Source organism: Melozone crissalis, unplaced genomic scaffold (assembly GCF_028551555.1).
Source record: "Melozone crissalis strain CALT ecotype California unplaced genomic scaffold, PUWL_Pcris_2 ptg000019l_1, whole genome shotgun sequence".
In the NCBI taxonomy this organism is placed as follows: Eukaryota; Metazoa; Chordata; class Aves; order Passeriformes; family Passerellidae; genus Melozone; species Melozone crissalis.
In genome coordinates, this window is record NW_026535797.1 from 15,809,192 (window position 1) to 15,930,225 (window position 121,034).

General features: G+C 37.9%; 2 protein-coding genes across 10 annotated transcripts; one reads left to right on the forward strand and one right to left on the reverse strand.

Annotated features, from left to right (window-relative positions):
- Positions 1 to 4,987: 4,987 nt before the first annotated feature.
- CPEB3 (cytoplasmic polyadenylation element binding protein 3) lies at positions 4,988 to 84,477 on the reverse strand. Of its 9 annotated transcripts, none has more exons than XM_054276609.1 (11): positions 84,383 to 84,477; positions 75,530 to 76,440; positions 56,290 to 56,380; positions 45,298 to 45,354; positions 36,788 to 36,811; positions 32,112 to 32,279; positions 30,256 to 30,345; positions 18,096 to 18,214; positions 16,680 to 16,794; positions 13,783 to 13,964; positions 4,988 to 10,871 (listed from the first exon to the last, which is right to left on the reverse strand). In XM_054276609.1, exons 1-11 carry the CDS (start codon positions 84,438 to 84,440, stop codon positions 10,644 to 10,646), a joined length of 2,043 nt encoding a protein of 680 aa, XP_054132584.1. In that variant the 5' UTR covers positions 84,441 to 84,477; the 3' UTR covers positions 4,988 to 10,643. The 9 variants fall into 9 exon arrangements, with proteins under 9 accessions (XP_054132584.1, XP_054132582.1, XP_054132588.1 ...); XM_054276607.1 differs by having other exon boundaries at positions 56,221 to 56,380; XM_054276613.1 differs by lacking the exon at positions 84,383 to 84,477 and adding an exon at positions 78,928 to 78,946 and having other exon boundaries at positions 56,221 to 56,380.
- Positions 84,478 to 84,650: 173 nt separating this feature from the next.
- Positions 84,651 to 109,761, forward strand: MARCHF5 (membrane associated ring-CH-type finger 5). Its single transcript, XM_054277349.1, has 6 exons — positions 84,651 to 84,906; positions 98,585 to 98,787; positions 102,614 to 102,744; positions 105,907 to 106,090; positions 106,512 to 106,678; positions 107,850 to 109,761. The coding sequence occupies exons 1-6, from the start codon at positions 84,863 to 84,865 to the stop codon at positions 107,964 to 107,966; spliced, it is 846 nt and encodes a 281-aa protein (XP_054133324.1). The 5' UTR covers positions 84,651 to 84,862; the 3' UTR covers positions 107,967 to 109,761.
- The last annotated feature ends 11,273 nt before the right edge of the window (positions 109,762 to 121,034 follow it).

The following is a 121,034-nucleotide window of genomic DNA, read 5'->3' on the forward strand; positions in this document are numbered from 1 at the left end:
CATATTGCAGCTGAGTGACTCCACTGACTCCATTTCCTGGGGCCAACGAGTTGTCCTCACAGTTTCTGCAAGAATCACAAAATGGATGACAACTCACTCCCCCCCCCCCCCCCCCCCCCCAATTTCTAATCTGATAGCACATTTGGAATTGGTTTGGAAATTGGGCAAAGATTCAGCTTGAGTATTTGATATGAAGTGTTCACTTCTGGCTAATGCTATTTCTGTTACATCCCTCCTTCAGAGCATGATTTAAGAGGACTGTCTGAGAGAAGGGCACTGCAACTTGCTGACTCTGTGTTACCTCCTGCAGCATTTTGAATGCAGCTTAATTTTCTTGTGAAAAGAACTGATGCAACCAATCCCCATGAACTCTTCACACTTGACAGAAACACAAGTGAAGAGGGTGATCCATAATAATTAGGAAATTGGGATCAAAAGTGGGCAGGCTTAGCCCAATCTGTTTTGCTCAGGGGCAATGCTGCATCTTATAATACACAACTTAATTACTAGAGTACATGCTTTCTGCAAGTGAAGGCAGTTTCCAGAGTGGAAAAGCTGCTATAAATATAGTTCTAAATTCTACTCAAAACTAGGTTAGGAGAGCATAAGCTTGAGTAGTATTTAAAAGAGTAAAAGGAGAATGTCATGTAGTGTTGTCCTGTTTCTGGCATCACTCCTCAGTGGAAAGGCCATTGTCACCTATCTGCCCTCATATGTCGTTCAGAAACAAGAAATCAAACACAAGATAGAAATGATGGTCCTTAAGATCCCTTTCCAAACAAAAGTGGTTGTCCTATTTAAGGGCAGTGGCAGACATCTTCAGCTCAGGGCTGCAGTTGCTCTGTCAAAGGCAGACTGAGCTATGCTTGTGTGAAGAGTCCTTTGTGTGTCACAGCTACTGTGTTAATGAAAATCTAAGCTGCAGAAGAAGTTCATCCCCACACTTTTCTGCTTTTCCTCTTGCTTTATACATGTACCCTACACTCTACAGGCTTTGTTCAGTGGAGCTAAGACTCACAGGATGGAGGTAAATTTAAGATTTAAGGGTTATCTAATATGTTGTGTAAGAATAGTCTGACAAATGCAGAAGGTATGACATATCTTAGCATTTGTTTTCCTTTGTCTAATACAACTCCCAGTTTCATTGAGGATTACATGTCAAGAGCCATTACACAGCAGGGAGTTAATTACAGAAGTTCTGGGTTATATAATAGTGATTTCCAGATTTCCAGCCTCAGTAAGTCATATCTCCTCATCACTAGGATTTTTTCTGGCCTTCTGGCTGCATAGTCTATACTAAACTTTTTTTTCAGGGCAGTGATTGAAACAGTTTTACTGAAGGAATTTTAGCACTGAAATTTCTTGGTGTCTGATGGATTTTTCCAGAACAAAACATTAGCAAAAGACTGTTACAGTTTGTCATGTTTATATCTGATCTTGCTCTGAGGGTGGTGCTTTCATTACACGGCCATAAAGTAATGGTACTTCTCTGCCTTTAAACTCTCTTGACAGAAAAGTGCTTAAACATTCTATTTCTGGATTTGCTTTTTTTGTCCTTTGTAGGATTGGAGTGAGGGGCATGGAGGGGTGCAAGGAGTGGGATTGCATTATCAATTATTTTATGTTTTGCCTCACAGAGTGCAGGTCTTCAGCATTTCAGCACTTTAGAGTAATTTTCCTTTGTGTGGCAGGTAATTTTTTCTCTGTGCTTGTTGGAATATGTATTTTCTGCTGTTGTCTGGCATCAATATTTAGCATGTTTGAATAGGACAACCTAAGCACCTAATGTGCTTTTATAAAAATCTGAACTGAGAAAAAGAAAAACAAGTCAAGGTCTCAAAGCTGAATCTCCAAATTAAGCTGGTGATGTTGAATTCGAGCATCACTGTGTCTAATTGTTTAGCTTGGGGTGGCCACAGCATAATCCTTGTCCTTGAGTTAGGCACCTGTAAGTAAATGTGATGCAGAGCTACTCAAGGTGCTTTAGCATGGCCTAATTTAGTTTCTTTTCAGGGTGGTTTATCACACAGAGTGTTTTATACTCACAACAGTAGTGCTTACTTGCATTATGCTGCCTCTGACTGGGGTAAGGCTTTTGCTTTCTGTTTTTCCACTTTATGTAAAACAAATCAAGTTTCTCTGGACTAAGAGGGTGGAGCATAGGAATGATTTACTAACTGAAAGGCTTGGGCACCCACTTGGGAGGGAGGAGTTGTTGGTTCTGGTTTCTGTCCTGTTTCTGAATTCAATGAAATCCTCAAATACTTTGCTTAATTCAGCCAAATGTGCCCATTTACAAATGGTAGCATGCAGGTCCTGTCAGAAGTAAGAAAGGTAGAGGCAGATTGCTCAGCAGGGCATTTCTGGCACATGTGTCTCTGCTGTCATTCTGTGGGCCCTGAGTAGAACAATATGCACAAGGCACAGCTGGAGGAATTAGATTCATTGTAAACAAGATTTTGCCCATCTCATAGAATTTCATGGTTGTTACTTGACTCTGACCATGTTCTGTATGCGACAATGAGATTAGAGGGTGTTTTGTAATTCTGAAAGGCAAAGATTTTGGAGGGCAGATGAGATGAGATCATATATCTTTGCCATAACTTTTGACAGTGTTTTGCAGAATTATTTTGCATATGAATTGCACCAGTTCTGTCTCTTTTTCAGGCTGACAGTTCAGTGGATACATGTTGAAACTGGCAAGGAAGTCAAAGTGTATCAGAGGGCACAATCTTGTTACATATAATTTTATGAGCAAGCACTTTGATTTTTTTTACCTTCATGGTGATGCTTGTGCTCTTCCAGAGACCATTCTTCTTCACTTGGTAGAGAGCAAAATACATATCACATAATAGTTAAGAGTAGTTGCCACAACCATGACTAAATAGGTTCAGTTCTTGCTCAATAGTGGAGAAAATTTTGAAAAAGAAAATAGTAAAAAATAAAGATATCCCCAAGTGTTTTGACCGCTCAGACTATTGGATAGAGAAGGAGAAATACACCTCTGTTCTATAGTATGGGAAACATGATAAATACATTTGCAAGTGCTTTCTGTATTTAGGCCTGCAGGTGAAAAAAAAATGCAGGGGAATACCCTGAGAATCTAAGTAGACCTTGGGTCATTGAACAATTGTGAAGTATTATGACACAAGCAGGTTTATATATTCCTGTTCACAACATGCTAGGGCAGCAGCTCAAAGGGGATTTTAGGAAGTTGGTAGCAAATAAACATCACTCAAGCTCCTAAATGGAGACCTGGTTTTACTGATTTAGCCCCAGGTGCCTCCCACAGTACTCAGGTAATGCAGGCACAGACACACTGGGAAGCTGCTGTGCTCTGGGTGGGACAACACAAATTCTGTCCCAGCTGTTGCCAAGGACCTGCCATATGACTTTATACTTGCTGATAGTTTATTTCTCCTTCAAAAACAGGAAAACGGGGAGATTTCTGGACCTTCATCATGTTTCCTTCTCTGACTGCTGTATGAGCAGTTTGTCACCCAAAATAAACTGCAAAAACTTGCTTGCCCCAGGGGAGAGAAAGGATTCATTTGAACAGGCATCATCTGTGTGTGCAGCTGGTGCATTCAAATTCATCCTGTGTTCAGAATTGAATTGTGTGCTAGAAGGGTTTTGCAAGTACCTTGTAAACTTGTTTTCATGAAAACAGGTTACAGAGGTTTCTTGTTTTAAAACCCATTTCTTGGTTCATCCCTGGGAGAGACTGCAGCAATTCTGCCCCTGTGCTCATGCTGTTTATCTTTTGCTAAACAGAGGAAAGCAGATTATGGTTTTTAAGAGCTAAGCTTCAGCTTTTCTGCAGGTCTGTGTGAGGGGGAACACGTTGCTTTGGTGCCTTGAGTGCAAAAATGTTCTCTTGGGAGCGTGTCTAAATAAGCTTTGTACACTTTCACAGTCACACAGGTGACTATTTTAGTTCAGTTTAAGTTAGCCAAAGTAACACATACCAAGCAGAAGCAAAAGAGGCCATGCAGCCTTTTGTAAAGTGCACTGGTTTAAATTAAGTTACTGCAGCCTTTTTCAAATGCAAGCAAAGGCTAACTGCTGTTATCAGCTGGAGAAGGGAGTTGGCAGTATCAGTGTACCTTGCCAGCAGCATGGCTGACTTTATCAAAAAGAGAAGGACTGAGGATTAGAAGGTTCAAAGAAGCTGCACTTCTTCCCACAACTGTCTTCTTTAATTTAGGAGGGGCTAAAATCAGATTGATTTTTGTCCAGATGGACTTGGAATATTGTACTGTGAGAAGCTACACTAAGCAATTAATTGGAAGGTGTTTTTAAGAACTCCCTTCTCAAATTTAGCTCTGAAGTAAGAAGCTCCCAGCTTCTCATATATTCATTCAGTCCAGGAAGGAGTATTACAGATCACTGCCTACAGATCACAATACTGCTCTTCTACAAAAAGCCCTTCTCCTGGCAGAGCAGCCAGACCATTCTCCTGGTAGTTACAGGTACTCACTACCAGTGTGAAAACAAGTCAGCCTGTAATCCCTAGTGCTCATAGTTCAGCAGGGCTCTTGAGCTGCATTTATGTAGACACTGAAAGAAAGCAGTGACAGACCATGCAGTATTCTTGGGGCTTTCATTTGCCCTGACATAGAAGAATTCCTATTTTTTCAAGGAAGTGTCCTGTGGCATTCCAAACAGCTGTATTGCTGAGCTTTAATTGTCATATATTCTTAAAAATTAAACTTCTACAAACTTCTGTTGCAGTGCTTTTTTTTTTTTTTAACTGATCAGTCTAATTTCTGCCTGCAACCACTGTTAAACTGCTAATAAAAGAGTGCAATATGTTAGCCAGCAACTTCTCTTCAGCTCAGAGAAAATAATTCAACAGTTCCTTTTCTCAAGTCACTTCATTCTACATCCCCAGAAATATTTCCATGATATATATATATTTATTTATATTCAGTTTAGCATAATAAATACCTCTTTAAGGTGGCTTTTTTATTTTAGAGAGAATACATAATTGGACCATATACTTGCATTATAAAATAACTAGAAAAGACAGTGTGTGTGCATGTAAGGTGTGTCTTTGCTTAACCTTATCTAGTAAACAGTTTTCCAGTATAAGATTTAGGGGTTTTGTATCTAGTTTACATTCCCACAATGCATATCCCAGGATTTCCTTAGCATGTGCAAAGGATGACAAATATCAGTACTTCATACAACTATATTTAATAAGTTATTACAGAAAAAAATAAAGTTCAAACTACAAAGTTTAAGCAGTTGTAAGCAATAGCAGCATTGAGCTCCATGTTTAGTCACAGTACTGCAGTTCCATACAAGCATTAGTCCAAGCCAAAAAGGAAGAAGCCTTGTTAGAATTACTAGCAAAAACAATCTAAGAGAACATGTAATAAAAGATACAGTACATTTAAAATTAGTTGAAAAACAAGTACAGAGATCTTAGCTGTGAATGCTCTAAAAGTTATGTCCATTAGTTTGACAGTAAAATTACAAATATCTAATACTTTATACCCCAACAGAACTACATCCAGGAAAGAAAAAAGAGCAAAAGTTATCTCTTGTTAGCACCCTGGTTTTCTGCTCACTGATGATCTTTTTGTCATGTAAATTTGAGTGTGTCAGACTTATGTGACCAATGTGATTTCTGACCAGCTACCCATTTGGGGTATAGAGTAGTCACTAACATGAATATAAAATACTCCGTGGTATGATAGAACACTATAGCAGCAGAGATTAAGAAGTTTGTCTGTTTAAAAAAAAGAAAGGAAGGAAAAGAAAAAGGGTTTAGCTGACATCATACAAACCAGCATAAAAGCAACTACATACAAGCCAGATTAAACAAAAGAGACATTTCTACAAATCTGTGACTAATCTTTCACTCATACCTTGCAAGTAGAGATGTCACAATACTGAAATATTAACATGGGAGCTTTTCCCAGTTAAGCGCCTTTTTTTTCTTTTTTTTTCTTTTTTTTTTTTTTTTACTACTCTAACAGATAGTGAAATCAGCAAAGTTATTTGCTAACTGCATATTTGCAATACAATTTGTTTTAGCCCATGCCTTGCTAGCAGGCTATAAAATACAAGCATGTCGGCAGAAATATAAGCATAAACTTTGTACCACTTAGCAGGAATTTTTTATTCCCTCTTCATTCCTTAATCTCCTTTGTTTGCAATTTGTGTACATTCCAACCAGTAGTACCTAATTTGAGTCTAAATTTTACTTCACTATTTGATCTAGTCTATACATTACTTACAGAACTGAACACACAGAGGATACACAATAGACCAACTCTGGGCACATTTCTTCCCACAAGTCACGGACGAGCCACTCTAACGCTCGAGCAGAAGTTAACTCTAAAAGGTCATCAGCAACTTGTGGAAGCGAGAGTTTTGTCTAGAGAAAGTCATTGTATGCCCTGTTTACGCAACACCAGTCTTAGTCTGGATTGTTTCAGGTGCCAGAACAGAGTCACTGGCTTCAGGAAGGGGTTTCTTCTGGCTGCATAGGGAAACAAAGGTGATGGAAATGGAGGTGACAAGCGTTTTGATACTGGCCCTTGGTATCGCCAATACAAAAGAAAAAAAGGACAAAGACACAAGAGAGGCAGAGAAGGACGGAGAAAGACAAAAGCTGAACGGACGTTCAGATGTGGTGGCAATATGAGTTACTCATTGCTACCAGGGGATGGACAGAGAGTGTTTTCCATTAACTTGGCAGCTGCCACCCACGTGGGGTGGCTGGGTTAGGAAATGCTGTGGGCACCGACAGTCTGCTCCACGCTGCCACTGAGAAACACACGCACAGAGGACTCGGGCAGGAAAGGGGCAATTTCGGTAAATAAATAACACGGTGGCAAAATACAATGAAGAATATATATTTTAGGAGGTTCACTCTAAGGCTATTGAAAAGAGAGTTTATTGAGTTAATGACAAGAAAAGTAATGAAGAGTTATGCTGAATGGGCAGGGTCAAGAACCCATTGTTCAATAGATTTAGTTCCTTATAACGGCAATAGTATTTCATCAACACTGGTGGTGTATAAATCTAGACAGCGAACTGGTACTGTGACATCCCTATTATCTCCCTAAATCATTTTGATAAAGGAAAAGGCTTTTCAAAATATCACGTTTTTTCTGCTTCATTCTGTCATTTTATTGCCCAATTCTTTGTTACAATTTTCCAATCACTTTACATAACCAACCATTTTCATCATTGCCACACTATTGTAAACCACATCAGCAAGTTAATACATAAAGCTTTGCATTTCAAAAAACTAGACACTTTAGTAACAATATTACAAAGATTTTAGCTTCAAAAATAACTGAAAATGAAAAAAATAAACTTTTAAAGAATCAGCATCATAAAATTAATTTATTCCAAGTAAAAATACAAAATAATATTAATGACATTGACCAGATATGAAAGTCTCTCCCAGAAACAACTATATTAATGGTTGAGAAAGCACTCCTTAAAGAAAATACGAAATAAAAATGAAAAATATGTAAATATGTTTAATTTTTTTCTTAGCAAAAAATCTTTCTAAAAATAACAATGAAAATTTGTCTCAGTACAAAGGCTACATTACTATTGAAAAAATACCAGCATGAAGAAAAGGTACATATTTGACAGTAGAAAAATGATTTTAGTGAATCACAATGTCTAAAGTCTGCAATGAAAATAAATCTGCAATAAAGATTTATGCCTTTTTTCTTTTCATTTTTCTTTTTTTTTATACAAACAGTACAAACAGTATTGCACATAACAACAAATAGTCGAGGTTAGGTTAGCCTTCAAAAAAATCGACTAGTTCAAGTCTCACATCAGAAAAGGCCACAATAGGACCTGTTGTACCCAGGGGCTTCTTAGTCAAGTTGCAGTTCAGAACTCCATATTTTAAAAAATAACTTTTTTTGAAGGACCCTCTTTTAATATAACATATTAACAACTCAGGGGCACATTCATTTACAAAACAAAAGGGAGCATGTCATAATTTAATAAACTAAAAAAAGTTCTCTTTAAAAAAATACAAACAGAAGAACTCTCACAATTCTGGTCAGTCGTGCATAATCACACTTGATTATAAATATACAAATTAAGGGAAAATATTTTTTCACCTTCTATTCACAACTTTCAGCACCAAATGGAGTTTGTGTTTACACCTGTTCTTTATGATGATTTTGCTTCAGATTTAATCCAACATTATGCTATATTGTACATTTTCCAGCTTCTCTCGCTCTCGCTCTCTTTCTCTCTGGGAGTATTTTTCTACATGAAAGAGGGGTATTTCTTCAAAAAGGTTTACTTCTTTCACATAATTAGGTAGACTTCTGTAGGTTAGCTATGATCTTTAATATTACAGTTATAAAGCTCTAACTTCTTCATTTTCAAAAAAACTCAAATAAGCATGAAAAAAATAAAGTTACCCATCTGTTAAATCATTTTTCTTGCAGAATTAAATTAATATATATTTTTCTGAATAAACTTACTTAGAAAATATCATTTTCTTTCCTATATTTCAAAATTGAGGTATTGCAAAAGATCATGTCAGTCAGAAAGCATGCCTTTTTCTTTAAAAAAAATCATCAGCCAACTGTTGAAAACTGTCTAGATACAAAAAGTAGTGCATAACAAAATGTCTTGTACAGATGAAAAAAAACAGAAAAGACACCTGGGCTGGGAAAAGCAATATCACAAAACCGCCCAGAAGTAACTTCAAAAGGGATAATTATAATAAGCATTTTAAACCAGTAAAAAACTATTTTTTCTTTTTTTTTTTCTCCAAAAACAGAAAAAATCCTTTCAAAGCCAATACTTGCAACTAAACATCGGGAAAACCAACTTACTAAATTAGACACAAAGAAGGACATCACAACAAACAAAACCCACAACATTTAAATCTACTATGCGGTGTCATATCCAGTCAGATTGTCCCCAGAACTGCAAAAACAAAGGAGGAAAAAGGAAAAAAAAATAGTGTACACATTCTCACAATCATTAGTATACCAAGTGTGTTTATATTTATATGCTATCTGCAGCCCCATAGTTCATGCTAAAAAAATGTCCACTGTGTTAGCAGGTCTTAATTGTATTCAAGCTTCACAGGATACATCCAGGGATTAGAGAGATAACGCCACATCCACAGAGCAGACATCTCATGTTACTTTAATATGCAGACATTTCTTTAGCACCACTTTGTTTCCTAACTTCCTTAAATGTGCCTAGGTTAGTATTTGACAGACTATCTAATCGGTAGTGTATGTACGCCAGCATGAGCTCTTTGGTTTTCTGGACAAGGTCTGCAGCTACGTAAATGATGCAAGCATTAGGAAAGAGATTGTAACTAAGAGCTCATTTCTGTTTATGTACCTGTTATGAACTGTCAAAAATGTGTTAATGTCAGATACAGAGGCTTTAACAGTTAAGTTTGATCACAGTACTAGACATAATCACTTTACTATATAAAATAAATTGCACGATATATAACAGAGCACCGCAAAGTACTTCATCTACCATCCACAAATTTTTTTTAAGAATATCCTACAGCTAGTTTTTATATTTGTTGTAATATAGGTCATTCTGTAATGGGCTGATCCTAATTTCAGAAGCATTACATTTACTGAGGCATGCCTTCCTCCAGTCAGTAATCAATTTTTTTTGTTACTGAGCATTTTGTAGCCTACGTAGATTCATAATTTGTGCATTGTGGGCAGGTTTTATATTAGACATATATAAAATTTATTGCATGCAGCAACCTGATTAAGTAAACATGCAGTCAAAAAATATTGACCTTCCTTGGAAGCTTTTCTGTATGCTATACTGATCTCCTTTCAGCAGCCATCACTATTTTAATCACATATTCATTTTTAATTGATACCCTAGCCTGAATAGAGTATTATGGTATTAGTAATACCATTTTAATAGCAGCAAAAGCTATTGCAGCATACATTTACATAACACTAAAAGACCTAACAGAACAAAACAAAAAAACCCAACAAAACAGAACAAACAAACAAACGAAAAAAAAAACCCTCAGCAAAATAAAAGAAAAAAGTCTGATCCAGCTTATGAGGTATCATCCTTACAAGTCAAAATCGAGAGCAACTAAAGGCTTATTTTCTTTAAGGGTTATTACTATTCTAAATGACCCAAACTAATGATTGCTGAATATCTGTTTAAGTTTTTGCTACATCTGCCACCTACTCGTGAATATTACCTTTGGTAAGTCATCTGCTAGGGGCAAGTCTAAATTTCTGAAAATAAGTGCATGCTCCAGTTTAAAAATAAAAATAATTATAATTACAATAAAAAAATCTTCATCACATACGCATCAGCCCATGAAGACTGATGAGAATGGCAGTCTACATAATGTCACTAGTGACAAGTCTTGTGTAGGAAATTAAGGTACCAAGCAGATGTTTGTGTGAATCAAAGTGCAAAATCAGTACAGTTACACTCTGCCGGTTTGTATTATACTGGACACTGAGTTCAGTAATGTGACTGTAAATAATAATAATAGTAATAAAAGACCCATATCTTCATTAAAGTCGAGGACGAATGCACAGATTTCCAGAACACTAAGCCCTGAGGCAGCGCTCTCTTTTCACTCAATTTTATTTACTCCAGTACTTCTTGCTGGCTGCGGCCGGGGTTCAGCTCCAGCGGAACGGGACGTGGCGGGGCCGGTCGCCTCCCTCCTTTACCAGTGGTTTGTGGAACTCCCGCCCAGCACGAGAGTGTATGCTGGCCCAGCAGTATTCACAGTAATACTGCAAGCAGGTAACGTTGGCACAAAAGAATGGAGCAAATTTCCCACCACAGCGAGTGCCCTGGCATTCGTCACACATCTGATCATCCAGCACATATGGCTTCACTTCCACCTGCACCGGGGACAAGAAAACAACTGTAAGAATGTTTCATAGTTTTGCTAAGCAACAACAAAAACCTCAATATTTTAATTCTTTCTGGCTCTACTGAAGGGTTTCAGCTGATGCAGGATTAATCCAAGAGGCTGGTAGTTAGATTTTCATACCATGTGCTTTACCTGTCAGAAAATCTCAAGGAAGAAGGGTGTGCTTTTGTAACTATTCAACATTCCTTGGAAAAGTTTGGTCTGGGAAAGTACTAAGATGGAAGTACAGTAAAAATCTCCGAGGATTTTCCACTAAGAAAGCTCCAGGAATCAGAATAGAGTAACAAGAGGGGCAGGCCATGAGAGCAGCATTTAGGAAGAAAACTTGTAACAAACAAAAGTATATTTCTAAACTTCAGAGGTCTAGTGAGTTTCAAAGGCTTTTTTTCCTCAGAATATTTTTTTGGTCTCTTTATTTTTTCATGATTTGCAAAATGCAGGACCAGACTAATAAGAGATTAAAATTAAACAAAATTAAATGCACTTGTATGAAATACTCTCAATTTTGTCAGCAAAATCACTATCTGAAGATTTTTTGCTCTTGAGGTGCAATAAAATTTCATTGTAGTTCCAACTAGGGCCTTGCCATCAATTACAAACAGTCTGGAGAGCTGCTGACTTTGGTCCTACACTCATTTGTAAACAACTTAGGGCTGGAATGCCTTTTGTTCTTAAAGCATTTGTGCCAAACACAGCAGGACTGATGCATGATTAGGCACTTGCAATAATGCTATTACAGACCTTGAATATGTTCCTATGAATTGTGCCTACACATTTAAATTGAGTGTTCATTCATTACAGGGAAATCATGAGTTCATGCATGTCTAATTCTTATGGCTCTCTGATGCTGTTTATAAAGTGGTTTAAGTACAGTCAACTGCATTAGAAAAGACAGAAAAAATTGAAGTATACATTTATTATAAATAATTTTGCTGTAACTGTGCAACTGCTAGTTCAGCACAATTTGTATATTGTGAGGAAAACCTGAGTCTAGTAACAATATTTAAATACACAGAGATTTAAAGAAACATAGAATGAGATGTTAAGCTGAAAGACAAGAAACATTCTCCAAAAAAGCTTTATGCTGAATTTACTTCAGCTTATCCTGATCACACTTCAATAAATGTTACTCCTTTGAAGTAAAGCTTCTATAGTGAGTTGTATTTCTTGCCTAAGAAACATCTTGGGCTGCCAATCTATTTTTTTTAATTACACCCTGCTACTAGTATTGCATGGAACAAGTCTGAGTAGCTGCCATTTTGCATATCAAATGCCATATCACTAAAATTAGAAGCATCATGTAAAATAAAACAGCGCTGTCTCAAATGAAATTGGAAGAAAGCAGGTCCAATGTCCAGCACAGCTCTAGATCCCCACCTACTCAAATTTCCCAAGCATGAATTGTGAAGGTCTCAAAGAGAGTCTCTTTCTGTCTCTCTCTCTCATCTTTTCTTGCATTGGTTACTAGAGAAATAATTTTAAAAAGTTGGCTGTGTAGTTCAGAGATTTGAATCTATTAGATTAAAATATAAGGACTCATTAAGAGACTTCATACTTCTTCAAACTCGTGCATAAATCTATTTTTAAAATAGAAAAAAGATAACTAAATAAACTGAAATTATCAGTCCACCAAATGAAAAAAAGAATAGAATGATGAAAAAAATTACTAGCAAGTGACCTTTTGTGGCTTTAGCCTAAAGCTTAGAAAGTACCCTCTAGTAAGCATGGCTAATATATAAATCTTAGAGGGTTCAATGTGTGATTAAGACTCTAAAAGTAATCTTCTCAATCTCTCTGTAAGATTTTTCAGAATCTAACAGACAAGAAATGTTTAGGAATAGCCTTGTCTGAGTTAATGTAATATGGTGTAAAGCACCATACACAAATTGCTTGAGGACTTATAACTCCATGACCTCCTCAAAACTGACAAAAAGTACAATTCAGATTTGTAAAGACAAAGTCAAAATAGTTTGAACTTCGCAGCTGTGCAGATTTATAAGCATACTGCACATAATAGACACACCTAATACCTGTTAAACTGACTTCTGAAGAAACCATTTACACTGGATTAAGGAAAAAACAAGCCATCCCTATCAGAAAAATACATAGCAGCGGTCCATGTAATGTGTCCTTTTGAATAATTTTAAATGCAGAGCCCTCAAAACATGGGTGTTGTTTCTATGTGTAATCAAGAGGTGAAGACAGAAGGTCTAAAGGAAAAAAAATTTTTTGGAAACTAAGTAATGCTTTCTTTTAATGTGTTCAATTCAAATTTCAGTGAATACTGTAACTTCACTCCATATTTGAAAAGCCCTTTAGGGATTTCATATGGACTGAAAAAAAGAATCTCATGTATCACCCTTCTGCCTATCAAGCATCTCTTGGCATTTGGTTTTAGTTAAATAATTCTGAAGACTTTAGAGATCAGCATTACCTATTTTAATTACAATAAACCTGTGCTATAAGGACCTCAACTCTAGACCTACACTACTGACAGAAAATGGCCTAATAATAGCAAAAGTGTCAGAAGCTACACAAGTAGTCACTAAACTAAAAGTCACTGATGCACAATGAGCAAACATCTAAAGGAGGAGGAAGAAGCTGGGAAATGCTATAGAATTTGACTTATGGAATTCAAAAGACAACAAGGACAAATAAGCTTACACTCAGCTATTTTCTGAGTTTAGCACTAACCAGCTATTTAAGATATTTAAAGTATTTTTTCACTCTGCTTCAGATGCTTAAATAAGCTTTTAAAAAATTGACAAATGTCATCTGAAGAACAGAACTTAATGTTCTCCAACACAATTCCAATAAAGATTTCTTAAATACCTGTACAATCTGGTAACCAGCACTGTGCTCCATGCAGTTTTACTTACCCGTTTATCAATGTCATTGTGTTGGAGCTGGACAAAGCGAGCACTGATAGCAGCAATGTAGCTCTGCTGATTGGAGAAAGCCACTCTGCCAGCACCTTTGGGGTACTTCAGCTCTGGGTCTGTATCAATGCCAGCATAGCAGACACCTCCATATAAACGGTCCATAATCATTGCCAATTCAACTGCAAGAAGTCAATTGTTAAATATCATAGATTTAACATAAATCGTGGTGTTGCATTTGGATTGTTGCATTTTAAAAAGCACCATTTGCCTTATCAGATGTGTCTTCCAAAGTCTAAAATTCCAGAGTGAAACACAGATTCAATCAACTTTACATGAATTATAGTAAAATATAAAGGCAAAGACCAGAATCTGTAAAAAGTTGATGTGGCTGAAGTGTGAAAAAAACACAGAGTTATGCTGTTAAAATGGGTATCAGATGAACAAGAATTTACAATATTGCATAGTAAAGCTCTAGTCTTGGTAGGCTTTTTAATGCTAGTTTACATGTAAAATCACTTAGGGATATTCCTGTTTTTAGAACCTGATATTTTGCCCTAAGTACTAAGGTTCAAAAGATATCAAAGATGTAAAAGATATCAAAGATGTGCTTCACATTTGAAACATAAATCTGTGAAACCCACAAAGTTCCTCCAGCTAAAGCAAGCCTACATTATAGATGCAATTTAAAATAGTATTTTGGTAGAACATTATCTTGGTTGTGGATCTTTTGAAATGGTTTGTTGCTTTTATGATATTAACAATAACTCTAAAGAAGTTATAAATATCATTCATAAAATCAGACAGGTTGAATGCATGGCTGGGACACATACAGAAGGAAAGTTAAGGGAAAGAACTGAAGGAAGTAGTAAAGAGGCTGAAGAAAGCAGGGAAGAGCCGTGTAAATTGTGCAAGGTTGTATGGCCACTGAGCCAAACTCTCTGTAAAACCTCCCAGGCCAACAAATTTGTCAGGTGGCCAATGCAAGAACTGAGACCTGTACAGACCCTGCCAAGTCAGCCATTTTCTAGTGCTAATGTGTGAAAACACTTTCTGTAGCAAGTTGCCATTTAACTACCCAAAATAAAATTTAAGCTCACAAATACTAAACATTTAAATTCCCGTCAATCTCCCAAAATTCTCATTAGCAAATTGACTGATGTGCATGTGTTTGTATAAATCTGTGTGCAGGGAAGACTGTATGCTAACTTGTCCATGTGCAACAAGCAAACCAATGTCTGACTCATCCTACCCAACCAGGTAATACTTCTGCTCCAAGGAGTAAGGAAAAACTACCAGCATAATGTAGTGATTAATAGATTGTTCTGCTTTCTAGTGATTTGGAATCATCCCTTGGGTAGTGATCTCCAAGTGACAGTACAGAATAAACATCATGAACAGAATTACAATAGTAGCTCCACTAAGTTACTCTTGCCAATAGAGAAAGAATATATAGGATTCCAGGGTAAAGAAAGCAGACAGTGTTCAAATATCTTAGGGAAAACTTCTGTATCTGACCTTTAAAGCTGCAAACAAGAAGAAATGGAAACTATTTATCTGCTTTGGAGAAGTTACCTATTTAAAGGCATCAGTTTTCAAATGTAATGCATTTCAAATGGATCTGTGACAGGCCAAATGGCATACAGTTTTATAAAGGCACTCATTAGGAATGAGCTAAGGTTTAATTGTTACTATTTACATAATTACCACCTTACAGTTGGGTCTTTTTTTAAGATGGTGAAGAAAGTGAAAGCTGCCAAGAAATGTGGTATGAGAGAAATCTTACTGTCAGCAACGTCTGGGGGATGCTGGTACAGCTTCCCAGAAGATTTAGGATTAGGCAAAATATAAAGTGAGGAGCTGAAGTTCCAGTGGGCTGGGAAGTGGCTGCTGGAGGAAACTGAGGGCTACAAGGAAAGTCTTTCTTCCAGACAGTGACTGAGAGGCCTTGTCTGTTACAGTTTCCCAGGATTAGGATTAGGATTAGGATTTGGGTTGAGAGGATGAGAAAGACAAACCATGCAGCTGCCTTGGAGTGAGGCTGGAAAGGGAGTACAAACAGAAGTGAGGGCTGCCAAAAGATCTGGCTAGGAGAAATGTATTAAATTGCTTCATGGCTTTGTCGTTGGCTCACCAAAAATGTCAGAATTTAGAAGAAAGAAATTAGGGTTGAGCTGCAATTAGGAGCAGTGCTCAAATGGGGCCTTCATAACAAAATGAGGACTGCCAGGAATCCTGGGCTGGGATAAATCTTTCCTCTGGCCAAAAGCTAAGGAGTCTTGTTTATGGCTCTGCAAATAAAAGTGAAGAAAAAGAGCTAAGGGTGGAGAAAAAAAAATTGAGTGAGGAAAGTTACATTAGGAGTAAGTCTGGAAAATGCTCTTCCATGTGAGGCCACCAAGAGACCTGGGCTGGGAGAAATTTTTTTGGGGACAATAGCTGAGGTCATGTCCATGGAAAAATTAAGGTAAGGGTTGAGTAAAAGGGAAACAGAAATCATAGGGCTGAGGTCGGAATTGGTTTGGAAAGGGTCTGGGAGAAGGGTCTGGTCTTTGTCTTCTAGTCAAAGGAAAAGGAAACCTGTCTGCACCTCAGCAAACAAATCAGAGTTCAGATTAACACAGTCTACATTACAAAAAAATCAGCCAAGTTCCAGGATATTATGCCAAGCTGGGGAAAGCTCTGTCTACTGGCAATCCTAATTAGTAACCTATTTAAAAGATAAAGAAGTTCACTGTTTGTATTTTGTAAACAAGAAGATACTCCTTGTCTTAGAAAGCAAGTTGTGATCTTTGGAAAACACAGAGTCCATTTTCTGATCTTTTACAGATGCTATTTATCTTTCCTCATCTTTTCTACTTAATCTGCTTCATGTCCTACATTTTCCTTCTACTCACCAGCTCGGAGAGGCCGTGGAACTCCTCCAACAAAGATTGTTTTTCTTGGATCCAAAGGCTGAGACCCATCCATCACAAAGTCACTGTCACTTAGGTTCCAAGGTCGAATTTGCACCTGTATTAAGGATCATTTTTAGCAGAGGAACTTGGCCACTTAATTAAAATTAAGAAAAGCATACCAAATATTCCTATAATTAAAAACAAAATTTGAACTTTTCAAAAGCAGTAAGCTGGTTTTATAAGACCAAGACAATTAGAGAACATACCTTATCTAAGTATCTGAAAGAAGGGGGACAACTCACTTATGACCTCTAGAGGCCAGGCTTGAGTTAAATGTCCTCATGACAAACTCCTACACTCATTAATTCCCTGCCCCTAATTGCCATCATAGGAAGAAACCTGTGAAAGGGCTTTCAGAACATTTTACCATGTATGTGCCATTACAGTTGCAGTTTGGGCTTCTGGCTTTCCTGAAATCACAGACAGTGATCCACAAATTTAAAAGCATTGATAGGAGCTGGTAAAATTAATTTCTGTGCTTAGATACAAAAGGAATTTGTATAATATGTGAATTCCTATTTCTACTGAGCAGCAAGCAATAGAGCTGATAAGAAATCTTTAGATTAAACAGAAAAAACTGCTCAGAAGTTATTTAGATAAAGCTGTTCATCAATCCATTTTTTTGATCCATGGAATCACACAAGACTGCTCACTGTGCTGCAATCCTGGGTTGTTCATTCATCTCTGCAAGAGTTTTAATAGTACTTTTAAAAGGTAGCACATTTTTTATCTTATCTTATTTGCCTGCAGTTTTCACCTCATTTCTATATCTCCATGGGCACAAAAAAAGACCAGCATTAAGGAATGTTAGAGATGTGAATAATAAAAACAGGCTGCTGTATGTCTTCTATTCTGCTACAGCTGTCTGCAGAAGTTGAAATTACCCCATAGTTTCTATAAGGTAAATGAAGCCTAAATTATAAGTTGATTAGCTATTGAATGCATAAATAATAATAATAATAATAATAATAATAATAATAAACTAATGAAATTCAGGGGATATTTGGTGCTATCTGGATCATAATATGGCAGCGTTAAGCTTCTTCATTTCATCACATAAGGCTTTCTTTTCTCTCAAATCAAATAGATGAAACATTACCATTCCATTGTTTTACAGCTGTAAAAGGATGCACACTCCTGAAGCATACCAGGAGTACCAAATATAAGAGTTAATTGAACGTGGCATTTATCAGAAAAAAGCAAATGTTAAAGCCACGTTATGCTGATACAGGAAGTCAATTCAATGCAACAGCAAGGTCAGAAACAGGAAATGACAAATAATTAACTTATTAACTGAGAAGAGTAACAGCAAATGGGCTAGCAACCAGCAGAAGTGTCATGGCATAAGCTACTTACTGGTTTATCCTTGATTGTGGGACTTGACACACATAGGTAAAGTTTTCCATCTTCTTCCAGACAGGCATCTATCAGAGCTTGTACAGAGCTTTCTTCCTGGAACAGCAGAAAGGCGTAACCTTGAAAAAGATAAGGGCACAAGAGAGAAAAGTAACAGATTAATTTATAGAACATTTTTAAACAAACAAGCCAGAGAAGTGGGTAAAATATACGAATTACAAATGCTGTTGAGGTTATCCACAGATATTTGGATTCTTGGCAGAGGAGAAGCAATCCAGCTCCTCCTCTGCTGTTGGTGCAACACATCACCGCAATGCTGCCAATAAATATTGGAATTCTCTGGGGAAAAGGCAACAATGTATTTTGGTGCAAGAAAAGTCACTACAACTTTCCAAAGGGTACAGCAGGGGAAGGATAAGGAGAAAATTAATTTCCCTAATTTAAGAAAACAACCTAGGAGATCCTTGACCCTGAGCTGCAAGATTCATTACTTTATGGAAAGCAGTGTAAGAACTAAGCTCCTTTGTACATGTCCTATTCTGACATCTAAACAGTGACACAATTTCCATATGAAAGGGTAATTTAGTCCAGTTGGTCTAATTTCAGTTAACCTTGCTGAGAATAAACTGAAAAATTTGGCATATACACTGTGTCCCACAAACTTGAAACAAGGTTGCCACTTGAAATGCAAGATACACTTGGAACTAAATGAAGTTGTTACAGTCTGGCAAAAGCATTTTTGCCAGCCAGTCAGGAAAAAAAAAAATCTCTATTTCAATTAATACCAACATTGGCATATCTTCTCTAATGATGGGAACCTTTCTGTATTACTGAAAGCAGTTTGTAATAAGGCTTCAGTGACCTCTTTCTTCAAAACAACGTGCTAGATGGAAAGTGTATTAAGGTGCCTGTTCTGCCTTTCTAATAAAAGATGATCTTGATATTCATACTTGATGTTAAAAACTGGCATTTTGGTACAAATTACAGGCAGTCACACTGCAGTTTTAGCTAATAGTGCATTATGTTTGTATTCTGCCCATCTTTCCTCATGTTATTAACTGAAAATAGGGACTCATTCACCATTATTATAGCAGAATGTGCATTGTATGTATTAGGCATGTGAGAGAAAAACTTACTGGCCCTGTGGACACCATTCAACTTAGCAAGCCACAGCTGGTAGAGTTTGTGAGAAAAGACCTAAAGCAAAAATTTCTCAAGAGTTAAAGATTATCCAGATTCATGCCTGCCATGGCTTACCAGAAAAAGTCTGACTGCATTTCACAGCATTCATGAGAAGGGCACGTTTACAAAAAGAAAAGGTTTTATTTTAGTCTTCTAACTCTAGTAACACCTTCCTTTTACAGCTCCATGGCTGGGCACAGTTTGGTGGAGTAAAAGGAAACCACTGACTGTTTTATAACCCATGGGAGAAGGTAGGAAGAAAGTTTGTTATATTAGAATTTTTATACTCTGTTCTATTCAAGTGATTCATTACAAACACTGCAAGAGTAAAGGTTATCTGGACAGTCCCTAGTTACTCAGTGGTACAGGAATATTTCAGAAAGGTACTAATGGAGTAAAAGTACAGGTCTCTTACTTAATGAAGTCCAGAGCAGACTGAGTTTAATCAAGAGTTTTTCTTCAGAATTTCAATTAATTGTGAATTAGTTCAATTTTATGATAATACCTGAAGGGTATCATTTTTGCTCAACTTGTGAATACTCAATGTAATTAATAATTTAAGTTCTTGCATTTGAGAACAACAGTAGATAAATTGTTGTTCAAATGCATCAACCATAAGCTGAATCTGCTGGTACAAAGCCAGCATTTGGCATGCAAATGTTATATAGCCAACAGGGAAGGATTAACCTATTTCTGGTTCTTAGAGTCTGGGCTCTTTTCAAACAAAGTGAAATACTGTAATGAAGAGTGAAGAGTTATATATAAGGTCAAAGAGTACTTGAATCTCCTTGTCACATGTCTGCATATCATCTACTGATTTCATATGTAATTGATCTGAAATCCATACTTCCCAACATTCAGCCCACTTGCAAAATCAGATACAGGAATCATAATCTAAGGGTGACAGGTTTCCAGCTTTATAACACTGAGGCTGGGTGGCAGAATTAGGAGAATGAAGAGAAGAACTTCCTCTTTACAGTGTGCATAGCAAGTCAGAAACATCTTTGGGTAGTCACATCCACTGATTTCATCTCCAAAGGGAAGGACCATTTATGCTTGAAACAAGCTGAACTACCTTTGAAGCACAACTTTCTGCCATTTAGACAGTGTGTCTTTTCTGATGTTTTTATAAGCTTCAAGATTACAATAAAATCTAGCATCGACCTCAGATTTCTTATAGAAGTATTTCAATATGTAAATCTACCTCATATTATGTAAAAAAAGGATGGCAAAGAAAATTAATGTTCTAGTCTCATTTCTTTAGGGTTATTTTTAGAGGGTTGAGATGGCTGCCTCAAAGAAGTAAATTTAAATAGACTTAACATTTTCATGAAATATATATTTCACTTTCTTTTTCTCTTTTTTTTTTTTACTAGATTTTAAAAAATAGTTTTGAACTGAATTATGGTGGTATTTACTAGAACTTTTAGAATAAAGTTGTTTTAAAATCCCACAGGAAAGGAACATTTAGAAACAGTGTGAACCAAATTTCTAAATCAGTTAATGTGATGACAAGGGTCATTGCTCAAAGTCACCTTAGTAATCTTATTAGAAGATGCTTTGAACATGAATAAAACACATTTGAAAATCCAAAGACTAAACTACTATTAAAAATTAAACTCATTTTTGAAAAATAAAAATCCGAGGTGTTAAAAAAACTGCAGACTTTCCTTTAAACATTGCAGTGACATGACTGCATTTTCAAAAAAACTTCAAAGGCTTTAAATACTTAAGAAACCTCAAAATAGAAAAGGCTGTAATCTCACTTAGCTACTGCAGAAGAGTGAAATTATGTATTAGTCAGGGCTGCAAAGATTAATTTCTTTTAGTCAGTCTAATTTTATATGGCAGTGTTTGACCCTGTCAGCTGATTCTTTTCTCTAAAAAACAAAGGTGTACAAGAAATAGGAACAGTCTAGAATCTTACAGAGACTCTTCTATTTCTGCACATTTACATTTTTACATGTTTTTCATGAATACCAGACAAAGCCTGGCTGGTGTGATAGGTAAGAAATTCCTCCTATGCCACATTACAGACAGGTACTGGGGAAGGGTTTGTTTGATTTTAATTAAAGGATTGTACTCCATATCCTCAGTTACACTGGAAAATAATTGGAGCCTGAATCTTAATAGCAATAAAATGAAGTGTAGATATCAAATGGAAGCCAGGAGACATAACAAGAGAAGTCAGCAATGGAGTGGGTCATAGAGAAGAGCTGAATGAAAACTGAGGTTCTGTGTCAGTAGCTTCTGTAAAATAAATTGCCTGTCTTCATAACTCCAGTCTTAGCACTAAATAGCCCACATCACAAGATCACCAAAGAATTGAAACTAACACTTAACCCTTACTAATAATGATCTTACCACATCACAAATATTTATTTCTATTTTGTCATAAATATTACAGTGTTTTTCTCCAATTTAAGTGGAAGGAGAAACCCAATCCCCACAGAACCTCTGCTTTCTGGACATGCATTATTTGTGGGACATGGGAGAGGTGCCCCAGTGTTTCCTCAGAAGAAAGGACAGCATTTCTATGGTGCTGTAGTAAATACCTACAGCTAAAGATTTATAAAGTCTCTTCAGTTCCAAAAAAGCAGAAAGATTTTCTAGGCAGCATTACTTTACTTTCACCATTTATGGATAAAAAAGCCCCAAAAGAACAGTATACATATGCCATCTCAGTTTGTCCTGTAGTAAAAATACTCCCACCCACCTGTATTAAAAAAGAAAAGACTGAAATAAATTACTTGGGGGTTTTTTGGTGGTTTTTTAACCAAAAGAATATTCCACAGGCATACTAAAGTCTGTCTTTATCTGGCATTTTACTTCTGAACTAGTGTAAAACATTGCAACAACAAATTTATAGTGTTGTCTCCTCTTTCAAAGGTCACAGCCATTTTCAACATCAGACTTCAGACTGCAACATGATCTATAGGAGCTATAAATCAGAATTAAAGGATATAAAAGAAAGGCTCTAATATACAATTTGGTTACTGTAGTTGTAAGAGTAGTCACATGGATTTCATATGAGGAAGACTAAATATTTGATGAGGTGGAAGCTATCTTTGTGAAGTTTACTGAGTCAGCAGCATGAAAAAAAGCATTCAAATTAGTAAATATAAAAAACCCAAATAAATTCAGAACTCAATTTTTTAAATTTTGATTTTCAAGGGCAATATGCAATGGTGACCACTCTGGGCAGAGCAGCTCATGGTCATCATCTGGAGGGGGTCAGGTCTGCTGCTGCTGCTGCTTTTACTCTGAACAGATGGCTCAAGAGACATCTGCTTCCAAGTTTGAACAAAACCTGTTACTCTTCTTTGCAAGAAAACCATCTTCCAGTGCTACTCCAACCAACATTAATGTGGAAAAACTCTACAGAAATAGAAATGATCTGCTTGACTTCAGCTTCTATTTCAAGCACAGTATCAGCATTGGGTAAAAAAATTCAGAGGAAGAAAGCACTGGTCCAAAAATTCAGGCTAGCTGGATTTCAGTTATTTTAAATTAAATTTGATATTGGGTTTTACAATAAAAATAGATTTTGCTTTTAATTATATGTTTTTCTTAACAAAGAAAACAAGCAGCACTTGCTGCTTATCCCAAAATATTTGAGACTGTTGTCAAGAGCTTCAAAGTAAAGTACTTCAATCAAAAGAAAAGACACCCCATGTCATTTGCACAGATGAAGTTAGTAACATATTTTCTGATTTTTGTGTGTGTCTAACTCTGTGAGCTGTAGAACATTTCTAAAGGCAGAACGCAGAGCTTCAGCACTAAGCTTTGACTTCCCTTCTTTTAATCAAGTTGTTTGCTGCTGTGGTGCTGCTAATAACCATTTGAATGTTCACTCACATGTGGATTGTTTTCAGGTTCTGGTTTGTTCAAATTTATTGTCTTTGTTGACTGAAAGAAAAAGATGCAGCTTGAAAAACCCTCCTTAATAACAGAAGGATTTTTTTTTTCAAAACTGGATTATGTTGAACAACAAATTCCTCTCAGAACCAAAGAAAATTCAAAACTGTTTCTGGTGAATAAGAGTATGCATCTCCCTGGGAGATCAGATTAGTATATAAAAAACAAAAATAAAAATACTGGACTTACCAAATCCTCTAAAAAATTATGTGTTTACCTTTATTCATGAAACAGCCCAGCCTCCACTGCATACAGCTGACTACTTTACACTCCTGGTACAATCAGCAGTCAGATACACTGCAGGTCCCAAAGGCAGGTAGGATTTGCAGGGTATGGAGCAGACACAATGTGCCAAGCACAGCACTGAGCCAGCTGAGGGAAACAGCAGCTCTGAGCCCAGAGAGGCAGGTGCAGTGCCTTGGGCAGAGGCACCCACAGCCCCTGAAACACTCACACTGCCAGTCCTAACCTCTGGTTTGAGAGGACACAAGTATAATTAGGGGTGTTATCTTTGATAAATTTATGATGTGTGTATTCCAATGATCTTGCACCAATTTTAGATTACTGCATCATTATTTTAAGGATAGAATCACTGAAGTGATCCTAGGAACCAAATACATAATTTTATACATGTAATGTCTGTAGGACTTAATTAAAGACTTCAAGTTTTTAATGCATTAAATAATTACAACTGATTGGGGGTGGGAGTAGGGAACAACTTACTGTTTAGGTGACCATCATCTAAACAATGAATATGCTGCAGTGGTAGTACAGAGTCTGTCTCTGCACCACCACCTGCAACAACCCTTTCAACATATTTCAATGATTTGAAAGGATGATTTTGTGCTTCCTAAATTATTAGCAAAACAAGATAGCAAAAGTTACTACAAAGCACAAAATAATATTAAGTCCTCAGCTTAAACACTATTCAAAGGACAGCTTTTATCCTGAAGCCCATAATACTTACAGATCAAGTCATGTATCTCCATTTATAAAACAAAAGAAAATGTGACATTTAATAAAAATAGTATTGGGGAGGGGTGACATGTACAACCCACAGTAAAATCTACTTGGGTTTTAGGAGAGGTTAATGAGAATAAGACAAATAGTTAACTCCTTCCATTTGACAAAAGTGGTCTGGCTACCTCTACAGATAAACATGGAAAGCTTTTAATATACTTAGATATGTTCAAATTATTGAAAAAGGGTTAAATGCTTGCTAAAAATTGTGGCTTCTTCTATAGCAACCCAGCAATTCTGAAAGAAAGTAGGATCTGTTGAAAGCTGGGAGAGAATAATCCTGCAATGCTACTTCAGAATCAGATTTGTTCTGCCTAGGCATGGATGGCTCAAAAATACTTTTGTATTTTGCTTCACCAGATTCTTGTTTACCCCTAGAAAAAGAAGTTGCAAATGGCATCGTTTTAGAGAACAGAAATTCTCTTAGATGAAGCAAGCTCCTTGAATGCTCTTAGATACGTGGCACAGCAGTCTCAAAGACAGACATTAAAAAATCATCATTATCAGTACACCACCTCAAACATTTAGGACAAGACAGGAAACAGTGTTAAGAGCTTAAAAAAGGGAGGCTCAAACAAAAGTCATGAAAAACCTTAAAGAAAATTCTCTGTAGAGCATGCTAAAGTCACACAGCTACACAAGAGCACAGGAGTGCCTACTGCATTTTGCCACCACATATTTTGTGACTTGCATTGATTTGGGATGATGCTGCCCTGCTGTGGGAAGACACAGGGACTACAAATTACAGACATGGCCTCAGATGTCAGGGGATACAACAACTGACACTGCACACAGTCCCTGTGTTGGAACATAAAAAACATCTAAAAACCCTCCCAGAATCACTCTGTCGTACAATGTAATTCTGGATAGGGAATGCCAGTTTCCATTCTAACAAATATTGTCATTTCTGACTTCAATTTTTTACATACAAAAATTAGCTTGGCATTTCATGCTGGACTGTGCTGGTATCATATTTGATCAGTTATGCCAAAGCAGGCTGTTTTCTAGAACAGAGTGCTGTATTTGCACAGACCAGATACTTTCTTGTGAATATAACTAATGAAAGTGGAATTATGATTCCATACTTTACCTTTGCAACTGTTCACTCTTGTTCCTCTGGCAGAAACTACAACTGTCACTGCAGTGGCATTGGAATTAACCATGGAAATGGTCTTCATCCATGAAATCAAGATCAGTCAAAAGACTACAACAACAGTGTTCCCATCTAAACAGTACTTGGGAGAGAATCAGAGAGGCTCACACTGTCTGTCCACCAATTGTTTTTAAATTAAAGCATGAGAATCATTTCATGTTTCTTTTTGCAACTTTGCTTACAGTGGTTTGTTTTCATGAGATCTCCCTCACCCTAGTGTCTCATATGGAGCAGTAGGGACAAATGTGCTTAATTTTATCAGATAAAGCATAACAAACTGAAGAACAGGGAAAACACAAAAGGATCAGACTGCTGCATCACACGTCTGAATCAACTGTAAAGCCAAAGCATTCCTCCCATTCCAAACCCATCCTATCTTCACGCTCTGCCATGCTTCATCTTCTAACTCTAATTCTCATCTCTATCCAAATATCAATCTTCCTAAATGAAAAAAAGGATTTTTTTGCATATTTTTTGGCATTTTAAAACACATGGTGCAGTTCTAAGTGATTACTAGAAAAATCATAGTTATCACAAGGAAAAACCAGTAAAGAGTTTTTAAAAAGTTGTTTTAAAGCTAGCAATCTGTTAAAGAAAAAACAACTGAAAAAAATGTTTTTGAAACAGTTGGCACCATCTGTTTAATAAAAAAAAGGAAAGAAAAAAATTACTGTAGTTAGCATAAGCATTGCTTAACTCAGCACACCAGCAAATAAGTGAAAACCCCATCAATTTATATTTAAATAAAACATGAATTATCTGGATTTTGCCAGAGATAAATAGACTGTGACATGGTAATGTGCAACTGCTTTTGACAGCATCCTTTAATTCATATTTCTTTATTTCTCAATGTCTCATAGGTACTCAAAAGATACTTAACCAAAAACCACATTTAATTCCCAAATTCTGGGGTGAAAGCCAAGTAAACACATTATGAACTGGGCATCTGCTTACCCAAGACCAACACATGGCATTTATAATTTTGCCAGTTCAGTCAGTAACATATCCAAACAGATGCCAAAGGAAGTAATCCAAAGGCTTCTCAGGCAATGGGAATGAATTAGCCTTATTCAGAGGCAAAGCATTAAAAACCACCTCATGCATGACACAAACATACAGACATGGTGCTAAGCTTACAATGCACAGGAGGGGTAAAAAGAAATGTTAAGGCAACAATGCAGATGCTCGAACTAGAAATAGGAGCCTCTTCCACACATTGTCAGCTGTTGGCAGCTTCTCTTGCCCAAGTGCACAATATTCACTTTCAAGAATTTCAAGACAAGAGCATCCCTGTTCTCTCAGCAACCTAAATATGGAACTCACTGGCAAGCAAGGTAAGGTAAGTTGTGCTTGATCTACAGAATGATTTTGGGTTTGCTGTTACAATGCCCAAAACTCAAACACTGACAAAGGCAGACTGCTTTCACAAACACTGACCAGTGTATTCTGTGACATCAGGCAAGATTCAGTAAGGGCAACAAACCCCTAGAGTATCTGGGAAAACAGGAAACCCTGGAATATACAGATAATGATGTGCTTGAGGAATATGTTGCAGATACATCTGTGTTGCTGTGCCATCCCCCAAGATCCACAATGGCACTGTTAAGCTCACACTGGGATAAGCCTGGTGTTACTCACCATGCTGGAGACCCCAGCTCAGCATCATTTCACACACAAACATTTCTGTCCATCAGGCCCAGCACTAAATCTGAGCTAATGTGCCCGAGCAGACCTGTGGTGACACCATCCTGCTCAGGATGCCAAACCCAGGCAAACCTTTGTTCAAGCTCAGTGCTGCAGGAATGTTTCTGGACTCCAACTGGTCCCAATGACAGTTTACAATGCCACTGCAGCTAAGCTAATCAAGCCCACCAACGAATAAATTAGCTAATAAGGCTTGCTGGAACTGGCTACACATCTATGGCCTGAGTCACTCACTAAACTAACCAGATAAAGCCCTCGGGGGGGTGGTGGGTGCTGGTGGAGGTCACTAGACTGTAAGCAACATTTTAATCTTTCAGATTTCATGCTTGATCAGATTAGCCATGGCTAATGGTTTCTGCAGCCTTCTCTTCCTAGCCCTAAGAATATCAACAGAGGGCTCCTAACACAGGCTGACTGCAGGGAATTCATGTATTGCACCAGCATAGCAAACATTCCAGAATTCAATAAATTATACCAACAAGTAGATACTGAAAATCTGTATTGATTCATTCAGGACTGCAGGGGATGTTGCATCACCTGAATGCAACTGAGGACAGAAAACCCTGATGTGAAGCAGCAGCAGCATAAAACTTCACTGCCTGTGCTGACCATGGCATCACCTACTGATGTTGTCTGCCCCAAAGCTCTCAGTGAACACTTACCAAAGCAAACAGACAAAAATCCTGAACCTTGCTGAAAGACCAGACACTGCCCAATGACCTGGCCCTCCAGCAATGGAAAAGGCCATCCATCAAAAGGACACTGAAGTCCATCTGAAGGTGATGACAGATGTTCAGAAAGAGCAGGGCTCAATTTTACTGCCTCTAGGGCACATTCAAGGAGCTGGGAGAAGCCTTGAAGGTCAGGCTTTATCAATGTGTGAATAGCCTCTGCATCATGCTCACTTCACTCCAACAATTCATTTCTCTTGTTTTCTTTCAAGATTGCTGGCATAGAAACCCCAGCTCTCTCCTCCATAATTTCATTTGTCCTTTGTTTTTTTGGACTTGTTTTCCATTTGAAAGACTCATATTCAAAACATCAGAAAATTTACAGACTAGCAATGCAACATGAAAGACAAGACATCTAGAAAAATGAAGGGAGAAAACATTTGAATTCATGAGTACTTGACAGTGGAATAAGTCTCACTGAATTTTGCACCAAGCATAATTGCAAATATCCCTGTTTGTATTTTTAAGGGAATGTCCAATAATGCACCAAAACAGCTTAAATTAAAAAAGTAAAACAAAACAAAAAAAATCCAAAACCAAAGTCCACCAACTTAAATTTTAGGTCTGAAGGAACTTCTGATCAAAATGAGCATTGGAGACATTTTATTGTGGTAGTTCTGAAAATGATTCCATAATAGCTTTGCAAAGCAAGTACTCTTTATTGAAAAAAAAAAAAACAAAACCAAAAAGCTGTGAAAAAAAATTAGACATTCAAACTTTACCCTCTGACTCCTGGAAATAATATTCTGTCTTCTGTGTAGGTGCTGCCTGTGTGGAATCATAGTAAATCAAGTGCATTTGACCTAGGGAGCTCACCATGACTGTAAGTGAATGTCAGAGCCAGGCATGCAGGATGTCTGATGCTGCAGCCCTGACTGATAACTAAGAAGTCAGATATAAATAAATCTGGAACAGTTGGGATTGACTGTTGTTTAGCACTTTCAGACAGACGTTCAGGGCAACTGGCAGGGGCTTTGAAAGCTGTTTCCTATATTAGAATTGTGACAAAAATAGAAGTGAGGCTGCATTCCCTTGTCTTCTGCTAAAATAGATCTTACTCAAAAACATTTTACAAGTTTGTCAAGGCATAACTAGTCCACAGTCAGATAGAGAACAAAATCAAAATTGGAAGTCCCATGTTAATTCAACAAATAGTTACTTATTGAATTAATAAGAGGAAAAAATAAAAAAGGGAAACAAGGAGATAATACTAAGAGATAATAAGGACAAGGAGAAGCTGGCTTTCTACTTAAAAAAACCCCAAACTTCTAAGTGAAGGCACAATTAGAATTCACTAGCCAGAAAGACCCCAGAGATCTTTAAAAATAACATAAAAAGGGAAAAGCATATATTTTAGCAACTGTCCTTAGGAATATTGCAGAGGGGTTGGGGCTTGGGGTGTTTTTTGTTGTTTTTAGGGCTGTTTGATTTGTTTTTAAATTCAAGAACAGATGCTGACAGCAAGGCTGAGTGGTGAGAATGAACAGGAAAGAGGAAGCATGTCTGGGCTTCTCTTCTGATTTTAAGTGTCCCAAATACTGCTCACAGGGCAAGTATTTGCCACAGTGTTATTTTGCCTCCAGCAATTAAGCTTCCAAATAAATTAAATTGGCTTTTATTTGTGTGTTTTTACAGTCAAACTATATCAAAATATTTCAGGATTAGCTAGTTCACTGACTGAACAGCCCATTGTTCTGCCAAAATAATCAGTGGCCTTAATGAGCAATTAAGAGCTTCCAGGGTCAATGAGAAATGAAAATCTTTGCATATAGACCACAAATTTCATGTACGACTTCCTGCTACTGTTTCAGATCAGGAATGAACTCAGGAACTACATGCAAGAGGCACATGTGAAAGAGAGCAGAATGTATTGCACAAAATCAGAGAGAGCAAGGTACAGAAAGAGCAGTTTGATTTAGCCAAGTGACCCTCCCAGAGAGATTTCCCACCAGCACCCAAAGCAGGAGTGCACAACGTTGTGCCCTCTGAGCAGAGCCTGCTCTGTGCTCCAGCACCCAGGGAGCCCTGATGTGGAGCAGGACCAGAGCTCCTGGGTCACAGCTCACACTGGAGTCACCTCCGTGCAAAACGCTGCACACCCACCCCAGTGACCCAGACCCAATCCAAGGCACTTCTTCTCTTACTTCCCTGGGTTTGGCAACGTGCAAACCACAACAAAATCAGCTATGAAATTTCTGCAGCTTGCATTCTACCTACTGCTGGTACAAATGAAGACATAATTCAAGGGTTCAAGGTGGGCTGAAGAAGTACAGACAGAGGAGCACGTTTCAATTACCAAATTGTGAAATTTTTTCCCATCAGGACAATGGCTGAAAATATGCTTGATGAAAGATAGAAAATTCACTATAAAGAATCAAAACTTTGCTTTACCACATGGCAGATGTAATTTCCTTTTACCAGAACCCTCCTAAGTGTATTTTAAACCAATTACCTTTAGGTGGAAAATATGACTTGCTTTCAGCTTTGTGAGGCCAGTCCACCACAAGAGGTCCAAACCTACGAAAGCTGGCAGTGATCTCATCTACAAAAAAAAAAATGAGGCACCTTAGAGAGAACATAGAAACTGACAGTGGCAAGGTAAAAAGGTCTTACTTAAAATCAAAACAAAACAAGAACAGTGAAAACTGCAATGATGTCCATAGCAAATGCCTAAATATTATTTCATCTCTGTGCTGTACATGGCTGCTTAAAAAAGTGATTTTACATTCCACTAGTGGAAGTCTGCAGCAGGATTAAATGCAAACCTGATCTATCAGAAGTGAATATGCTTCAGCTGCGGTCTATTTCTAATTATATCCACAAAGCAGGGTCAGATGCAGCCACATGGGACTGATGGAGGAGCTCCATGTCAGCACGGCTGCTCCTTGCAGCCTGCCCTAGAAAGAGGCTGCAGCAGGTCATGCCACTGTGGGCATTTCACCTTCCTCAAGCCCTTCAGGAAATCTGCCTTGAATTACGAAGTTTTTTCTTCACTTTTTAAGCATCAACTTGGAACCACCATGCAACACACATCAAGAGCTATCCTACAGGACAATTTTGTTTTATATGCAAATCCTTCAGAAAAAAGTATTTAAACTTCTTTTTGAAAAAAATCTTATTTTCTCAATACAATTTTAAACGTACTTTAAAGAAAGAATTAATTTAATGTGATCTTAGGTAGATCAGAACAAGCCATCAGGAGAAAGAGGAGTGGGGTTTTACAGTTTCTGGATTGCTGTTTGAGATGTGTCCAGTTTCTCTGACCCCATGAATTGCATGCCAGAATTTCAAGCATCTGGAGACAGAACACACAGGTTGTGTACCTGAAGAGCTGAAGGATAAAGGGTTACTGAAGGAGACCTCTCAGGAAAGTGGGTGACAGCTCCCAGGTCACCCTGCTACTCCCTCACAGGACAGACTGGCTGTGTTTTGACTCTGAGTGTCCCAGCAATGTGTACATCAGTCATCCCTGTTGGGCTGCTGCATCTTACAGCTGCAAATCCAGATTACCCACCAGACCCCATACAACAGCCCTGCAACTCTTGGTGTGACGTGGGAACTGCATTTGAGGTGCTTGTAAACAGACTGGCAACTCATGCTATTTCTTCATTAAAACTGTACATGGTTTAGGCTTCAGATTAGTAGATAAGAGACCTCCCTCATTTCATTACAGGGCATCCTCAAATTCCCTGTGTATGCCCATTGAAGCTAGACAGTGGTGGATTCCAGCTATATTCCAGCCATGAAAAATACACCAAAAACTGTGATGATTTTAGTTTGGGAGTTAGAGTTTGTGAGGACACATGCAAGTAGAGCAGATAATGATTGAGAAAAACTCTGACCATCCTTGCTGGGTAGGTCATAACTTTGAAACCATATTATTACCCTATATTTATCATCTGAACACAAGATACGTGCTGGATTATTTAAAGCCCACAGTATTTTGGAAAGGACTGCATTAACAAAGTCTTTAGAGTCAACCACATCCAAGAATAGGAAAAGACTACAGAGGAGAGACAGTACCCACTAAGTTCCCTTTTTCAGCTTTCCCACTTGGCAGTTGTGGGAAGACATGCAGATCAGAAGACCTGCCAGGCAGCCACTTCTGATCTGCAGTACAAGGACGCCAGGTAAACGCTCGGGTGTTGCAGGGGTGGCAGGGAGTGTTTGTTCTAAGCACCGCCACAAGCACTACAAGACACACACCTGGGAAAATTCATTTGCCTCTATGAAAATATCATCACCTATTTAATAGTAATTATAAGAAAGGCAACTCCCACATGTCAGCATGCAAGTGATTCACAGTACCTTCATCAATGTCAGGAGGGAGCCCTCCAACAAACACCTTCCTAGAGTAGCGTTCCACTCGTTCCCCGTTTTGGCAGCGCGTCGGAGAGCTGAGGCCCGACGACAATGACTGATCCCCATGGCTGTCATCTAGGAAGCCATCCTCAAAAGGAAACAGTGAAGATCGACCTGGAACAGATTTTGTAGGATCTATAGTTAATGCTATTTCCTGGAGAAGGAAATATTTCAGTAAAAAACTTTCCCTTTTGCTGTTTTACTTCAACAGAACTTGCACTAAAGGACTAGGTGGTCCAGTTTTCCAATTCATGTTCATTAGCATTGTTTCCATTTTTCCAAGAGTGTGTTACCCTTACAAGACAATAAACCTAATTTAGCTTTAAAACAAACCCTTGCAAATGGATAGAAATGAAAAACAAGTTATCTGATGAAATTATGTGTCACAGCTATAGAAATAACCTTTGCAAGATTTACATTTCAAACCAGTTAGAGATTTACACCTTCCATAACAGATCTTGAAGGAATGATCTCAAGATCCCTCAAGCCACTGCACTGCAAAGCAGGACAGTCCTCTGAGTGCTGTACAGGATCCTGACAGCAAGGGCTGCAGCACTTCCACCTCCAGGGAACACAGGCCCACGCTGAGTAGGGGGGCAAACAGCAAAATAAACATGGAAAAGCTTTCGATTGTGGATACTAAACAGGAAGTGAAGAGATTCAGTGAACAAGAAAAAAAAATGTTGTTAAATAAACCACAAAGAACTTGCACTTGAAGGAAAACAGTGTTAGCTAGGACAGCCTGTCAGCCTGTTTGTTACCGAGTTAAAAAAAAAAATCCTTTCAGTCATGAACAGGCAAAATCAACATTAATGGCTCCTACTCAATTTGTTAATGAAAAGTAAAGAATTTATTTGTAACCATCTGATGCAATAGCAACTTGTTTCTATTACTAACAAAGAATGCACACATTATCTTAAGAACAGATTTATTAACAAGGAAGAGAAAAAATATTCAAAGACTGCATATAAGCAACACTTGCCAGCTTTGGAATTTAACAATATACCTGAGTAAATACATCCTGCAATATAGAGAGATGTATAAATAAGAACCACATCTCAACTCTGAAAAGGCTACTTGTCCCCTCATATCAAGGAGGATTTCTCCCAGGGATGGAATTATAATTAATTGATACAAACAGTTTATAGGAGAGTTGATTACAAGTATAAATGTATTTATACTTTTTTAAGTGCACATAATTAAATTCAAAGGTAATGAATCACATGAAATTGACAGAGTAAGACCTACGGTTTAATACCATACTGGTATTAACAGCACAGGAAGTGAAGGAAATAAAAACAGGGGCAAGGAGAAAAATCAAGACAGAGGGACAGCAGTCAGAAAAACATATACACTGAAAATATAAGTAATTGTCTCCAGTAGCAAAAGACAGATTAAAAAAAGAAACAGTAATCCTGTGTAGGAAAAACAAGCTAATAAAGTCAGGAAAGTCACTGACACACAACATCAGCCTGATTTTTAATTACAAACATCAGGCACCAGAAAAATATATTAAAAATAATATATTGAATATTAAACAATGGAAGAGATTACAGACACAAAAATCCACTGAAGTAAAAATCCTACCATGCATTTACACATCAACATAAAAAACAGGGTAAATGCCACAATCAGAGAAGGATGTAGAGCTGCTACCTTTCAAAGACTTGTTGTCAGAAATGGTGGGTTCAGAGCATAAAACACAAAAGACTTTTGATGAATATTCCATTAATGGACAAACACGTCATGCATATGTATAAACATACGCATTTCAAAATAAAAGAGAACATTTGCATGAGAGAAAAAATAATGAAGAATACTAGAACTGTGTAAAAATATCAAATCAGAACACTCATTGAAAAGCTGGAAATCTGAAAATATCTCAGAGATTGACATTACTGGAGAGATAATTCATCTTTTAATTCCTGCCCATGAACCTACCTTCTTGTAAAAAAGTAAAGAAGCAACTAACATGAGCCATTAGTGGAAGATGACATATCAAATTAATAACAAGGTGTTCCACCAAAATACAGATCTGCAGAGGAGACTGAGTTCTGAAGGAAATAATAAAAATTCACAGCAACTTAGAAAGCAAGGTATCACCTCTAAGCACCATGCCAGACACTTGGCAGTCTACAGGCACCACACTCACCTTAAATAAATGCAAATGATGTTCTATAAGTTTATAGCTAAGTCAAGTATAGAGCTGAATGTAAGAAGAATACATTTAAAATAATGGAAAGCATACAGACAAGGGAATAGGGAATGACTGTTCACACTCTTCTCCAGTAAGGGAAAAATGAACTGCATTGAACACAATCAAGGCTGAAACACAATTGAACACATGCCAAGGCTGAAAGCAAAGCAAACTTTGGAAACCCTTGCTACAGACTTTTTGGGATGTTTAAAAATTTATGTAGGCTTAGAAAAGGGAATGAGTAAGAACAGGAGAAAAATGCAATCTAAGGCAATAAATATTAAAACATGACCTCAGGAGACTCCCTGGGCAAATTTCTGGGAGAACAGTATGGGAAAGCATCACTAAATGCACTTTTTTTGTAACATACTCCTGTACCCCTCCCTGGGCATCTCTGAGTTGTCAGTGTAGCAAAATAGTTTGGGCTGATTTCCCACAGTGGTGCTTAAATCTGTACCTGAAAAACTGGTTGTAAAAGTTAAAAAACAAGGTACCAAGAACATGACTCAACAGCTCATAGCATGATACCTACAAAGAAATGCTCATCTCTTTTCTCAAAGGAAAGAGAGAATCAAGTAGGGAACTGAGAGTTTATGGCAAGCCTCAAGAAATGTCTGACAAAACTTCTTCTCACTGCAGAGGCTTAGTCACAGTGACAGAATCAAACACTAATTAAAATAGCCAAGTATAACAAACATAAAATGAGTCCTTGCACAGACTTGCCTGTGGTTACTCTGCATATTATCCCAATTCAAATGTTAAAAGCAATAATAGAGAGCGATATATGAGAATATTTGATAACCAACACATTTTTTAAAAGACTGTTGTAGAATTTCAGGCTTAAGGTTAAGGAAGCTCAAAACCAACCTTATAAAAGTCAAGGTAATGATAAAGCATGAACATCACAGACTTTAATATGAATGAGGCAAGTCAAAATCCCTAACATTAATGACAAGAAACACACACACAAATCTACTTGTTAGTATGGAAAAGCCTGCATTTCACACAGGAAACAAGTCTTGTGGAGTGAAACATGCTTCTTGGTAGTGAGAAAATAAATTTGAAAAGTCAGCACATTCAGAACTTGTTTGCCCTGTTTTGTCTTCACTAATATTGATATAAAACAGCCTAAATTATATTCATCACAATTACTTCTGCATTATTGTATTTTGCTTCTACAAGTAAACGGGAGTTGCCAGTAATTCATAGTATCCTACTAATTCCTACCTCCTTTCCTACTTTGGTGCCATTTGATCAATCTTAAAACACCTGCCTCAATCTTAAAATAAAATTAAACAGTGTTCATGTTCACAGAGAGTAAGTTTGTGAGGAAAATCTGAATCTTTTGTTTCAGATTTAGCTATCGAATGAACACTAAAATGTGTCAGCTTTGAACAAAATCAGAGCAAATTCTGAATTACAAACCGTGTTAGTATGGGCTGTACAGCCTACCACCTCAACCCATACAAATGACAAAAGCCCTTAGACATACTGGTTTGTGTGGTGCATACATCTGTCTCTAACGTGATGCAAATTCTACATTTGGAAAAGGGGGCAATGTCACCTGCCTAGCTGGCAGAGAACTTCAGGAAGGGAAGATAAAATTAAGTTTAATGCTAAAGTACCCCTTGCAGATGGCACTGCCTAAATGTAATTGTTAAAAGCTGCCATTTTCACTGTTATTTTCTCAATAACAACCAGTCTGTGTAAGCTCCAGCACAGGACAGAAATGTAAGCTGCATTAGTGGCTTGCTCAGTATAGCTGTTGGACTTGCTATTGTCCTTGTTCCTTCATCTCTCAGAATAAACTGATACATAGCACTGTACATTTATAAAATATTTTCAGTTTGCTTTTATGTTTTAAGGGTTGTCTATGCTGAAATACTGTTAAAATGTGCTCAAATACTGTATCTTTTAAAAATGATTATCAATATTCACTGCTGAGGACAGTTACTAGCATTGGTATTCACACATGTTCTATCTGAGGCAATTCAATGTAATGAAGTCTAATATTCAGAAAAAGCTGTTTCATGTAAGAAAAAAAGTCATTTTTGAATGTTCAATGCAGCAGTTAAACATTGGACTCCTACAAAACCAACAAACACCAAACATAAACCCAAACCCAATCTTTTTTTGGAACACTGCATTTCAAGTCACAAATACATGTCATGAGAATCTTTACATTCAGCCATCCTCCAGTTCTCTAGTAATAGCAACACTTGCAGTTATCAGCTCAGGATCATCACTGCTTTAAGATGCTGTTAAAAGGGAGCTGTTTTGCAAAGGAAGAATATGAGATTGATTTATACAAAGCAATTGATCAACTACATATTGTTAAAATTGGTAACATCATCTTACCACAAGAAAACTAAATATTTATTTCTCCCACTATTCAGCAAACAAAACATTTAGTAAATACTTTTACCTCTTCTCCGCCCATAGCTCCTGGCTGCATGTAAACACAGAAGAAAATTGTGGGTACAGCTGTCATTAGATTTAGCTCCAAAAGCAATGAGAATGTAGCTTCTACCTCTTCTCTTTTTCCCCTCCCACCATAAAGAAGGAAAAGACATTTAAAAGTGCAGGATGAAATTCAAACAATCCAAGACAAGAAAAAAAGCTGAAGATGATACAGCCAGGGGAAAAAAAAAAAGAAAAAAAAAAAGAAAAAAAAGAACATACCTGCTGTGGAAGGTTTCTACATAGCAAAGGGCAAAGGTATTTAAAAAATCAGGCATATAGGACAGTATTATAAAATAATAATTTAGGATTATGGTTTTAAGTGGCAATAAACATTATCAACAGTAATTCTAATTAAAAGAACCAGGTTTGCATTTTATTAAATAGTTGTGGAAAACATATTTCCCAATTATGTTTCAATTTAAATAATTAACTCTATGTAAATACTAAAATCCTACTAAAACAATATGAACTCAATAGCCAGTACCTTCCTATGAATCAAACTAGATTGACAAAATGCTTTCATAACTACCAGAATAAACACAGCATTTCAATGAGACATGCATCAATGGCAAATCCACAATGTTGGACTACTTTAGAACTGTATTTTGTGATGTAGTGGCAAATGCAAAACCCAGAATTTTTGATCTGAAGTTTTAGAAAAACAGAAAATAATCTGGAAAACACATCTTTTACACAGGATCACTGATGGATCACAAAGCCATCCATCCTCTCAAGGTAATCAAACATGGAAGGCTGGGGACCAAGCGGGTTTTTCAACAGAAGCGAGCTTAGGTGAGAGGCAACAGAGCTTTGTTTTGTTTCCTTCTCTCCTCATTGTAACACTCTCAGTGTTCCTGCTCCTTCCCAAGCCCAGCTCTTATTTCTGAGCAGTGCCTATATTTGCATTTACACACAGTCTTTAAGTCCATAAAAGTTACTGAAACTCCCTGAAGGTATATTTGCCTGTAAATTCCAGGGGCAAAATAGTGCAATTCACTTAAACAGGAAAACAAGCAAGTTAGTTTTTGGTGATTTAAAAACACTGCATCATATTTAAATACTCAAAGAAGGTGAAGTTTCACCCTTATTGATTATATTTTGTATACATATACACACAATTTGAAAATTATCTCAGTTGTAACTAGTATTTATATTAAAATGTTAATTTTTTCCAAGAAGCGGAGTTATTCAGCATGACAACTTCAGAATGTCAATGCACATTTTATTATGTTACTTTCTCAGGATGTGAAGTTTGAATGTGTCATTTGAGACAAGTTAAATAAAAAATACCCATCTTGCTCACAAGTCAAAATTCACAGCACAACAGATTAAATAGCAGGAATAGTTCATCAGGTGAATTTCATAACGCCTCCAGTAAATACTTTAGAAAGTAAACAATTTAGAAATTATTCTTGAATGAAGACATGTGCAAGAAAATAAGAGTACTGCACTATTACAAACAATGAAATTACCAGAGCTATGTTCATGAAGTTACCTTCTCTTTTTGTCCAACAGAAGACAAAAAGCAACTGGGAGCTCCTTAAACTGTACCCCCACTAATGCATCTGCTCCCCGTGTACTGTTTTGGTGCCACATATAAATGTCCTTTTGAACAGAAAACCATCTCCTGGAATGTTTCTAAATTGAACACAAATGATTCTTTCCTAGGTACGTCCTGGACCATTAATATTAAGGCAAGCTCAGGTGCTTTAGGAGGGGATGAGCACATTTTCCCAAGTAAAAAGTGCACGGATGGATTGTGCAGCTCGCAGCAGGATCAGCCCTGCCTTGGTGTTTGTCCATCCTTAGCAACGTTCTGTAACTGTCAGGTACAAAGTTACATAACTGCTGTGTCCCAAATTGCATGGCCTCAAATGCAAAGGAACAACAGATTCTTTTCCAACCACTGATAACTCTCCTGAAACTATTAACTCCCCTCCTCCCAGAAGCAAATCCTATTTTTATGAACATGAAACTCTATCATGAAGGACAGAACTTCAAGCTTTTAACAAACCAGCACAACAAACTCCCCAAACCTCAAATCTTGTAATGCAATCAAGGAAACTCAGTGTTAATGCTTTGGAATTCCCCAAAGCCTGCAGCTAAGATTGCCCATTGTTGCAGTAAATCAAAACTCACTCAAATTTTAACTGCATCTCAAGGCTATATGAAACTGATGAAAAAGAACTTTTCTGGGATTTTTTTACTCTTTTATTATAATGTGGGACTGAAACTGCACCTTGTATTTGTATCAAATAATTAGCAGTCCTAGGAAACAATAAATTTTTGAATCCATAAAATATTAGCTCAAAATATTTTAAATAAATATCTACATGCTCTCCATATAATAATTTAAAATTAATTTGATCATGTAATTTCAAATTTATAAATAGGCAACAACATTTATTTGCATTATCATATTTTATGGAAGACTTAATAGGGAGTATTTTCAGATTTTTAAGAACATTATTTCTTCACTTCTGGTACTTATCTTGTTCATGCAGTTATGTGGCCACAATATCAAAGATGCACACTTCAAAGAAATCTTGAAGACACATGTTAAATTGATGTAAAATAGCATTACCTCTATGAAAAAAAAGAGTTCAGCATTTTCAGACTAGAAGTTTTGGAGCTATACTGGCTAAAGCAAAGTTTATTTGACAAGACTGGGAACCTCCTTGATTTATAAGGTACCAGAATCTTATTTCTAGCTTGGAACACTCATTTGTATTCTTGAAGCAGTCAGCAGTTCAGAACAATACTTGCTTTAGGACATTATGAGTTATGCAATGATTTTTTAAGACCAGAAAGGAAAATATGTCCAGCTTTTGCTTTTGAACAGAGGGTCTCTGAAGTTCTTAGGATCTGGAAGTTTACAAGTGAATTAAAATACCAGGGAAATGAATTCATGAACTGAGGGAAGGTGACACAAGCAAGTATAATTATGCAATGTGTTTTTCTGCTACAGAGGGATCATCCAGAAGAATTGCAAAGATGGACATTCATCTACAAGTGGTTCAAAAGGTGGTTCTCAACTTCCATTAATAGATCTGCACATCTGGATGTGCAGATGGGCACTACAATGATTTGGTTATACGAACCTCAACAGTCCCTTGTGGTTGATTTTTTTCCAATATTAACAACGCAAGTGTTGCAGCAACCTCCCTTCTAACATATACAACAGAATCTCATCACCAGAAAATCACAAGCTACATGTAAGCTGTATGCAGCTGAGTCCCACACACTGGGCCTCAAACACTTGATCAAACACATGAACTGCATTCAACATCCAAAACCAGCTTAGGTGTCCTTTCCTGAGGCATACAAGCAGCCAAGCAACTGTGCAAGAGGCAAAGTTTATCTATTTTCATCTTCTCATTTTAGTTTAAAAAATCTGTTACCAATAAAACTCACATTTTTAACAGCCAGGCTGCTTCATCTCTTCTAGCATCATATATAATGCTCTTGGAGTAGCCTGGCAAATCTTAAAATTCAGAGGAAACAGATGGCACTAACCCACAATAGAGAGGATCACAAAGATGAAAGGAAAGCACATTGGTGAGGTGGTGAGGCAGGAAAAGCAGTGGGGAAAAAAAACAAACAAACATGAAGGCAATAAAGAGCTACCAAGCTGGATTAAAAGGAAGACAACAAATCTTCCTCTACTAGAAAAAGCCTTTATCAGCCACTGATAAGAGATACTGCCTTCAGTAACAGCCAGACTGGATCTCTGGAAGTGCAGATGCCAATACAAAAAACTGAAAGGAAGAAAGAAGAAAAAGCATGTACTTACTATTGCTCCCCTGCTTCCCCTTTTAAAAATTTAAACAGGTATAGAAGGGACTTTGAGATATCAGCAAGCCCACCTCACAGCCTCCAAGGCGCATCAATACCAAATGCTTGTACAGCTGCTTCTGAAAAACCTCACAAGGTGATGAGCAAAGTGACAGCTCCCACACTCTGGGGCTCCTCTGAACCCTGCTGCCTTTGCTAGCTCACACTTCACATCAGACATGTTTTCCCTCCACTTATATTCACTCAGATCTCTTCAGTCCTTAAATCAGGAGTAGTTTTGCAAATCTTTAAGTTTTTGCAGTGTTTTTTATTCCTTTCTGATATTCTATATATGCCATTAAGATGGTGACACATTAGTAACCAAGCCTGGCAACTGGACTAAAGAGCTCAGCAAATTCCTACAGGCAAGAACTGAACTATTAGATGAGATTGATGCCTCTTGGAATTTAGTCACACATTTGCCCAGAATATTACCACTATAAGAAGAAAGCTTTTATTAGCTGTTAAACAGCCAACCCAAGATCTTGCAAGACAAAAGTAACTCAAGAAGCTTTCAATTTGGAGCAGTTTATTTCAAGGTATAACAGTAGCACTGGCAAAACTTTCAAATATAAAATGCTACCTCAGCAAGTCTTACATCTAAACGCTGTATGTGTTTGAAAACAGCATATCAGGAAGAGCTAAGTACAATAGCTCTTAAGGAGACAAGCAATTTTAAAAACAACAGAAACATGAAAATAAAAAATGAAATGGTTTTGTTGGCATTACATTTCCTGTCATGGCATGACAACTTCCCCACATAAATAGGATTAACAAAACAAAACCAAAATCTCAACACAGACATCTAAAAAAGTGCCCCAAATCCTTTCCTTAATGTCTTTTTCAAATTATTTTACTCTGAATAAATAGAACTAAATTACACTAATGAAAAGAAAAGACAGTCAGATGGAGAGCAAATAGTACCAGACCTCACAGATGACACATTTTTGTATGAGACAAGAATGAACAGTGGAAGCAGATGGAACATTTGTAGCCCAACAGGACTGCAAAGTCACTGTGCAGAGGAGCTTTACAAAAAAAACAAAATTCCAGCATTTCACAAAGGGGTTTCATTTAACTACCTTTAGACTACATTTATTTTACAGAAGATTGTTGGGGATCCCAGCACAACACTTCAGTGCTTCTTTATAGAGATCACACACCCTCGTTTATTCCCTTCTTCCTTTTTCACCTGCCACACTTCTCTCCCACTGAAGTCACTGAGGCTTTCTGGAGTTCCCAAGAAGCCCTAAAGACAGCTCACCACCTGCCATGTAGCTGACTATGCATTCATGCTGATCACTCAGCCCTGGTTGCTCAGCTAATCAGAAAGGAGCACATATTCAAGAGAAGCAGAGGCTGCAGAAATGTATGGCTACACATGGTGTTGGATATTAGCAAGAGAAAGGATGCAGGACACCTTTGAGTTAAATTTATGCCACATTTCCCCTACAAATTACAGTATCAATTATTTAATAAGGTGCTGTAGATGAAAGTTTATAAAAAGTCTTGCACTGTTTAGCCCAGTATGAACTAAAAAATTACCTTATGTCACTAATTGATTCCAAATGCTATTTCGATTTGAGGAATTACATTTAGATCTGGTACAGACAAAAGCTATACCACTTCCCCTTCAAAAATGCTTCCAATCTAATATTTGCATCTTCCTTTTGTTTAGCTGTTCTTTAGGACTGTGCTTGGATCTCTCTGAATATTTGAACATTGCATTCCTCTGCAGAAGGCCAATTCTGAACTTCCAGAGCATTTATAATATAAACATGTTTATACACATGTTCAACTCTGTATGTACACAAGCATAATGCCACTAATGACACTAAGAGATTCATAACAATTATGCATTTAAAAGTAATCTCTTTTACCCCATGAATTTCATTATTTCAGAACTCAGTGTTTTCAGCTGGTGATGATTTAGCCTCGCACAATGAACAGAACGGTGGTGGCACATCCCCCTGTGCTGCCAGCTAAGCAACACCTCACAGCAAACAATGCCCTCCAACACCCACAGACAGCAGCTCAAGGCAGGCAGGCAGGAAAATCCCCAGTTTCCAGAGGCTGGAATGAGCAAACAGGAATAACAGCTGAAGCACAGGCAGAAGTGCTGCCACAGAGGACGAGGAGCTGGAGACAAACATGCCCCAAAATCTTCCCCTCTCCCTACAGCATGTGAAGTTTTGCATTGCTCTTGGCATGAGCACATGTTCTATTCCACCTTCAAAAGATTGCCTACATTGTCAGTGTGAAATTGAGCTCTGAGTAATAAATCTTAAAGATTATTACTATGTCTTCACAGGAAAAGAGAAAAATGCTTATGAAGCAATGCATTTAAATAGAATGTGAAGGTTGGATTTGCAGACTCAGCAGAGAATGTTTGGTTTTAACAGAAATTAAACATAGATATGACAAGTATTATGATTTAAAGACATTACATAAGTTTTCAAAATTATTCCAAAAAAATACAGTGATGAAGTATCTTTTGGGAATTTTTATTTTACTTATTTAATTTTTTTAACCCAAATCACAGCCATTCCAGCACTTAAAAGAATGTTTCTTCTTGAGCTAAATTTTCCTTGGTATATTTCCCCATTACAGGGAAAAGGTAATGAATGACATGGGAATTACCTAGTTCTAAATTTTTCAAATTTAGCTACATAAAAAAAAAGTATTTCAATCACAGAAAGTAATTTTTAAGCTTGTGTACTTGAATATTGGCTTTTATTCTCAGCTCTTCAAAGATTTAAAAGTAAAACCCAACAGGTTTCACAGTACAATAATTCTAGCTAAGAGCTCTCATTGATGGCCAAAAATGGTGTGGCCTTGCCTAGTAGAGAAAGGAAGGGAAAAGAGTTGCAGAAGAGGAAAAATATATGGGAACTTATTCAGACTTGGGTGTTATGCTTAATTTCATTTTGCATAAATTGCATATTCATGATTCCACGCTTATTTAAGTCTTTAAACAGTTAATATTAAATAAACCAATAATATTTTAAATAGTGCAAATGCATACATATATATATATATATAGTTTTGGTCCCTCAGCTATGCTGATATGTTCACCATGCAACAGGACTATAGCTACAAAAGATGATTGTTTTTTATAAACTATTAAGAGTATATAGTTGTTGTAAAAAGTTCAAAGAAATTGGACAGGAAAATAGCTTTTTTCATTATTTTCATCAAAAAGGAATCAGAATAAAACACAACATTCATTTAAGATAAAAGCAAGTTATTCCAAAATAGTATAACTTGTTTCAGTTTTTCATTCCCATCTTTCAAAAATCTGTTAGACCTTGTAGGAAATGCTACCATGTACTTCATCATAACTGTCAATTTTTAAAGGTAACTCAAAATTCAATCATAGTATCCCATCTTCACAAATATATTTCTATTGCAGTTAACTTTTTGAAATGGACACTGTAGAACAACAAATACATTCTGAGACCAGAATTCATGTCAAACACCTGACACCTGAACTGTGTAGACCTTATTTACACTGAGAGGCATGAACAGCTTCCTCCTTTAATAACCTCTTTAATTAAACAAAACGTTTTTCCTAGTTAATTATATGATTTCCCATAATTTCATGTGCCATAAGGAAATGGGGTTTATATTCTAACTGTGACAACAAAAACTCCCCAAAGTATCACCTCACTATTAACTGTGTAAAACTAAGAAGAGGACAAGCAAAGTCCCAGTTTTCAAAAGCTGGCCTTTAAAGCCAAATGTTAAACACCTTGCATCTTATCTATTACAAATTTTTGGTTCTTCACATCTATAAATTATTCTTTGCTTGGCACTACACAAAAAACCCATGCAGTTTTCAGCTATCCACACTCTAACCTACATAGACAGTGCAAAGGCAAAAAAATTTAGAGAAGTTCGTAAGTAATCCTAAAATGTTTAACTCAACACTGTAAACAAAAATGGACATTTTGAAAGAGTCAGCATTTCTCAGGATTAGACAGGCAAATATCTGCTTTGATTTGCAGAGTTCAGTTCAGCATTCTGCTGGTGCTGCCTCACACCCTGTCTCCCACCTTCCCCACACAAGAACTGTCTTCCACATCCATTCTGCCAGGTTTTTTGAGTCCATATGATCATGACTGGACTTTCAATCTTACTTTTATTTCCTGACACAAAAAAAAGCAATAATCTCTCAGTGAAGTGCAGTTTTCCTCATTATTTAGATGTCTAAACATTCTCCCAATTCCCATCTACATAATGGAAACCAACAAGGCAAACACCATCAGTCCATGTAATTGTATGCAAAACTTGTAACAGCTCATCCCAACAGGAAGAAATATGTCTGGAGAGATATCAGAAATCAAAATAACAGCTTTAACATACATACACACCCACAAAAGAGGGAACAAGAGAGACTGTTCTGTAATATTCTCCATAGCAGGCATTATGAAGCTTGCAGTGAAACACAAAGCCATTACCAAGTTAATATAAAGAATCAGAGGTGGTTGACTTATGAAAAACATTCTCAGAGAGTGAACATGAACTTCTATGCAAACATTACACATATTTATGTCTGACTGTACAGCTACACACACAGTAGATGTAAGAAATAATATTCTACATGGCAATATAAACCACTAGACATCAACTACTTACTGTTAAGAGCCATAATATTGTCTGTTCCTGGATGATGAAAGTTTATTCCCATACGCCCTGCAATGTAAGTAAAAGCTATTTTCAATGTTTTTATTTCAAAACTGAATTAAATTCATTAATATGAAAAATTTCTAAAGGGAACGAACAGTCAGGGGAGCTGAATCTTCTACTGATTAAAGAGAACGTCCCAAGAATACACATTTAAAATATTTAATACCACAGTACCTTCAGTATTATGTACTTAAAACATAAACAACTAAACAATTATTTTAATACATTCCTTTACTTTGCACTAAGGAAGCATTATGCTTATCCTTTCAAAACAAGGCCTCAAGTTCAGCCTTGCTGCAGTTACATCATTTATAGTTGGCTTCCAATAACAAGTACAGCATTACAAAACTCCACTTAATTGGTAAAAATAAATCAATCATTCTCTTTCATACTAGATGCAGCACCTTTAGCTTTCAAGTTAACAGATAGTTGGAGAGGGAGTTCTTTCCCTGGTTTTGCATTCTTCCCTAAGACTCTCCCATCACCTACCATTTGAGATAAGACATTGGGCTGGAAGGAATATTGTTCTCAAGCAGTACATTCATATGTACTTTGAAAAATAGATATTCCTGACCTAAAGGAGACTCAGTGCAGAGAAACCTACTTCTACTGTTAGAGCAAGAAATGAGCTAACAGCAGCAGTGCTGTTCAGATTAGTTTTGGATACTTTTTAACTGAGCTGAAGTATTAAACCTCATCCTGAAGACACTTTGGCATAGGCCTTTTTAAATCAAGCCACCCAAGAAAATCTACAAGCTGTAATTTGTATTGGTCCTTACTTGGAAAAAGATGTAAAAGGATAATTATGGTCACGTAAAAATTTATTTCAAATAAGTATTGTAAGTAACTTCCTGTATATAATGGAATTCCATTTCATAGGCTTCTCCTATCTCCAGGTCTGTGGCTAAGTTTGGCAGCTAAGAAAGAGCTTCTTCATTTCTTCTACATTTCTTCACTACATGGACACTCAAATATGGGTGCTCAAGATCCACTCACCACACTGAAAACCAATATAATGGTTATGTTCCTGTACTTCTGCAAACCCAAATTTTAACAAACTCTGGCAAAGCAGAACTAAAGCCAAACCTCTCCAACATTTTTAGTTCCTATTGATAATTAAAACTTTTTATTTCCAGTCACAGAAACTGCTGTGCTGTAATGAATATTCTTTCTGAACAGATGCAGCATGAAGTTTCAATACACTTCGGAAACTAAGTCATAAGCAGGTTAAGAAAAGTAAATCAATCATTTCTCCACACTGAAGTTTTCTCCTTCTTTTAGAAAACAATGACACCACAATAAGGCTAGGAAGCAAAGAGCACCTCCAGAAAGAAGTGAAGAACAAGGTAAATAGAATTTCCATTTTTACTTTCCAACCCCTTGAGCAAAGCTTCTTAAAGAGATGATCTTCATTAACCACTTCACATTTCCTAATTACAGACATAATTCTCCTATACATATTTTCACATTAATCTGGCACTGCAGAAACCTTAAAGCTGCTATTATTTCATCTAGTATAACCTTTGCTAAAATACGTCAGCCATCTCCAGATGAACATTAATCCCCTTTTCCTTACCAGTGTATTAATGAGTGTGAGGTTACAGGTATTACTTGTAAAGAGAAAAGGTGTCTGTACTAATTTGTACTTTAAAATTAATACTTGGAATAGAAGGAAAAAACCCCACAACTATGAAAAAATGGAGTAAAATTTGAATGCATAATGCTTGGATGGCTCCTTCTCTTTTCCTTTGCTGAAACTGAAATTCTGCTGTTCAACCAACTTCAGAAATAGAATCCTATCTGTGACATCTGGGTTTGGTTTTTTCCTCCCTCCAGGCTGTCACTGGACCAGGTGCTGCTTGTGTGACATTTTGTCACCTGCCCTTGGCCTGCTATTTTTAAACAGTTCTTGTCAGCTATCTTTTGAGAGGAGCAGAAAATACAGAGCAGCACAAGCAGAAGGACATGTTCTCCCACAGAGCTAAGCCAGCCTGCAGGATAATTCTGTACATCTTCAGAGCTCCCTCGTGCCACTCCACAGAAACAGATTAATGGAATCCTTTCAAAACACACCTGTACTAAAAGCATTCAAAAGAGACTGGCAATATACCAGTCATGAGACAACAAATTAATTGTGAACAATTATACAGCCTTTCATATTGGTTATAATGTTTTAATATTTTGTTGCTTGAAGCAAATTATTCAATTGAAAAAAGAAGCCATCTGTAGATTACAAAACTGCTTAATTATCTAAGGAACAACAAGAGAACAGAGAAAGGAAATTATAATTTTTTAATTTAAAGGTGCAATGTAGAACTGTGAAATATAATTAAGAATATGCACTCTCAAAGACCTACTTAGATGAAACACATAAATGAAAACTAGAAAACAACCAATTTTAGGAAAAACACATCTATGTTACCTGAACATTTACAAAATCTATATAAGCACATATTACTAATTATAGTTATAAAACAAAATCTCTAGATAAAGGGTTCACTTTTCAAGAATATTAAGCACACTGAACAGAAATGTAGGGAAGTTAAGAGCACAGAAGTTATTGATTCCAGCAGTTCAGTGAAATCATAAATAGGAACCCTTCCAGTAACTACATCCCCAGTACTTGTGTTCAGTGTACATCTGCCATTTTCAGTCTGCCTGTCTTGGTTTCATAACTATTTACTGAGTATATTTCCAATTACATGCTTTTTTACCACACACTTAGAGCATTGCAGTTAGGCTACAACAATAATCACTCTTCCATGTCTTTTCTATTCCTAGTTTAGAAAGAAAAAATTCTAGCTGTATACTTCCTGCTCTTGAAACACTTCAGAGCATGAATGAAGGCTTGATGATTCTTGTATAGCCCAGGCTGCACTGTTGCTTACATCATTAAATTTCCTAAATTATCTCTCCTAACAACATTTGGAGAGACTTTTCTAGCTGGACTGCCTGGGTGCCCTGCTGCATGAGCAATATCATATTTGTCATGGCAGAGAGCCCAATTCCTTTTTAGAGCACATCAAATCTGTGCATCCTCTCTTCTGCATTGTACTGGAAATGAGATAATAAATAAATTTAACTTTACCTTGTTCTTTGTAAAGGTGCATACTGATCCTGAATGAATTCTGAAATCTTTCTAACAACTTAAGGAAGTATACCCTTCCCACATATGAATCTTTCTTGATTCTTTTGCAAATAAACTTTTGAAAATTGTCTAGATAATTTTGAGTTACATGATCAGTTTTGAGAAATAATTCTGTTCCAAAAATAGTAAAAATTAGTATCAGACACAGTTTTACCCCTATTGCATTTCTTCTTTTATTCATTTGCTCTTCCTAAGTGCTTCATGGTATTTTGAACTTGTGTAACCCTAATCAGCACCTGGATATGAATACTCACATAGTGAAGGGCTTTTAAGATTACAGTTACCTATTTTAACCTTTCTGATGTTACAATCAACATTCCAAGAAATAATGTTCATTGCTTATATATTGAGAAAAACTTCTTGCACTATTATACCTCATGATTTGCACCAGACTGACCACTTATACCAATTCAGCAATTAGTATTTGGCATAAGATTTGCTAGAAAATGGTAAAGTTGGTCTGCTTTTGACCTGTCCTGAACTTCCTTGGAATGATAACTTCCTCTCACATAATTGTTAAGATCACTGTTGATATCAATTACAATTTATGACTAAAGAATTCTGTGGCAAGGTCAAATGAAACTGGCAACAGGACTAGGTCTGCTCTATTTCTTTAGTAATAGTATCTCTTTTATCACTCTTATCTTTTCTATCATTTCCAAGTTACTGCCAAGAAAAGGCACTAAAACTCAGCAATACTTATTTGAATAGATAGGTAGCAAGTGGGGAAGGGTCAAGTTTAGACACAGCAGAGTGCAAAAACCAAAGCATGACCAGAAACTTACCCCAAACATGTGAAGTAAGATTATTCATCTGACTCCCATGTATTTGGGAGCCCAGATAACAGCACAACCTACAACTCCCCACACCCCCAGCTCAGCCATGAGTGTGTACTCCAGGGTTCACAAATGGGCACAAAGCATGAAGCACATGTGCATATACAGGAATTTTAATAATTTTTACCTGAGCAGACCTTCAACCATTCTCTGTCCTTTTTCCCAAAACTACAGATATGTGAAGCTATGCTACATTAGCAGACATGCCCAAGACAACTTCAACACCAAGAATGTTGTAAGCAAGGGTCCACATGAAAAAATATAAAAATAAGAAGTAGCTCTCTGAAGAAGTTCATTGACTTTATTCTGTCCCCTCTTTTTGTATGTATATTTGCCATTTGTTCACACCCATAATTTAAACACCCACACTTACAGATCTTTAAAAAAATTAAAATACTGAGCAGAACAAAAGTACTATTGTTTGCCAGAAGGGAAATATGAAGAACTATTACTGTGTTCACATGTATATACTTTAACTGTGCAAAAACATATTGTGGCAAAGTGAAGTGTATAATTATCAGCTATGAATATCAGTAATAAAACTTCTTCCTATCACTGACTAAGCAAATATATCCTATCAGTAGGGAAAACAAAACAGCATAAAATAAAACAGCATACACATTACAGTGAAATGCAGACTTTATAAGTAAATTACATTGCTCCAATAAAACACAGCAGTCTTGCACATATTTAAGTAGTGCAAACATTTTTAGCTTGAAACAGCTATATTTTCAAGTTAATAGTACTTTGAAAGCAATACTTGAACTTAAAGTTAAATTTTGCATTACTGATAAGCGGTAGACAAGTATTTGTACACATATGCTCATTCTACATGAAGTTCTAGAACTGTATTCAAAAGAGCAATATTGGCATTTTTCACTGGTGGTTTGGGAGGACTAAAATAAAACAATATCAAAGCAGACTTTACCATTAGCAATCTATACTAAAATATACAAAACCCTCAAAACAGTAGCAAAGTGAGAAAGAAAAAAGCAAAACAGCTTTAGGTCTTTGTGAGGCCAGTCTTCACTAGCACAATGAAAAGAGGGAAATAAAGACAAGGAAAATTTCGTATCTCTATAATCAGTTCTTAAACTGAACAAAGCAAATAAAAAAACCCCACCACTCCTGACCAAACAGATTCAGCAGGTCAAAAACAAGGACATGCTGTTTGCCAGCAGCAAATTGGAAAGTATGACCATACTACAGATTGTTGCAAAAGGCACTTATTTAATTTTAAAAATATGAACCATTTCATGACCTTATTCTGTCCTGAAAAAAAAAAATTAAAGCGGATTTTTTAAGATAAGCAGAGTTTCAAATGGAAAAGCAACATACTCCCTTTCCTTCAAAAGGATTAGCACGAGGGGCCTAATTTTAAACACAAATACATGTGCAAACACATCTGTCGGCTCACTCTGTTTTTCATGAGCATTGAGATTTTGGGAAATGCTGGAACACTGCACTATTTTTCCTACTGAAAGTGTTGCAAAAAGCCCCAACAGTGTAGCACCGTTCCCAGCACTGAGATGACAACATTTGTTCTATTTGCATGACCTTTGTGTTCAGCTGCCGACTGCAAACACAAATATTATCCATTCACCTTCACTTTTCTTGGGTCATGTGGCAAACTTAGTGCTTTGCTTACAAAAAGCTTAGGAACACTTACAGCTCAACAAAATCAGGTGATATGTACTGAAATGAATGGAAATTAAAGTGGAAAAGTGAAGGTCCATTCTGTGGAACAGAATCCAACAGTCTTAAATTGCATATAATCTTCAAACACTTGGCTGTCAAAAATGTGAGTAATTTAAATGTAAACAAGAAATCCTAAATTTTGCTGAGTTTTCATAGGACCTGATAGAGTCTTTACAAAAGTTATGAAGTAGTAACCCAATAACTTCAGTTTTATGTTTCACAAATAAATGAGTGACATTAAGTACAGAAAATCAAGATAAAAAGTTTCCCCACAGTTGCTATTTCTGCCTGTGAACTGTTGTACATTTATAGTCAACATCTTGATCTCTACTGAAATATTATGACACAATCAACACATGCTTTGTGTGTCTCTCTACAGTGTGATATCCATTGAAATTAGATCTATTATAAAGCCTACTCTTGAAATCTCCCTGTACACGTGTTGTCTCCAATTATTTATATTTGAAGCTGTGTCACACTTCTTTTAAAAAACCCACAATTTTTGTTAGGTGGAGATCTGTAAACTACAAAGTTTGTTTCTGTTCTGATTTAGAATAAATAAGCAAATATTACTGTTATCTAGTGTAACAGTAAATTTAAAAGAAATACTTTGATCTAGTGTAACAGTAAATTTAAAAGAAATACTTTGAAGGACATGATTTCTTTCCTCAGTTTTATACTTAGTTTCATGACCTGTCAGTAGCACATGTGCACAGCATATGATCTAACACAGCTGAAATATTTTATTTAATTATTTAAAAATAGAACAAAGGCAGCTGCTAGTTACTTCTGATCAAAATATTTTTTATAGATCAGAATACCTCTGTTTGTGTTGTAATGCAATAGTTTGACACGGATAAACATATTGCAACAGTGACATATTACACCACAGACAGGAGACACTTTTATGTAGGAAAGAAATGTTCTGGTCAGTGATAAATGGCATCTACCCATAGCCATTCTGATAATTTACTTTTGCCCTACACCTTCAGGTCAAAGCAGAATGCAAATAAAGAATGCAAACATAACCTTTCCTCATTAAAGCAAAACTGTCACTCATACTTTTGTAGTGCATAATGTATTTTATTGGCCATTCAGAAAATAAATAAGACTTTTCAGAAAAACATCTTAGGAGATCCTGCACATTTCTGTCCAAGAGGCCTCCTTATGTCTGACATGGGGAACAGTCAGATACCCTGGGCTGTACACTGTGATTTTGTCATTAACCAAATGAAGCTTAACAATTCCTTTACTCAACTTCTGCCCTCTTTTTTCCCTCCTTTTGAAAGAAGGAAAGTATTTATGAGCATTGACTGAAAGAAAGATGTAGAAGCTGGCCTTGATGGTAGAGAAAGCAGGTAGGGAAGTCTGCCAAAGGGTCTTGGGACAAAGGAAAATGAGAATTCTTTTTCAATTCATTTACATTCCTTAAATCTCAAAGTATGAAAATGACAAATTACTTTTAAAGTTGCACAGTTCCCAGACTATGAGGACAGAAAGCCAGGAACATACAGAAGGGTTCCCCTATCTGGCAGGAAAAACTGAGAAAAAGAAATCAGAGCTGACACTGAGCACCTTCTCCCAGGACTGGGCTCATGATAAAATGCAACTTAGATGGATATGCTAGTAATTTAGGTCCAGAAAACTCTGAGCTAGATTTCAAATCTCTTTTACAGCAAGAAATACACAAAAAGAACTGAGTGATTGAGTGACCCTGGCTGTCCTCACTGGAGAGCACCCAGCCAGCCTGCCAATCAGCCTGGCTCAATGTGAGTAACTCAGCATTGCAGGAGTGAGGGCCAGATCATTACCAATAATCTCTCACACTGGCTGTGCTCCACACTTGAAAGCAATAAAAAAGTCCCTCCCAAAAAATGTCACTTAATCACATGTCCTCTCAAGGTCAAGGGGATCATGCTTTAAAAGAAGTCATCTGCTTTGGAGACCTTGAAATAAACTCAATTTCCATGGCCTACAGGACAAAGCCTGACCATACCTCAGACAGTGAAGGGTATGAAGCTTCAGCAACTACAAACAAGAGACTCTTCCTTTCTCACCTTGAGCTTCTCCATTACCTCCTCTGAACCAAGCAGAGCATGAGGAACTCAGACCCCAAAACAAGAACAAAATATCCCAGAAGCATTTCAGTTTGGTCTTCCCATCAGAATCTTTTATGGTTAATCCTCCCACCCACATTCCAATTGAGAGCTCTCATTCCATACCCAGAAGAATTATTTTTTGTTCCAAGTATCTGCTGGCACATGAAGGACACACATGCCAAGAAGGATGATGTTTCAAGCAAAGTTTCAAACTTCATATAAACTGCCTGCAATATTTTACTCATTAATACAAATACAGACAGTACTTCTAAAAATAAGTATTTGCTGGCAGCAGCAGGGTGAAATGATCCTGAAACATGGACCTGTTTCAGGCTCTGTTACATGCATTGGAAGCCCCAAGAAATATACAGTTTTTCTAGAATCAAATCTTCCTGTATTTTCAAAATCAGAGGATTTTGGTACTCACCCTTTTCATACTTTCCACTTAAAATCTGGATAGTAAATGTATGGCAAACTGACCTGTAAGTGCTGCTAACTGTGATTGTTTGAGAAAAAAGGGCTCATTTACCAAAAGAAGAACAATTTTAAGAAGTCATTTGAAAGCCATCTCATTGCTTTTCTTTTCTATTAGGATTTTTGTATCTACAGAAAAAATAGTGCACAAACCTAAGAGAGGACAATCAGATGCAAGAGGAAGTAAAGATTTAAAGGGAATAAACAGTTTACTATGAAAGACAGAGTTGGTAAAATGAAGAGGAACTAGCTCAGAGGGTTGGTTAAGTTAATAATATTCCAGAAATTTCACACAAGAGGCATTCACATGGGCTTGTCTACAAGGAACTGAAAAAATTAGGCTGAAGTACATAACCAATATATTAAAAAAGCTTCAAGGTGAAAATAAATGAAAATTTGGCAATGACTTAAGAGCAAGCCAAAGCAAGCAGAACTGATCACTTACTTACTTTTTGAATGTGCTAACAGACTAAAATGTCCTGCTACCTTAAGGGAGACAGAGGAGCGTGAAATAAATAAGAAAAAGCAAGTGAATTTATAAGACAACAAAGTGAAACGTGAGGAAGGTGCAGAGAAGGACAGCAGCTGAAAAGCTTCTGCACTTTTGTAGAGAAAAAGTAGTAGGATGTATAGGAACACATTCAAGACCAATTTTCACAGAAAAAGAAACAGCAAAAATACAGTAAGAAAGTGATGTCAGGACTGAATCAATTTTTGCAGAAGAATGGTTTTCAGAAAAAGGATTCAGCTAAAATGGGAACATAGATCTGTTTAACACAGAGGAAAGCAACCTCTTGCAAGGGAGAATGAACATGTCCTGTAAGAGCCACTCCTGTGAATATTCCCAGCCACACTGCAGTGTAAAAACAGGAACAGGGAAAATGCACTCGAGGCCAGGGCCAGGCTGGGGGCTGGCAAAGTCAGCCCTGTGCTTAGATGGAAGAGAAAAAAGAAACAGGGGAAGCAACAGTATCACTGGGGGGAAACCCATAGGCAGGGAGGTAACTAATAGAAAAACAGACTTCTCCAACAGCTGCTGAGTGGAAGTGAGCTCATTAGCAAGGGAGGAAGGCCAAAATGGGTGAGAAACACTGAATGAGAAAGAGCACATCCAGTCTGAGACAGAAGCCCTTATTAGAGCAAAAGTAAAGCTAATGGTCCCATTATCAAATGGAAAAGATCAATTTAAACTTTACACAATAACCAACTTCAATAATTAATATCCAGTCCAATATCTAACCCCATCTTTTTCATTTTTTTCCACACTAAGATTCATGTGGAAATTCATTCTTAAAAAATTCGTTTCTATTTGTATATGTAAATAAATACTGAAAAACCCCATAAAAATAATGAGTTTTAGCTAAATTACAATGTATCTAACAAGATACAATAAATAATTAATTGTACTTACTGGCAATTTTTATTAATATTCTAATGCCAGCCACATGAAACATATATCCAGTAGAAATGTCAATTTTGTTGAGCATGGTTTTTTAAGTTCAACTTTAACCCTTATTTCAGGAGTTTATGATCAGAATAGACATGAGACTGTATTCCCTGCCATTTTAGACAGATGAATAATGGTTAAAGACACATGAAAGCTATGGCACTGCAAATTTCAAGATAACAGAGGTAAAGAAGCCAGTTTGTTTGGCTTGTGAATAAAACCTGTACCCAGAAGATATGGCAAAAAAGGCACAGTATTTTTGACTAAGAAAAAATATTTTTACAATGGAGAGGAGAGTAAATGAGGCAGTCATGACATCAAAAAACATGTATATAGGCATTAGCATAGGAAGTGCTATACATCACTAGACTTCTTCCTTGTGTTCTGATTTAGTATTTGGGAATCATTTCTTGTTCAATACTTCCTTGGTATATGGCTTACAACTATCCTCAGTCTTACAAGTCAGCAAGAATGAATATCAGCAAGAATGTGCACCTATTTATAAACACAACCAGTGAAAGATAAAGACAAAGGAGGGTGCAGGTTGATCAGGAATTCAATGAAATGCTGCCACACCTTTTACTATACTATCAGCCAAGTATTGCAAATGGTTTCATCCCTAATGCCAACACCTGGTAGAACAAACAGTTTAATAGCATAAATAATGACAACTTTCCCAGCACTTAACAACAGCTAATATCTTTTGGCTTCCCCTAACAATTTGAAATCCAAATTAAGATAAATTTGTTTAAAAGAAACCTGAAATTAACTATAGAGAATAACCTTGATACACTGGTTGGTTTAGGACCAGTGCATCCTAGCTGATAATCCACACTTTAGTATAACCTTTTAAAAAGATGTTGAACACAACAATTGGACTCAAAGGAAATATTTTTGAAGTGACTGCAGCAAGAGATCTTGCTCTACAATTTGTTGATACAAAATCCCATGTTTCAGATATGCCAGTCAGATAATACTATGATTGTACAATTACAATAAATGGATAGACATTTCACCTTATCTTCCTAGTAGAGAAGTTTATCTTAAGATGGGAAAACAGAAATTTCACAAAACTGGAAACTCATTCATTAATAAAAAGTTTATAGAAATACTGAAAAGCTGATTTTTGTTTAAACACCAAGCAAGCATGGACATATGAATATTCCTAACCTGTAAAATGATTCCTCCACATTATATCAGCGAAACTCATTGGTGGGCCACTGGGAGGGTAGTGTTTACCTTTCAGAGGCTCATGATCAGTCCTTATCATATCCATTAAGGAATTTTCCAAAGAGTGCAAGTTAAAAGTGTCATAGGGCCTATTCCGGTCCTAGAAGAAACAAAAAAAAAGAGGAAGAAAAGACAAGTGTTATTGAAAAATTTAATTTTTTAACATAGGCTCGTTTCTTGTTATATAAATTCTAGCATCTAATTCTAGATTATAGAATTTGATAGAACTTTCTATAAGAAAAAAAATATAAATATGTCTGCAGTTTAAAATTATACCCTTCATTTTGCAACTGCTGTTTTCCCCAGTACAGCTATGCCAAGAGGCTTTTAAGTATTTCTAAAAATATACATACAAGCAACTGCTAATTCTAAATATTGTCATTTAAATAAGAACTTAGAAATAAAGCAGTATTAATGCTTACACAGGAGATGAAATTATTTCAGAGATATTTGGTTTACAGCTTCATCATCTGCTTCCTGTCACTGTGCTACCTTAATATCAGAGCAGAAGCAAGCAATGCTCAAGACACCAGCAGGCACCTTTGTGCCAGAAAGTACCAATTAATTCTTCCAATGTCTAACATTAACCTGATGGGTTTAAGGAAAGTACACTAGGTGCAAGAAAAAATAGAGGCAAGCTAGGATAATACTTCCACTGAAGGGCACTCAAAAACCTGAGCAAGGGCTGCTCTCTAATTGAACCTCCCATTTTTAATTCAGTAGTTCTGCTTCTGCTTTTGGTAAGTAAAAGGAAAAAAAAAAAGAAAAGAAAAACAAACCCCAGAATCAGTCTTCAGCAGGCCTACTAGAACAACCACTTGCAAAGTTCAGGAACAATTCCATGGAGGAAACAATTTACCAATGCCCATGTACCCAGAGTACTGTACACTATAAGACAACATAACAGAATGGCCCCTTATAGTCACCCAGTTGTAAAAAAATATTTGTTTGCCGACTCTCTTCACTACCATTAAAAAAAAGGGGGGTGTTGTATACTATATTATGCTACAGTTGATAAAAAGTGGTATAACATCCTACCCTGCAAACTGAAACCTTCCTTGTAATATGCTCCCACAAGTCCTGGAACAATATTTTTCACATGTTACTATAAGATATTCTTGCTTACAAAACTAGTATTTAAAATCCTCAGAGAAAAAGCAGTATCCATAGAAAAGGTAATAAAATTCTGTCTTAATAAATGCTATTTCTCTTGAACCATCTTGTTCTTAGGTTGTCTTTAAATGAAACTAAAAAAGAGAATACTTGCATAAATTCATAATTGTTTTAATATTCCTGTTCTGGAATTAAAATAAATACACATCATTAAAAGCTTGCTATTACAGAAAACTCTGAAATACAGATAATCTTACTGTCAAAAATCTCATGTTCCCACAGTGCCTACTCTAAACTGAAGACCCAATTTCCCTTATTCAGTGTGCTAATGTTGTATATTCTATAAGTGGACTACCATTATTGTCTATACACATTTATTTAATCTATTGAGCATTTCTGGCAGTCAAACATGATGTTCAAAGAATAATACTTGATTTCTGTTAGAAGCTATACTAAGTACTGAAGTTCAAATGAGCTCACTCATTTTCAATTCTCTTTGTTGATGATTCTTGTCTTCTACAGCTGCTTAGAATTCCATCATTTGTATACTGTATTTAAAAGAGTACTTGCTCCCCTATCCAAATGGAGCAATACACTGAAACATAAAATAAAATGTATGTATGTCCAGAAAATTCAAAGTAGATCCTAGGGTAAAAAACCCTCAAACCAAACAAAAACATCCAAAGTACTGAGGTTGGGTTTTTTTTTTTCCAAAAAGAAAACTTTATTTGGTTAAAACAACCCACTTCTTAGTAATATGCGCTAGTAGAGAAGAGTTTGTTTCATAATCACTTCCTTAAAAAAATGCAAGGGTAAATCAAAAAGAAAAAGCATTAACTTTGATGAAAAAAACAATTCTATTGATGCATTAGTAAATTGGTTAAGTAGGTTTTATATAATTCCTTTAAACGAAGAACTTTTGTTGGCTTTTTCTATCTGCCTCTTTTAGATATATGTAAGTGAAGAGGTCAGCTGCTTCAATACCCAACTACACCATCCTTTAGAAGAGAAAATATGAATGCAAAGATAGAACTTTTATCCTAAATAGAGGTAAGGAAGTATTTTTCAGTGAGATGTGTGCCCTGACCTGGTTTACTATACAGCCATAGCAGAGCTGAGCTGGCAAAACCAGCACTGGCAGGAGAGCTAAAGGGCAGGACTGCAGCTTTTGCCACAGTGGTAGTTTATTCCAGCTTCAAACATTCCTGAGATTACAGTCTTAGAGGTCAGAAGGCTTGAGTTCAGAAGAGGACACAGCCTACAAATTGAATTTTATTAGCCTTTATTAACATATGTATGTTATATTTTAACCATGCTGCTATAGTAGCAAATCCCTGGGAGGTACTGCTTTCTTCTGTAACCTGCCAAGGAGCTGTGCACAAGAGGGAAAAGGGAGAAAGAAATTGTAGCATGGCAGCAAGGCTATGCAGGGCAGGCTTGCTGGAATGCTGCATCTTCCTAACCTTTTCAGGGGCACACAAACCTGTAATATATTTTCAAGATTAAAACAGACCTACATTAAACACAGGAAGATCAATTTAATCAAAACCCTTCACCAGGCAATTATAACACTTCCCATTATAGCACTTGAGCAAGATAAATCTAGTAAAAGAAATTTTAGACACAACAGATTTTATGAGTGTGTTGTGGCAGTGCATAAGTATAACGTGTGCTGACTGCAGACTTTGCAGTGTGGGTGATAAAACACAAGTAGGGGCTAACATTCTAGCTCCTAAATAAAAGGGCTATTACCATTTTTCTCAGTAGCTTTCATTTCAGTAGCAACTCATTTGTACTCAGCAGATTTGAAAACTGTTTTCTAAATTCAGCAATTTCTTCCAAGATGACTGGTGCTTCTGCACACACACACACAATTATGTTTCCTCATTTCTCAGCATGAACAGGTTCTCCTGGTTTTGTGAGCTGATACTGTCCCAGCTCCTGGATTTGCCTTTTGCATTGTTTCCATAGGCCACCAATCTATTGCCAAACAATCCCAACAACATCAATTCATAAAAGTCCTCAGCAGCACATGAGGATTTTGCAAGAAAGTTCTGGGACTAGGAACATGAACTAAAATCAAAAGATATACAAAATACAGAGTGATAAAGCATAATAACTTGGTAAAGAAGTTTTAAAATCCAGCCAGTCTGGAAGATTTGCTGGGATATCTTCCTACAGAAGACAAAGCTCCTAAGACCTACTTAGATAAACTGCATTATGGATAAAAGAGAAATCTCCAGCTACCAGGCACTGCCTTTGGCTACACAATAATCATTAAGTCAGCAAAAGATTAAGTCCAGCCTGCCCATGTTGGATTGTATTTCTGCTGTGTGCAGACAGCAGCTCCTTCCTTGTTAGCTGCTGGTGTATATGGCAGCGTATTTCAGTTCTCAGAATTACCCAGACTTGAAAGAAAGAAAACCAGTTTAGTAATAACAGCTCTTAGAGAAGAGACGTATCCCATAACTTTAAATCCCGGCCCTTCATGGCTGTTATCTCTACATTCATCTATGCCATGCACTTCCTCAAAGTGGACATCAATAAAATGAGAAAACACAAATGCATATCAGGATCAGATTTTGAAGAATCACAAAGTGAAATGGACCTTTAGTTGGAGCTGGGTCTCAACTTTCTACCTCTAAATATCTTACTTGTAAGTCCGATAAAAAATGTCACATAACACAGTGTCTATAATATTTTACTTAAAAAAAAAAATCAAAACCAAAGAGTAAGTGCCAAAAATAACTGCAGAGTCAATGCACTAAAATAAAATGAGAAAATATACCAATGTGCATTTTATCTGAATCTTACACTTTGGTGCATATGTATTATGCTAGTCTTTAATTACACAGCCATGATAATTATTCACAAGTCTCCAGTCTCCCTCCAACACACATAATGAAAGAGCTCTGGGAGTGAATCAAAACAGTGCTTTGAAGAGGTCTGTTTATCTCTAGGACAGATGCCTGTGTCACTTACTCCAGGAGATGGCTGAGTTGTAATATGTGCATCACCAAATTCCAGGAAGGCAAAAGTAATTTTCAAAGTTATCTTATTTATGAAACAAATATTACTTAGCAGTACTGAAGTACTGACACATTTGTAACATTTGAAATAAAAAGAACTTTTTCCAATTTGTTGTACCCTGTAACATGGTAGGCTTTGCTCTGATCCCTTCAGACTCACATCAGGGGCATGTAAGGGCAGGGCATACCCAGCACTACTCCAGGTCCCTCCCAGTAGATACACAAACCATGTCTTTACTGCTGAGAGGGAAAGATAGAGAATGACAAAAAAAATATATAACTTCATCACAAATAACAATGTCAAGATCAAATCTATAGCTAGGACCATAACAGGTGAGAAGTGGATCTTAATACAGCCTGATTTCCTCATTACCTCTCAGCTTGAACAGCAGCCCAAAGTAATTGGAACTAATGAACTAAAAAAGCAAATGGCTGACCTATCCCATGGCAGAGACATTGACAATATGCATCTTGCTCCAAAACCTGATGCTGTATCATTTTCTTCTGACTCTGCAGAGGATTATGGCAGAAAAGACACTTGAGCATGAATCATTAAAGTACAGTTAAAAAGGGACAAGTTTTTACCCTAAGAATGCATGTCAGCAATCTCACTCATGGTGCCCAAGCCCAGCTATCATCCATAATCAGAATCCTTAACCATGAAACACAAGGTTGCATGTTTAAATCCTTGCTGGCATGGTCATCTACATCCATACCATAAAATACACATGGAGTTGAGAGACACCCCTCAGCTGCATATTTTTTGCTGTGCAAGCAACAAATCCTCAGGTATCTTGACCTTCCCAAAGACACATTTCCCTGGGTCTACATATTTCAGTTCACTGACTTCCTACTAAGCTTCCTATATTCTGAGCACTATCTCAGTTCCAGTAATTTATTTCAGTGCTCTTCATTTTCATGCTGCCCTAGATTTTTCAGCTTTCTGCACCAGTATGTGGCACAACACAACTCAACTCTGCTGAGCAACAAGATGGCTTCAACTCACAGGAATATTAACTGTTTCCAGAACACCACAACTCCAGTGAGGCTCCCAGGAGCCATCAGAGCCTGTGACACTACACGTAGTATTTTGATCAGAACAATGAGATCTAGGGAACAGCTAAAACTCTTATGGCTTAAACAACTTTCCTGTCAATGCAAACCTCTTCACAGGGGTCACTGCTGTGTTATTTTATTTATCCATAAACATGGATTTGGCTGGACAGGATTGCTAAGCATTGCTAACAACAGCTGAAGTCAATGGAAGCACAGCTTTGGATAAATACAGGGTAAAGTGCCAGCAGGGTAAAGTTTCCAACAGGGCTCACTCACTCTGTTCTAGCACCTGTAGCACAGGTAGTTACTAAGAACACAAGGAAAACAAGTTTGTCTTGTTTCAGTATCTCAATTCAAAATAGCAAAACCAACAACTGCAAAAAAAAAAAGAAAATTCTGAAGTTTAGCTTGGGACGTGCTCAACATGCCATGATGGTGCACATGAATGCTCACATCCAGCACGCTCGAAAGGCTCGCTGGGCAGTCCTTCACCCCTCACAGCTTCAGGTGGATGCCCAATCCCACTTGCATTCTCAGAGAAGTTTTAAAAGGTCCTTCAAAATATAGGAAATCTGACAATATGGTCACATGGTAAAGTAAAATTATCACTGTCCAAAAGAATTTTAAAAATTGTACATAGCAAGTGTTACTTCCTTTGCAGCTTGGTGCTGGAATGCTGCCAACAACATGACTGACAACCCAGATACACAGAACTAGAACAACCAGAAATTTCAGTAATTCCTCCTTATATTGAATTTAGTAAAAAATGAAATAAACCAAAACAAATTAGAAGACATAAAATGTAGCTAGGATGGAACAATACAGTAAATTTGTCTATGCCCATAGTGAGGTATAACTAACACCAAGTCTTAATGGAATTTTATTTGAATTCCACTTTCTTTTTTACCTTTCCAGTTAATTTTTAAGGTGGATTTATTGTGTTCCTTTACTGGAACAAATTGGGGAATGTTTTCTTATGTTCTTGTTACTCTTGGAGTGTGCACAGAACACATCAACTTCTTATACATTTGTCGTTCTTCAAGATTAGCAACTGCAGCACATTTTATTTTCATAGGTGTTCAGAAGTTCACTGGGCAAAAGGTAAATTTTTTAAAGCCTATTTAGAAGGCTTCTAAGAAAAATAAGGAAGACTAATACACATATAAAATGATATCTTACTGTATAAAAATGATGGAAACATTTCTATGTAATCTGAAAAATAATATTTCAAAACTCTAGTTAGTTAGTCATCTTTTGTGTGTCATATAAACTTTTATAGTTAACATGCAAGAACTCGGACTGAATCCAAAAGCCTTGAAAACCTGACCTACTCAAGCAATTTTTCCAGAAAGAAAGGTAAAGTTGTATTCAAACTTTAACAGCCTATAAATTCTGAGTTCTAAAATCTTCTAGTGAAATGTTTGTAATTTAAATTTTCAGATTAACTAAAAAGCACAGAAATATGAAGAGATACAATCACAATCAGCATTATACAGAATTACAAAAACAAATGAAATTATATTATTTGGTTCAAATACCCCTTTACTTTGCAGTTGAGATTCCCTTTTTGCACACCCCTAATGTAAATGTTCAAAATATATAGAAGAAAGTTCAGTCTTTATAGCTATCACACTCACTAAACTTGACTATCCTGTCAAGTTCCTGAATATTCAATATTTGCTAGCAAAGTGGAGGAAGAAAGTAATTCAATTTACAGTGCATTTTCCTAAAAACAGCTGATAACTTAGTTCTTCTTCTAGTACACATTTTTATAATATGCCAAGCATACTCTACATGATTACTACTGTTATTTCTGCATTCAAGGGCAGTCAAGCACCAAGTGTCAAATGCTCCAATGGGGAACACCATCTTTTATCTTGCTTCCATCTTTGCAAACAGAAATATGATCATATAAAAATTAATATTTCAAGCATCATCTTTTGCCATGAAAACAATTGAACAACATATTTTAAAAACACAAACAAAATCCCCACAACAACAAATAAAAAAAAATCAGAAGAATCAACAAAACATCTATTCTTTTTACAGCCATTACACTGCTGTAGGGAATGATCTGCAGACAGTACAACTGACTGAACACTCAGTGACAGGATCTATGTTTAGTCATATTTTGTTCAATGTGATGCTTTAGATAAAAATCTGCTCATCAGTCCTGCTGCTGAATGCATCTCAAAAAGCTGATGTATCCACTTTCTATTGTAGTGACTGATTCCAGTAACAAACAGTTCTAACACTTGTAAAATATAGGATTAAAGTAGTTACACCCAAGATGACCATCAATTCACAAAAACAAGCAAGTGGAAAAAAAAGATGTCAGCAGCAGAATTTACAAGCCCATTCATTATACCCTTCAGCTATTAGAATGACATAATTTAACTGGTTCATTGGCCTGCTGTGCAAGAGTTCAGCACTGATAAGTCACCTTTGGGTTTCTACCTCTCTGCTCAGTAGAATGTTGCCTGTGTCCCATTGCAAGGAAAAAGTAACATTGACCTAAGAAATCCTTGCCAGACAAATCAGCACAAGTGCAAACCTCAAATCACAAAATGAAAGCACTGCAGAGATGCAATGGAGGAGGGAGTACTGGGGAGGCTACAGCTCAATAATCCCACTTTGCAGGCTGGATCACAGAATGTAAAACAGAAGAGACATGTTGTATAAGGAAGCTGTTGTCTCAAAGATGTACAGTCTGTCTGTGGTATGAGAGCATAATGAGACAAAATGGGAGACAGAAAAGAACACAAGCAATCACTGTCAAACAGATCTCTGAGCACCACTGCCCAGTGGCTTCATTTGCTATGGCCACCAAGCAAAGGAGACTCAAGGATTTCTCTGAAACTGGTTTTGTCTACAGTTACTGATCATCAGTGACAAGGAATATATTGGTAAGAGGGGAAAAAAAAGTGTCACTGAAATGTTTAAGCATGCTGACAAATAAAATATTGTCTCTCACCCTAAATCATAGTGCTTTTAAGAAAAATGTGACTAACATAACATCTAACTGGCACATTCCATGTCACACTCCTGTTCCATTTCTGTTGTGCTCAGGAAATAGTGCCTCCTAACAAAAATCTTGCAGGTGTCAGAACTCCAGTAGCTATTTCAACAAAAGAGAGATACCACATTTCATCTGCTCACACAGGACAATATCCTCTCCTACCTAAAGGTCTGGAGAACTTAGAGAGGACAGTCATGTTCCATTTGAGAAGAGGAAATGGTACCCTGGGGATTGTTGTTCCTGAGGCCTGGGGGGCACTGGGCTATTCACCAATATTTACTCACAGGCCTAAAGCAGGCCAGAAACACTGGCAATGAAAAACAGCTCCCAGAGAAGAGAAACAGGTGATGTCACTTTGCATCCAGCAGGATTTAAAGAAAGAATTTAACCTATTAGTTGCAATAATGCTTTTAATTACTAATTACTTACCAATTACTTATGTGAACTACCCAAATCCTAACTTTATACCATTATATAGCATGACTAATATGCATGATAATTGTGGCACACAACAACCCACTCTGCCACATTCTTCCTAAGGGGATTGAGAATATTCAGGTAGCAACTCCTGCCCATCCTAGGACTTTATCAAGGACATAATCAATCACAGAATCCCAAAGTGCCTCAGACACCTTCATGTAAAGGAAATAGAACTACAGGCTTTCTCAAGCTGTGCACCTACTTCTAAACATGAGTTGAAGACTCCTGTATAGCCAGTGAGATACCAGGCAAACCTTTTCCTGAAGTGTCATTATGTCAGAAACTCTAATTAAAAAATATTTGCTATTACATATTTGATTGTCAGCAAAATTACCAAAGGCTGCATATAGGCAACTGAACAGGCAGGAAAAAGCACACAGCAGCAATCCAAAAACCACTTGTAACATCAAGCTGCACTTAGAGGAAGGAAGGACAAAAGCAGAGCAAAACAAAATCCCAGTCCAAGATTATGTTTTAATTAGAAGCAACTCTTCAAATCAACTGTATGCAAGCAATTCCAATTCAGATTAAATTTTTATTTATAAAATATTTTTTTCCAGTGGCAAGTACTGAATCATCCCACATATGAAAAAAAACTTCAATTTAATAACAATTTCAGAATAAATTTATTAATTATATTACCTTCATAGGATAATTTATTAAAATAGTAACTGAATCATGCTATGCATACTTCCATCTTTTATTGCCTAAGGGGCTTAAAGGCATAGAGGATATGAGGAAAAGAATAACTAATATAAAATGCCTGAACACTTACATTAAAATTCTTTAAAATAACGAGAATAAAAAATTCTTCCCCTTAGATAAGAAGAGGCCATGATTGTGTTGTCAGGTAGGTGTTATGCATTCAAATTACTGCTGCACATTTGGATTTAATTAAAATAATTCGGAAATCACTTACAAGACACAAGTACAAGTGTGAACAGCCAATTAACCAAAAGGAAACCTTCTTTATGCAGAAATTGAAAACCATATTCATAAGAGCAGGAAAAGCACTTTCCTTTTACATCATAAGAGCTATACTGATTAGCACATGGCAAATTTAGTAAAGATTGCTACAGACAGGAAAAATGTCTTGAGATAAAAGCCTATTTGATTTGCAACAGAATTCTCTTTTTGTTTTGCACAGAGTAATAAAAACTGACAGGCACCTTAAGAAAATATTGCTACAAGGAAAGAACCAGGATGTTCAGCCACTTACACATATTCAGGGAAACTGTAAAAAGGTCAGCATGAATACCATGGACAACAAATGTCTAGAAAAAGTCTAGGAAGACTGAAAAAATAAAATTAAAAACACCAGAAGTCAGGAGAAAATAATGTAGCCTCCATAACTGCTGTTCACATTGATAGAGGAAAATCAGGCAAACAAGGGTAAACACAGAAGACAGATAAATAGCAAGAGAAAGCAATATCACCTATCCAACTCAGTACCTGATGAGGAGCATGGCAACATTGTAATCAAAAGGAGCCAGAGTCAGTAAGGCCGTCAGTGGAAGCACTAAAGCTAGTCCAACTCACAATGTCAGCACTGTGTATATCTGACCAGCAAAATAAAAATCAAAGAACTGCAACAACTGAAGCAGGATATGAAACTATAGATGACAAACACTGTTTCCAGTTTTTATGACTGAAATTCAAGGATTTTGTCACTTACAAAGCACAGTACAGAAATAATGTAGCATTATGCATTATTGACACAATACCCTGGAAAAGGTGGTTCCTGCTTCTTGAAAGAGTAGGACATGGCTGATCTAACAAGGACTTCCACAGAGCATTTCACATGCTGCTACAGGCAAAGTGACCACACACATGGAAACAAAAAAGTAACCTGTGCAATTGAGGTAAGAAAGAAAATGGCAAAACGGGAAAGAACTGCTAGTGCTCAAGAGAGTCTGCTAAAGAAGTATAAATAATGCAGTTTCTCAAGGGTAAATCTTGAGACCAGTTTCTTTGAGATCACTTGAGATACTTGAAATGAGTAATATTGGTTATTAAAGTAGAAACATAATAATAATATTTACAAGACTTCATCAACCCAGAAGGGAGAAGCTCATCATACAAAAAGAGCTGAAGAATTGCAGCAAAGCAGACTGATACTTAATAGCACTAACTACAAGGTCATGACCTCAAGAACTCAATCTTCACCATCAAGTAGGACCTCATCAATCAGTAACAGTGACACAGAAAACAGAAATACAGGAGTTTTTTAGTTGATTTCTGGACAATTATAAATCACATATATAAATGTTATATGTGAAAAGGTAAACAAAATTGTAGGTTGTATGAAAAACGATGCATTTCATATGATTGCCTTTTGAATCAGTGCATGCCTGTATTCATAAAAAAAGTTATTTTCATAGTGGTTGTCCTTTCAAATAAATTCTCCTTGCTCTACATGTCCAGTGGAGCCAAGGACTGAGCTATATTTTGAGACATTCACCAGTTCATGTTTATATTTGAACAAAGCTACTGTGCAAGCAAAATTATTTGCAAGAAAACTTTGCAGTTCCTATACAAAAGTGAAGCCTTTAAAAAAACCTGTAAAATTAACTACAATCCATTTTCAAGTGGTTTTGAATGGCATGCACAACAGCAGGTACTTCTCCCTTGCCTAGAAAGAAAAAGATGTTATGTAAGTAATCTACTACTTTGTAAAACCATGTCAGAAGAGTGTGTTTCTGTTTAGACAAGGGAGGTGAGACTGTCGGCAGAAACTTGCATCAAAACATCACCTGTAAAATCTGCTGAGAATTATGGCTGATTTTTTTACTCAGAAGTCACAGGTACAGCTTCACTTACTAGCAACCAAAAGCAGCAGGAGCCACCCACCTGAGGACCACTAAATGTTCAATCTGGTCCAACCTTTTCAAGATTTTATTTGCAGAAAATCTCACCCGCAGAAAGTGCATGGGCATATGGTCATGTTGCATTGCCGTATTTGAAAATGCCACAGCTCCCCTCCATTCTGTACTATAAAAGTCCTACTTTTTCTTCTTCCTGACTTTTGTTTTCTCTACTCTCTTGTTCTTTCTTGGTCTTCCTGCCACACAGTCAGCTGCTACCTCAGGCTTTGTGAGTTTTAAGAAAAACCCTTTCAGTTACTGTCAGAGGTCTCACTGTTCTCAATTTTTTTTCTATTGTCACAGAAAGAAACAATACAATCCTGGAGAGAATACATGAGCAAGAGAATTCTTCAGTGAGGTGAAATAATTAGGTCAGACTGTTGTGGGCATCATGATTCAAAACTAGAAGTTATCTTTATAAGTAGTTAAAAAAAATTTCAAACCCACAAAGAGTGCTATAAACATTTTACACACTTGGTTATTACACACCTTAACATTTGCTAAGCACATCAATGGATGACATTAGATTTGCTTATAAGCCATCTGTTAACATGCTAACAATCAGTTAATACATAAATAATTTGTTAACCCTTTACACATGTTAAGGTCATGCAGTAAATGGAAGTAACATTAGCTACCTCCATGTTAATTCATTAATGCTTTAAACTCATCTCTTTCACAAAGCAAGATACTTCAGCAGAATGAAGCAGCAACTTTCAACAAGGAATTAGGAAATTTTAATTTAATCCAAAACAATATTTAACCACTCAAGTGTTTTAAAACAAAATGTTTGCTCTATTTATTTCAGCAATTTTGAGAAGAAGCTACAATTCCAAAGACTTTCTTTAGGAAATTAGTCTTACTTGCAAAAAAGAGCCTCAGTCAGAGAATAAAACCCAGAGAGCTTTGGTGGGTGAATTTCTTTGTTGTCTGACATTTCTCATTAAATGATCAGCTTTAAGTTGCCTACAGTGTTGCCAAAAATAACTTTTTAGGATGAATCTTTTTAAGCTGAGCACCTTCACAACTATTCTACATCAGAAAGGTGAATTTCACAAAAAAATCCATTTATGGCTATGACATAAAACAAAATCATATATAAAAAGTCCATGAAAAAGCCATAATGAATGCTTTTCTCATTTACGTCAGAAGTGGTTCTTTGTCAATCTGTGTGAAAATCCATCCCAAGTCATCCATTTTCAAAGCTCAGTTTGCGCATGGGGAAAGAAAATCCATTCTGCATGTTCAGACTAAGTTATCACTTGGTTAAAATGTCTAAATTTCAAGAATTCAGAACTTCTAGCCAGTATTTCTGAAAATTCCATTCTCCTTGAATTTGATTAAACCTACTTTTAAAACCCCTCATGCTATTAATTTTGCACAGGACTAAGTGAACACACCTACAGGGATTTATTGGGCTTTCCTCTGTAACCTGAAGCTTTGACCCTGAAAGTGGAATAGGGGAGGCCAACTTAAATGAGAAGCCTCATTGAAAAAAAGAATCAAAATTCAGGAGTAGGAAGAAATAGATGTTTGAAAGCAGCTGAACAATTCAAGGGTGGATAAAACAAAGAAAATGGGCCATGCCCACTGAAACCTATTGACAGTGCTCTGTACACATAATTTTCATTAACTTCGTTAAATCAAGAACAAAGAACTATAGAGTTGATCAAAAGCTTCTTAACTTGGGTGATGAATCATGTGAAGTTTATCATTCTAACATGCAACAGAATCTGTGTTTTGCTTAAGTAGTATATTTAGACTCCAGGAATTTAAAAGAAAACTGTTGCAAATTCTCACAAACAGAAAAAAAATCATTAGGAAGAGCAGGAGTAATTCTCCAGAATCTTGAATATGCACAGAGAAAAACATACACAGTTGAAGGAAAAGTTGGTATCAAAGCAATTAAATATTTTGCTTCTTTTCTCTGCCCTGATGAAAAATTCTTAATTCCTGAGTATTTGCTATGTAGCGTGAACTGAATATTTTCACAGGAACCAATTTGTTGTCTTCAATTTTTCATGCCTAACTTGAGATTCACACAAACAGCAAACTTAAGAGACTGCAGTGGATGTTCTGTGTTCAAAGACCTATTTTCTAAATATTTCAGAAAAAAACTATGATTTTTTTAGTCTTCTCAGATTGAGCATTGAGAAGAAAATGAATTTCCCAAACTCTGTGCACCTTATTTACCTCTGCAGAATGGACTTCACATCATGCCTTCTAACACTCTTGAGACAAAGCAGATCAGTATCTACCCTGACTGGCACAGTGCTTCTCTCCTAGAAGATCTTAGAAAAATTGACAACTCTATCTCTGGAATGAGCTTGAGAAACATGCAATAAAGGGACAAAGCCACTTTTCCACAACAAGGAGGAAAAGGAAGACATCAATTAATTGTGATTTACAAATCTACTCATAGCTTGTAGGAAAAGGCAGAATCATATAACTGAAACTTAAGGAAATGAAAATGTTGACCAAGTCTGAACAAACACAAGCAAAGTTTCTGTGACTTTTCACAACATGCATTTTTTAAATCCTAAAATTTACACAGAATAATAAAATAATTGCACAAATGAAGATCTAATTCAATGAACAAAAATTTTACATTCTTCTAACTACTGAGACAACTGCTTAGTACTAGCATGTGCAGCGTTCTAACAACTGCTTAAAAGCAATCTTTTTGTGAAACATGGAAAAATTGGATTTAAAAAAATCATGAAACAAAACACGGCAGTGCTACCTAAATTTAGGTACAGAACATATAAGATCTCACAATAGCCAAAAAACTGTGAAGTCTAGAATAGAAGCAAAATTCAGATATGTTCTGTTTAATGTAAGATCACTTTTGAACTTTAAACTAAGCAGTGCTGTATTTTAGCTTCCCCTTAGTATAGGTCTGCTAGAAATTACTCTTGAGTGACCTTCATGAAAGGAGAGCTATTTTACCAACTGCTAACAAATGGAAATATTCATCATTCACTCAGCAAACTCTTTTTTTCCTTGAAGAACCACTGGAACCTGAAAACACTACTTTTCCAGGTCTCTCTTCCTCTTACATTCCATTCACAAAAGCAGTCTAGGCAAATAGATGAAAACTGGGAGAGATGATCCAAGAGGGGAAATTGCAATATTAACTCCATGCTCTTCTCCTTCCCTTCTACTGTTCCTCTCAAAGACAGATAAATCCTCTATCAAATTTTTAAGACAGAATTGTTGATTCACTGTTTGATATTAATACTTTTAATGTTTTTAAGGAAGTCCTGTCTGTGTACAGAGCTGATGAGAACATCAGCTGCCTACTGAACTCAGACCTTGCTCTACCTTCACTAACTCTGACAGATTAACCATGATTGATTACTTAAAAATCAAAATTCTGATCAATAAGCAATTAGTGCTCAATCATCATACTTTGAATATAAAAGTCATGTGCTTTTTTTTGTACCATTACTATGTTTTAGTTAATTTGAACATGCAGACATTTACCATGCCAAGAAGCTAGAGCCCAGAATGAAATTTAGACTAAAGAAATATAGTGTTTTAAAAATTAATCTTTAAATAGACTTATTACATAGTTGCATTCAACTATTTCTCACTGAAAAAACCCTCCAGATTTAAAAGAGGTTTTTAAAATTAGTCACCAGAGTGTATCAGTCAGTAAAACTTCTTTACTCATAAACACAGAACATTAATTGTTAAACTCATGAATGATCCAATATTTGAACTCTACATTTATACAGATATATGCACTTATATTTAAACACAAACTCATTGCATGCTAGAATTGGCATTTTGTTTAAGCATGAAATATTGAAAATTCCTAAATTTAGCTTATAATTTTATCTGGTCCAGACTAATTCCAATTGAAAACAATGAAGAAAAAACACCAAAACACTTGCCCAAAAATCCTCTCTCAGTCTCCCTGCAAAAGATAGCATGTTAAAACTATCTTTATACACAATAAACACCACCTTTTTTATTTCTGCTAGAGAAATATTTATCAGTAAAGCTGCCAAGAATGGTTTGATGCACGCCAGAATCTTCAGAGCACAAACTGCAATGCATTTTTTTTCTAAAGAACATTACTTGGAAAACAGCAAAACTCAGCACAGTTTCTGGAAAATTGTTACAGTGTTGCTATAATTAAAAATCCACAAGGTAGACATACTTAATTAGAATACCGGTGTGCAAACATTTAATTCCTTCTCCATCTTCCCTGCAAAGAGAATTTCTTATCCTTGCCTCCAAGGGTCTATTTCAGGCACTATCAATCCTCCTAACCCCACAAGCTGTGTCCCAATATCTTCACATGGCCAAAAGCCAAAAGAAATACATCATTTATCTGAGAGAAGAGAGGGGTGAGAGAAGCAGGAGATGCCAAGAGTTCTGCACAAGCCCCAGCACTCTGCTGGAAAAGGGAGCCGAGCCAGTGCCGGGGAGCGGCGGCCCAGGGACAATCAGTTAATGCCAGCCCCAGATGCCAGAGCTGAGGATCACCTCACACAACAGCAACCACCACTGCCTGCCACACCACAGCCAGAGACCCTCCCCTGAACCACTCAGAAGCCAAAAAATATTCTGGAGAACAAACTGGCCATGTGTTTGTATTTCCTCTCTGGCCTAGTTCCACACCTGTTCCCATGATCTCGTCTCCAACTCTTACTTGCTATGTTACATTTCATTCCAGACTGATCACTTTTTTACCTTTCAACTAGCAGCTTTATATCTCCATTTTTAAAATACATACATTGCAATTGATTTTTCCCAGGAAGTGTATGAATGTAGTCTCCCTCAAAGTATTTTTAGTGACCTTTCCACACCAATCACAAGGCAAACACCAGAGTTCCTACCAAGTCGTATTTAAATCTTCTGATATGTTCTGCAGCACAACTCCTTGGGACAGACACCAACTGGTTTTGACATACAAGATATACAAGATGCATTAGAGAATTACTCAAAGTAAGGGATGAAAATATATAGCATTTTGCTTTATATACATGTCTTAAGAGAAATATTTTCAAATTGAACATTTTTTCCTAGAACAAGATATATCAATAGCTGAGTATCAACTATTTTCAAATATTATAGACTCAGAACACAATCTCAGTTACAGATCTTTTCTGGTCAAAATTTGTGATGACTGCAAAGACCTGAACTACAAAATGGCCCTCCCTGATGTGAAACAGTGAACATATTAATAGTTTTCTTATTTCTTAGAAAGCCTAATAATCTTAACATAAGATAACAGGTTAACACAAAGAACTTGCTAATGTGCATAAGTGTGTTGCTAGGAAGTTTACTGGAAGGTATTTCTAAAGTTGCTCAAAACCACACAGCTATGGAGGGTGGCAGATGTAAACGGATAAACCTGCCAGAACTACTTGATAGTGCTGACAAGCAGAACTTACTGTGTCAACATATTGCCCAATTTAGGAGTGGGGGAGAAAAAGAAAAAAGACAACCAGAACCTTGGCAGCAAATATTAAACTCTTAATTTGAATTTCATTTTTATCAGTGCAACTGAACAGTCGCCTCCTACCAACACTATCGTTTCAAGATGTCTTTGGCATTTCGTTAAGTACAGCAGCAATCAACAGTAACCCAGACTACAATTTTTAATAAGCAAAATTCAGCAGCTTGTATTAAAGAAAAAAAAAAGGAGCCTAATAGGGAAAAAAAAATACAAGTGTTCTGAGTCTCTGAAATCAGACTGTAATACCAGCTGGTGCTTAGAATAGCCTACGCATTTGCTTTCAGTTGAACATGAAAATACCAGGTTAAATCCACAGAGAAGAAAACAAGTTTCCAATTTACATATTGGCTAATACTTTAGCTTTTTTGAAACCTTAATTTCAAAATCAAAAGAACTTTTCTTTAAAAGCAGTTAGCTATTTTTTCCTTGTGATGAGTAAATATCTGCCAGTTCAATTTGTGACAATTTACAGTCACAATAATAAAGTTCTGTATTCATTAAAGATGTATCTCACTAACCAAACCACAGAAATAAGACCATTTATTGTTGTTTTCACTACTAATTGAAATATACCAAGATTTGTAATGTCTTACATGTAGACAATTCAAAATACTTGTAAATTGAAACACATTTCTCACTCCTAAAAAAATGACTGGGAGCTATTAGCTTTTATGGTGCTGTGCTCTGTGCAACACAGTATTTACAGCAGGCATATTGTGTCTAAAGTGTAATCTTCCTCCAGCCTTCAGTGCTTCAGAGACATTAACCAGCAGCTCACCAGAAGCCACCCCACCTTCATTTAGGGCAGCCAATAAAAAAATTGCAACTCTCCCTTTAAACAGAATGAAGCAGCAAAATGAAATTTCAGGGCTGACTGTAAGATGTCCTCTTTGAATAGGTTTGGAAAGTGAATATATTTTACTTCAACAGTCTCCTAAAATAATGGGGGTGGGGATGCATTTGTTTGATTTCTTTTATTCACTGTGTTTCTAAAACTAAAGTGTCGGTCTAAATGCTATTCTTAACAAACTGATAAGTTAAAGATGTTTGAGAGTTCATATTTCTTGAGAAAACAACTACCTAAAGAGCAAGCCTATATGAATGATTTAACTGTATTTCAAAACAGAAAATTTTGACTTGTCGGACACCAAAACAGCTAACCTAGAAAAGGTCTGAGATTCACTTCACCTAGTAGAGATATAACTGCAAGTGCAAGCTCTGCTTTTTTTCAACTTAAAATGGATTTCACACCATGACAGGTTTCATTCTGCATTAAAATTGCAAATCTTCCATTTGGCCCAGTTTCAGCTGCAATTGATCTGCTTTGTCGTCATAGATTTAAAAAAAAAACAGTGAAGGGCACTGCAGCTTTAAATATTTCAGAGCTATGTAGCTAGTAAATAGACTCCATTGCAATATGGCTCTGAAGGTCGTGTCCTATTGTCTCTTTTCTCTGCAAATATTCTGAACAGCATAAAATGGTTTATTTTATACAATACTTTCCTGCCATTTCTAAATCATGTCAATTGTATCAGGCATTTCCTTACGGGAAAGGACAGATACGCCACTCTTTCCACACACACCCACGCTGCTCCGAGATGTATTCAAAACGTCCACTGTGAATCTAACAGCAGGGTGGACGTGTTGGATGTACACAGGTTTTCATATGGATGCCTTATGTGAGCAGGCTCCCTGTTAAATCCCACCACAACATAAGGACAATTAGTTATTGCAATGGTGATAAAATAATTAACTGAATTTCAGGTCAAGAAACATCTTTGGTTAAAATTAACAGCCCAGTTAGAAAACTGAACCAGCAATTTCAACATCTCAGCTTTCTCACATATGGGAGAATAGGAAAAAAAAAAATTCTAACACAGCACCAAGGGAACATAGTCTGCCGAACCTGTTTTTCATGAAGGCTACTACCTTTCAGATGCTAAAAAAAGAGCAAAAAACAAGAACAAAAATGGCCATACACCACATTTAACAATAAGTTACAAGAAAAATTAGATTTTAAACCTTAAGCTAGAATTGGAAATCTTCGTGTATGCACTCCCTAGGTTCAACCCTGCTTCTTTCACGTAAGGTGACTATTTGGTGAAAATATGAGTTATGGAGATGCCACTCAGAACAGTAACACAAAACACAGCCCTACAAAAAATAGAAATCTGTAATAGCTGTCATCATGCAAAAGGTGTGTGTAGCCATTTACCTGAAAAGGCAACAGATTGTTGCCGTTGTCCGTCCTGAACGCGTTGTCTTCCATCCAGGATTTGGGGGTTAAGGGTGCAGCCCGTGGGAACTTCGGAGGGGCAATGACATTGCTGGAGAAGGGTTTTTTAAGGGGTGAAATGGGATTGAGGGGGGAGGGCACGCCGACTCCCACTCCCACGCCAACCCCCACTCCAACTGCCCTTCGAGGGTCCCTACCAGCCTGCAGCCCACCCCAAGGGTTGGAAGGTGTACTCCAAGCCGCGTTTTGATGGTTATTCCAGCTGGAGGAGGAAGAAGAAGAGGCAGAGGAGGAAGACGGTTTGCTGGTCATGATGGGCTGATGGCTGTAAGCAGCATTTCTCTGGGCGAAAGGTGCCTGGTTAGGGCTCACAGGTGACCTCCGCTGCTGCTGCTGCTGCTGAGCTTGCTGCTGCTGCTGCTGATGTTGGTGGTGTTGAGTCTGAGCTAGGCCAATCTGAGGTGAGAAAGTGCCACCAAATACAGGGTTGACATGGTGTGGAAAATTCTGGAAAAGCATTGTCCCATTGACTGGAGTAATCCCTTGGAAAAAGCTATCATCCACCGTGTTTGTGGTCCCCGTAGACCAGGTGCTGCCAAACGAGGGAGACAAGGAGGTGCCGGCTGCAGGTTCTTGTTGAGGCTGGTGAAAGCTCAAGCCAGGCAAAATGGGAGACTCCATCTGCATCTTCTCCTTGCTATTTTGGGAAGGAGCCGATGTGCCGATACTAGTCACTGAACTGTTGTCTTCTGGTTTGGGTGTCTCCGACGAGATGGGTGTAGAGGGGGCTTCTGCTGAGTTTGGATCTTGCTGCTGCTGCTGCTGCCGCTGCTGCTGGGGCTGGGCTTTGCTTTTGTCCATCAGTAAATCATCCTGCATGGTTTGCGCAGCTGAAACAGTAGGGGAAAAAACCACAAAGACAGATTATTAACATTGTCATTCATACCACAAGCCAGTCTGTTTTAATCATTTGCCGGCCAAAAATCTCGTCCTATTGCTAGTACTATGCTACAGCATATTGCAAGGCAAACCCGTAATCTTCCCCCTCCCCCATTTAGGAATATGTAACCTTTGATCGTGCTAGATTGCCCTTAAAATATTTTTTAAGATGCTTCACCCTTTTTGATGCCTTGTTTCCCTTCAGTCTAAATGAGAGATGTGCTTATAGGGCAGAGATATACAGCAATTTCGCCACGTCTCTTTTCTCTTACACCGGAACTCAGAGCTCTCACCCTGCAATGAGAAACTGATTCTGGTTCCTGTTTTTCCAAGCACCCTCCTCCTCCACCTCCTCCCCCTGGTTATTTGCATACGTCAATAAATACTGCTGCGTCCTTCAGCAAGGTTAAAAAGACACCAGTCTTCGCTCTTCTCCACCCCCTTTTCTATTAGGGGACCTTTAAAGGAGCCGGGTACCGATTTCCCTTAATTACCAAGCAAGCTGGCAGTGATTGGGGTTTATGGGAGCCCAGGCGCACAGGGACGCTGGCTGATACGGGAGCGGCTCTCGCTCGCTGCACAATCGCTTCCTGCCGGCTCCGCCAGCCCGGGCGATGGCACCGCCGGCAAGGGGGGCCGGGGGCGGGGACACTCCGCGTACAAAGCCACCGAGGGGTGTCACATTTGCCTTCGGTGACCTTACGATCTCTCCGCGTAAAACGCTATTTTACATCAAAGCAGTCCTTTACTTGAAGGTATAGCTATCTACTCGCTCTATTTATATACATACCCGCTCTATTTATACACATACATATGAAATCATCGGTGATTTCTCCATTAGAAAACCCTAAGGTCAAAATCAGCAGACCGGGGAGGTATTATTAGACTATGATCTTTCTAATGCTTTCAAATGAAATATAAAACCAGGGGAAATCGAAATTTTTACACTATAGACATGCTGCATGTTGAAAATCATCTTTATATGCACAAGACAAAGACTAGAGATGCAAATTATTTGCTAAATCAATACATAAGTTTAAACTTCAGAAAGGGAATGTATGTGGAATGGTTGAGGCTTATATCTGCTAGAAAAGGTGTTCCATATGAAACAGGGCAGATCATACAATTTTATAATTATTTTGAGACTCAATAGTACTAATACAATACAGACATCAATGAACAGCAATTGTATGAAATTACATGAGGAACCTCCACATTTTGCAGGCTTTTCGTCAATTGAGAGATAATTCTAAATCTCAGAAGTATTTTAAATGAGCCCCAAATCACTTTAATTGAGTAATTATACCAAAGATGGCCATCGCTGAATATCTAACTGCATTGCTATTGAGTTAATCATATGACATTTACATTGCATTTTTTAGGATTGTTTTTGTATTGCAACAATGCAAAGCCAAATCAATTAACTGTTTAAGAAAGGTGGCAGAGTGTGAAACTGTCAACACTGTCCTTTCTGACATCAAATGATCCAGGTGTACCTTGCATTTTTTGTTCTTTCCTTGAAATATCTTCTGAGGCATACACACACATTTTAGTTAAAATGAATTCCAGGAGAGGTTTCTGGTATCTAGTAAGTTCCTGCTAATGCTGCCCCGATTTACCAGTTCAGTATGTAAAGGAGCGGCAAGGCTTCCTGAGCAGACCATGCTGTGAGACCACATTAAGCTCCTAAGGACGGGGTAAACCATTGCATCTGTCCAGGCAGCGCTGCTGCTGCTGCTGGGAGTGCAGAAAACCTTGCAAGGCGTTTTAAAGCAATACTGCAGTAAAGCACAATACACCAAGCTCTGTCTGTGTAACTTTCCATTAGCTTCGCTTCTGCCCACATCACTATTACTGCTAAGGCTACATAAAACTACTGATGACTCCACATCAGAGGGAGAAAAGGATTATGTGTATCCCTCTCCCCTGGGTCTGACCTATCAGTATAAAAATACATTTAGAGAGAAAAACATAGCAGCTGAAATGTTAGAATTCTGTCGTCAATAAAGTTATATTTAAATGAGTTAGTCACCAGGTTATCTATAGTAGTTAATACAGCAGTTGCTTCAAATATGTACCTTGACTTAGCTAGCTGGTATTGAACTTTATCCTAAGGACTGTGATTCATATTCCCTTCCATATTGCTTCTTAAAGGCAAAAATCACTGCACCGTTCAACCCTCTTGTCAAGGTCAAGACCTTCCTTTAATGAATGAAGCCAGTCCAAATGAAAAAACACTGGTTAATAAGTGACTTTGACAGCCAGGCCAGCCACTGCCTAATGTGGGACTAGTATGCAGTACTCTTGATTATTTGGTGTAAGTATTTGTACAAATTTACAATCCAGTACAGGAAAATCTAAATCCCCACAGCAATAGCAGATCCGTTTGCATGCAAAAACCCACGCAGCCAACACAGAAATGGTTAAGGAACAGTTACCTTTGGATTTTCTGTATTTAAAGATCAACAAAAGGACAGTATATTTATTTTCTTCTTTCAGGTTTGGTATATGTCAAATAGTCGACCAGACAGGCAAGAGCACTTTGACAACTGGAAGCTTTCAGCGCATGCTCTCCCAAGGAATCATGGGGCTTGAAGTCTTACCACAGACAGCATTTCACTGCTGCTTCCTGAAAGGAAGGGAGCTCCAAAGGAAAAAAATATGTGCACACTCCCTCTTCCCAGGGAAAACTGCTGCAATCTGAATCATCAGCTCTGAGGAAATACATGTCAGACTGAGCTGAAAGTGACTAACTAAAAGTGAGCTTTTAAATAGTCTGATTTAGAAGCCCAGTTCAAATAGCCACCTATTCAGAACAACTGCTTGACAAAGAAATAGTTCCAGTATTTCCACACTTCCCTTACAAACTCCTAGCATAAGAAATTAATTATAAGTTCAGACCAGCTATAAAGTTTACTGCTATTACAAAGGAAATTCTGCCACGTTGCTTAGCTGAAGAATATATTAAATAATCATGTGTCATAATATAATTTCTAAATATATTCTGAAACTCAAACACAAATAGGTCAAGTATGAAAATTTAAAAAGAAATCAAAATCAGTACACAGGTGAAAAGTTGTACTATTTGCATAGTTTCCAATTTTCAAGTTACAACTTTTTTATTACTGAGTTGTTACTACACTGAAAATTCCACCAAAAAAAACCAAAACAAAAAAAAAAAACAAAAACACCACCAACAACAAAAAGCAGCTGCTCAGAAGAAAATCAAGGTGTGAATGTTACTATTTCACATTCCATCTATTCTGTACATGGTGCCACACTTCACCTCCCTCCCTTTCACTACTATCTACATATCTCCAGCCTTCACATCAATACACAGCCTGACAGGAGTTTCTCTCATAAGATATTAATATAGTGATCATTAATGCAGGTTGGGTAAAATTTTCAGAATTTCATTCACTGGCACTTGGTGCTCTGTTTTGCACTAGTCCATGAATTATTCTGCATATTTATTCTGGGTAATTCATAATACTAATTATTCAGACCAAACAGTAATGCTCATAAGGAAATACATCGTTGAAATCAGAAGTGTGAAAATAACAGTGTTTAATAAAAGTGCAGGCTGATTTTCCAAGGATGAAATATGCACAGCTTTGTGCATGAAAGAGAGATGACTAAAGCTGAGAAAGATAAATTAGGGCAGTTAAAAGTGAGCTGTCCTAACACTTACAGCTCTGCTTTCTGCACTCTGGTTATGTTGGACTGGATGGTCTGCCTGCCCTAAATCGACTCTGTAATTAAAAGTTTCTCAACACTTGCTCTAACCTGTTTGTGCTACTCTGAATCATTAAAGGCAGCAAAGCTGTTTTCTTACAGCAAAAGAAAACACTTAACCCTATGAACTGTCCCTCCTCTCACAGGGCTGGCTCTAGGCATCCTTTCCTCTCCTCTATGTCCCTATTTACTTGTGGGATATTGCTTTTCAGATGATTTGAGGATCCACATGCAAGGGACCATTTCTGTTGGTTCTTCCCAGGAGACAGTTTCACTTCATAGATCAATCATTAGGATAAGGAAAAGCACTCCAGAACCAAAGAAAATCAAGATATAAAGACAGTTTTTGATCAACTAGCCACTAGAAGGAAACAATTTTTTTTCTGTTTCTAGCAACCAACTCCCTCATAACTGGAAGTTAAAAGATAGTAACGACAGCTGAATCAGAACACAAGCGCTTAATTCAATCTGGTATATGAACTACTTGACCTGGGCCAATTCCAAAGAAACAAATGTAAGAAAGGCCCAAAATAAGCCAAGCTAATTCAATTAACATTGTATAAGGTGTATTTTTATTTTAAGCAATTCATTATGAAGCAATTTAAGCCTCTTTAAGCCTCCTGTGACTAACAAACCTTGCTAGTTTTTTTGAGAGAAAGTGACTATTCCAACTAGCTTGAAGTTTAAAATGAAGTGTTACAGTACTGAAAAAAACCCCAAGTTTTATTGTAGAAACATGTTTTTGACTTATATTAGTTTCACTTTAGACTACTTGAGGGCTACTTGAAAAAGACCTAACTGATCCGGTAATTTAATTTTACATATTACTGTCATAGCAGATAACATTTAGATTTGCCAAAATAGAATATTCCTATATTGCCAGGTTACTGAGCGTTGTTGTAAACAGCAAATAATTTCCACAGTTTTAATACTGCCAGATCAGAAGAACCATATTAAGGTACAGCTCCTTCCCTATTTGTCCTCTTTTCCAGGCCTCCCTGGAACAGTCATATATACATACATATTTAATCTACTTCCATGTCATTCTTTCAGTACTTGCTTGTCAACTTCTTTATTAAGCTTAAATCTGTTTAAATTTGTTATCAACCCATTTCGTATTTTTTAAAGTTTACATTTTGTAGTAAATCCAATAGCCAATTTTAGGGCTCTATTTTGAGCCCTCAATAGCTTATATTTGGTGATTTCCATTAAGTTCTGTACTTGCCTTCGACTGCACAGTTTTACTTAATTTACTTAAAATGGCTGCTACCTGCAGTCAGTGTCTGGGAGCTGAGCCTGGCAAAGCTCCAGGAAGAGCAGCCACTCTCCCTCACTCTGCACTGGCCAAACAGAGCCTGCTCCCAGGAGAGTTCTCTGGGCTCAAATGCAGCCACTCACTGCCAGGTACAGGTAAGAGATGGCAGAGTGAGGCAGAGTGCAGCCAACATCAGAGAAATGGAAGGAAGAAACAAAGAAGGATCTATGAAGGGATGATATAGGAAGCAATAGTTGAAAAATGAAAACAAAATGCAAGAGGCAATCTGAGATTTACAGTGGAAATTGTCAATGCAGAGAAGGAAGCATAAAGAACAAAAAGAAAAAAAAAAGAGAGAGAAAAGGGGGATGAGGGAGAGTGAAGGAAGAGATTGTAGGGAGAATAAAGCAAGCATTTAAATAGAGCAGCTGCATATCCAGTCTTGTTAAGGAGAATAGAGAAGGATAAAATGACAATTCTTGCTCTGTCTAGGAATAAGGAAGTGGTTTTTAACAAATTTAAAACCAGTTAGTTATATATGTATTTTGAGATCACACTTTGATTCTGGAAGGAGCAGAAAAGGAACATATACCCCAACCTGACCAACAATTTCCACAATTGGTTTTTGGATTTCAGAATCTTTAAGCTATTTCTGGAATGTTCAGGGGTCTACCACTATAGAATGCTTTGGGTTGTAAGGGACCTCCAAAGCTCCTCTAGTCCAACCTCCTTGCAATGAGGGATGTCTTCAACCAGATCAGGTTGCTTAACCTGACCTTAAATGTTTCCAGGCACAAGGAATCCACCCTCTCTCTGGACAGCCTGTGCCAGTGCTTTACCACCCTCATAGTAAAAGATGTGTTCCTTATGTTCAATCTAAATCTACCATCCTTTAGTTTGAAACCACTAAAGCTTGTCCAATTATGCTTTTATGTATCCTACTACATTTTTATTGTTCATGTTTGGAAAAAAATTAAATTAAAATAAAAAGGTCCAAACCTACCAAGTGTTCACTATTTGATCTGATATTCAAGTTTTGTTCATTCCAGTCTTGTCATACCTTTATTTGCCAGTGGTAAAGCAAATTAGCCACCTTTGTTACAGATAGTTCTATAGCCTCAAATGGTAGCCAAGTGATCCTGGGTTCTAGCTCCATTTCTCCAGGTAAATATTCTCCACAGCTATTATTAGCCACTATGACCTTTATCATAAATGGCAGGCAACCAGCATATTCTTTCAACACCAAAGCAAAAATACAGAAACTGCACAAACCACATACTCCTAGAAATAAAACCGGCTTCCCTCTTGCAATTGTAACACTTGAGAATAAATATGAAAAACCTAAGCTAGGCTAGCCTAGCTGCTCAATGTACTGGCCAACAGGCATTGAGCTTAGTCCAGACCAAGAATAGGAACCAGAAACTCTTGATATCCAATATTGCTCTTACATGCCACGGACAGCTGTAATTGGGACAGTGTGTATTAGGATCTCTTCCAGGAGGTCATGCCCATGTGGTTTACTCAGCCCACTGTACATCCAACACTCCTCAGCAGTGGTAGCAACACTGAATTTTATAAGAGAAAAAGACATTTTCTGGGAGAGGATGTCAATGCCTTCTTCCTATCTGTTTCTATACCTCTTGTAAGGAACATTTACAACTCTGTAAATACTTCAGCATTCCTCTTTATGATATTTGTAGCAATTAGAAAATAAACAACACCCTTACTATTATGCACATAATACTGCTTACAAGTCCAAGTCCAAGTACTTTACACACATTTTGACAACACTTTTCTTTCCCCAAAGACTCTCAAACCCCAACTGATTTGTCCCTAGCTAAGGCAGGACAGTCAAAGAATCCAGTATATTCCCTAAACTTGCCTTCCTATTCCACCTGATGTCTGTTGTCACGTACATGCAAAAGCTTGACCTCAGCCAAGAACAGCTCCAGGTTGATGCAGCTGCACAGCTGCACCCCGGGCTTGGCCCTGTAAATTACAACCTTGAACAGCAACTGCAGCGTAATTTACGCAAGGTAGAGGAACTAGTTTCATATAGCAAATAAGCACTATTCTTTAAAAATATAACATGAAAAGGAAAATGAAAAGTTGATTTTTACTAGCAAATCTTTCCAAGAACCTGTCATGTCACAACAGTCTCTGAAAAACAGGCTATTGCCCTTGCTTCGGGAGCACGACATGAAGGCAGGAGACAAACACCGACGGTGGAGGTAATTGGAAAGGCAACTTCTTTCCAGATACTATCCACCTCTTTGCTCTAGAAAGCTTCTAAATTTCCACTTTTCCAGATTGTGATGCTCAAAGTTGACTTCTTAACATACAACAAATTCCAAGATCACCTTAGAAGGATTTTTTTTTCTGTCTGGAAGTACACCAACAAAAAAAGAGCTTTGCCATTACCACCGGCCGTGCCATCCCTCACCCCACTTGCACATAGAAACCAGTGGTCACCGGGCCTCCATCGAACACCAAGTGCCACTTACAAGGGCGCTTGTCCTTGTCATCGACAACACCACCACTGAAACGGATTCATTTCCCTTCCGCCGTTCCAGCCACCGCCTTTCTGGGCAGCCGGGTCGGGGCTGGCACCGGGCAGGGTCCCCCCGCCCTGAGGGCAGGTCGGGGCCCGGCGGCCGAGCCGAGCCGGGGGCCGCCTGCACCTGTTCGGCAGGGGAGGGAACAGGAGATGCTCCTGCCCGAGTGGGTCCCTGCGGGAGCGGGGAGGGGGCACAGCAGGCGGCCCAGCCTCTCCTTCCTTCCCTCCCTCCCTCCACCCGTGAGCGGTCCCGGCCGGCGGCGGGGGGCGGCAGGAGGGGCGGCAGCCGCCGGGCGCGGACCTCCCCCCGCAGACCCCGCTCGGTCACCCCGCCGCGCTCCCGTACCTGCCCCGCGCGCGGAGCCGGGCAGCGACTGCGCGACGGCGGCGGCGAGGAGAGACATGGGCAGGGCAGGGGGAGCGCCCCGCCGGACCTTTAAACCCGCGCCGGCGGCGGGACTACAGCTCCCAGCGGCGGCAGGACTGCGGCGGCACGGCGGCGGGACTACAGCTCCCAGCGCTCCGGGCGCGGGCTCGAGCCCTGCCCTTGGCGCAGGCGCGCTGGGGGCCGGGCGGCGGTGACGGCGGCGCGGTTGCGCTCAGCGCTCGCCGCCTCTCCCCGCGGCGGCCCGGGCGTTCCGTCCTGCCCCGGCCACCGGCCCTGCGCCGCGTCCTGCCTGCCGAACGAGGGAGGGGCCGCCCCGGCCGTCCCGCGGAAGGGCGGATTTGCCGCCCTCCCGTTCGCTCCCCTTTCTCCGCCGCCGCACGCGTGACGCCTTTGTCAGGCTCCGGGCCCTCGGCTGGGCCCGCTCCTCCGCCCGGGGCCATGGCCGAGCAGACGGGCTTGGCGCTGCCGCAGACCATGGACAGGTACGCGGAGGGAGCGCTCGGGCTGGGCCTGTGACCCCCTGCGGCGGGTTTGGGACGAGTGTCGCGTGTCCGGTTTCGATTTTTGCCTTCTAAAAGCCTCGGTGGCCTGACTGAAGTTGTGCGAATGCTATCGTAAAGCAGCGCCAGGTACCGCGGGCAGCTGAGGGCCAGGAGGGATCGCTCCCGCTGCCCTCGGCCCTCGGCCACAGGAGGGGTGGGTGTGTGTGCGTCTGTGTCTGTGTGCGTCTGTGTGTGTGTGTGAGTGTGTGTGAGTGTGTGTGCCTTAGCACGGGCCCTGGGCCGGCCGGGGGCTGCGGGAGCCGGGGCTGGGCCCGGCAGAGCCTCCGGGAAGGGAACGCACTGATGTGCGCGTCAAGTGAGGCACCAAAAGATGACCTAAGCTTAGCCGGCCTTGTGTGTTTTGTTGCTGGTTTTATGATCTGAAGAAAGCCTTTAATTGCTTTCTGGAGCGCTTATTAAAATTACAACCTTAGGAGTATTATGACTTAAGCTTCTGTCTTCGTCTATAATTACTAACTTGTAAATTCTATTTATTATATTTGTTTTCTCTATATGTGCTTTTATTTGAATATGTAACACTTTCATCCTGTTCCACTGAGCGCTTCAGGTTCCTTAAGTGTAATTTCTACTCATCTATGAAGCCCTTGCAACCTATTCCTACAAACAATAAAGCACGTTCACAGCCTGTTACTGCAGGAGTTGTAATAGCCTGGTATCTCAGAAGGTGGGGATCCAGAAGCAGTTCAGGCTTCTGTCCATGACCCTGTCAAGTTTTCATCATAAGGAATCAAAAAGAACCCTGGTGGTTTTGTCCTTTCCAGGTCGCCTCTAAGGAAAGAGTGTTTAATGAAATACAGCCTGTCATCAGGCAGGTGATGGAAATACAAACTATGGGAGGCAGGAACTTGTGCAGCCTGGAAGGTGGGAATGAGAAGTTCCAGTTTGACATAGAAAGAGGATAAAGGTGATTTGGGGAGGGAAAGTTTGTGTTCTAGAAAAACTGAAAAGGTAAGAGATGACAAAGGGATGATTTATGTTATAAAAGTATTGCTGAATCAGCTCCTCTTAAACTAAACAAAAAAACACCAAAAACAACAACAACAAAAAAAAACACCAACAAAACAACAAACTTTCATCTGCATCCTGAATTTTGTGGTCTAGTAATAAATATTTAGAGTTCAAGGAAACCATAATACTCTCTGTGGCTGCCCTGATGCCCATGGCTATTGTCCTGGTTCTGAAGTCCTGGTTCACCCTGTTGGGAAGTGGCTGTGAGATTGTGTTTATAATCTTTATTGTGACCAACAGTTGAATTAAACAGTTAATTAAAAAAGAGAAAGGGAAATTAGTTATCTGGTTGCCAAACCAGTTTACTGTTCTTCAGTTGTTACCTGTAATAGAGATGTGGGTTTTGATGTACATTTAATATTCTTGTATCCTTTAAAGTTTGTCAAATTATAATTTGTGTCTCTGGCTCTTTTCAAAGACTTTTCCTGGTATGCTTGGAGTAGCTTGATATGTAAAACAATTGGACTGCAGGGAAAGAACTTGAAGTACCTAAGTAGCATAAAAGGAGGTGTGATATGCAAAATCTTAAAGAGTAATTGCAAATGTGTATAGCTTAATGCAAAATGCATATTTTAAAATAAAATACAGATCTTTTACTGAAGGATGCAGAAAACAGCTTTCCAGATGACTTTCATTTGGATTCTGATAGTTGAGGAAGGGGAAAAGAAGGGTTTTGTTCTGTTTCCAATACCTAGATGGCCACCAAGAGTGGCGTCATGCTGTTTTTTCATGAATTAGGTGATGCTGTAGGTCTGAGTGCATGCACTGCTGTGTGAACAAGGGTCAGAGCTCCCAGAGCAAGTCCTTTGATTCTCTGTTTGTGAGAGGGAACAGCTGGATTCTTCTCTTGACTCTTAGATTCTATACCTGTATGATTACAGGTTTATTTCCTTAGTAAAGTTGGATTTCTCTAGTGCAAGGACTGACTTGATAGCATCACCACATTCTTGCCTGGGATTCTTCTTTCTTTGATGTATTTTGTGCTCCATCCTTTATTTGCCTGCATAATTCTGTCTAGGAAGCAACCCATGGATTTATAATGAAGAAGGTAAATAGCTGTTAAAATGTAAGGAGTCAGTTACTCAAAATTTCTACCTAAGGATTTTATACTTACCTGAAAGATTGGCTGTAGCAAAAAATACAAGAGGCATGACAGTGAAGTGACTCTACATTGTGGATTGTCTCATCTGCAGCTTTTAGGAAACTAATCCATATGATTGGCATCATCTTTTCTAGCCTGAAAATTGGAATTTCCATCCCCCTTGTAATTTTTTTTCTTCTCTTTCATGTTCACATAACAGTTCCAGATAATAATTCTTGAAATGCTGTCCTTTTCTGCAACCAGAAATCTTTTCAGTCTATGGTTAAACCCCATATTTCTGGACTAATGCATGCACTTTTAAGGCAGGTATTAGTAATCTGGCTAAATGCTGAGATTTATTATTATTTCATTATTTTAATACCTTTGTTCATGTTAGTTTAATGCATGAATTACAGAATCATAGTAATCTTCGTTAAAACTTGAAATTATGTGGCAGTGGTTTTTTTATGTGCTGCTAATGTGAGCTGTAATGCTAAAATGTACTCATATTTTAAGCTTTATTCTCTTGATTTCAGTTGGATTATGTGTGGATTGCCCTTGCACTTGGTTATGCCAGTGAATGGCTGGGGTTCTGTTTTTCCAAGCGTGTCCTGTGGCAGTGATTTGTGGTACTTCATGCACTATCCAGATTAAAGACAGCTGCTCCCTTCTGTCCGTGAATTTGCCACCATGGCCAGAACGTGGTCACCCTTGCTTTCTGTTACCTCAGGCTGTAGAGGTGTTACTCAACATTTGATGGATTATCTCTTGAAGGCTTGTGCAGGTACCTGCTGAAGAATCAACATAGTGATCATTTTAGCATGGTTTAGTTTTTGAATTAGCATTCCTAATTTTCTGACTCAGTGGCAGTTGCTCAGTTGTGGTGAATGTCCTTGATAAAAACTGGAGCAAGATCATGTGGCTTTAAGTCTGCCATTCCCTATTGAAAGGAGATGAGAGCTGAAATTGCAGGCAGACTTTAAAAGCAATTAAACAATAAATTGTAGTTTGCTTAAGAAATTACTCTTACTATCTAGAGGGGAGTGCTGTTGCAATTAAATTTTCTCTTTCCAGATCACTGATTTATTGGAAGAATGCTAGCAATTGTAGTCCAAAAATTGCAAAATAGAGTTGGATTTTCTATTTCAGTTTTTTGAAATGTCATCTGATTCCATAGTAATTTTCTGGGGTTTTTTTTTCCAAGAATAAAGAATATGTATGGTATTGTACATGACTTTCAGTTTCTCTTTCCATTCCAGTCACCATTTGTGGTGGTGTTTGTGTTGAGATCAGTTCATTTCCTTCCTTCTTTGAAAGTGCAGGCACTGTTTTAGTTTTATTTGCACAGTTAATTGTTGATACTTTAGTAAGCTAATACAGGGTTTTGGATTATGACCCTGATGCTACAACCTCAGTAGTGTAATTAGTGCAGGGTGGTCCTTGATTAAAGATGTTTATTCTGAACATCTTAGGCTTGTACTGTATGTTGTGCTCTGATTTCTCTCACTGAGGGAAGTTGACACACGAGTGACTCTTTCTAGGAGTGGAGTTCCCAGATAAGATATGCAGAGTAATAAGCAACATAAAACACAGTATGGGATTTCTGTATTATCTTTATTGTTTACAGAATGCCATCTCTGCAGTTACTCAGTCTGTTTGTTCTACTTCTGCTGATTATGCACTTCTCTTTTCCTTGTCCTACCTCAAGTAATTATTTTCTTTCTTCACAACAGAGTTAAACTCCTTTGAGAGAGATCTTCCTAACTTCTGGCTGAAGTCTCTCAGTGTCTGGAAGTACCTGGCTTTCTGTTCTTCCTTGAGAGTAGGTTAGAAGGAGAGGCTGTGTGAGAGTAGAGAATGGACTGTGCTGAGTTCATCTCCACCAAGGAAACAAGGAGTTTGTTTTTCCCTGTCCTTAGCCCAACTGTTTGAAAGATGATGTTGATACAGGATGGAAAAAGCAAAATCACACCTATCTTGGAGAGTGGGTTTCCAGAAAGAAAGTTTGAAACAGTAATACCTTTATAATAGCTTGGCCTTCTCATTACTGCTTCGTCCCAGGTACATCCCTTAGTATTTTGCTTCACTTTATCCTGAAGGTTCTATGCAGATTGACTTCTTCCTGTGTCATACCAGTGAGACCTGTACATTGACTTTTGCCCATGTGAAATATACAGGTGTCAGCATGTTGTTTATGAACTACCTTAACCTTTTGACTCTTGTCTAATGAATGTTATTTTTCTATCTCTGATGTCTTCTTTGATATGCTGAGGAACAAATGCTGGTGTTTTAGTCATTGCTTAACAATTAACTTCTCCCTGCAGACAGTAGGTAATTATATTCTTCCTATTTAAGTGTGAAGAAACTCCTGAGAGACAACTTACAATTTTTTGTACTCAAACTCTTGGCATCCCATGTATTATGAAGGCATTCAGATAATATTTTCATTTGTTACATTCACTTTATTTAAAAAGGCTGTACAAACTCCTGTTTATTGATCTCTTCCATATAAAAGTGTTCAGAGTCTGTAATAGTGCTTAAAGTTTTAATGGTTTGCCATGGTGTCTGTAAGTGCTCACTGAAATGGAAACTTCTGACAGTTAATGCAAATGTGTTGAATAAATATATGTATAATAATCTACAGACAAATATCAAAAGGTTAAGGTATCAATTTTGCAACAACTTCTTAAAGTAATACTTAAAGTAGTAATAAACATGCCGGCTGTTTTAGGCTTGTTTGGTGCTTTTGGCATCTCAACCTGCTTTTGGCCTTTCTGCATTGCAAAGAGGGTGGAAAATTCCTGATGTGAAAATAAGTGCTTTCTCATGAACATTTTTGCTTTCCCCTCAGCAGCAGAATGGGCCAAGTACTAGATTTTTATAGTATATAAATACCTACCTTTATCAAAAGAGTGTGTGACTTGCTCATGCTTTTACTGGCATTTGTAGTTTCCCACAAGTAGCAAATTCATTGCCAGTGCAAAAGAGTAAGAGGAGTCAGTCTGAAGTGGTTAAAGCAAACTGCTTCTGGCTGATGTTTCTAAATGAAACTGTTGAGATTACATAAGTTGGTGAAGGGGCTGCAGCATGTGACTTACTAGAAAAAGCTACAGGAGCTAAGCCTGTCTGGAGAAGGGGTGGCTTGGGAGGCCTGATGACCTTCTGCCTACCAAGGAGGCTGTTCAGAACACTGACTGTGCAGGTTGTGCAGGATGGTGAGAGTCAGCTGTGAATTTGAGCAGAGAAGTTTTCAGCATGTGAGGATGGGAGTGATGCAGCTGAGCTTGGGAACAAGTTCCCAGTGCAGATGTGGATCTTGGCCCATGGGGCTTTTCAGGACCCAGCTGGAGAATGCTCTGCTGTCTGCTCTGAATTTGGTGTTGATTCTGTCCTGGGCAGGAGGTCTGACAAGATCTCCTGTGGTCCCTTCCAAGCTGTAATTCTGTGATACCAGGTCTGGATGCAATCCCAGTTTAAGGGAAAACAGCACAGTAGCATTTGCACTGCAGAACTTAAGCATAGGGGAGGCACAGCCCACTGGCACCTTCTAGCAAATCTGCACTTGGTCTTTTTTAGCACCAGCTCTGAAATTTTTACCTAAAAGTTGAGATAACTTCCTATCTAGTTGAATTGGGAATTTGCTTTTTTTCTCTTGAGAATTTTTGCTCCTGTCATGTTAATGCTAATATGAGTGCTTTTTGTCAAAAATTTCTAAAACTGAATGGAAGTGCTTTTGCTCAGGATTTTTGTGTGGGGGTGTTCTGGGGGAAGGATTAGACACTTCCTGCCTAATGCTACTCTAGGATAAGAAAACTTACAATCAAAATATCCACTTTTAAATGCTGCTTTAAAAAATTGCAGTGAAGTTATATTAAATCAGGGGCTATCTGTTAATTTGTTTCTAAGTTAACCTAAAAATTAAACTGGCCTGCTGTATAATAGTTTCCCCTATAACAAGTAAATATCAGTTGATTTAAGGGCTATCCAGGGAGTCCTTGTATGTGCTTATGTTTGGAAACAACTTTCACAGAAACAAACTTTTTGGATAAGTGTTAGTGTTTCTAGGTTTTCAGGTGATTGCTGATGGAAAGTATGGACTGTTTAGTGTTCCCAGTTTATGTATCTGCCTGTTTCCTCCTGTGACCATGCAGCTCTTCTTCAATGTGCACATAGTAAAAGAAACTGCTAAAACAGTGGGAAGATGGTAAATAAAAGAGTTGTCATGGGCAAGAGGGGCTGGCATTCAGGGCTATTTTTTTTTAAGCCATGTTGATATAATGAATTATTTCTTCACATTCTAAAAAAGACAAGACCCTCTATTTTAAACCTGCAGTGTGGTCATTATGTACCTTCCAGACCTCTTCTCATTTGTTTCTCCTAAATGCCTCCTGGAATGTGAATATTTTTGTTTAGAAGTGGATATTTTTTATTGGCCTGAAATGTGCCAACATTTAGTTAGCTTTCTGTGAGGGATGTAATTGCAGCAGACCATGTGCAGGGTGCTTGTGACTGTTCTGCTGGTGAGTCATGCAGTCAGTTGCACAGCTTGTCCAGGAGAGTCACTTTAGTGTTACCATCAGACACCTTGCACTTTTGTTCACATTTATTCAGAGTAAAGACATTTCCAAATTTTCAATGTCTGCCACATTTCATAGGTGGTTTTTGTTGTACTTGAGGTATTAACATCCCAAGAATTTATCTTGTTGGCATTTAAATTTTTTTGTAATTTTTAGGTCAGAAATTGTTCTAGTTTTTATTATTAGGATTATATAAGATGACTGACTTAAGTAGAGCTTTTTGGTTTGTTCTCTTATACTGTAAATTTTCTGGTAAAAAATAGAAATTATAAACTGAGAATAACTTGAGTAATATTATCTGTCATAAACTCTTGAGTTCAGAGCAATTTGCTTGCTTTGGAGTTGGAGGACTACACTTCCTTTTTTTTTTCCTTCTCTTTTCTTTGGAAGAACTCAACAGGAAGATTGCTTACCCTGTATGGTCAGTTTAACCATGAAACTCTCTAGGAATACATAAAAAACATCAAATTTCTATTTCTCAGGTCCTATCCCTCAAAATTGAATGTAAAGCAAGGAACCATGTTTAGTTTCTAACAGATGTCTATGCTATGTATTTACTTCTGTAAGTAAAGCTGCTTGTGCCTAAAGATTCATTTGTACTTCTGCATTAACTGACTGGAAAATGGCTGCAGGAGATTGAGCTCCCATGATACAGACTCAGTGAATAACTTTGCATTTCTTTCCATTTGCTCATCACAGCAGCAGCTGAATGTCAGGATGGTTACAGTTTAGGCAGGTCAGACTTGCTCTGTTCTGTATGTAGGTCGCTCCTGGTATTTGTAGCATCTGTCATCCATTCTGTACATGTAGCACAAATACCAGTATTGGTGTTCTTCTGATGCAATCCCTTCCCTTTTCCCCCAGTGCAAAATAGCACTGTTGGCTATAGAAACTACCTATTTTTGTCTTCATTTGGAGTCTGGTCATCTTAGAGGTAACTAATAAGTAATTAAAATGTTTAAGTCACATTCAAGGAAGTAACTTTAAATAGCCTCTAATGCATAATTTCTTAGTTGCTTCACATCTCCTGTGTTTGTGATTATTGACAGATTTGTCAAACAAGACATGAAAAAATGTTTTCCCTATATTGTATCATGCTGTCTGCACTATAAAAAAAACATTAAATATTTAAAGCATTAACTTAATGCTGTTAGAATTCTTCGCTATTTGCTATGTATGTACTTGACTACATGTCAACTTTCTGTTCAAAGCATGTTTCCATTTTGGAAGTAAATTGTTTTATGTGTGTGTATGTGGTTCTTTATTTAGGTTTTGTTTGGTTGGTTTTTCTTTTTCCACTTAGTTTTAGTCACTTTTGCTTTCCTTCCTAGGCTGGTGAGAATCAGTGTTACCCACCCCAGCAGGCACTCAGTAGCTTGAATTGTTAATTGTAGGCCAAGCTGCTAATATACATTAGTAAGAGTTCAGTTAGCAAAATGTATAATGTGCTTATTGTACAAGTTGTTGTTTTTCCTGATTTGTCCTTTGTGCACGTGTAGAAGGGCCCCGTTTTTCCTCCCTCACTTAGGAAATAAAACAAATGTTTCTAACATCAAAATTCATTGCATATTTAAAGGCCGATAGCAAGGCCACCAAGCTTTGATGATTTCTCACCTTTTCCTTTTAAAAAAGTGAGAGTATGGTAATATTGAAACCTTTAAGATAACTGGATTTTGGAGACTTTGTGAAAGGAACGTGTCTGAATAACTGGTTGCAAAAATTTAATTTATTCAGAATGAAAGCTAATTTGTTTTACTGACAGTCTAGATTTTGGCAAACTAAAGACCAAAACACAACAAGATAGCTAGATCTGAGGAGGGATTCCTTATTCTAAGCTGGCTAGAAGCAGAGACCATAAAACAATAAGACCAAATTTAAGCACAATAGGTGATGCCTGGCAGTCAAAGGTGTATTTTTATCCACAAGCTAGAAAGCAGCCAGCAGGATTTGGGGAACTGTCTTTACTTGTATCTCTGCCTTTATATAGTGCAGTGAACTCTAGTGTGAAGTATTTCCCCTTGATTTAAGCTGTAATTAAGAATATAAAAAAGCTTGAACTGAACTTCTGATAATCAGTAGATCTTCCTGGTGCAGTTTCTAGTTAATTATTCTGTGGGGTTTTAATGGGTTTGTTTACTGAGTTTTAGTTATCCACATGCTTTTAATAAAGCTTTTTAAAATCTAGTTTATAGGATGTCATCCTGAGGTTAGAGGAAGTCAGAGCCTGTATATAAATACCACTTGTGTGACTGTGTTCACACCAGCATTCACTTGATTTTCTCTACTTGAGCTGTTTCTATTGAAAGCATTGCTTTTGTAGTAAAGTGTCTTTACTGTTCTATCTGGGCTCTTAACAATATCTCCTCTACTCAGCTTTGCAGGCTATCCTTGATGACTAGGCAGAGCAGAATTGGGTATATGGTCACATGACTTTCAGGACTTGCTTTGAGAATTTTAGACTTTGTTTCAGAGTGACAGCATGTTTTCTAGCTGAGTGAGACAGGCTGGCATATGGCTGCTATGCCATGCTGCCTTAAAAGCACCCTCTGAAGTCCCCAAGGAGCATCTAAGACCACTATTTTTGCACCAGTGTCTGTTCTTCACTCAGTGTGTTTCCCTTGTGTGTTTTTCCTGTTAAGATAGTGGAAGGGTGTTTTGAGTTTGATAGGCAGGTGTTGGATTGAAGATTTAAGTATTTTTTGGTGTGTTTGATGGCTGGGAAAATACTGGGGAAAGAGCAGTGTTCCATCCTACAGGTGGGTTCATCACTTCTGGCACTTCATCTCCTCTGTGAAGCCTGACATAAGCTAACATTTCTCAGGTTATTCCTTTGTAGCCTTTATCAGGGATTTGTAGGCTAGGCTTACATTCTCTTGTGACCATGCAGTGTGCCTCTAGCACAAGATCTTATTGCTGCTGCTTCCTCACACTCTTGAAAAGGAAATGCTTAGTGGTAGCATTTGCAATGAGGTGTTTCTCTTGCTTTTTGAAAGAACAGTTTGCTGTCCCCCTACTAAAATTCCAACCAGCTCCAAAGCAGCCTAATGCTACTGGTAACTCCATTTTTCTGACATCCTAGTCTTCCAACTTAAACATGATCTTGTAGTGCTCAGAGTGTAGCTGGCAAGTTTAGTGTAAAGCTTATCACTGTTCATCATCCAAGATATTTTATCTGTTGACATAGACTATGCATAAAAAGTTGTTATAGAAGCTCATGAAAAATTTCCTCTTCCAAACTGCAGACTTGTGGGTCATCCTTTAGAGCAGTGCCTTTTAATGGCTAGTGATTGGAATGCTTTTGGTCATTTCTTTCAAGGTACCTTTTCACCCCTCACTGGCTTGGCTCTCTGTGCTACTGTTGCTCTCAGTTATGTTTCAGCCTTTTTGCTTTCTTCTTTTTGGATGTGAAATTCAATTGGAATAAGCTGCTCTGACACCTTGTGTAAGATGTTTCCATTCCTACTTCAGTACCGAATATTTGAAACCAGATCATAAAACAGCTGTACTGCCCCAGTCTAGCAAGTCATCTTCCATTAAGTGTTGTGGATACAAGGATACCTGCTGGGCTTTTGGGGCTTTTTTGTGCTGCTTTACACAGTCATGCCTGCTTGAAAACAAAACTGTTTCATGATGGATTCAGCTTTCACAAACTGAGTCAGATTTGATTTAAATAATGTGAATTAGATACTGTCTTCCCTCCCATCTAAGCCTGGTTTTGGAAAAAAGTAACCTCTAGAAGGGGTATAGCTCAATACAAAAGGAGAGCAGTCTAGGTATGTCTGATCCTGGAGGTCTTAGGGATGTGTTGGAGCTGCAGCTCCAAGCAGGTACCAGAGAGAGAAGCTCCTTACTGGTAAGAAACTTGTGGTTTGGAGGAACCTGGTTTTAGGCAGGCCTTGGTTTCTTAGTCATGTAACATTTGGAGTGTAGGATCTCTAATCTTCTATACAGCTTTCTCCCCAACTGCTTTGCTCTTAATACAAGTAGTGCCCTGAAAAGAGTTGTCTTTGCTAGAGGGAAAAAAAACCCCAGATCCAAAAAATGCTTTATTCTCAGGGTCAGAATAGAATTTTTGAGACCAGAAGGCTTCATCTGCTGGGGAGCTGAATCTAAAAGGCATTTGTAACCCCATATTCAGGGCTGCAATAGTGATATGGTCTGGAGTTTTGTATGTTATTGATTTGGCTATGTAGAAAGTCATCAAGGAAAAAGGTTCAAGTTTCTATGAGAAACAATGCTTTGTTCCACCTTTTCAGCCCTTTCTATTTCAGGTTATCTGAGTAGCAGCCTGATTCAGTGGTAAGAATCAAGGTCATATTTTATTCAGTACAAGAAAATGGAAAATCTGGCAAGAGCCTAGATACCTGTTTTGAAATGGTTTTATTCTGCTACAGCTGCTGTCAATGGAAAGAGATAAAGCTGATGACAGTATACAGGGAATTTACTGTTCATTATTCATGACTTGCTGAAGGTTTAAGTCTGTGAAGGATTTTGTTATTCATTTCATAGGTCTTTCAGATTTTCAAGCATGATTGGCTGGCACGAAGCAATTAAAGAAAAGATGCATATTTTTCTTGACTTACTAACCTTGACAGAGAACTTGAGAACAGAATTTAATCTATAACCATTGTCATGGACAAATTCAGTTAAAATTGCAGTGTAGCAAGATTATGTTCATGCTTAAATCTGTCATTATTTGAATAAACTCTGGACTTGCATTTTGTGATGGTATCCTTAGACCTGACTAGCTCTGTTGTGAAGCCTTTAATTTATAAATAAAAATCTGAATTACAAATTTAGAGCAGTTGTAGATTTAAATAGGATATGGAATGAGTGAGTGAATGTTTACCTGTAATGCAGAAAAAAACTTCTGAAGAGGAACAATTATCAGTAGTGTTGTATGGTATTATTTGTTGTTAAAGTAAATTTGGGGACTCTTAATGTAAATAAGTCAGACTTTGATTTTACCTTCCCATTAAGATGAATGGAAGAAACTACAGTTCTGATTCCAGATGTCATCAACTGAAAAGCTCTAGTTTTAGATCACCACACTTTAAATTTACATCTGTACCTACTATAATGTGTTCTGTACTTAAAACTGGACGCTACAGTTTCATTTAATGGATTGTTCAATATTAAATTGCTTTCTCTCTGGTCTTCCCTGGAATCTGAATCTCAGGTTGTATTCCCTTTTACAAGTATGCCAATTGTATGTATGCCTTTTACAATGTGCTCAATTATATTCCCTTTTTACAAGTAAAAAATTGCTCCAGGTTGCCTTCTGCTCTGACACACTTGCAACTTTTTCAACATTCTTCTACTACTGTAGATGTTAAAAAGATTTAATGCTTTAAAGAATGGCTTGCAAGTACTTGATAGGCACAGTCATTTCTATTAGAAAAGCATGGCTATTCTTCTGTAAAGGAACACTTTCAATTTACAAATAGAATACTACCCAAAACAGCGAGGTCTTAAAAGCAAAGCTGTTAGACAACAATATTTTTCATGTCATGAAGTTGGAGCTGGACAAAATTAAATTTCCCATTGCAAATTCCCCCTTCCTTTTCCTCGGAAGAGTTAAACAAAAGCAAAAGTGAGAGGAAAAGCATTGTGAGCACTGTAATATCCTGGCATAGAATCTACAATCATTATTCTCAAATAATAAAGTTGTTTTGTTTATGAGAGTCAGAGCATTTCTCAGTTTCTTCTTCCTCAGTTACTGTGTTACTGTCTGTTCCTCATTACAGATAAGAAACCTTTTAGTGTTTTGTCTTAATGTTGCTACACAAGTTGTTAAGAGAACAAAGTTTCATCAAAATTGTGATGTTAAACTTCAGTTTGGACACAGTGTCTAATTAGATTGTGTCTTGGAGGTTAAATTATAAGGAGGCTGTTGCTGTGCTCCTTTATAAGGGTTTAACTATGATTGTAGTGACTTGCATAAAATATTTTTTTTAAATCAGACCATTATAAATATATATATATATATATATATATATATATATAAATGTATAGTAATATTCTTATTTTGCTAGACTCTGGTTTATTATGTAAACTTCAATATCTTCAGTATGGGAATTAGCAAATTGTTTCACAGTAAAAATTACTGGCTGAACATATCTGATATTTTCCTAGTTTAGATCCATATTTTGCTTTGTCTTATAAGTTGGCCAAAAGTCTGGCCTAATCATCAGACCAGATATCTGGGAGTTCCTGGTTCTATGCTCACTTCAGGTGAGGTTGTATAGACTGTCAGTCTTGTGTTTTCTCCTTACAGATTAATAAATTTGAATTTTTATGCCCACATAATTGTCAAAAGCAGAAATTTCCTCCTCTACTGGTCCAATAGTATTCTTCAAGTACTTTGTAACTTAATTTATATTATACAAAGTCAACGTGTTTGAACTAAATACTTCATCTTTTCAAAGAGAGCAAATGAATTTGATATAATTTAGTTTTTTGTGATATATCGTATCATTTGTGTTGTTTTATTATTTAAGTGGATTGGATTTAGTTTCCCAAGTAACAGACTACAGTATTGATCTTATATTTTTAAAATTAAAAAAACTTACCAAAATGTTGTAGAAGGAGATGATAAAACATTAAAAAATATGGATTTTCCGTATGTTGAATTATTCAAAGGTTAAGACTGTAGTCTCAATGCTTTTTAATCATAAATTATCTAAAAGTTTAATTAATAATTCAGAATGTATAAAGCAGTTGTTTAGCTATCTGAAAAGTTATGTTTATTATGTTGATTTTATAGCAAAACCGTGGTACAAAATACTTCTGGTGATTAAGAGTGAAGTAATAACCATCATCTCCTCTAGATGCACATTTTCTTAAGCTGTATGCTTCCACACGTGAATGTTTATTTTTAGCATGTAAAAGTAGCAGAAAACACCTTTGTTTTTCCTTCCTGTGCTTACAGAAGCTGCTGGGTTTGCTTTGCTACCGACGAGGATGATCGGACAGCAGAGTGGGTGCGGCCCTGCCGGTGCCGGGGCTCCACCAAATGGGTGCATCAGACTTGTCTGCAGCGCTGGGTGGATGAGAAGCAGAGAGGAAACAGCACTGCTAGAGTTGCTTGTCCTCAGTGCAATGCAGAGTATTTAATAGTATTTCCAAAGCTAGGTAAGATACGCATCATTTCAATTGTTGCTTATTTATTTGTTCTTGTGTTCCTTTTTTTTCCTTTCTTGTGCTCGGAGCACCACTTCTGTTGGAAACTTGTCTATTCCCTTTCCCAGACAGAAAGAAATAAATTTATATCCTATTTGGTGGCTTAGTTAAATACCTTCTAAAAATGTTGGATCTATTCCACTTAGGTGTATAGATAAATCTTGTGATTGACCTGTAATTATTTCCTGGCTAATGGGATTGTTTTTCTTGTTGAGCAGAAGGTGACTTCTTTCAGCAGTTGCCACACAGCACATAAACACATCCTTTTTTTGACTCAGCTTGCAGAGACACTTATCAGAGGAAATTTAGTGGAGAATTTCCCAAACAGCATGTGGCATTACTGGAAAAACATACTTTCATTTTAGTCAGGAGGTGTTTCTGAGACAATATTGCCCTGTGATCACAAGGCAGAATATTTATGATTGCTGGATACTGCTGTAGCTCTGTTTGTCAAGGTCAAAAAAAAAAAAAGTTGGACATGGTCTCCCAGAGTCTCTTACTGAGTAGCCAAGTAGGATAATGCACAGTATGTTGCATTTATTTAAATTAGCAGTGCTTGCTGTTATTTCAGCCCTCATTTGCCCATGTGTTCTATAGGATATATTAAGCAAATCAAGAAAATGAAATGTTGCCATGGAAACTTAAATTTTGTTTAAAAGTAAAACTGATTGTTAGAGAAAGGCTGATGTAGTAATTGAGTGCAGGCATTCAGAGGATTTTAAAGAAGATTTTTTTAAAGTATCTTATTTCTGTAATGAAAGAGCTGAAAATAACTCACTGTCAGTTCTTTGGGAGAGGACCTCTTTCTTAGTAGCTTAAGGGCTGATGAAATTAAGGTGTCAAGGGAATTTTGAGTGATGACATTTACTTCCATGATAGAACACTGAGTAATGGGAAAGAAAATATACACAATATTGCATTGTTGATATAAAAAATACATAAACCCGTATGAAACTTACTACAGGTTATTCATATAACAGCCACACTTTGGCTTTGGTGAATAGGGTAACTCCCCATCATAAAGAAGGCATCAAACAATAACATTTAGAATCGGCTTTGGGAAGAAAACTGGGTTTCTATCTGGACACAGAACGCACCACGAAACTTTACACTGTTTGAAATTCTTGTTTGTGTCTTTACTGATGAAATTGTAATGTGAGATGTGTTTGCATTTTATTTTGACAATGGTGAAAACGGGTAGCAACTATAATTTGGACAGGATACATTAACATAACAGGCATTTTCATTTGTTCCTGCAATTTGTGGCAAACTGTATTTGAAAGCTTAGATTCCAACATTCCTGGTTTCTGAAGCTGGCCTAAAATTCTTGCATGACATTGTTCAGATCTTGCATGCAGGTATATGAGACTCCCTTCCTGTATTTCGATATATTTTTCCTCATAATACCATCATCTTCTGCTTTTAAAGATAAGGGCATAAGAATTCAGACTTGGCTAAAAGTACACAAGACATTGGTAGTAGAGCAGGGAAATTAATCTGAGTCCATGGAACATCAGTCATGACCTTGAAGTGCCTCAAACAACTGAGCCAGTCTTGCCCTTATGTAACTCTTTCTAGTAACCCAAAGCTGTTCTAGCACAATTCAACTACAAGTCAATCAGGGTCACACCAGGCAGAGTAAGGACAGTAAGAATTTTCCAAGAAGCCTTGGAACACTTCTTTTGAAGACAGTGTTTGTCATACCCTTCCCTGAGGCATCACAGTTCAGAAACTTACTTACTTTTAAGACTTCCCTTAATGTACTACTGGAAACTTTTTTCTAAAAATTCTGTGAAAGGATACCCTCATCACAAAATTTAATTTATGATTATAGTTTAGAAGTAATATCAACTTGAGGAGACATCAGTGAATATAAGTAACAGTGGGTGTTTCTTTATATATTTACTAGTTCAAAACAACCTCTCATGAAATATCTCAAAATCAGAATTCCATTTTAGATTTGATACTGCCTATCAGTTCTGGTGATTGGTGATAATTATGTTCCTGTGAGCTGTTTTCTGCTCTTTCAAGTACTTTCACTAAATAGAAAAAATATTGTTACCAATTTGAAAGTAACCAATAAATCTCTTAGATAATTATTTCAGTTTAATAAAAAGAAAACATTTTGGCAGAAAAAAACTCTTTAAAGCATGATCTATTTTTCAAAATAAAAACTATTTTTGTTTCATATTTCCTTCTTTAATTTGAGTATCAGTGATATTTATTTTTCTGTTTCTTCCTCCATACCACCTTAAAAAGCAAAACTAGTTTTGTCCTCCTTTCTCACTACTTCCTTCCTAAGGCCTAATTAAAAGATTGTTTCAATAATATTTTTCTAGTATTTTCTCAAGATTCGATACCTGATTCTCCAGCCAGGTTTCTCTTAATGATTAGTATCAGTAGGTGTAATTTGTTAGTACTTGTGTTATAAGGCAACCTTCAGTGTCATTTGAGTCTCCTGTCTTCAAACATAAGTTTTCAAAATGGTAAAACCAAACAACTTTTTCAGTGCCTCTGGGAAACAGTCAAGATGTGTAAACTACTGTGCATTTAGTACTTGCAGTTATGACCTTGTTGCTACTTCCAGCATACTGATAGACATCTCAGCACCTTCTTAAGTGTGTTCTGGAAAGTCAAACACAACTATTAAGAGTTGAACTGGATGTTCCTGTTGCCTTTTTTCCACCAGCTGACTTGAGCTGAGTGGAACTGGGGTTTTTGAAAGCATTCTCAGTAGAGCTGTTCTCTAGAAAAAGAACTAACTAAGTGATGAAATGGGAGTCACAATTTTGTCACTGTGGGTAAACTTTGAGAGACATGGAGGATTAGTTACTTGAGGAATGCCTGTAGGCTGGTTTTGAGAATTTTCACTGATTTTGGTAGGAAAAAGTAGGAAGGAGCTCACAGGAACTGCTCATGCATATGAGCTGTGGGAGGACAGTCTGTATGTAGAATTTGTTGACAAATACAAAAGTAATGCGGATTATGGTGGTGATGGCTTTCACTTCCATGTATACATTTCAGTCTTCTGGCTTTTGCCTCACTCATACTCTTGCAGTCCCTCAAAGAAAAGATGCAGGCATTGCCCTTGTTTACCTCACCAAAGGTGGTCAGGGTATTTATTGTCTTGCCCTGTCTGGAAAGTGCAGTTGTGCATAGACAGAACAATGAACCTATTCATGTGTTGTTGTCAAAGGCACTGAATAACCTGGATAGGAGTATTTTCTTCCTCCAGTGTTTTGAGAAGTGATCATTTAAACATACTGAATGCAGCTTCTTCCAGTGGAAGGAATCTTTTGTATTAACTGCTGCTTTTTACTACATAGCAGGATAGTTTAGTGACAGAATTTTCAGGTGAAGTTGTCAAAGATAAGGACATGAAGTACATTACAACAAATCGGTATTTTTTCCTTTAGAAAACTAAAGTATCTAACGAATAAAAAAGGCACTAAGCCTAAAGTGGTTTGTACAAAAGAACAGTTCTTACTCAACACAAAGGAAGCTAATCACTGGGTAAATTAGTGCTTTAAGCAGTGTATCAATCTCCTGGAAAAATGAAATGGTAGGTAGGCAGAAGTTACAAGTTTAGCTTAATAGCTTTTTAATTATATATTATATATATTCACTTAAACAGCACGTGTGGTATGTCTGACTTCCACTTTGCCTCGTTTGTTCTTTCTTATTGGTGATAGATGCTGACTTTTCTACAGTATGCTTTTATCTGTGTGTATCTCTATATATATATCTCTCTTGAAACCTTACTTTTCCTTTATCATAGGTCCAGTTGTTTACGTTTTGGATCTTGCAGATCGCCTGATCTCAAAGGCATGTCCCTTTGCTGCAGCTGGAATCATGGTGGGCTCCATCTACTGGACAGCCGTTACGTACGGGGCGGTGACGGTCATGCAGGTACACACCCTTCCCTCTCCTGCCACCTCTGAGAGCAAAGTCAGTCTGACTCCTCTTTGCTTGGCTTGAAACATGCTTAGCTGCTTTCAGTGTAGTTACCAGTGAATTCAAGATGGTTTTTCATGTTTAACTGGCCATAGTTTATAACTGCAAGTATGCCTGTTGGGTATGGTTCGGTCTGCAGCTAACAAACTGCACTACTGCTCTAGCTGGCTGCCCTGTGTATGGCAGACTGGTGAACACAATTCTGTTCTCATGGGAAAAGGTGCCATTACCACCTAGCTGCCAATAATGAGTATCTTCAGTAAAGACAGGAGATGTAATCTTTTCTTTTACTTGGAGAAAAACTTTGCTAGTAACATTCAAAGTGTTGAAATTGAAAGATGGTAAACTATTTTCTGGATATTGTGTTTTTTTAAAAATTGTATAAAGGAAAATACATGCTCTGAATGACGCAATTCATTCATAAACAAGAAATACAAACCACTGCAAATTAATGTTTTAATTACTTCAGACTGTATGATTAGTTGAAAGGGGAAAAATAGTTTTCCTGCTTCTGTTCTTGTGAACTTAAATAGAAAAGTAATGTTGACAGGTGGTACCCTGTTACCTATGGAATGACTTGGTAATGGTGATTCTAGTTCAACCACAAGACCAGAGTTTACAGAGATTGTACAATCAGAAGCACTTCCTTACTCTTTCAGTTGTTGATTCCTATCTCAAGTCTATAACCTGTGTTTTGCCTGAAGGCATGAAAGTATTTCTGATGCTAATTCAGTAGATAGAAAGATAGATAGATAGAATTAGCAAGCCAATATGTTAATAAATACTCCTCTACACAGTTCTAATTTTAAATATACAAACTGGTTCTTCTCTCATAAGTCATTTGGCACTAGTTCTTGAGATGTGTGGTACTGCCCTGCCCTGTGAAGATGGTGTGCTGTTTTGGTTCAGGTTCTGAGTGATCTGAAAGCAGAAATGGAGCCCAAATGAGTGGTGCAGTTTCCCTGACAGTGTGGCCAAGGGTCAGCAGCTACATAGGTGATGTGTAATGGCTTTCAATACCCCCTCCATTTCAGTGGGTGAGTCTGTGTATTACAGAGTGGTGCAATTAAGTATCTTTTCATTGGATGTTTTGTTGTTGTGGCTCCAACAGGAGCATTACAACCATCTGTAATACTACATGGAGACTTTGGAAATGCATCAGTCCTTTTCTCCTTGTTCACTGCTACATTGATCTCTTTTTCTGTAGGAAATTGTGGCCTTTTTAGCTGCCCCAGAGCTCTGCAGCCAGATGGAAAAATAAATGCTTTGTTCTGAAGTTGTTTTGCTTTTGAAGTGAGGATCTGTGTAAACATTAGTTTAGGCAGCTGGTCAAATCCCAGATATGAAGAATTAGCTATTTTCATGATTTAATGTTTTGATTGTATGAATGGCATGCTGGGCAAGACAGTAATTTAGTTTTGCTTGTAGAGGAGCAGACTGAGTGGGTAGTAGAGGGAAACTGTTCCAACCCTTTTGCCACCCCACCCTGGCTAGGTTTAATGCAGTTTTTCTCCTGATGTATTTCAGACTCTTCTCCCTTAGTTGAAGGGCCAGAGAGAAGCACAGAAGCTATTTTTAGACTTCAGGTGCAGAAAAATATATACAGAATTGACCTTGTGGTAGCTAAGTCAGTAACAAGTCAGATGGAGTTACTGAAAGCAGAGAAATACAATAATCTAAAGCAGAAAGAGACAAGATACTGAAGCATTTTTTGATGGACAATGACTATAAGGAGAAAAAGGATAGTGTCAGACTTCACAGCTTGAGTAGAAGATACTGAAGAAGCTGGAAGACAAAAGCTGAATGTTTTTTTCAGGAATAATCTATTGGCAGCAACAATATTGGTTATGCCTATTTTTAGAGGCTGTGGTATATAACATAACTTCCTGTTCTGGAGGTGTAACATGGATTGCTTTTCAGAGCAAGGCAAAAATGTACAGTTTGAAGGTACTGTGGTACATTACTGTAGCTTCTTCCCTGTGCCCTACCTATTCCAGAAGTACTGGGTTTGTTATTTTCCTTTTTTACAATTTTGCTGTTGTTTCATGTTCTTACCTTCTAATTCTAATTTTTGTGCAATTGAAGACTTGATAAGTTATTGCACTTGTGGGGAAAACAAGAAGTCAATGAAAACACATCAGAAAATCCAGTGCCTGACAAGCATAATTACTATTTTAGTGTTTTTAGTCCTACCAGATTCTTACAGAAAAAGTCATGAAAGAGCCTGTTCTTCCTGGAAGCAATTCAAGGACTATATTAGCATTTATACTGATTAAATTGAGACAAATCTAGAGAATATGTACCACTCTAATGTAATTTTTTATCCTCAGTCCTATTGGATTTATTTAAAATTAAAGCAATGTACTTTTTAAAAGACATAAGGAACCGTTCTGTTGCAGTTGTAACATCTGCATTTTATAAATGGAAAAGTCTGATTAATTTTTTTATATATCAGCAGAAAAGTATAGACATAGCAGTAATAATGATCTTTTCAAATCCTTGAACTAACTACATATGAAAATAAGGTACATGTGAAGATATGCTGCTATTTCCACTACAGTTGAAAATAATGTTCATCTTCCTGCATTGTTCAGAGAAACAATAGTTAAATACTGTGATCTCTGTTATGTAAGGTATTCCTAAAAAAACACAAAATATGGATAAAAACATCCTGAGGTACCTACTATCAATTTATCCTATGGACAGTAGTGTCTGATCAGTTTCTGAGTGTAGAATTACTTGTTATAAAACTGTAAATTCTTAAATGCCTTTTGGAAAGCTTGCTGTATTATTAGTGTTTCAGATGTTAAGGCTTTTACTTACACAGAAACATGTGAAACCTTTCTTGAGATGGTCAGGAATTCTGTTACAGCTCTCTGCAGTAATAATGGTTTGCAACATAGGGCTGGCAGCTCACCTGCATTATCCTCTATAAGCAGCCAAGGATACAAAGAGAAAACAGTGTAAATTAGGTAAAACACTGTTCTTTTTTTCTTTAACTTAAAACACGTGGGCGTCAAACAAACTCAACTTTTTAAGTTACATTTTTGTTCATTTGTACATTGTAACAGTGTTGTGGCCTTTGTTATATTTGTCAACTATATGCATATTTTCTAGGTTGTGGGTCACAAAGAAGGTCTTGATGTGATGGAGAGAGCTGATCCTTTATTCCTTTTGATTGGCCTTCCCACTATCCCAGTCATGCTAATACTGGGCAAGATGATCCGTTGGGAGGACTATGTGCTCAGACTGTGGCGCAAATACTCCAATAAACTACAAATTTTGAACAGCATATTTCCAGGTAATGTGGTTCAGTTAAAAAAGAAATGCCAAGATTGAACTTCTGCCTTTAGGAGATGGGGATAGGCAAGTAGTTTTTGCTATTTTTAAGTAGAGATGATTAACACTGTCCCTCTATTTCATGGTCATTCTGTTTAGATTGTGTTTGTGTAATATGTCCTGAGATGGGTGTGGCAGGAGTAGCAGGAACATGGTTTCAGTTCAGGCTTTAGTAACAAAACAAGCTACTGCAAGTCATGGGTCTTACTTGAAAGTAAAACTGCAATCGTTGAATGGAAACAGAATATTCACTGAGAAGAGGGATAGTTCTCACAAAGCAGTTGGCACTGGAGTGGGGAGTGGGCAGTAATGCACTTTCTGTGTTCTGTTTTAAGGCAGTATAGGCTATGTAACCTTTTCTTTCCCCGTTCTTATCCCTTTAGGCATTGGATGTCCTGTTCCTCGTATCCCAGCAGAGGCCAACCCTCTGGCCGATCACGTCTCTGCCACACGGATTCTGTGTGGTGCTCTAGTTTTCCCTACTATTGCCACAATAGTTGGCAAGCTGATGTTCAGCAGTGTTAACTCAAATTTACAAAGGACAATCTTGGTAAGATTCAATACTATGTTTCATAAATTATTATACGAGAGGAATATGAAGTGTTGTGCAGGAGGGAGGCGAAGGAAAAACGAACACAAATTGATCTGGAATTTTAAGAACAGCATTTGATTAAAGGGAGGGGTTTTTTTAAGATTGCCTGTCTTAGCAGTGGACAAACATCATGTGTGTGAAAGACTGTCTTTATGACTGAAACTAATCTCAGTTCATGACAAGGATGAAAGTTTTATCTGGCACTGGAGTAGAGCAGGCCTTAGCAGTAATAATGCTGACAGTGAAGATGAGGAGCCAGCATCTTCTAAGAACAGTCTCTGTAAGGGAAGACTGGGATTTATATTATAAACCTTTTCATATTAGCTTTTGTTTACTGATTTGGAGAGAAACTCTTTGTTTCTTATTTTAATAAGGAGAGGAAAATTAACTCTCCACAGAGTTCATATGGAGAGGGAATGGCAATCTCTTGCTTTGTGAATAACCTCTCTAGTTGCAGCCTTTCAAGGACAAGTACACTGAGTTTGGTAATATGGAATCCCTGCTCATCTGACTGTCACCACAGCCCGTTTTCAATTCCTGCATGTTTATGCACCCCTCTCTTTTATGCAGATCAAACAGTCATATTGCAAATGTTCATGCAAACTAAAAGCTTCTTGGTGTCTCATTTTGAAGACTTGAGATAAACATATTGTAAAGCTTTCTAGAGGGAAAAAAAAGGTTGTTTTACAAAAATAGGTTTTATTTTACTCCACTTTTGGCAAGTGCCATTTTTCACAGTCTAGTTATAGAATGGTTATCAGTACTATTCCTTGTGCCTTGTATAGTATACATTCAGAGAAGGGAGGAAAGCAGATACATATCTGCATTTTCTTTGTTATTGAAATAAGATTTTGATTTTTAAAATTTAGAATACTGGTGAGACTTCCAAGGAAATAAAAGCTTTTATAGATTCAGTCTGTAATCCCTTTAAGTAACGTTAACCTCTGTAATAGTGCATTGTGACAGAAAACTTTGAGATAATCATTTGGAACTGTACTAATTAGTTAATCTTTAGAAGAAAATACCATATGTCTAGAAAACAAATCTTCTCTGACTGGAAATTTTTAAGAACATTTGCATTGATATGACACTGAACTGTGCAGGTTTTCAAAATATCTTTTTATTTCAGGGTGGAATTGCTTTTGTTGCTATAAAAGGAGCTTTTAAGGTTTACTTCAAGCAGCAGCAATATTTGCGCCAAGCTCACCGCAAAATTTTAAATTATCCTGAACAAGAAGGAGCGTAAGGCTGTAACCTCCAGATGTCACAGAGTCTCACCTAACAGGTTTCCATGTTGTATTGGTTCCATTGTTATTGCACAGTAGTGGAAAATTGTGATAAGTTGCTGCTCCTCTATTTTTTTTTCCTTTAAATACAATAAAGCACTGTCTTGTGGCAGGGTAAATCCTTTCAGCAACCACTGAACCTAAGAATGTGATTTGGCTTTCATTATTTTTTGGGTATTTCTGTTGGGCAATAGGCTTTTGAATTATTTTCTTTGAGCCAATATACTGAATGGAAAAAAAAAGAATCAACTACAGAACATTTTAAGTGTAGTTAGGTAGGCTATATCCAAATCTCTAGGTGATTTTGTACCCACACTGTCATTCAGTTTAGCATTTCACACAATGAAGGGAGATTGCTTTAGAAGGAGAGTGTGAGTCATTACCAAGGAGAAATAATTTTCCTTGAGTTTTGCTGATATCAAACAGGGAGTGTGAAATACTCAAATGACAGAGATAGCAGAAGATAGATCACTCTCTGCAGGACTTGTATGTCAGCTTTAACCACCTAAGTATTAGGTGTTAAAATTAGCATGGCTTTCAGGTGACTATTTTACTACTGGTAATTTTCAGTGTCCTGTTATATCTTCTGCAGTGCCTAGTGTAATTTTCTCATGGCTTTACTGGTTTGTAACTGGTGCTGGATTGCATTTTTTCCTCCAGTTAAAATAATTACAAGGGGGAAATAAATTTCACTTGCTTATTTTGTAGTTAAGTATTAGAACACTTGTTTAATTTCCGTATTCCTTTATGTTGTGTAAATACCCGTAGAAAACCTGTGAGAAAGCAGCACTGAACACTAAAGCTCCATGTGAACTGCCAGCAGGGCATCCCCTGAAGCATCCAGACCTGAGAGTGTAACTCAGCTCTGCTCAGGACTGGGCTCTGCTGCCCTGGTGGCAGTGCTGGCTGCAAGGGGCTGACACTACACTCTGGGTACCTGAGCTGAGCATCCTGCCAGCAGGGTCCTTGGCTTAAGGTAACTGGGCTCCATTTTGTAAAGGATTACAGGATAAATCTTAAATGTGTCATAAAGTTTATTTATACAGTAAGCTTTACTGTTCCTGTATGTCTAAAGTAGTCAGTTGAGGGAGACATTAGCACTTCCATTATTTGACGTATTTCTAAATCTAATTTCAACAGAAATTGATTGTTTTGTGAAGTTAAATTCTGACAAACATCATTTGAATATTGCATATTCATACCAGACCTAATCTGGATTTCATATTTGAAGTTCTTTCTTAACAATTTCTTTGTTTTTCTCCGAGTTTTCTCTTGTTCATATTAGTATGTCAAATGCATGAAGAATAGCTTAAAAATATTTGAGTGGAATTATTCATTAGTAAATATTTCTTTTCACCAGAAATGAAGTAAATGCAGAATGGACTTCCTATTTGACTGCAATAATGTATGTTAGGAGAAATTCAAAGTAAGGTACCTTTTCTATAGTATGTTTATCTTAATTACCAAGATGTAATATTTTAAAACTGTACAAAAGTGTATATAAAGGCCAGTTAGTATTGAAAACCTATACAGGTGTTAAAAATTATACACTCAATCAATATCAAATACTTTTGAGGCTCTTGCTGTAATGGAAGAATTACTATAACCTTGTAAGTCTGCTGATTATAATTGTCTTAGTAGGCTCACTTTTATATAAAAAACCTAAACTGAGTAGCAGCCTCTGAAAGTTGCTACACTCTGTAAGATAGTCTTGAAACAATATAATATGTATTTCTTACAGAATTCCTTGTTTCAGCTTTTCAGTGATCTTCACTGTATATATTTCCAAGCAATTTATTACTGTTTTTTAAAGTCTCATGGAAAGAATTGAATGATGCAAATTAGTGGGTTTGAAACTTGTTTCATGGAAAAGCTCATTGTCTCCTCTGGAAGTTAAAGCTATTGTAAAAATACAATTATAAAATACTGTATGGACTGTAAGATGATTTCACATGAGTGGTTAAAGGTCATTAATCTGTAAATCTTGTTTTTAAGTATTGAAAATTATAGTTATGTTGAATTAGGTTGAATAAATATTTTTTACACTCCTTAGTGTACTTTGTCAGTTGAACAAAAACTTCTCAAGGGAAAGTGTTTTGTTTTAATGCATACCTAAAGATTTATATAATTAATTTTGAGTTGATGGACTTCATCTTTGTGATGAAGAAAGAATTACTTTAAGACTCAAGTCTGACATCACCTTTTTTTTCCCTTCTCTGTAGTGATGAATAAATGATATAGGGGAATGTGTTCCTTAAACATTTAAAGCAAAAGAACTGTTGTAATATGGGCAACTTCCAGTGACACAGAACTGTGCGGAAGTGACTGCATATCTTTGGATAATACTGGCTGAAGGAATTGTATTTTTCACTGATAGCCAATTTATGTCCCATTTCATAGTCCCGGGGACTATGAAATGTTGTCTGGCATTTCTCAGTACACCCTTACAAGTAATGTGGTTTCTCTTAGACTGCCATTACATCGACATAAGGGCACAAATTACCTGCACTGTGATTGGGTAATACACAGAAGATGCTTCTCCCCTTCTGTCTAAGATAGACAAATCCAGATAGGCTTTATCAATTAATTTCAGGGCTTACTCTAGAACTTGAGTGACACAACTCACTCTCCAGAAGGGCAGCTCCCAGTACACGTGCACAGAGAAGTATTGCTGTGAGTGGAAAGTGTGCTCTGCAAAGGGGGGTGAACTTCCCATTGGGCCATGGCTCTCAGGCCTTCAGAAGGTTTGAAAACCTGTGGCCTCTTTTTCCATTCTTGCCAGTTGCTTGTTCTCATGCTCTGGATATTTTATTGCTTTTGCACTGCTGAATATTGTGAGCATAAAGCAGTTATTTCTGGGTACTGTACTGAGTTGTTGAGTAGAAAAATTCCATTCCAGAACCACTAAAAGCAAACATGAGACATGACTTGAAACTGCCTCAACCAAACAACTCAGCAGCACCTGTCAAAACATATCGTGCAGGCATCTCATTTAATGCTGGATGACTACGCCATGGAAAAGCAATTGCCTAAGCAGTGGTCCTCCAGAGGAAGTACTGTGCTTTTAAAGTAAAAAATAAAAGCAATTCCTGGCTTCAGACCACCCTGTGGTAGAGCATGCACAGCTTGATGTTTGGGGTGTTTAGTGTTTTTCAATTGCTCCTCTGCTCTTACTACAACTCAGTAACACTTGGCTGCAGTTTAATGGGAGCTGATAAAGGAACACACTGCTCTGAGTATTTACTGCAGGTTTAAGGATGTTTTGTCAGCTTTTGTCATTTCTCTGACATGAATCGCTACAAGAAGCTACCTCTGAAAAAGCCTCCTCTTCCTAATTTTCTAAATACTTCTCATGCACACAAGATAGAATGTATAAGAATAGAATTGAAAACATTTTTAGTTTGATGAAAAGCAAGAATGATTTTTGGGGTTTTTCTCTGCAGCAAAATGGTGGCTGGTTCAGAACTGTTTGACTAACTTGATGGAAGAAAGTCTCTACCACATTACCTCTCTTGCACAGTTCTAGGTTAACCTAGATTGTTCCCTAGGGTAGTTCAGAGTTTGTTACTAGTCATAGTTTGCTGCATTTCTGTTGCTTTATTCTGTTTCAAACAAGACCACAGTGCAGGAGGAAAGTCCTGCTTATCCAATATGTTTGTACTTCAGGTTCAGGGGCTTTGTGTATTTTATTTTATTAATCCAAGACAGATGTTGGTTAAGTATAGATAAAATATTACAATAACTGCCTCTGGATCCAGAGCACTGCACTACCTCTGTGGAATGCAAGATACATGATGAAAGGCATTTGCGGTAGGGTGGATGTGTGTAGGAATAAAAACAGAAGAAAATGCCATTTTGACATACAGAATCTGAGACTTAGAACCAATTCCTTTAGCATGAAGCTATGAAAGGCTAGTGGGATTTCTTGTAACCAAAGACAAGAGCAATTCTTTTGGAATTGCTGAGAGGAGCATAGAAAATTGGTGGTGACCTATAAAAACATTTCAGTTTGAATTTTATTAAACAAAGATTTTAGGTTTTAATTTTTTTTTGGTGCCTTTTAAATGCAAAACAGTTGTTACTGTGTTCTTGTGTTGGTTTCTTTTGAAAAAGCAAATGGCATCTTCTAACAGCAGGATTCTCTACCCCAGCAAATTTTAAATTTCAAGGTACTGTGAAAAAGAAAGTGCTTTCCACTTAGCATAAATTCTGTACTGGGGAATATAACTGACCTTCCCCCATTACCAAGCCCCAAGTGTGTCCTACTGCAGACACAGAATTGTGCTATGGATTTATGCTACACAGCACCTTACTTATAATTAGGCTGCTTTTCCCATCTCATTTCAAAGATTAATTAAAATGCAGATAAAATTAAAGAGTAAATTCACAAGTGATTTCCAAAGTATGGCTGCTTCCATTTCTTTTTTCAGCTTTAGATCCTTTTTTAACACAGATTTTTTATTTTCCTTTCTAAAGGGGCACAAAAGTGCTAAGACTCATTACATCCATTTATTATATTTTTTTTGAAGTACAGGTACAACATTTACATAGGGGTACTGTATGCCAAATGACAGAAAACTTATGTGTATTTCCTGAGCCTTGAGGCCAGAAGCTCTCTGGCTAGAGTCAGAGCAAGTGACCATAGATAGTCTATAACATTCCTCAGCATTTCAGTTCTCACTGAGCTAAATGACACACACTGTGTGTTGAAATCCCTTTATGTAACACTGAAGAGTAGAATTATTAGCAGCCCACAGAAATATTTTGCCCTAATCTACAGATTAGGACCAAGAAAAACTAAACCAGCTTTACTAGTAGCATCTGGGGAAACATTTCAGTGCTCATTCCAGCAGCAGATGATGGAAGTTGCCCCACATGTCTGGGAAATAAATAATTTTGTCTCTTCAAAAATCTGAGCAGCACGGGGCATGAGTCTTGAGTCCATGCCTTGCAAGGATCATGTGGCTTGTTGTGCTGAACTCTCTGTGCCTTGGTCTTTTCAACCATGTACCAAGATGGGAATAAACCTCTGCCTTGCAGATAATGGAACTACAGAATATTCTTAGAAAAGGAAACAAGAGTGCCAAAGCCTCCCAAAACTCTGTGAGGTGCATATAGTAACTCATGTTACTGGCTTCTTATTTCAAAATGATGACCCAGTCCTTTTTTATTGCATCTGGCATTCAGATGTTACATAAGGAACTATTTGCAAACCTCCAGCTGACAAGCAGAAGGTGTCTTTCATGGTTATCTTCTTTTTCCTTGTTACCACATTAATTAACTCCCATAAACCTCCCTTAGACCGTCTCATTATTGAGGAGTACATCCATTTATGGCATCCACATATGAAGAGCTGAAGAAAGTAATAAAAAAATCATGCTGTATAATAAGCTGGACACCTTCAAAAGCCTGTTAGACTGTCAGATTTAGGAACCTCATTACAGGGTAATCAGCTGCATCTGGATAGTCCTCACGAGCAAATTAACAAAGCTTTTTAAAAAGTAGTGCTTACGATGAATTCATCCCTTTTGGCAGCTGCATAATCATCATCTGGGAAGTAATGTAATCCTTTCCTTGCACCTTGTGAATGGCATCCACTGAGCCAATGTTAAAACACATTGGCAGACCAATGAACAAGACCAGGAGAAATGGAGGATTTCTGCATCAGCCATGATGTGCAGCTTGGAGGGTGATTTTTAGTTTTGGGTTGGTGCTTTTCTGTTTTTAAAACAACAAGGCTTTTCATATTGCACACCCCAGGAGAGGCACAAAAGGCATAAGCAGGCTGAATTGATCAGCATGTGGCAGTTCTGCTCCAGTCAAAAAGCAAATAAATATGCTGAAATGTAACAAGGGTAAGTCAAATATACACCACAATTACCTGGCTCATGGTAGGCAGACTCCAGAAGTGTATTTTTGCATTGTAACATGTCTTGTATTCTAAAAGCAAATTCTTTTCTTATGATTGCATTTTTGAGATGTAATTAGACGGCTTCAAAATATGCTTTTTTTTTCTGTAACAACCCTTTTTTGAAAGTCGAGTATCTTTTTTTGCTAATTGACTTATGGAGGAACAGAATAGTATTGCCATCAAAATACAGTAACAACACTTGATGTACAGTAACAACACTAGTATTGCCATCAAAATACAGTAACAACACTTGATAGGTAAGGAAGCAGAGGGAGAGACTATACAATGAAATTAAATTCTAATACTTATTGACAGGTGAATTTGGTGCTGTCTTGAGTACTGCATTTACGTCTTTAAAAATCTATTTGCATTTTAAAAAATTAACACTTAATCAATATTAAATAAACCACGACCCCCATGCTCACACACACACACAAACCCTGCCTTTTTGTTCAAAACTGATGCCAAACCAAAAGTGAGACCCAGAATGGGAGCCAGGTACCTTGGCCATGCTGCCCTTACAATTCTGCTCTCTTCACCTTTTTGGGTCCCACTGGCTGGAGGGAGCAGCACTGCTGCACAGCAGGAGCTTGGGAAGAACCACTTGGGACAAAATCTGCAGGTGACTCAAGTGTACGAGGTGATTGCTACAGGCAGGACTGCAGGGCCACTTCTAGCTGCACAATCTGGTTTTTCAGTCCCAGAAGTTCTACAAAGTCCCTCTTCCATCTACAGAAACAAAGCAACCACCTGTCAACATAAGCTCTCAATCACAGAGGGCTGGGATTCCTCCAGCACCTCTGACAAATCTATCACAGCTGGATGTTGTTGCAGATAAAATTTCAGCAGGTTTAAGGTGCAGTTACACAGCTCAGGAATGATGTCTCCTGGACAAGCAGATGCACAAACAGTAATTGTGACTGTATGAGCCATGGATGGATATGCCACCTGATGCTTCAAATCCTACTGCACCTTGCCCATTGCTACTTTCCACATGATTGCTGGATGCTGTTGGGAATCTTTGGGGTGAGACTGTGATGCTCCAGCCTTTGGGCTCAGTTTCCTGGCCAGGAAGCAGCTGCAGTGCCCAGCAGTGCCCCTGTCCTGCAGCCAGACTGCCCAGCACTCAGAGGCACCAAGGGCAAGGGAGCCATGGCTGTACTGGGAGAGCAGAACTGAAATGCAAACAGCTGAGCTGGTTGGTGCTTGCTTTGAATGGGGCTAGGACTGATCTGACCTATGGAACAAACTTCATGTTTAAAAAATCCTCTAGTGGTGCATTATAAGGCTCTGACACCAATGCAGACAGACAACAGTACAACTTTACAGAAGCCAGGTTGTCCTCAGAGTGTGCAGAGTAACAAAAGATAGAAATGAGAGCGTTGTGGCAGAATTCTGGGACTGTAACAACTGCTTGGAAAAAAGAGATTCAGATTTCATCTAATGTCTAGAACAAGATTATCCCTCCTTATCACAGCAATGTAAGCCTAGAGCAGATGCTGGAATTCAGAATTCTGCACCAGCTGAAAGCAGATCCAGGTCCCCAGCAGGTAAAATGCTGGACTTGCCAGTACTGTTTTCTTTTTCTGGCTTCTGCTGCTCCTGCCAGTAGCTGCAGTAGTGCTGGAAAGTTTTTTGAAAAGGTCAGAGATAAAGATAGTTGGATATGGATTTGCAATCCTGAACACATGCGGTATCTGAGAAGATGATCTGATCTCATATTCTGGTTCAGTCCGTTTATAGTTAATCTCCCCATTTTCCAACTGTGTAGGAATTGTACATTTTGGCTAATCCTCATATGCCTCTGGTGGTTGGAGTTTTTTCCATTGACAGCAGTTCATCAGTACAGCTAAACAAAATCACTGTAAGCTGTCAAACAGAAGACAAATGAGAGCTTAGAAAATAGAATACTCGCTGAACTGAGACAACACTTCAGCGCCGACAATGGTGATGGCAGGGGAGAGAGACTATCCAGTTATAATTGCCAATTTAGCAACAGCTGAGCCTGTACTTATCTGCATTAGTACTTCTGCTAAATTCATGATGTTTTTGTCCTGCGCTAAGCCGTGACGTTAGCAGACACAATGCAAATGCAGTGTGCCAGGGATAACTCCTCTCTCAAAAGCAGCAGGATGTTGTTAGTCTGAGGACTAACTCCTAAGGGAAGGGCTTTTTTTTTCCCTTATGTGGGCACCTGCTGTTGAGCTGAGCTTTTTTCAATCTGCTTGCAAGCCTCAAGGTGATGAGCATGCACTATTTTCTTCAGATACTTGTTCTAGCCTTCACCTTTCTCTGTAAGCCCAAAATATGAATTCATTGGTTTAAACTTGCATTTCAGCTGCTATTTGTCTCAGTAACAGCTTTGTTCAGATTGTACCTCATAAATCCAGCATTCTGTTTCATCATGAAGGGGGTGCCACCAAACACTTGTGGCTTATTCTACCAAGGATAGGTGATTTGTGGGAGGTAATTACTGTTTAGCCTCTTGATATGCTCTCTAACCAAATGGTGCTTCAAATTAATGAAGTGTTAAAAGGATATATTAAAATATCCTATATAAAATATAGGATATATTTTATATATAAAATATAAAAATATAAAAGCCCATTTCTCAGAAATGAATTTTGCTCCAATGCACCAATGGGCAGATGAGTGGAGTAGCAAAACATGTGCCTGCCCTTTTAAATGAAGAATGGCATCTCAGGGAAATTTATATGGCAGCAATCATCCTCATAATTAAAAATAGTCATCAGCTGTAATATTAGGTGCATTGATGATGTGAGTATACGACATGGCAAACCTAAATCAGAATGAGAATACAAAATCCTGAAATTAAAATTCAACTGTTCAAGAATACGAGACAGCAAAAAGCAGAGTAAGAAACAAATCTTTCCACCTTTCCTGTACAGGCATCCATATCCTGCTGCAAAATTGTCTATTTTGGGACAGGAACCTTCTAACAGTCTTCTAACCCCCATGACATATAGGAGAAAATGTGTCCTTTCTCCAAGCTGGCAGTTATTTTAGTCCCATAAATAGCTTGCTGTAAATCATGCCACAGAACAATAAAATTGCAGGGATGAGACAAAAATTAGCTATATGATACAGAAAAGCAGAGAAATTTGTCTTCAGCTGAAATTTGAAATGTTGCAAACCTATGCAGCGCATCCTAAGAGGCTTTGACAGGCCTCTCATCAGCTCAGCAGTAATTTCCTTTCCTACCATGTACTCTGTAAGTCATGGCTGCAGGCCCTTCCTGTTTCAGTATGGGGAGCACGTTTGGTTTGCAGGGTGGATATGAGGCAAAGCATGTGAAAGGGTCACTGTGGTCTGAACAATGCCTGTGGTCTGAAGCATTAATATTTGATGCAGCTTTGACCAAATGACTGCACTGGAGCTCGCGTGGTGGGTGGGGGGCAGGGGCTGGCAGCACAGTCTGTCAAAGGCTGACTCAGGCAGCTGCCTAGTCCAGCTTCAAAAGCAGCTGTTTGTGTACAGATTTCACTCTCATATTGCAAAGTCATACAAATCTGTGCCATAATCGTGCCCAGGATTGCAAATAGGGCTGTACATTCATGGCTAATGCTGTTACTCATGGAACTGCTACTGGAAAATTTTAGGAGACTTCAGATTTACACGGTTGAATTTAAAAGTGAATGAAGAAAGATGCTGGAACAACAGATTCATCTACTCCTTTCATACTGCGTGTAACACCATATTACCTCCCATAAATCTGCAAGGGCAGGGGCATGGTTTAAGCTGAGCCAGGGTACTGATGGTTGGTACTGTCCTTCCTAGCGGGAGCTCTTTGAGTTGTCCATTGTCAGGTCCTGGCTGAGGCCCAGTAATGTGAGGTGGGTGGCTGGAAAGGAGGGTGCAGACACACACATACAGCATGAGACTGATGCAGTCACTCATGAAACCACCCTTCAGACTCACCCCTTCTCACCATTTCCTTTGCTGCCAGATTTAGATTATTTGTTACAGCTCTGTGAGTGTGAATCTGACCTGTTTGCCATGACAGGCTGTAGCAGAGAAGGTCAGAACACAGCTGAGCAAGGGAGCTTGAGTTTTCTCTGTCTTGCTCTTTAAGATGCAAGTAACATCACTTCAGACTTGCATCTGGGTAGTCAGCAGGGATAAGTGCAGGTCTAAGGCCATTCATGCTGACAAATCTCTGACTCATCTCTCCTCTCTACTGGGGTGATACACTTGGCCTATTACTGAGGCCTTTGAAATAAAAATGGACAAGAGGAAAGACAAAAGGGAATTTAACAAAATGTCATAATTAATTTAACAACATTTTAAATCACCAACTGCAGTGTTATTCAATTTTGGTGAATGGGAAATTAAATAAATGCATTTTTTTTCAAATCTCAAAGAGCTGAAAGCTCAAAAGTTTAGATCAATCTTCAGAGAGGTATATTTCTAATGGACAGGATTTCTCTCAAGCCAAGAACATTCATTATCTCTGCAATGTTCTTTTCAAGCTTACAGCTCTGGAGAGTGCAATTTATTCATCTGTCAGATTTTATGCACTTCTTGCCAGGGTATCATTTATATATTATTTCTCCAAATCAGAAAAATTATTTTTAGAAAGGGAGAGCAAGCAGAATAAAGACTTTAAATACAAATCAGCTGATTCAGAGTCCCTTCTCCATTTTCTATCTCGTTCAACCACATTGCCTTGTATTTACCCTTAAGTTAAAACCAGTCAGATGAGCTTTTTCTCTCTGTGACAGAATTACAGAAAACAGGATAAGCAGTTTATCCTTGTGCAAACAAGCAGATGTATTAGCGAGTCACCACAGCAGGTGCAGCCCAGGGACGCTCACACCCAGCAGAAAAGTCTGACCCAGGGGAAAAGGAAGGTGTTGCTGCATGGCAAAGCACAGAGGAAGGAGCCTGTAGCTCTGTAATTCTGTTCTTTGCTCACTGTGCAAAGTGTGCAGGCAGTGAGATGCTGCTGCCAGTTTCTGTTCTGGTGCTGTCCTAAGGCTCGTCCTGCTGCCCTTCCCTCAGTGCTCGTGTGCCTGCACTCCGCCTGTGCATCCTCACAGCTCCCCCTTGGGAAGTGTGGAGCCAACAGGAGCCTGTTACACAGACCTTGGGAAGGCAGATGTGCAGGATCTGCAAGCTGCACATCTGCAATCATACCCTTGATTCCATTCAAGGGTATGTCAGCCTTAAGTTACAGAGCTCTGCAAGATGTTTCCATGTCCTCCTCCTCTACTTCCACCTGACACAGGAATGCTGCTATCACCACATTCCTTAAATAAGGAATTACCATGTTTCCAATTGCTAAGAGTCATACTGAGCTTTAAACACCGTGATCTGTGGCCTCAGTGAGCAACTATGGAAGAGTTCTTCTGGCATAGTTTGGACACTTTATGGGAAATGGTGGCGGATCTCTGACAGTCTTACAGTTTGAAGCAGGGAATTGAAAACTAGATGGTAGGGGGGAATTCAGATTGACTGAGGTGGTGTGCTTTATGAATTGAGGACGAGTATGAGGAATCTTCCAAACAACCTGAAAATCTGAATGTTGGAGCTGCTTAGGTGGGATTGGATGAAACTGAACTGCAATTTCCCAAGGGTTTAGGTTTTTTTAAGGGCCACATTAAGAGAAGAGATGGACCTTGGCAACTTACCACCACCTGCAGTGCTGTATGGCTGGACCTGAAAGCAAAAAGGCTGTTCTCCACAGCTCTTGGTGACTTCCCTGCTTATCCTATCCTATTCCAAGGCAAAAGATAAAACGTGGCTTTAGCAACACGGAGCGAGCCGTCACTGAGAGAAGCGCATGAGAGCTGGCGGGCATTGATCTGTGACAGAGAGCCGGGAGCTGCAGGAGGCTGTGGGGGGATGTTGATCACACATGGGCTGAAGGAGGCAGGTGACAAATGGCTGAGGAGATGAGGACTGAGTCTGGCCGGAGGAGAAGGACGTGGATGGGAGACGGGGAGGGGATGGTCGGGAGGAGAAGACAGTGGGTCTGTCACCGTGCGAGGCAGGAGCGAGTCCGTGCCTCAGCCCCTCGCTGCCCCTTATCGCCCGGCCCTTATCGCCCGGGCACACGCGTCCTGCACGTGACGGGCCCGCGCGTGCCCCGCCAGATAACGCGCCTGGTGTCACCGGGTGCCACGGGACGAAAGCTGTCCCGCACTGACCCTTCTCCCTCGCTGGAACACCTGGCAATTGCACCTCCCAGTCTGTGCTACGAGCACGCTACCGTCAAGGCCCCATTATGCCAAGCGCCGGGACAGACCAGAGCCATTCTCTGTTTCCCTCAGCCGCCTGTGCGCCACTGTCCCTCAAACCTGCTCCGTGGGCAAAACCGCTGTTGTCTCCATGCGTGTCCCTGCAGTGCCAGCAGCTGTCGCAGTGCCCAGCACAGCCTCCTGGGCAGGGTCAGCTCTGCCCTCAGAGAAGGGCGCGGGGCAGAGCGGCGGCCGCGCTCGGCGCTGCCCCACACGGCCCCGGTACCTCACGGGCACCCGCAGCCCTCAGGGGCTGGGGCGGCGACAAACGGAGCCGCCGGCGTGAGGGGAAGGCAGAGCCGGGGCAGCCCCGGCCCGGAAACCCTTGGGAAGGCCGGGAGCGAGGGGCACGGGCAGCGCGAGCGGGGATAGGGAGTCACACCGTCCTGCTCCTTAGAAAACACACACCGGGACCAATTCTGCGATTCAAAATGATTTATTTTCTCTGATTAAGCATTCAAAGTTCCGTTTGGGTTTTTATCTGCAGAATCGTACAAACACGATTTTCGTCTGTGGAACGAGGGAAATAATTTTCATGCATAACGGTGAGATGCACAACTCTTCACATTGTTACAGGGAAGAACAGCAAACCTTGTATGTATAGCACCAAGAAGAATTTTAATTACAGTGTGAAAGAAAGGTACCACAAAAGCTTCTTGTTTCATGGTATATCATTTAGGCTGACGATTTTACTCTGAAGTATATGCTGTTTTCCAAGCAAAGAAAATTAAGCTTCTCATTAAAAAATTAAAATATACCTGTTTAAAAACTTTACACTTTCTAAAAATTAAGATATTAGATTTTACTTATTTTCTTGCATAGCATATTTTGAACTTTGAAACAGATAAGAAAATCTA

Excerpts from the sequence above, each read along its gene's own strand:
- MARCHF5 (XM_054277349.1), top strand. The coding sequence starts at position 84,863 with ATGGCCGAGCAGACGGGCTTGGCGCTGCCGCAGACCATGGACAG. Across the intron at positions 98,788-102,613 it reads AATAGTATTTCCAAAGCTAG|GTCCAGTTGTTTACGTTTTG; the intron begins GTAAGATACGCA and ends CCTTTATCATAG. Across the intron at positions 102,745-105,906 it reads GGGCGGTGACGGTCATGCAG|GTTGTGGGTCACAAAGAAGG; the intron begins GTACACACCCTT and ends CATATTTTCTAG.
- CPEB3 (XM_054276607.1), bottom strand. The coding sequence starts at position 84,440 with ATGTCTCTCCTCGCCGCCGCCGTCGCGCAGTCGCTGCCCGGCTCCGCG. Across the intron at positions 76,441-84,382 it reads CGGCTCCGCGCGCGGGGCAG|CTGCGCAAACCATGCAGGAT; the intron begins GTACGGGAGCGC and ends CTACTGTTTCAG. Across the intron at positions 10,872-13,782 it reads ACAATGACATTGATAAACGG|GTGGAAGTGAAGCCATATGT; the intron begins GTAAGTAAAACT and ends TCCCCGGTGCAG.